We start from the raw sequence: 144,179 nt of genomic DNA on the forward strand, positions 1-144,179 counted from the left end.
TTATCTGTAAATCTAGTTCTCTTTCCATAACATCAAGTTGTGTCTTATACGAAAGGGGCTACCTGAATGAAAAATTTGATTACTTTTCCGAGTGGGAGCCACAAACTACATTTCAAAACTAGTCATGTTAAGAATAGACAGTGGTAAGGGGTGGTGGTTCTCTTCTGAGAGGTTGGCAGAGAAGATTCTGGGAAGCAGTGAACTAGCAGGCCAAGAGATTAGCACAGGTGGATCTTAGCACTTGGATGACTTCCTTTTCTAGCCTCCATCCAGAACAGGTCTCTCCAGAGTAAATACTAAGAAAATGGAGGTGTTCCACCTGACTTCCTTTTCTGAGAGTACAGTTTCCATAGCTTAGTTTCCAAACTGTGTTCTTCAGTGCTCTCAAACTCACAAGGAGTCAGTGGAATATTTTAATTTTTCAGGGGATCACAGTGACACCTTTGCAAATTTCTAGTTTGAGATGGTTCACAATTTCAGCATTAGAACATGCTCCGTTTCTTTCTGTTACATAATAACAAGGGAGGTGGCATAAAATCTGGTTCCAAGGCTTGAGAAGTTGTGTGGTGCCCAAGCAGCACATTTGTACCATTAGTAAGTAGCTGGGGACCTTTTCAGAGCAAAGGGGTATTTTTTCAATTTATGTGTATCATTATTTTTCAAATGGCTACTACCTTGATAAAACATAAATATTATCAAATTGTTTGGCCCTAACTACTTAACTAACCTGGAGAAGGAAGTGACAACCCACTCCAGTATTGCTGCCTGGGAAGTCCCGTGGACAGAGGAGCCTGGTGGGCTACAGTCCCTGGGGTCGCAAAGTTGAACCCGACTGAGAGACCAAGTACAGACATGCATGTAACTAACCCTTAAGGTCTCGGGCACTGTGAAAAAGTACTGAGACGCCAAGGATGCCATGAAGCTATGAAGTTAGGGGATTTCTGCTTAGGGTGGAGAGAGGAAAGAATTTGATTGAAACTTTCAATTCAGTTAAATACATTTGTTCATAGAGAAAGCATTCATTTCTTTAAGCATCAGAAGGCAGTGGTCAATGAGCTGATGGCCTAGATAGTCTGGGCCCTCTTAGATGTAACAGAACTAATGAGGATGCTGGGGCTCAGCTGTTTCTTCCTGAAAATAAGACTGTCTTTTCTGATATTTCCTCTGCAGTCTACCCAAAACCTTATCTGACTTACTGGGCTTTACCACTTCCTGTGACTTTGTGTCTCAGAGCACTGACTGCCTTGAGCCTTCTCTAATTGAAAGATGGAGATGGAAAAGAAAAGGCTGTCCCCTATCTCCCGACTTTGCTAATTGCTCATAAATAGGTGTAAAAGAGTCCAGTTTTATGGTTTTGAGAGTACTCAACATAGAGGTGACTTAGCAAATTATTATCATTAAATTTCTGCTTTTTTTCTTGGACTTCTAGTCAGTTTACAGAAATACCTTACCATATTTTTCAAGAAGCACAACCAGAAACTGGAAAATAAATTGATTCATTTTGCTGGTGAAGTGAAAGTCCCTCAGTCCTGTCCAACTCTTTGCGACCCCATGGACTATGGAATTCTCCAGGCCAGAATACTGGAGTGGGTAGCCTTTCCCTTCTCCAGGGGATCTTCCCGACCCAGAAATCGAGCCGGGGTCTCCTGCATTGCAGGCAGATTCTTTACCAGCTGAGGTCTCAGGGGTCATTTTGCTGGGATGTAGCATTAAGTAGTGAGAGGCTGTTCTAGGTGGGAAATGTGCAGGGCTCAGCGTGGCTATAGAGACAATGGGCACTAAATTCTTGGCTTTTTTTTCTGGCTTCTCATTTTATAAAATGGGCATAATCATGTCTATCTCAGAGGGTTATTAAAAGGATGTACTTAGTAAAAGGTTATTAAAAGTCTGTAAAGTGAGTGAGAGCATGGGGCTTGGAACATTTGAAACATCTGATAATTGTAGTGTTTTCCACACGTATCTCCCTAACGTTACTTTCATTACACTTCCCATACTCGGTTTTCATGCTGACCTCAGGGTTGCAGATATCTACCTTTGTAATATCAGGAAGCAGACTCACATGTTGCCTCAGGCTTTCTGAGAAAGAGAGCTCTCTCTCTACCTTCTTCTCAAACGGTCTGTTTTAGCCACAGCTGCTTGGCTTGTTCCTCCTCGGCCAGGAGTGGCTCGGCTGATGGAGCGTCGTCGTGCCCCTGACCCTGCTCTGTGGAAGGGGAGGCAAAGGCCGGCCGACCCCCCAGAGCTGCCCCCCACAGCTCCCTTCCTGCTGTTGAGGCTTACTTACATGAGGAGCCGCTGGCTCTGTGGTACAAATAAATGCTCCGTGCAAACTTCCTGCAGAACGGGTCTGTGTCTTTGCTTATGCTCAAAATTGTCTGTTCCCTCTCCAGTTCCTCTCTCTTTCTATCCAAAATTGACACGTTCCTTGAATTACACCTTTTCTGGTTAACGCATCTTACAAGAGTTCTCCCCAGTTCAAAACCCCTGAGCACTTACAATCCTAACTATTCATTTAGCACATTGAATACTGTATAGCACAGTGTATTACTTTTCCTCCCCGCACCCGGTTTGTAGCTCATCTCCAGAGCCATCGTCTCAGCTCCAGTTCTGGCTATGTAGCGCTTTGTAAGTTGGTCTCCTTAAGCCTCACTTATCTCAGGTGTAAAAACCCAGGGTTACCATCTATTGCCACCTTTTGTATCCTTGTTGCATGAGGCCTTGCGTGCAGCAAATTTCCCTCAAAGTCTCAGTAAATACTGTGGAGGTTATGGACTTGCAGAGAGGCAAGAGTGAAGAAGACTGTATAAAATATCAGCTAGTATCCTAAATTAATTTTATTCATCTGCTGAATGTGGTGCTTTTTTTCCCCTGAAACTGAGTTTGTTAGAGTTTGCTAAAATTAAGGCCTCTCTTCTGTATCTTCAGCACAGATCTAAAGGAAGAGATAAGAGACCATTAGCCTCTTGATGAAAAGCTCTAACGTTACCAGACAACTAGAGTTCACTGAATCAACAATAACAGCCAAAAGTTGTACATAAAAGATGTTAGTGAAAGTCACACTCAGTTGTGTCCGACTCTGTGCGACCCCATGAACTGTAGCTCACCAGTGAGAACTTATGGTGAACCGTGAACGGTGCCACCGGATTCATGGTCTCTGAAGGAGAAGATTTAAATCTGGGACCAAAGACAGTCAGAGCTTTGTGTAGATTTTATTTAAAGTGAAAGTGACAGAGAAAGCTTCTGACATAGACATCAGAGGGGGGCAGGAGAGTACCCGCCTCACTAGTTTAAGCGGGGTCTTCCATATTTCTCAACTAGCTGCTGAGAATAGATTAAAAAAAATTACCTCAAGTCTGTGAGAATTTCACCCAGATCCTTGCCCCTAACACACATCCTGGAATGGGATGACATCAGCATGAGATTAGCCAAAAGGAACAGGTTAACCCAGAGCTTAAGGCAGTGGAAGTTTTACCCAGACCTTTTCCCATGACATTCGTCCAAAGCTCAAAAAAAGGCATGCCCTTGAACAAGAGATATTACTGCCTAGGAGGCTTATTTCTCTGAGGCAAAAGAATGCGAAAAAGAAAGAATGTTTACCTCCTCCTTAAAGGGGCCTTAGGCTTGGACTCCTTATCCACCTGCCTAAGTTAACTCTCTCACCAGGCTCCTCTGTCCATGGGATTCTCCAGACAAGAATACTGCATGGATTGCCATTATTGGAGATTCTTTACCACCTGAAGTGAAGCATTAGTCATTCAGTCGTATTCAACTCTTTACAACTAACACTTTGCCACCTGAGTCACCAGGAAAGCCCAAAAGTTGTTATGTGTAACATATCCAGAGCTTACAATGTGTCAGGCAGATTTCCTTGCTTTTTAAATATATGATTGAAATAATCAATAAACCAAAAAACCCTATAAAATAGGTAGTGCTACTATTCCTATTTTAGAGATGAAAATATAGAGACAGTTTAGGACACATGCTTCAAGTTTAGAGCCAAAATGATAGGCTGAACAATGGCCTCCCAAGGAAATTCATACCCTAAATCCTTAGAACCTGTGACTGTTACTTTATGTCATAAAAGGACTTTATGGATATGATTGGGTGTCCCAGGTGGCTCAGACATTAAAGAATCTGCCTGCAATGCAGGAGACCTGAGTTTGATTGTTGAGTTGGGAAGATCCCCTGGAGAAGGAAACAGCTTCCCACTCCAGTATTCTTGCCTGGATAATTCCATGGACAGATGAGCCTGGTGGGCTGTAGTCCATGGGAAATTGATATGATAAAGCTAAGGATTTTGAGATGGAAAAAATGATCCTGGACCATCCAGGTGGGTACAATGTAATTACAAGGATTTTTCTTTTGTGTTTGTTTTTTTTTTTAATTAATATCTGCAACTTGTCTTTTGGGCTTCCCCTGTGGCTTAGTGGTAAAGAATCTGCCTGCAGTGCAGGAGACCCAGGTTCGATCCCTGGGTCAGGAAAATCCCTTGGAGAAGGAAATGGCAACCCATTCCAGTATTCCTGATTAAGAAATCCCCTGGACAGAGTCATGTAAAAATGCTGAGTATAGTTCCTGTCTCTACAGGAGGTCCTGTTGGTTACCTGTTTCATATACAGTAGTGTGTATATGTTGACCCCAAACTCCTGATTTATCCCGCCCCCACCCACCTTTCCCCTTTGGTAATTGTAAGTGTGTTAGCCATGTCTGTAATCATAAAGAAGGAGACGAAGAGGATCAAAAGCAGAAGGAGATGGCATAGTAGAAGCAGATCTTGGGGAAAGCACAAAGATGTGCTTTGGAAATGGAGAAAGAGGGCCATGAGGCAAGGATAGACCCGCTCAGCATCTGGAAAACACAAGGGAATGGAGTCTCCCCAGGAGCCTCCAGAAGGAACGCCGCCCTGCCAAAACCCTCAAGACTCACTCTGGACATCCAGCCTCCAGAACTCTAAGATAATAAACTTGTGTTGTTTCAAGGCACTAAATTTGTTGTAATCTGTTCAGTAGGAAAAAATTCAACACACATATGTTTAGTTTTGAAGGACTTAGTCTAGAAGTAGAAACAGGCTGAAACTGGAAAAAAAAAAATGTACTTCTTGGAGATGCTGACAGAGAGCAGGCATACTAAAAGGGGATAAACTCAAAGGATTTTGTCCAAGAAAAGAGCTCCATGAGAGGTACCATTTCAAGACCTGGTCCTGTCACTGGCTAACTTTTCTTGTGTAAACAAATCACCTCAACTTTCTGAACTGTTGTCTCATCTTTCAATTGAGAATATTGTACTAGTGTGGTTTGATCATAAAGATACTATTAAAAAGTTATTTGACTAGGTAATATATACATGCTCATATTTATGCTCATTACAGGATTGAAAATGTTCACAGTGAAAATGAAGTCTTTCTCTCACTTCTTGTCCTGTAGGTGTCCAAGTCCCCTTTGCAGGGGCAGTTGTTGTTACCCATTTTCTTCAGTATCCTTTTAGAGATATTTTATGCATTTACATACATATACATATGAATATATATGTGTGTGTGTGTGTATATATATATACACATGTTATTTTTATCATAAAAAATGATAGCATATTAAACACATTGTCCTTCACCTTGCTGTGAAGTTAACGAATAACTTGGTGATTATTCTGTAGGATTCTGTAGTAGTATGTAATGTGATTCCTTTTTCTTTTAGTAGCAGTGTAATCCATTGTTTCAGTGTATCAGAAAGTATTTAACCTGTTTCTTGTTTCTAGAAACATTTAGATTGTTTCCAGCTTTTTAGCTGTTGCAAACAAAGGTGCAATGCATAGCTTGTCACAATGTTACTTTGTGTTCTAATACATCTTTAGGATAAATATTAATGTGCGAAGTTTCTAGGTGATGGCATGTATTGATTAAAATTTTGATAAATATTGACAATATTTATCAAATATTGAGAGTGTATCACTCTCAAGAGGTGTCTTCTAGCTATCTGTGTATCAAACCACTCCAAATTTAGTGACTTAAAAAACCATTTATTATTTTTCATTCTTCTGGGGTTGATGAGTTCAGCTGGGTTCTTGCCTGGAGATTCCCATATATTTGCTGTAAGATAGAGGGCTGCACGGGTTTCCCTGGTAGCTCAGCCGGTAAAGAATCCGCCTGCAAAGGAGGAGACCTTGGGTCAATCCCTGGGTCGGGAAGATCCAGGCGGCACCCCATTCCAGTATGCTTGCCTGGAAAATCCCGTGGACAGAGGAGCCTGGTGGGCTACTGGTGGGGTCGCAGAGAGTCAGACAGGACTGAGCGGCTAGCAGAGCTCAGCACGTGTGTCTGTAAAGGCAGAGTTCTCTGAAGGTCTCTTTATTCATCAACAAAAATATCAATAAGCAATCAGTAATAAGAATAGAAGAGTTATCTGAGCCAAACTGCAGACTAGCCTGCTTCCCCAGTGGCTCAGAGGTAAAGAATCTGCCTGTAATTCAGGAGACACAGGAGACCTGGGTTCAGTTCCTGGATCAGGAAGATCCCCTGGAGGAGGGCATGGCAACTCACTCCAGGACTCTTGCCTGGAGAAGCCCACGGACAGAGGAGCCTGTGTGCACGCACGCGTAAACACTAGCCCAGAAGCCTGCTTCCCAGATGCTCTGAGCAACTGCTCTCAGAGAAACATGTTTTCCAGGACAGTGTTGTATCTTGTCAGGACAAAGAGCATTAAACTCGTCAGGACTGCATTTCTTCAAGGTCTCAAAAACAAAAACAAAAAGTAGACCAGCACATTCACAGTAAGTCAGCATGGCCTCGGTGCCTGGGGAGGGAGTCTTATCTCAAAGGAGTACCAGCATTGGCGTCCCAGGAAGAGAGGGGTTTAATCTTTATGTTTAACTTGGACATCCTTTGCTTTTGGTCCATGTTTTTTTTTTCTCCCTAATAATTAAAGTATATTTACAGTGTATGTTTGATAGGCCATAAAACAGGCTATTTTAGTTAGCATAAAATTCAAGTTAAGCCAGAATAACCTCCCTATTGTCTCACCTCCCTATGTGAACATTTCTTTTCTCAACTTACGTGTGTAACACTTGGTCTAGGAGGAACTGGCAACTGGAGACTAAGAATTTTCAGACAACCTTTACCCTAATGTAGGGTCAGTCTATATCTCCTCCTCACTCCCAGCAATATATTCTCCTGCCTAAGAGAAGAAAGGCAGGGTCCATCTTGATAAGTTAAAGATGGTATCTCATAATTTTTACTTGCTTTTTTCCTTTTTGTGAGGGAAGTTTAGCATTGTTTCATATGGTTAAGAACTATTTGTATGTACTTTTATGTGCATGTCCTCATAACTGTTCTCATAAATTTTGCCCATTTTCCTATCAAGTTTTTAGTTAGGGAAGGAAAAAAGGTTGATGGGTCCATGAAGTAGACTTCATGGGCTGACAGGGGAGGAGAGAGAAAAAGAGGGCCAGGGGTCAGTGGTGCAGAAGACATCCACTGTTCTTTGCACTGTCTGTGAAAGTGATAAGGCCCCAAAGGACATGGCTGAATGTTTCGATTTGTGGATACAGACCTTTGTGTAGGCAGCCTTGTGAGAAGGTTCATGTGTTCCAGACATGTTGTAGAAGCTAGGAAGAGTCACAGACCTAAAGAGACCGTGCAGTAAAGAACAGTGGATAGGCATTACATGTGTCCAGATAATACAGATATCTGGACACGTGACTGATCTCATCTTCAATGCTTTGGTCCTTTATAGGATCCGGTAACTAGGACTCAACAGGTAGGCAAGATGTAAAAACCCCCCAACATGACTGAACTTAAGTGTCCTGCCAACCCTGTAGAATAGGGACACAGAATATAGAAAACTAAATCGTATTTCTTGCCCACTTGATATGGTGGATTTGTTAGTTCACATCGCTTAAAACCTACAAAGTTTTTGGTTTATTCAAGATGTATTTTGAGTGCGAGTTGCTTTGCTAGGCATTGTGTTAGTTACTATAGACCCAGTGGTGAATTAGCAGTCAGGATTCCTGTCCTCGTGATTTGAACAGGTCAGCAGAGTTAAACAAATCATCATAAAATGAACTATATGATTACAATAGTGAAAAATACCCTGAAGGACAAATGAAAGGTGTGATGAGACATTATAAAAGAGGCCTCATCTAGATCAGGGGCTCAGGAAACTGCCTATGGAAAAATGACTCTGGGAGGAAGGGGGAGCTTTTCAGGAAACATGTTCGGAGAGAAGTGAATTTCTTGAATTTGAGATCAACGGGGGTGATGATGTACTTGGACATTGTTTTATAAGAAGTTATTGAGGACCTAAAAGAACATATTTTATTTTTGAAAAGATTAAAGATTAAAAGGTCCTAATTTCTAAAAAAAAAAAAAAAAAAAAAAAAACACTCAAAAAGAAATAAGAAAGAAAAAATGCAAATGTCTTGCAAAAAATGGATCTGCAAGAATTTTTAAGGAATTTATCTAATAGCCAAAATACAAGAACTACCTAAAATGTCCAACAGTAGTGAATTATTTAAATATAGTACAAACACCCAGTGGAATGCTATTCAACTTTTACAATGTTGATGTAGATGAATTATTAGTTGGTTCCATGAAGAAAAAGGTTTAGCAAACAAAATGAATGATATCCTATTTTTTTTGGCAAAAGATTTAATAACGAATATATGTTAGCATAGAAAAATGGATTATTTCTGAGCAGTAATTTTCTTCATTTGGCATGACTGACTTTTCTAATTTTTCTAGAAACATCTTTTTACTAATTTTTGTAACAAGAGAAGAATGATAAAGAGTGCCTTTTAACAAAAATATGAACAAGCTTGTAATGTTCTGCTGCTGCTGCTAAGTCGCTTCAGTCGTGTCCAGCTCTGTGCAACCCCATAGACGGCAGCCCACCAGGCTCCCCCGTCCCTGGGATTCTCCAGGCAAGAACACTGGAGTGGATTGCCATTTCCTTCTCCAGTGCATGAAAGTGAAAAGTGAAAGTGAAGTCGCTTAGTCGTGTCTGACTCTTAGCGACCTCATGGACTGTAGCCTACCAGGCTCCGCTGTCCATGGGATTTTCCAGGCAAGAGTACTGGAGTGGGGTGCCATTGCCTCTCTGGCTGTATATAAATAGTCTAGGTGGGAGGGGCACGGGGCAGGGGAAGAAGGAAGTAGCTCTGGAGCATGTCTTATCTGTGTTCAGATTCAATGCCTTCCATGAGAACAACAACAGCAAAAAAGACTTTTTCTGGCTTGTGAAAAAACCAGGCTTATGAAAAAAATGTGTGATATTAATATTAAAGTGGGAGATAGGTGGAGATAGCCTACAAGAGGTAAACAATCTTGCTTATTCTTTAGCTATTACTACTAACAAACACTTGTCGCTGGACTTGTCCTTCATAAAGCTAATTGCTGTCTGAGCCCATGTAGATTATACTCCATATCTGGCATTCTTCTCCCCCGCCCTACGTTCTCTTGTAACATTGCGCATTTCAGAAAGAAGGTCATGGGCCGATAACTTCAGGGACACCAGACCCAATCACTGAGTTGCATGATGCCTGCTGAGTTTGTTTTGAAACTTTGCAAAAGAAAAAAGTGCAAGACCTTCAAGAGGATATAAAACCTCTCCCTATTCCTGAGAAACGGGGGCATAGTTCTTGAGGCCCTAGCCTGCTGTGGTTCCCTTTTGCCTGACAAAAGTAATAAAGCTAATCTTTTCTGTTTCCTCCACACTCTCTCTCATATTTCTATTTGGCATTGGTGGGCAGGGAGCCAAGATTTTGGCAAAAATATCCTCTTCATTCTTATTTACAAAGCTCATTTAAGTAAGTTATGTCTATGAGGCCTAGAATTGTCTTTTGCTGTTGTCGTTGTTTAGGTGCTAAGTTGTTCAGCTCTCTGCACCTGCATGGAATGTAGCTGCCAGTTTGAGCCATAAATAGTGGCAACAAAATAAAGGTATCATTTGTTTTTTTAAAAAATGTATCCATCACAACAGGTGTACTTATGAGCAGTTCCATATAATAATAACACAGACTTTTATTTTCTTGGGCTCCCAAGTCACTGCGGATGGTGACTGCAGCCATGAAATTAAAAGATGCTTGTTCCTTGGAAGAAAAGCTATGACAAACCTGGACAGTGTATTAAAAAGCAGAGACAGCAATTTGCTGACAAATGTCTGTATAATCAAAGCTATGGTTTTTCCAGTAGTCATGTGTGGATGTGAGAATTGGACTATAAGGAAGGCTGAACACTAAAGAATTGATGCTTTCAAACTGTGGTGCTAGAGAAGACTCTTCAGAGTCCCTTGGACTGCAGGGAGATCCAACCGGTCAATTCTAAATGAAATCAACCCTGAGTATTTATTGGAAAGACTGAAGCTGAAGCTCCAATACTTTGGCCACCTGATGCAAAGCACTGACTCATTGGAAAAGACTGATGCTGGAAAGGTTGAGGGCAGGAGGAGAGGGGGGTGCAGAGCATGAGATGGTTGGATGGTCTCATCAATTCAACGGACATGAGTTTGAGCAAACTCCAGGAGATGGTGAAGGACAGGGAAGCCTGGTGTGCTGCAGTCCATGGGTTCGCAAAGAGTCAGACGTGACTGACCGACTGAACAACAAGGGTGGAGTATCATTTGAGGTCCAGATTCTGTTCCTGAGATAATTGTGCTGATCACCCTGTATAGACTCCCCTCCTGAGACTGAGTGAAGCATATCTCATGCATCATGTTCGAGTCTCTACTCATGCATTCCATTTTGTACCATTGCAAAGAGCATAAGCCATTTCAGAGGTGCTTTCAAAAAAGTGTGTGTGTTATTTTGACAGCGGCCTTACGGAGATGAAGATATTTATGCTTGCCCCATGTACAATGAAAAGCATGAGAATTAATACTTCAAGTCAATTTTATTTTCTTGGAAAATTAATGGTGTTGGTTTGTTTGGAAACTCTTCAAACAGCACAATGGAATGCCCTTGGGATGTGATTGCCCAGATGTTGCACTCTTAGAATATAAGTGCTGAGCTCCCTCTAGTGACAATAAAACAGATACATTTGAGAACTGTGACACTTGTACTTATTTCGCAATTCGATTCAATAATTTTTAATTTCATTAATTCAGTTACTTTCCATTCCACTTAACTTACACAACAAATATTTTGAATCAGAAAGCTTGCCAAGAAAACATGTATAAAACTATAATTTTAAAAGATCATTAAAAGATAACAAATTATAATTGTGATAACTGAGAATGTTTCATGTGAGTATAGCATAGTGTGAAAAAGACAATATTCCAGCTCACTTTATTTGCACAAGGGCCCCCTCCACAGAACACACACACAGACACACACACACACACAGACACACACACACACAGACACACACACACATCCCCAGCTCTGCTCCAGTATAGTACTCATCACAAAGCCCACACCTTCCTTCCTTCCTTCTTCAGCCTCCTTGCAGAAGGTAAGATGAGGGTTGCTACACAAGGGTACGGGGGATGAGGATACAGGGGGACTAACCTGCTACCACTGCTGGAAAACCAAAACAACATAAGAATGTGTCCTATTGGTGAACCATTAAGATTATGCCTTTTTGTTTTTAGAAGTCCAAAGAGACTTTGGGACTGGTTGTGAGTTTTGCCTTTCCGGACCAAAACAACTCATCTCACAAATCAACTACCATCATACTTTGTAGTAACGATTAAGTGTAAGAAAATTTGAAACCAAAAGAGTTATTAGAACAGAAGCATCTATTGGACACGTGTATCCGTGCAACCCCTCCTCTACCTTACCACCAGCATGACATTTCAACAGCCCCAGTCTCATCCTGTTACTTTTCTTCTTAAAGTTCTCCAGGTCCGAAAGAGGAGGCACAGTGCAGTAATTGGAGCTTGGGGCTTGGAAACACACTGCTGGACTTCAAGACCTGCCTCTGACTCTTGAGAGCTGGGTGACCTTGAGCAAGCAAACTTTGTCTGGAAAATGACTGTGAATAACAACAATGTCAGCTTCAAATGACTAAAGGATCCCTTGGCATATGGTAAAGCTCAACCAATACGATCTGCTCTCTAATGGGGATGGCAGGACTGGGTCCTGGGCTGGCTATTTACATATGTCTCTCAAAACCAGGCTTTTCCAAGCAGTACTTTTCTCTTTGAGAGATGAGATTTGGTAGGGTCTCCTCAATAACAGAAGCCAAGTTCTTCCCTACTTTATCTTTCTGGGCTCAGTGGAGTCCGTATTCTTTGGCATGTGCTGAAAATTTCTCAGCACTCTACCTCAGACATATTTTTTACAACCTTACCACTCTACTACTTCGAGTATAAATTCTTCACTGCTTCTAACCTGCTTTATTCACTGCCTTTAGCACAACCTTATCTCTTCTGTCTCCTTTGCTCCTCCCTTCTCTACCTCCAGCCCTCCTGTCCTCCTTCCTTCAGTCCTTCCCTCCTTCCTTCCTTCCTTGGCTGGCATGAACACCAGCCATTCCTTTTACTATCCTTAAGGATTAGCTGAAACTCTACTTCCGTAGTGGACATTTTGCTCAGGGAAATTGTTGTAGAGTATAAACTACACTATATGAATTCTTCAGTAAATAACTTAAGAATACACTGGGTTATGCAAGGTTTGGGGCATCTTAGGCAGAACACACTTAAGGTCTTGCCCCTGAATGGGAGCAAAAGTATGTTAGCTTTCTCCCCCTCCTGGCCGCTCTTGTGGTGGGAAAAGAATGCCGGGCTTACTGCTCACCAGAGCTTGCCTGGTTAGTGTCAGAATATCTCCCATATCTCTGGTGTTTGCCAAGCTATAGGCCCTGACACTTCTATGACATAAAGAAATTTAGTTTAAAATGTTCCCTCATGTTGAATTTAGGGAAATTTAGCATTTAAAATGAAGATGATAAAATCACCAGTTTTTATTAACATGACTGAAGACATTAAAAAGAGAATTTGTCTTCAAAACTTAACATTGTGATTTATGCCCGTTAACTTACTTAGTTTTCTATTAAATTTTTTTTAAATTTTATTTTTTATTGAAATGTAGTTGATTCACAACATTGTTTAGTTTCAGCTATACCGCGAAGTGAATCAGTTTTATTTATATATATGTTCTTTCTTCTGCAGTATAATTGCTTTACTATGCTGTATTAGTTACTGCGGTACAAGGAAGTGAGTCAGTCCTGTCCGCACAGATACCGCCTTCCGCTTGGACCTGCCTGCTACCCCGCCCCGTCCCGCCCTTCCAGGTCATCACAGAGCACCAGCTGGAGCTTCCTGGGCCTTTATCAGCTTCCCACCGGCTATCTTGTTTCGCACATGGTGGTGGATATGTGTCCACCCCAGTCTTCCAGTCCGTCATACCCTTCCCTTCCTCTCCACGTCAGCATGTCTGTTCTCTATGTCTGCATCTCTGTTTCTGCCTTGGAAATAGGTCCACGTGTACCATTTTTCTAGATTCCATATACACATGTTCATATATAGTGTTTGTTTTTCTCTTTCTGATTTTGCTTCACTCTGTATGACAGACTCGAGGTCCATCCATGACTCTCTAAGGGACCCTGTTTCATTCCCTTTGGTGGTGAGTAATATGCCCTTGTATATGTGGACCGCATCTCCTTTATTCATTCATCCGACAGTGGACATCTCGGCTGCTTCCGTTCCCTGGCTATTGTGAATAGCGCCCTAATAAACATTGACTACATGTGTCTTTTTCAATTATGGTTTTCTCGGGGTAGATGCCACGTAGTGGGATTGCTGGGTCATATGGTGGTTCTGTGTTTAGGTTTTGAAGGAACTTCCGTACTGTTCTCCACAGTGGCTGTATCAATTTGCATTCTCACAAATAGTGTAGAGGATTCCCTTTTTCCCACACCCTCTCCAGTATTTGTAGACTTTTTGATGTTGGCCATTCTGACTGGCGTAAGACTATATCTCATGGTAGTTTTGATTTGCATTTCTCTAATAATGAGCAGTGTTGAGCTTTTTTATATGTGCCTTTTGGTCATCTGTATGTCTACTTTGGAGAAATGTTTTTCTAGAACTTTCACCCATTTCTTGATTGCATTGTTTATTTTTTTGTTTTTGTTTGGTTTTGTTTTGATATTAGCTGTATGAGCTATTTGTTTACTTTGGAGATTAATCCCTTACTGATAGCATTGTTTACAAATATTTTCTTCTGTCTATAGTTTGTCTTTTGTCTTATGGTTTCCTTTGCTGTGAAAAATCTTTTAAGTTTAATTAGGTCCCATTTGCTTATTTTTGGTTTTCTTTTCATCACTCTAGGAGACAGATCCAAAAAGATTATGTGACAATTTTTGCCAAAGAGTGTTCTACCTATGTTTTCCTCTAGGAATTTAGAAGTATTCAGTCTTACATTTAGATATTTAATTCATTTTGAGTTTACTTTTGTGTATGGTGTTAGAGAATGTTTTAATTTCATTATTTTGCATGTGTCTGTCCAATTTCCCCAACACCACTTGTTGAAGAGACTGTCTTTTTTCCACTGTATATTCTTGCCTGTTTTGTTGTAGATTAATTGACCGTAGGTGCAAGGGTTTATTATTGGGCTTTCTATTCTTTTCCATTGATCTCTAATTCTTTTTTTTGGTGCTGGTATCATACTGTTTTGACCACTGTAGCTTTGTAGTATAGTCTGAAGTTAGGCAGCCTGATTCCTTCAGCTCTGTTTTTATTTTTCAAGATGGCTTTGGCTCTTTGAGGTCTTTGGATTTCCATGCAAATTGAAATCTTTTTGTTCTTGTTCTGTGAAAAATGCCATTGGTAACTGGTAAAATTGAGATCATAAAATTTGCCAATTTTTCTTACTGGAGACATTAAAGGCAGAATTTATTCCCCAAAATTAACATAGTAATTTAGGTCTACTAACTTTTTAAATTTCATGCAGCCATGAAATTAAAAGACACTTACTCCTTGGAAGGAAAGTTATCACCAACCCAGACAGCATATTAAAAAGCAGAGACATTACTTTGTCAACAAAGATCCATCTAGTCAAGGCTATGGCTTTTCCAGTGGTCACGTATGGATGTGAGAGTTGGACTATAAAGAAAGCTGAGCACCGAAGGACTGATGCTTTTGAACTGTGGTGTTGGAGAAGACTCTTGAGAGTCCCTTGGACTGCAAGGAGATCCAACCAGTCCATCCTAAAGGAGATCAGTCCTGGGTGTTCATTGGAAGGACTGATGCTGAAGCTGAAACTCCAGTACTTTGGCCACCTGATGCGAAGAGCTGACTCATTTGAAAAGACCCTGATGCTGGGAAGGATTGAAGGCAGGAGGAGAAGGGGACGAGAGAGGATGAGATGGTTGGATGGCATCACCGACTCAATGGACATGAATTTGGGTAAACTCCGGGAGTTGGTGATGGACAGGGAGGCCTGGTGTGCTGCAGTCCCTGGGGTCGCAAAGAGTTGGACACGACTGAGCGACTGAACTGAACTGAACTTTTTAAAAGCACTTTCACATCTATCATTTCATTTCATACTTCCAGCAAATTCACAAGAATTGTTCTTCAAACGGCTTTAAGTGACCATGACTGAGAACTCAAGGAGCATACTTAGCTTCCTCTTTTCCAATCGGTGGGCCACTTACTGGAGATCTGTCACTGGGTCTCTGTATGAATGATTACTTACTTTGAATCATGTAAGTAAGGTCTTGGTTCAAAATCTGGGCTGGATTAGATTTCTCTGCACCTTCTTGTATGATTTCTTTTTTTTTGGTAATTGATTTTCGAGGATGTGGAGTGTGGGCAGAGGAGGAAAGACATAGGAATGGAGGGAGACATGTCTAAAGTCTGGAAAATATGACATGTACACCAGAAAGTGTGGAAACTGAGTACACTTTGAAGGACAGAAAGGAAAGGCATGGTCAGCTGTCCTCGGCGCTGGGGGAGTGACTGTCTGGGTGTTGTCTGACCGTCTTCCTCCAACACTGCACATTCTCTCCTGCTGCTCTTAGTAGAGGACTGATTTCAGGGAGAAAGTAATCATGAATGAGACATTAAATAAAAGGAAAATATTCTTCAGAAAATTCAAGAATATACAAAATAATATAGATATTCACCAAATACTAATTGAACAGCTATTATATGCCAGACTCTGGGGATACAGTTATAATAGAGACAACCCTGCCCACAAGGAGCTTATCGGTCAATGAAGGACGAAAGTGGTAATAACAGCCATTTATTAAATGCTTACACTATGTGGAGCTTGTTTGCACTTGACGTAATCTTCACAGCAGCTCTGTGATGCAGCTAGTAGTATTTTCACTTTGGAGATGTGGCAGCTGAGGAACAGAAAGGAGAAGTAGCCTTTCTAGAGTTCCACAGCTGGCAAGCGACAGAACTGGAAATTTGAATCCAGGGAGGGGATATCACAGTGTTGACCTGGCCCTCTGTTTTCCTCCCCAACAGTGCTTCCCTGATGGAAAGGAAGAAGACATTATGTTGAATGCGTTTAGTGTACCAGCTCTGTAGCGGGTTCCGGGGTTCACTGGATAGATGGAGGCCAATAGATAGGCATGAAGCAGTTGTCATAAGTGTAAGTACATGTTGAGAAAGGAGCTTGGGGAAAGAACTGGTTATGAGAAGCCTCTCTAAGAGTTGATGCTGAGCCTTGGTGTGTGAGTAGGGGCCAAGCAAAGAACAAAGGGAAGCACCTCCAGGCAGAGGACGCTGGATGTTTGAATGCTTGAAAGAGCATAGTTTGCTGAGAGAATGCAAGTAATCAGCATAATTCGAGGCAGGGGCTACAGTAAGGACTAGGAGAATAAAGAGGAGAAATGTCAAAGCTGACTAGGCCAAGAGGAGATAGTGAGGTCTCTTTATTTAGTATTGTTAATGTTTTATTGTTTCTGCAAAAGTGAAAACTTTATTTTTGAAAAGGACTTAAATATTGTGTGATAATAATATATACAAGTAAAACAAGCAAAAATCACTTGAAAGTCTTCTCAATCTGAGATTACAACTGTTGATACTTTACTGAGCATCTTTCTATACTCTTTCCCTCTATATATGTAATTTCATGCAAGTAGAAATATACTATGCACGTTGTTATGCAACTTCCGCCCATTTTTGGTCAATGATGAGAATCTTGGACTTCATTCTAAAGAACAGAAGTGATTTTCAATGGGGAGATATCATAATAATATTTGTAAATTATGAAAGAACACACAATAGTATTGTATAGTGTCAGCTTGAGGCAATGGTGCTGGGAATACCAGAGAGCCCAGGGCAGAAGCTGGTGACGTGAATCGGGCAGAAATGCTGGTGACGTGACTCGGGCAGTGGTGATGGGCTGGGAAAAGGGAGGAGTCCAGATGATACAGGAGTCAGCCAGGCGCCCTGCGATTGTGCAGGTGGAGTTGTCAAGCGGATGGAGGTGCTGAGGAAGGGAGAGAGAGAAAGAGAAATCACCAGCGATTCCCGGGTTGCTGGCTGGGAATGTGTAGGTATTAGCGCATTAACTAGCGGTTTGGAATGCCTGTGGGATGTTCAGTTGAAGAGAGCAGGTAAGCATTTAAATATACGGGACTGCAGCTCAAGGTAGAATTCAAAACTAGGAGATAGAATTCTGGGCATATCATCAGTGGTTAAAGCTAAGAGAGCCAAGGACTGAACAATGGGTGACACAGGCCAAGCAGGAAACTTTGAGTGGGGGCCTTGTTTTGTTCAGTGTTAGATCCTCACAACTGCCCCTGGCACGTAGCAGGGGCTAAGTGTTTCTTGAATGAGTAATTAAATGATAATAAACATTTATTTCTATTTCAATAGGGAAGCTTCTTATCATGGCAGCATAATGTTCCACTGAGTAAATATATTACAACTGGTATATCTGTTTTCCTATTTTTCCAGTTACGGATAGCTGTATAAAAACCACCCCAAATCTGGTGGCATAGGAAACTACTTTGTTATGCACACAGATTCTGTGGGTCACGGATTTGAAAGAGGCACAGAAGGCGGGCTGTGTATTCTCCACAAAGTTTGGGACCTCAGCTGGGAAGATGTGAAGGCTGAATGAATCTGTCAGCTTGTTCACTCGTTTGGCAGCTTATTCTGGCTGTTAACGGAGGCCTCATTGGAACTGTGCATGTAGCATCTTGGGTTTCAAGAGCGAGTGTCCCAAGAGAACCAGGCAGAAACTGTATTGCCTTTTATGACCCGGCCTGTGAAGTCACAAGATGGCATTGCTGCCATTGTACAAACTAACTCAGTTTCCAGGGAAGGGAACCGAGATCTTATTCCTCAGTGGGAGAAACGTCCAAAGTCAAAGTCGCCTTGTGAAAAGAGCTTGTGGGATAAGAGCTATTGTTACGGTCCTCTTTGGAAAACGCAATCTGCCACAGCTCTCCTGTGTTCCTCACTGTTTGCTCATTACTAAAGCCCTTTCTTAGCTTTCCGGTCAATCACGTCAGTGTCAACAACCCAAGTAGGTAACTAGCCAAGACCCCCGTATTGTTCCTGTAGGGTAAGGGAGTTAGAGAAGGCGAGGTTCAGAAAAAAGAACGAGACCGGCACTTTATGGGAACAGATCACCTTTAATGAGGCGAGGAGGGGCAGCAGTCAGATGAGTGAGCTGCCGCATCAACCCAAGAAAAGAGTAGGTATTATACAGGCATGTATGTGGAAATCTGCTGTCCTAAGGGGGCTGTTCTTCTCTGAGGTTATTCCTAGGGGCAAGGAATTCTGGAGATCGGCCAGAGGCTGGACCAGCCGGGAGCTGCGTGTAATCATAATGTCCATTTTTTTTCCTTCGGGTGAGGGAGTTCTTTGTTTTGCACAGAGTGGTGGGGAGGACAGGAGGGGAGTTTTAACTCCAGACTATTTTGAGCCATGAAACTTTCCTTTAGTTCCCCAATGAACTGAGAAGCTAGCTATTCCCCTTTCATCTGATACATAATTTTACACTTTAGTTTTGCGTTAGTTACCATTAAACTTAATTATCATTCAATACATATTTATTGAGAATCTGCCATTTTTCTAAATATACTCTAGGCAATTGGGATAGACTGAATACAATACAGAAAAATGTTTCCTTCTCTCAGGAAGTTTACAGTCTAGAGGAAAAAAAATAATTAAATTAGAGATATCCACAGTAGGTGAACAGAAACTTCTATTAGCTTGCTCCTCTGTCAACAGGATGCCTGCATGCACACTAGGTCACTTCAGTCGTGTCTGACTCTGCAACCGCATGGACTGTAGCCCGCCAGGCTCCTCTGTCCATGGGATTCTCCAGGCAGGAACACTGAAGTGGGTTGCCATGCCTCCCTCATCAACAAAGAGAGGTAGGATATAATTTGTTTCCAGGGTATTGTGTATAGAAAAGTTTTGTTTGGTAGCTTGCTAGACTCCAGACAGATGGGCTGCTAGCATTCCCCAATCCCAGCAGTCTGATGACCTCAGAAAAGGAAGTGAACTAACTGAAGCATGACTTATGCTTCATGAATTCATGCTGGCTTGGAGTGATCACTGCTTCCCCTTTCCCCCTCTTTTTGTAGATCTCATTCTAATTTAAATAATCTTAAATAACCTTCTTACGTGTTTAGTAGTCATCTATATTTAATGTTTTTAAAGGTTCAGAACCCCCTGGAATCTCTCTGAAGATACTAATATGCTTATTTCAGCATTTTATTCTGTGTTCCTGTATTGTGTATCCTCTGGGGTTAGATTTATTCACTGAGTTTGGTGCTTTTATTTCTATCTTCTTGGTTGTTTTATCGTATTTGTAGACAAGACCCTACCTTTGTGGCTGGGGAGTAAGAATTCTTGTTGGCTTGACTGGAAGCTCAAGTTTGGATTAAATCAGCTTTGACTTAAGTGGGCACGTGTGGCAGGAACGTGGGCTTTCATTTAAGATGTGGATATGGCTTGTCTCAAGGATATGAAGCTCTCTTTCGCTTGTGACAAAGTCCTGATTCTCTGGATATGTTGTCCATTTTGAAAGCCTCTTGGGTAAAAAAAAAAATCTCGCAATTCACAGCCTAGGGCAACAGAGCTCTGCCTTTGCTAGTTACCCCGCCCCTGGCCAGGACTCTTTTCTTCCTGCCAGCTTCTGCTTATTTTGATTGTAAGGCTTTTGCATAATTCTGCTGGGACAGCTTGTATTTTTGAACTTCTTTTTCACAAGTCAGGACTTGTGGATTGTTTATTCCATTGTATTTTAGCATCAGTATAGCCCAGAAATTTGTCACTATTTGGATTGACAATAACTCCCTTCTGAATTTTCTAAAAGTTTTTCTAAATATTTACCCTTTTAAAAATATTTCTATGGGTTTTGGGAACAGAGGTAAATGCATGTATTCAACCAGCTCTGGTGGGAAGTCACTGATTTCCTTCTTTGGTGACCAGTAGAGAGTGCTCCTGGGAATCACAGCAACCTCTCCCAACGTGTTTCTAGAAGACATTGTTTTCTCTGTTCTGAAATTAGGGCATGCATGTATCCATGTATCTTGCATCTCTCCCATTCTCTGTAGGTTTTCAAAGATTGCCAGTGGTCCTTTGCTGATACTGACAATTCCTTTTAGTGCTCTGGGAAGTATTTCATGGGGACATTGAAAATAGCTAAATGGTCTTAACATTTCTCACTTATTCAAATGAACTTCAGTTCTCTCTTGGATGTGCTTGTTTTGTCTTTTCAAGTGTTCGAACTTTTCACTGAAGATCTTTTTATTGACTGGAAAGAAGGTGGCCAGACCTTAGTTGTATAGTTCTACATTTCCCCCCTGCCTATTAAATATTACACCATCACCACTAATAATGAGGAATCCCTTTTGTCCTTATTATCTCTGACCTTTAAGTTTTTCTCAGGGATAAACTCATTTCAAGCTTTGGCACTGCTGGCATTATTCATAGAGGCCTGGCCATGACTCTAAATTTGTTCTTAATTTTTACCTCTGCTGCTATCTTTTGTACCTGTTCTTTTAAAGTCTCAGTGCTTGAAATGACTCCTTGTACCATCTTAGCAGCTCAAGGGCAATAAAGGTAGAAGGAGAAACTAAAGGCCAGAAAGTAAGGAGTAAATAATTGGTGATGAAATATAGGCAGTGTGAATAATAAATTCTGAAGAATTTGCTGATAAAATGTCACATATATAATAACTTCCCTGCTGAGATGCTGGGTTCCACCTGTCACCTCCAACCTGTGTCCTAATAACTCTTTTCTACTGACAAGACGTGAATGAGTCATCTCGACCAAGAGACTTCTCCGTGTACACCGTGTTTTACAGGTTCCAAAGCTCTGTCATGTATGCTATTGCAGTTGAGTTTCCTTCCTATTTTTATAACACTCCTTTGAAAGAAAAGAGGGGACTAGTAGCTAGGGGAGAACGGACTGTATTTTCAGGCCCAGAAGAAGAGATGAGAGAGGGAGGGGAAGTCGTCCAGTGAGAATGGGCTGCAAGTGACCTCCTTCTCGGTTCTTTGCTGTCTATAACTATTCTCTCTACTCCTTGAAACTCTGACCTTGGCTTCATCAGTAGGATACTCTCTTGATTTTCCTTTTGCCTTTCAGGCCCATCGCAGTCCCCTTTGCTGACTCCCCCCCCTTTTTTTTAATCTATCAAAAATGGAAATCCTTTTGAAAAGGCAAAATGCTTTTGATATAGCCCAAATATCATGTTTTAAATGAAAATTAACTCAGAACGTTATTTTTGCCATGTGAGACTTACTTGCAGATTATTCAAAAGGAACTCGGACTGGAAAGGAAACAAAAGCAACCAAAAGTCTGGAAGGGTTAAAAAATGTTCTCCAGACAGTCCTTAGCTTGAAAATAAAGGTGGTTTCTTAACAAATGGCAGAAGTACTCTGTCACTTTGACTCATTCATAAAGTGTGCTGACAGGAGACAAGATGGCAGAGGAGAATGACTCGGACTTACTGCTCTCACCAAACACTGATGTCACAAGTACCTGCTGAATAATCGGTGACATAAAACCCTGGAACCTACCAAAGAAGTATTCTAGGCCAAAGATGAAAAAGAAGCCGCAACGAGATGGGAGGAGGGGAAGTTTTGTGATACAGTCAAATCCTACACCTGCTGGATGGCAACCCACAAACTGGGAAATACTGGATGGCGGCGTCTCTCTCTAGGACTGAGTGCCGAGTCCCGCGGCAGGCTCTCCAGCCCGGGGGCCTGACGTTGAGAGAGGAGCCCCGAGCTTTGGGCTTCGGAGGCCGGCGGGACTCGAGCACAGGAGCTGCCCGGACTCGGGGAAAGGAGGCTCCACTCTCGGAGAGCGCCCTTGAGGTTTCACGGGCACTGGGACCCAGGCAAAGCAGTGACTCCGCAGGAGTCCGGGCCCGACATGTCTGAGGCTCTGGACGGTCTCCTGGGGAGGCACGGTCAGCTGCTGCTCCCGGTGGGGCGAGGACACCAGTGGCAGAGGCTCCCGGCAATATTCGTCGGCGTGAGCTCTCTCAGAGCCACCATTTCGGCAGAGCTCTGACCCTGCCCAGGAGCCTGCAGCGTCCAGCGCTGGGGTGCCCCCGGCCAGACAGCCCGCAGAGTGGGGACGCAGACCCGCCTCTCAGCCACAGGCTGTCCAGGGTCCTCCCGAGCGCACGGCTCCCGCACACACCGACATGGCCGTGCCCACAGAGGGGCACACCTCGCTCCCCCCAGAGTGGGCAGGCGCCAGCCTCTCCCACCGGGAAGCCTGCCAAAGCCCCTGGACCAGCCTGACCCACCGAGACAGACCGGAGCGAGAGCCGCGCGCCTGCAGCCTTAGAAACGGAGACCGCAAACCCAGGAAGGTAGAACGGATCATAGAGAAACACGTTCCAGATGGAGAAAGATAAAACCCCGGAAGAAAAGCTAAGTGAAGCGGAGACAGGCAGTCTACCTGGAATGAACTCAGAGTAATGATAATAAAGATGATACAAGGTCTCAGGAAGCAAATGGAAACACAGACCAAGAAGACACAAAAACTGTTTAACAAGAACTAAAAGATTCAAAAAACAACAGAGATGAACAATACAATAAATAAGGAACACAAAAAAGGAATCAATAGCAGAATAACTGAGGCAGAGGAATGAATAGATGAGCAGGAAAACAGGATGGTGGAAATCACTATCGCAGAACAGGGTAGAGAAAAAGAATGAAAAAAAAATAAGGACAGTTATGAGACCTCTGGGACAATATTAAATGTACCAACGTCCACATTAAAGGTGTCTCAGAAGGAAAAGAGAGAGAAAGGAGCTGGGAAACCATTAATATTTGAAGAGATAATAGCCAGTAACTTGCCAAAATGAGCATGGAAATGCTCACTCAACTTCAGAAAGTGCAGAGTTCCTTACAGGGTAAATCCACAGAGCAACATGCCAAGACACGTGTTAATCACACTGACAAAAATTATAGTCAAAAATAAAAATATTAAAACCAACAAAGGAAAAGCAACAAATAGCAAACGAGGGAATCCCCATAAGATTATCAGCTGCTTTTTCAGCAAAACTCTGCAGGCCTGAAGGGAGTGACACAATATATTTAAAGTGATTAAAAGGGAAAAATCTATGCAAACATTGCCCAGCTAGGCTCTCACTCAGATTCAATGGAAAAATCAAAGGTCTTACAGACAAGCAAAAGCTAAGACAATTCAGCACCACTAAACCAAAACTTTACAAAGCTTTACAAAAAATGCTAACGGAATTTATCTAAGTAGAAAAGAAAAGGCCACAACCGGATGAAGAAATCATGAATGGGAAAGCTCACTGGTAAAGGCAAAGATACGGTAAATGTAGAAAATCACCCACACACAAATATGATATCAAACCCAGAAATCATTAGAAAAGGAGAGTATTAGAAATTGCAGGTTATTAGAAATTATTTGAAATTGAGACCAACAAATTATAACACAATCTTGCTTGTGTACTACTATATCAAAACCTCATGGTAACCGCAAACCAAAAATCCACAACAGATACCCTCACTCACATGCACACACACACAGCAAACCAAACACAACTCTAAAGATAGTTATCAAAAGAGAAGAAAAGAAAATAGGAAGGGAAGAAAAGACACCTAGGAGAACCAATCACAGGAACATCTTTTATAATCCATCTCCCAGAATAATGAAAATAAAAGCAAAAAAAAAAAAAAAAAAACCAACAAAACAAAACACAAATGAGACCCACTTAAACTCAAAAGCTTTTGCATAGCAAAGGAAATAATAAATAAAACAAAAAGACAACCCACAGATTGGGAGAAAACATTTGTAAATGATGTGACTGATAAGGGATTAGACTCCAAAATTTACAAACAGCTTATGACACATGATAGCATCAAAACAAACAACCCACTCAAAAATTGAGCAGAAGACCTGAATAGATATTTCTCTAAAGAGGACATACAGGTGGCCAATAGGCACATGAAAAAATGTTCAAAACCGCTAGTTATTAGAGAAATGCAAATTAAAACTACAATGAGATACCACCTCACACCGGTCAGAATGGCTACCATCAAAAAATCCACAAACAACAAATGCTGGAGAGGGTGTGGAGAGAAGGGAGCCCTCCTGCACTGTGGATGGGCCTGTAAACGGGTACAGCCGCTCTGGAAAACAGTACGGAGGTGCCTTAAACTAAAAATAGACCTGCCATCTGACCCTGCAATCCCACTCCTGGGCATATATCCGGAAGAAAACATGGCCCGAAAATATACATGCACCCCAGTGTTCATTGCAGCACTGTTTACAGTAGCTAAGACGTTGGGAACAACCTAAACGTCCGCCGACAGATGAATGGGTAAAGAAGAAGTGGTGTATATATATAAAATGGAATATTACTCAGCCATTAAAAACAGAATGGAATAGACTTCTGGTTCAAGAGAGCGGAGCAGAAGGTCGTGTGCGCCTCTCCTCCTGTGAGAGCACGAAAATCACAATTAGCTGTTAAACAACCGTCAGCAGGGGCTTTCCTGAGGGCTCAGCTGGTAGCCTGCAATGCAGGAAACCCCGGGTTGATGCCTGGGTCGGGAAGTTCCCCTGGAGAAGGGATAGGCTACCCACTCCAGTATGCTGGAGCTTCCCTGCTGGCTCAGATGGGAAAGAAGCCTCCTGCAATGTGGGAGACCCAGGCTCGATCCCTGGCTTGGGAAGATTCCATGGAGAAAGGAATGGCTACCCTCTCCAGTATTCTTGGGGCTTACCTGGTGGCTCAGATGGGAAAGAATCTGTCTGCAATGCAACACTGATTTGAAAAATATGCAATTTAAGATTTATCTAGCAAGTACAATCCACAGATTGTAAAACTCTATACTTTTCACAACTGCAGAAGTACACATTTGAATGACAAAAATTCCCAAATTTAAACGCCATTGGTATGCATCTTGAGAAACAAATGAAACTTTCAAAAACATAATGCAATTTCTACAAAATTTAAATATTAGTGGCAGTTTTGCCTAAGCCAGATTTTAAAAGGTTAAAATCATTTAACCTCAAATGATATGCTTTTATATAGTAAGCTTATGTTGCAGTCGCCTGCACTTTTTCCACAATGTAGATGTGTTACAAAATGTATTACAAAAAAAAAAAGGTATAATTCTTATGTTTTCCATAGTTTCATATTTAACCTTCTTTTTTTTTCCTATGCAACCTCAGATGTAATACTCACTCCAGAACATTATTGAAACGTATCAGGACAACGTCTTTCTCCTAGTTTCTTGGTGACACTTTTGAACAATTGTTCTTTCCCATCCCTCAGTCACCTGTCCTCAAGTCATGTTGCTGCCAGTTTTCTCAGTCAGCTCTGGCCTTGGGGAAAAGAGGCAAGCGTGGAACACCAGGAGAAACTGTGTCATTGCTCCTTTCACTGATACACTCAACCTCAATCAACTGTGTTTGTTTTCACACTCACAGTGGAGTTTTCTATGCTTTCCCATTCAATTTGTTGTTGTTCAGTCGCTCAGTCGTGTCCAACTCTTTGCGACCCCAGGGACTGCAGCACACCAGGCCTCCCTGTCCTTCACTATCTCCTAGAGCTTGCTCAAACTCATGTTGAGCATTGAGTCAGTGATGCCATCCAACCATCTCATCCTCTATTGTCCCCTTCTCCTCCTGCTTTCAATCTTTCCCAGTCAGGATCTTTTCCAATGAGTCAGCTCTTCGCATCAGGTGGCCAAAGTATTGGAGTTTCAGCTTCAGCATCAGTCCTTCCAATGAACACCCAGGACTGATCTCCTTTAGGATGGACTGGTTGGATCTCCTTGCAGTCCAAGGGACTCTCAAGAGTCTTCTCCAACACCACAGTTCAAAAGCATCAATTCTTCAGTGCTCAGCTTTCTTTATAGTCCAACTCTCACATCCATACATGACTACTGGAAAAACCATTGCTTTGACTAGGCGGACTTTTGTTGGCAAAGTAATGTCTCTGCTTTTTAATACACTGTCTAGATTCATCATGGCTTTTCTTCTAAGGAGCAAGCGTCTTTTAATTTTATGGCTGCAGTCATCATCTACAGTGATTTTGGAGCCCAAGAAAATAAAGTCTATCACTGTTTCCATTCTTTCCCCATCTATTTTCCAAGAAGGGATGGGACCAGACGCCATGATCTTAGTTTTCTGAATGTTGAGCTTTAAGCCAACTTTTTCACTCTCCTCTTTCACTTTCATCAAGAGGCTCTTTAGTTCCTCTTTGCTTTCTGCCATTAGGGTGGTGTCATCTGCATATCTGAGGTTATTGATATTTCAATTTCTCATCCACTAAGGCAACCCAAACTGATCCATGAGAGCCCAGAGCAGGCAGGTTTTTCATTTTCCTTCTAGATGATATGTTTGAACTTATGAATCCATGTTAAATGCAATATTCTGTAATCCCTAGTGGTAGAAATTTTAGGCAACTTCAGAGAGTTAAATAAAGTATATGAATTAAGGAAATGTCCAAGGTCACACTGCTGGACCAAGTCAGGGCTAGAATCCAAACTCCAATTATAGTGCTCATTCCTCTGAATCATAATGCTGTGAATGTGAAGCCTAATTGAAGAACAATAGCCTTGAAATACTCTTGGTTTACTCAGAGAAGTGAGGAAAAATGATAAAGCATGTGTCATTTAATTCTCTCTAAATGTTCAGGATCCTCATCTAAAAATATTTCTTGAAAAACAGCTAACACTCGAGTTGGATGATTCACAGAGGTTGTTTACAATATTTTTTTAAAAAATGCCCTAGGGATTTTCATAAAAATTTCCACTTTCCTGAAAGGCTTTTATTTCCTCATCTTTCTCTTTCTGCCTATATATATACATGCAAATTCACTTCCTACTGTCTGTACAGAAACAGGCTGTATTGAAATAGATAACCTAAGTGGAAAAGGGTCACAGTTACTATAAATCATGACTAGATCAGTGAAGTGAAAGACCAAGGGCTCAACGTCATTACTGTTAGTATTAAGAAAACATTAGCAGAAGAAACTGATGTTGGTTTACTGTGAGCTAATAAGAGCAATAAGTACTTAAGAGTTTAGAGCTGTAGCTTCATTCACTATTCACTTTTATGACTGTAATACAACTTAACTTTTTTTTTTCTTTTTTATTTATTTATTTATTTTTATTAGTTGGAGGCCAATCACTTCACAACATTTCAGTGGGTTTTGTCATACACTGATATGAATCAGCCATGGATTTACATGTATTCCCCATTTGTTAATGAACTAAGATAATAAATATATTCCCTTGATATATATACCCTTGATATCAGATATCCTCCTGCACAAATTATAGATATTGAGTGAATTTTCATGGAAAAATAAAGAAAAAGAAGTATAGCTATCTAGTCAAGTATTTTTAAAATTCCACCAGTAAAATAAGCCCTCTCTGGCAGAGAAAGGGTAATCACAGTATATTAATATATACACATCTATAAAGAAACTGATAAAGCAACTAGGCTACAGACAAGTTCAAGTCATTTTAGAAAATGACACATGATTGTAAACATCCAATGAGTTGTACTTAGATTTTTCTTCTCTTTTTCTCTTGTTCACCACCCAAATTCCTCAGATAACAGTAGCACAGTAACTGAATGTTATTTCGTTATTGGAGCTACAGCATACACAGAGAAACAAAACACTGGAAGTCACATTAATGAAACACAATTTGGGGAAATATTTACTCTAAATATTGCTAAGTATGACTCCCAGAAGCATTCCAATAGAGGTTTTCCCCAGCATACTTTAGGATATGGCAGACCTCTTATTAAAAATTCCAAGGAAAAAAATTTCATTATTTCCCTTTGAGGAAAAAAATCCATTATAATAGAAGCCTCATTGTATAAAAGTTCTTCCATCTCCCATCTTATATGGCAAAATTTTCTCTCTTCTCTTTGGAAGCAGAAAGAATCAGGTTACCACCTTTTATAAATATTTAAGATTATCCTTAAAGGAAGAACACTGAAGAGAATCACATTCCTGAGCCATAATTCAAGACAACCATTTGCCCTTAAAAAACATTAAACTATTTTATTTTAAGTAATAACTTATGGTTTATCATTTGAAATACAAGGGAGTTAAGTGTCACATTTTCACTCTGAATGTAAGATTTATTTCTTACTTCCCTATATTGAATTAATATTGACATTCTAAATAAGACTAACAGTAGATAGCAAAATGATAAATGATTAGTCCTATGAAAACTAAAATCATGGCATCCATTTCTGTCACTTCATGGCAAATAGAAGGGGAAAAATTGGAAGCACTGACAGATTTTATTTTCTTAAGCTCCAGAATCACTGGGGGTGGTGACTGCAGCCATGAAATTAAAAGACACTTGCTCCTTGGAAGGAAAGCTATGACAAACCTAGACAGTGTATTAAAAAGCAGAGATATCATTTTGTCAACAAAGGTCCATATAGTCAAAGCTATGGCGGAGACATAAGATGTCAGGGAATGTTTGACAGGAGGATTTGTACGTGCTGTCTCTCATGAGTCCTTTGTCCCTCTTCAAGCGGAACAGCACGCTGCTCCCAGGGACTGAGGTCATTGTGTGAGGCAGGCTTGGGTCTCCTTTAGTAAACATTCTCTTTAGGACAAAACTGCTTAGTCTCGTTCCCTTTTCTTGAGATATGGATTGTCTCCTGACCTTGTGACTAACATTACCCCTTGTTCCCTTGGTAACGGATGCTGTACGTTTGGTTTTCTGATCTCTATCATTCCCGAAAGAAGTTTCTTGTACCACAGCCTATATATACTCATAGAAAAATCATTAAAGCACCTTTGCTCCATCAGAGCTTAGGTCCCTGGGTCTTTTTTTTGTCTCTCTCTTTCTTTCACTTTCTTATCGTCGACTCCGTACCACCAGGTTCCAGTCCATTAAAGGACCCCAACAATAAGAGATGCAGGTTTGATCCCTGGGTCAGGAAGATCTGCTGGAGGAGGAAATGGCAACCCAGTCCAGTATCTTTGCCTGGAGAATCCCGTGGACAGAGGAGCCTAGCAGGCTACAGTCCATGAGGTTGCAAGGAGTTGGATACTACTGAAGTGACTTAGCACGCATGCGCATGGTTTTTCCAGTACTTATGTGTGGATCGAACCATAAAGAAGGCTGAGAGCCAAAGAATTGATGGCTTTGAATTGTGGTGTTGGAGAAGACCTTGAGAGTCTCTTGGACTGTAAGGCGATCCAACAAGTCAATACTAAAGGAACTCAACCCTGAATATTTGTTGGAAGGACTAATGCTGAAGGTGAAGCTCCAATTCTTTGGCCACCTGATGCAAAGATCCTACTCATTGGAAAAGATCCTGATGCTGGGAAAGGCTGAACCAAAAGAAGAGGCTGGGGGGACAGAGGACAAGATAGTTAAATAGTATCACCGACTTAATGGCTATGAATTGGAGCAAATTCCAGGAGACAGTGATGGACAGGAGAGCCTGGAGTGCTGCAGTCCATAGGGTCACAAAGAGATGGATATCATTTAGTGCCTGAACAACAACTAAGCCCTATGAATAGGCATATAGAAGTTATTTATTGTTTTTCCCTGTTGTGGGCATTAAGCTTGAGTTTGTTTAGATGTAAAAGTCCCATGGTATTCAGCCCCATCACGTCATGGCAAATAGATGCTTGCTCCTTGGAAGAAAAGCTATGACAAATCTGGACAGCGTATTAAAAAGCAGAGACATTACTGACAAAAGTCTATCTAGTCAAAGCTATGGTTTTTCCAGTAGTGATGTATGGATGTGAGAGTTGGACCATAAAGAAGGCTGAGCACTGAAGAACTGATGCTTTTGAACTGTGGTGTTGGAGAAGACTCTTGAGAATCCCTTGGACATAAAGGAGATCAAACCAGTCAATCCTAAAGGAAATCAGAAAATCTCCTTTTCTTCTGGAATTCCATCACCTCCACTAGCTTTGTTCATAGGAATGCTTCCTAAGGCCCACTTGACTTCACACTCCAGCACGTCTGGCTCTAGATGATCACACCATCGTGGTTATCTGGGTCATTAAGAGCTTTTTTGTACAGTTCTGTATATTCTTTCCACTTCTTAATTTCTTCTGCTTCTCTTAGATCCTTGCCATTTCTGTCCTTTATCGTGCCCATATTTGCATGAAATATTCCCTTGGTATCTCCAATTTTCTTGACAAGATCACTGTTCTTCCTCATTCTATAGTTTTCCTCTATTTCTTTGGACTGTTCACTTTCGAAGACTTTCTTATCTTTCCTGGTTACTCTCTGGAACTCTGTATTCAGTTGATCACATCTTTCCCTTTGTCCCTTGCCTTTTGCTTCTCTTCTTTTCTCCACTATTTGTAAGGCCTCCTCAGACAACTGCTTTGCCTTCTTGTGTGATGTAAGCCAGTCAGTTTTAGGTCTTGTTTTCACTGGCTGTATAGAGCTTCTCGGTCTTTCCAGTGGTCATGTATGGATGTGAGAGTTGGACTATAAAGAAAGCTGAGCACCAAAGAATTGATGCTTTTGAACTGTGGTGTTGAAGAAGACTCTTGAGAGTTCCTTGGACTGCAAGGAGATCCAGCCAGTCCATCCTAAAGGAAATCAGTCCAGAATATTCATTGGAAGGACTGATGCTGAAGCTGAAACTCCAATACTTTGGCCACCTCATGCGAAGAGTTGACTCATTGGAAAAGACCCTGATGCCGGGAGAGATTGGGGGCAGGAGGAGAATGGGATGACAGAAGATGAGATGGCTGGATGGCATCACCAACTCGATGGACATGAGTTTGGGTAAACTCCGGGAGTTGGTGAAGGACATGGAGGCCTGGCATGCTGCGGGTTCATGGGGTCCCAAAGAGTCAGACACGACTGAGCGACTGAACTGACTGACTGATAAAGCTTCTCCATCTTTGGCTACAAAGAACATAATCAGTCTGATTTTGGTATTGACCATCTGGTGATGTCCACTTGTACAGTTATCTCTTCTGTTGTTGGGAAAGGGTGTTTGCTATGACCAGCATATTCTCTCGACAAAACTCCATCAGCTTTTGCCCTGCTTCATTTTGTACTCCAAGGCCAAACTTGCCTATTATTCTGGGCATCTCTTGACTTCCTAACTTTGCATTTCAATCCCCTGTGGGGGCTTTTTTTTTTGACCCTATGGAGACTGTATGAGCCCAGAGTTTTGGTGCAAGCACTGTTTTCGGCGTGGATGCTTGCCACATATTCCTCAGGGCGCGCTCCTTGGTCCCTTCCTTGGGGGTGTGGCCGGGGTCACGGTGACCAGGGCTTGCAATGCATGTATGGGCAGGAGCTCCTCTTTGGGGTTGTCACCACCCTGCTGGGGGCAGGATCTTTTGCCCAGTTGTTGAAATTTCAAGGAGTTTTAAGCTGAGCTGTGAGATGGACAGGACAGGAGAGCTCCCTCTGGGAAAGAAGCGACTGCATTTTCTCCCCAAGAGCTGTTTTGCTAGTAAAGGCCACTCTATGAGGCCGCCTGCCACGGGGTGTGCATGCCCACGAAGACCACCACTGCGGGCCTGTCCTCTGTGCCCGCTTCCACTGTCGGGGGTGCCGTCATTGGCTTGGAGGTCCCTTAGGCCTGCGGGTGTCCTCACAAAGCCACTGGCAGGAAAATCTGCAGAAGCTGGTTCCTGTGCCCAGCGTGGGAATGCTAGTAATTTGGACTGGCCCTGCCTCCATGTGTTCACACCCATAAAGTCTGCCAAACTTGCTGCACCTGGCACCCTACCCCACCGTGAGCAAGCTGGTAATGGGGCTGCTCCGGTGGACCCACGCCCCGTCCCTCCCTGCTGTCGACAGCGTGGCTCCTGTAGCAGACCCATGCGGTCCCGTGCACACCCCAGGCCCTCAGGCTGGCCGTGCAGCCAGACAGAGTCCCCTGGTCTGTCTGCCAAAGCCAAGGTCTCAGCGCTGAGTAGCTGGGCACGCCAACAGGTGTGCCTCTGGGGTGGGGAAGTCTGGAGACGCGTCAAAGACTGACAGTGCTGGGCTCTTTTTATCCTTTGGGGTAGAGGGCAGCTTCTGCACTTGCCTCTGCAGCTCCTCTGTCCTGGCAGACCAGTGAAGGAGGTTCCCAGGATGAGCAAACATTTCCCCCAGTTCTCTCCCTGGGCAGTAGAACCTGTCCAGATTCCTCTCCTCTCCCCTTTATCTTACCTGGTTATCTGGGAGTCTCACTTGTAGCCTAGGTTGTATGAGATTTCCTGCAGACTTTCAGTATGTCTTCTGCAAGAATCGCTCCACATGTAGGTGTATTTTTTATGTACTAATATCTGTGGAAGGAGTTCCACACCCCTCTGCTCTGTCATCTTCATCCCCTTCTCTGTGTGTTTCTTTAAACAAATTGTCTCAAACATCAGAGATTGAGTCTGAGTGATCCGAAAGATCTGGGTGAGGTAGGGACCATGAGTCTGTACGTCTCACAAGTTCTGGGTGATTTTCAGGCAGCTGCTCTGTGGACCAATCTTCTGGGTAGCACTGCCTCAACATATAGCGCAAAGAACGCACAAGCATTACCTGTTACTACCTAGTTAAAATTATAACATTTTAGCTCCCTCCTTAAGAGTGACTGAATCAATGTCATTTTATTCTATTGTTCACATTCACATATACTACCTACAATTTAGTAATCCAAATTGTCATTTGAATATTTAAAACTTTATATAGTATATATTACAAATAGAAAAATGGTGACACATATGTAGGTCATCTTCAAATGAAATACAATTCAAAGTTACAAAATTCCTGCTAAACGTTGTTCCTGAAGTCATCTCTTTTTGTTAATAAAGGATGATAGAGGGGATAAAGGATAATAGCACAATTTCAACATTCACTCTCCTTTACTTAGCTAGAAGACGTGATTAAAAAGAACTTCCTATGTGACTCACGTTAATTTAGTGCTGTTTGTCTGCTTATTCCCTAAAACAGTCTCATCCACCGCCAGCTGTATTCGCATTACATTGGGAAGTGTGATTTCAAGGAAACATCTTCCTTCTCTCTTCTCCAGCTTTCATTCCAGTGACGTTCTTTAAGGAGACATTCAGACAGTCTCTGCCAGGCCCTGTGCTACACTGACAGGTCGGGCTCAGAACTCCCTGTGACACCTTCCTCTAAACATCACTGCGTCATCAGGTGTTAGTACAATGGAAACTGCCTGCCGAGACTGCAACAATTCTCCTAGGGGCTGAGAGCTCACTGTAGATTCGTCTTGATCCTTGTCATCATCATCTTCATCAATACGTTATTATTCATGCAGAAAAAGTCTGCAGAGCTGAAATGATGGACAACTACATCTGTGCTTCTCGTATATTAAGTTAGGTGACAAAGTGGCTGATATGCATGTAGTCATAAGCATACAGACTGGAAACCTTGAGTTTTTAGATCTAGGTAGAAAATGAAAACAAAACAAACAAACAAAAAAAACCAGGGCAAAGTTCACTTTATCAATCCAGATACCACATCATTAAACTGATATACAAGTTAATTTGAAACCATCAAGATTCAAAATAATTAAAAAAATATATATATAAAGGGGAAAACCTCCAAATGATATTCTCCCTCATTTCCCAAATTAAATCTTTATCCAAACACTTTAAAAATAAGATATAATAAAAGATAACTCATATAGTTGGTTTCTACCTTTCCCTAGTAATTGCCATATTTCTCAGAGACACAGTAATGAGGCACCAGAGGTCCAGCTCCAAAATGGAGACTAAAATATCTATTTTAATAAAACATTTAAATTGCCTCAGTGACATCTACTGATTTTACTCATTTTTTCAAACTGTGGGTCATACTGTATAGCCCAACTTCAAAGTCTGTTCTTTCAAATTTATCTTACATCCCATTTTTTGCTGACATTGCTAATAAACATTTTCAGAAAAGGGCTGTAATTCCTTATTAGTTTTCATCTTAGTGACGTAACCCATTAACCAAAAAAAACCTCACACTATATATATCATTTGTTTGAACAAGTTAAGAAAATGAAAAAAAAAAAAGCTCTAGTAACATACAGCAATCAAAACTTACAAATTAAGCTTGAATGTGATCTGGAAGGCTTCACATGATGTACTAAGTGCAAAAATCAGGTTGAAGTATGATGTGTTATAACAATGATAATATTAAGAAACAATCCTTCCCCAAATGAGCATATATTTTAAATATGAGTAGGAAGAAAGCAATAGAATGATACATATTAATCTGTTAATTTTGGTTGTTACCTTGGTTGTTAGTTCAGGCTAGAAACAGGAGTACAAACACATGTTGAAGGATTTTTTTTCTTTATACACTGTACTCCCTTATCTTTGAAACAACCTTTTAAAGTAGTCAATAAATAACACTTAAATGTGTAATGTGGATAACAGAGCTTAATGAACAACTCTTTGAAGAGGACTGGAACCCAGGACTGTAGGGCAGGAATGCTATACTATCTCTGATTTAAGTCTAAGGGGTACACTTCAAAGAGCGGAGCATCTCAAACAATTAATAAATAATCCACAAAGAAAGCGTATGTGAAAATGGTTTCCATGAGAAACACGTGGAACCTGAAAACATTGTTTTGTATAATAAACATATAATTATTGATCAAAAAGTTTTAATTAACCAAAGAAGACAAAAATTGAACTATGCAGCAAAACACAAACTTTCTACTGTATTAATTTAAAAAAATACTATAATATCATGGAGGGAGACTAATATTTATCTGAAGAAGAAACCGCATTAAAGTTTTAAATACTCATATGAATCTCATAAAAACAACATTATCAAGGCAAAAGAAATATAAAATACTCTTTTATACACTGACTTCTTTTCTTGGAAAGTTACTTTTTATGGCTTTTATTGTGAAAGACATTTAAAGATGGTGGTTGAGAAAGCACAAGTATTTCTGGGTAAGGTTGAAGACCCATTTGCTTATTATCTTTCAACTTCTGTACTATAACTCTGGCAAATTCTTCTCCTTGAATGTCAGTGGTATCTAATAACTGTCTGACTTTTGAGGTCCTTGTAGGTTTCGTACTAATGAGTTCATAGTCCTCCTTCATTATCAAATCTCTGGACAGGAGGGCGTCTAGAGATTGGTTAAGGCAGGCTTCGGTCATCTGGCTCACAATGTCTTCCCTTTTACTCTGGATCCACTGTTGGGCTATACCAGGCTGAAATCGCTCTGTAGAAAAGCAATGACAAGTAAAAAGGTGGGGACAGATATACAGCTATGAGTAAAATCAGATGAAAAACAAAATAAGGTGTAAAAGCTAATTTTTCTGTAATTATGCTAATATGGAACAGCAGTATTTTGAAGATGCTATTAATTTTCAGGAAACATTCAGATATTTGGGTTATCTCTTCCCTTCCCCTCCAAGAAAATGCACTGCATTTTTACTCTCTGTAAATCATGGAAGCAAATGTCACTTTTTTTCAGATTTTTTTAAAAAACAAAGAATATTTGAATATTTGATAAATAAAAATATATTTACTTTAGTGACATATTAAGTCACACCTCCTCTGAGCACTCCCTCCCTAGACAGATGTTCATGGAATACCGTTTAGGCCTGTGTTCACATGTTAACACTCACGTCTTCAGGGATTGGAGTGCTTTCCTACTTATGGTACGTATATACCATACTGAAGAACACAAAACGTTAAATAGCAAATCTATTGAATATACAGTTGTGAAGTAAACGGTATCACTTACAAAGTGTTTCACAGCACATATTTACCTGAGTTTCCCTCAGCTGAGAGAGGATTCACTATTGCTAAAGAGCATGGCGCAGTCCTGTGATCACAGAATGCTACCCGATGATCCACACAAATGTTACTGTCCTGACTGTGATTCACTGAACATTGACGCAGCACAGAAAAATCTGGAGTTTTTCCTATAAAACACAACATCTCCATTAGGGGTAGAATATTCCTATTAGCTAAAATATGAATGTCTGGATCACACAGAGGGTGGTGTTTAATGTCTTTTAATTTTCATTGCATAAGCTCGTTCATAAACCTAACTCACAAGTAAATAGTTTTTAGATCAAAAAGGTTTATGATGAATGTTTTTTTAAAACCGTATTTCTGTTTGTGCTTGTCTGTCCTATATAAATTATAAATTATAGACTTTTACTTCTTTATATCATATTTTTTCTTCTGTGTCATCTTCCCCCTTCTGCACTTCAAATGTGCCCTGTGAATTTATATATATCTTTCCACAGTTTCCTTTGGCAATCTTATTAAACATCAACATCTCAATGGTCACCTCCCTTCCCAAATCCATGTAATGGAATTTTCTGTCTTCACTGAACCTTAAGTCTTACATTTTCAACAGTATATAACCCTCATATATGCTAAGCACCTCAAATTGGAAAATGTTAAAAATAATTATTCATCTTAACTCTAAAACCCATTTCAACTCCTATTTCTGTTAACAGCACCAATGTTCTTCCAACTAAACTTGTTCAAAGCTTTATCTTTATGTTCATCTTTTTTTCCCCTATTCTCTCCTACAAATGAAAAGCTGTAAAGTCCTATCAGTGTGTCCTCTGTAACACTTCTCACACCATTCTCCTCTTCTTATACTCTGGAGCAGGTTTCACAATTTCTCATGGAGTACCTTAATAGACCAATAGTCTCCTCAGTCGGAGAAGGCAATGGCACCCCACTCCAGTACTCTTGCCTGGAAAATCCCATGGATGGAGGACCTGGTGGGCTGCAGTCTGTGGGGTCGCTAAGAGTCGGACACGACTGAAGCGACTTAGCAGCAGTAGTCTCCTAACTGGGCTCCCCACCTTGAATCTCCTTTCCCTTCCAAAATATCCTACACATTCCAGCCAGGATGAATCTTTCTAAAGAAAAAAGTTTATCATGTCACACACACCCTTGCTCAAAAATTTGCAATAGTTGCTTCCTACCCAAGCAAATGAGTCCAAATGGCTTAGCCTAGTATTAGAAATCGTCCTGATGACTCCGCCCTCCTCATCTTTGATTACCTTTCATTCACCATCTTCGCCAGCTAGACCCAACTACTCACTGTTCTCTGGGTTTTCTTGCTTCTTTGCCTCTATGTAGTTCCTTTTGCCTGGAATGCCCATCCTTTATAACTATAGGTCCAACTTTCAGCCAGAAATAATTTCTTCATGATGACAACATGGTGTAGTAGAGTAACATGAAAATGTTTATCAAAAAGACCTGGGTTCAAATCTCGGATGTGCCAGTTACTAACTATGTGATCCAGCAGTCTTGGTCTTAAGAATCTGTAAAATGAGGAATATCTCCCTCACAAGGTTGTTGTGAAAGTACTTTATAAAAATGTTACTTTTCCACTATACTACCATAGCGCTACATCCCTGTATCTCATACAGTATATTGCTTTTTATCTACTGCTATGGTGACTTAGAAATATTTTTCTTCTTTCTTAGAAGATATTTTAATAAATATCTTTCTGTGGTGTCTAACAGAATGCCTTTATATGTAAATGCATCTGTTTAACGTCCCACACTGTTTTCACATCTTTAGACTGTCACTTTAAAAAACAAGTTATGAATGCAAACCAAAGACATGTTCCATACGAACCATGGCTACCTGCAAGAATATGGTCTGGTAAGAAAATTGAAAACTTCTAAGTAATAACTGACTGAAAAATATACACACCAGATGAAAAGTCATTGTCTTGAGGAGCTGACAGGGACCTTGAGGTTCCAGGAGAACCACTAGTTTTATGGAGCTGAGAGGATCCACACGATTCCTAAAATAAATAGAAGATAAATTATTTATGTTAATGCAAAATTATTTAGAAAGTTATACAGCTTTAATTTCTAAACAGGTCTTGCTTATGGCTTATTATAAACAAAGAATCAAAACTAACACAAATTATACTTTACCAAATTAAACACACATATGAAATAACAAAAAGCAAAGTGAACTTGATTTATCAGGTCGATTGGGTGGGTGGGGCAATAGTTAAATATACTAGAAATCATTATTTTTTCAATATTTTGTATATAATCTCACAGACTGTCCAGCTGATGAAAAACTTGAGATCTGTAACTCTGATTACCTAATATTGATTCAGATCAAATGCCTATTCTCAAGCCTCAGGTTCCTTCAACATGGAGGAGCAGAAACTCATGGAAGAAGTAATGCTGAACTTGGACCCAATCCTAGCTGTGCCATGGAATCACTGCCTAACCTCTGACAAGGTATTTACATAATCTGGTTCTCAGGTTCTTTCCGTATACCTATCTAAAACCGTGCATGTCTGGGCTCAAAGATTCAAGAGACAGCACATGTAAAGACTACATACTGTGCTTTATGGTTCATTTTGAAGGTATTATTACTTTTCTGAATCCGTAAAGAGAACATATCTTATATGTTCCTAAAATAAATGATTAATGTGAAATAATTCTGAATAAATGCTACTAAAGAAATCCTTCTATTTGAACAGCCACATAAATGGCATTTTCCCTTTATCCAGTCATCCAAAAAGTTAAGAACAAGGCAGGTAGTACAGCTTATAGTGGCAGAAGTGTATCAGTGATTTGCCTATGTACTACCCTGGGACACCAGTCTTCACATAAAATGATGACAGGGACAGAATTCAACGCCCAAGAAAGAAGCAACCACTGTGATTTGATGAGATGAACCAAACTGGAGACTGCCATCTTAAAATCCTAAAACCTCCCTGGACTTGAGCTTCTCATCTATAAAAGAGTGAGATAGACTAAATGCTTTTTCATGTTCTTGTCACATTTTGAGTTTAATTAGCATAGTTTTTTTTTTTTTTTTACCTCCTGTGGACCAGAATTTACAGGTATGTTCGGAGATAACTCCCTTTTCTTCTTGTCACTTAAGTGAACAGTTCTTGAAGCACTCTGTAACTGAAATACATACATACATACATACATGTGTTTGAATTAGAGGTGATTAGAAAGTTATATGAATAAAATACAATCTACTTAACATATTTTATATGTTTATGCAAAATCAATGGAAAGAAAAGCTCAATCAGTTGAGAATATAATATCTAACTTAAAGGCAGAGATAGTGTAGAATAGGGGAAATAACTTAAGAGATATATGCTTTGAATTCTGTCTCATATTAACTGGTTACCTTGAACAGATTCATCCTTTAAAATGGAATGATATTTACATGCAGGATCATTCCAGAGATTGAGATAATAAAGTACCTAGTTCAAACTAAGTACTTTATATGTTTCAATTTGTGTGTATATCTATCTATCCATAATTATTAAGCATTTACTATATTTTAGGCACCATGATTCTAAGTATTATTATTATTTCTATTTTAATGATAAGAAGTTGAGGGCTGGACTAAGTAAAGGAGGCAGAGTGACCTAACAGAATGATGGGGGCCAAACAGATCTGATTTAGAATGCCAGGAATCCTGTCTGAGTCAGGGCATGAGACTTAATCTTAGTTTACTTATCTGTAAACTGGAGATAAGAATATTGTTTTTGTGGATTACTGCAACGAGGATTAGAAGTAATATATGCAGAGGCCTTAAGATTACTTTGTAAGCATTTGATAAATGATATCCATTAATAAGCAGATGATTTATTTAAATGCTATGCCTTTGTACTAAAATCATCTAGTGATTCACGCCTGTCTCTTTAGGCCAGGTTTGGATTAGTCTCCATCACTATTGAGTGATTTAAAAACAAACCTATCAGTCTGTTTTTCTTCCCCAAACCAACACAGTACCAGCTGCTCTACAGAACTTTAGAAATTGGTGGGATCCACACTCAGCCCTTCATTATTCACACTTAACAACTGTCTGATCTGTAACATGTCTAAGAACTTTTAAGAGAAAAAAACTACTATCCATCTGTGTACATAATCTATCTGAGAGTACTCTGTACACAGCAGTCCAATGAACATTTGTTAAACAGATTTTTATATGAACCTTTTAAATTCATCTTTAGATCCATTTCTGGTATATAAATCTTGTCTGTGCTTTTAAATTTATTAAAATATTTCTTTATGATAATCTTTATGACTATGCAATATCATTAATTACAAACATCATTTTTCATAACTGATCAGTTAATTCAAATTATTTATGAGTCAGACCCTAGAAAGAAATACAATGAAATATGAAGAAAAAAACTTTGATTCAGTTTTTACTATTGAAGATATAAGAGATGCTCTCCATGAAAACATGTATTATAGGAGCCAGTTCAAAGAAAAAATGAAAGTTCAAACAAAACAACTCACCCCAAATGGTGATCTTTGTTTTCAGAAGTTTCTTTATGAAAAATCTTATTTTCTTATTAAATTTGTATTCTATTCTTGGCCCTGCCATTAGCTAGCTGTGTAGAGTGTTATAGGACTTACTTCCCTATACCTCAGTTATTTCGTCTATAAAATGGAGATGATATTCTTTCCCTAAGAGTTTTAGAGAATTGATACCAAGATTCCAAAAAAAGAAAAATGTAACTAAAACAGCTCTGAGTGAAAACAATACCTCAACTTAAAAACACTGACTAAAGACAGTAATGCTACTATTAAATGATATTCAAGTATTTGAAAATACACACTTTATTTAAGAAGTAAAAATTTCTCCCCCAAATTAACAGTTTTAAATATAGATACTAGTATTTAAGTTGGTTGGGGACAAAAAAGGAACTGAACTGCTTCTCTTCCAGTTCAGTTTTTTATAATCAAGGTAGAAAAGGTACAAGAAAACAGATCCTTTTATCCACTTTTGCTTGGCAAAAGAGCAGCAAGTTGTAAGGAAAGAAAAGGGAACTGAAAAGACAAAGCAAAAAGAAATATTATCAGAAGTCTGTTTCTACTTTGAAGTGGAGAGACTAGAATGTTCTGGAAGAGACTACCTATTCAGAAGCAGGGAAGTCAACGAAAATTTATCAAAATATTAAAACACAGTTCCTCAAAACATTCAGGCACTAATACTGCCAACATCAATTTTAAGTTTGAGTGAGGGCAGTTGTTTCCTTTATGTACTTCCTTTTTAAACCAAAATTTTATGGTTATCCTTTATGCACTTCCCTTTTAAACAAAAATTATGTTAACAGATCCACAAACTGCAAGAGGCAAGCAATGTCATTTAGTGATAAATCAATGGTAGATTATGCCTGTCACAGCCTAACAATTCAGCTAATAAATGACAGTTTTTATTATCATATCCCAAATGCTATTTCGTGAAACCCAGCAAGTGTTAAACTAAGCTGACTTTGTCCCTAAAGGACTGTAGTTGCTCTTTAAATAATTTTTAATAACAGCAAGAAAACCCTGCAGTAATAGGTCCCTTCAGTTGTTCTTCTGATTTACAAGAGCCAGAATGAGTAAATGAGACAACCATTCTAGGTAATTCATATCAACTGCTACTTTGGTCCATACAACATGGAGTGTCTGAGTGGGAAAACACAAATAAGCAATAAAACATTCACATTTTGGTCTCAATTACTAATAAAAATTCTATAGCTTAATCGGCAATAAACCTCTGAAAAACAAAAGAAAGCTGAATAAAGATAAATACAATAATCCATGCATCTTTTACTCTGTATATGTCAAAACTTTTGGGAAATAAACATAGATTGATTAAACAACAACAACAACTGTGGTAATTTAGGGTAATAATTATACACAATAGGCACTCATTGCACATTTCAAATTTACATTTGATATATGGGAGGTCTGAAAATGTCTTGGAAATCTGGAGGTGGCTGTTTGAATGAAATGGAGAAGTTCTTTGGTGACAGATTTAAGACCACATTCATACTCCCTAATAAATTCTACTGCCTCAGTACTGTAGCCTGTATCTGCGGAAGGTATAAAACGAAAGGAAAAAAGAAAAAAAACTAAAGTCTCCACGATTTAAAGTTTTAAATTTCTAACATTTCATATGACAATTTACCTTTGTTTTCTTTAGCTGAATAACAGCTTCAAGAAAAGTTATCTCTTCAAATGTTCTCAAAACTGGTTCAAGTTCTATTAAACATTCTAAATAAGAAAAAAAGAGCTCAGGTTGCTTATAACCATTAAAATGAAAAACATAAATGCTAATATTACGTGATAAGGCCTTTTTAAGTCAATTTTTTCCCAAATTGATGACATTCAAAATCATTAGAATGTTTACTGCCAAAATAAGAATGTTTATTATAGGCATAAAGATAGATATATCTAAATAAAGATAGATCAACGGAATATAATTGAGAGTCTAAAAATAAACCTTTGCAAGTGTGGTCAATTATTCTTTGACAAAGTTGCTAACATAATTCAACGAGGAAAGGACAGTCTTTTCAACAAATGTTGGATACCCACACGAAAACAGATTTTAGACTCTTACCTCACAACATACAAAGAATTAACTTGAAATGGACTATGCACCATGGACAGAGGAGCCTGGAGGGCTACATTCCATGGAGTTGCAAAGAGTGGGACAGGACTGAAGTGACTTAGCATGCATACACTGACCATGCACCTAAATGTCAATATAGGTGGAAATCTTCATTGCCTTGAGTTAGGCAAATAATTCCTAGGATATGGTATCAGAAACAGGATCCATAAAATATCTTTGATAACTGGACTTCAAAAAAGTTGAAACACTTACATTAAAAAAAATGATGCATTAAGAAAAACAATGCTATTAAGAAAAATGAAAAGACAAGCCCCAGACTAGAAGAACACTTTTACTTATCATGGATCTGGTAAAGAACTTACATCTAGAATATAAAAAGAACTCTAACAACTTAGGACAAATAACCCAATTTAAAAATGAGAAAAGGATTGAATTTCAGCAAATTCAGATTCAGATTCAGACACACAGACAACTAAAAAGCACATGAAAATATGCTTAAACACCATTAGTCATTAGGAAATGCAAATTAAAACTACAGTGAGGTATCACTCCATACTCACTAAAATAGCTGTAATTAAAAAGACAGACAATAACAAGTATTGACAATGATGCAGAGAAAAGGAAAACCTCACACATTGCTGGTAGGAATGTATCACGATGCAGCTGCTTTGGAAAACAGCTTGGTGATTTCTTTAAAATCAAGTATAAATTTACCACACAACCAAGCAATGCCACTCATAGGTCAGAGGAACAAAAACATATGTTCACACACACATGTGTGTGAACAGTCATAGCAGCATGATTAATAATAGCCAACAAGCAGAAACAGTTATAATTCTGCTATTACTACAATAATACACAGACATGCTGCTCAAGGGAGAGGTCAGGGCTCCAGAAATAAAACTGAGCATCAAGAAGGTAGAGATGGTATAAAAGCCATGGTTTGGACTGGATCATCTAGGGAGAAAGTGCACATGGAAAACAGTAAAGGACCATATTAAGCTCTGAGCCATTCCAACAGTTAGACGCTGAGCAGAAGAAGAAAAAAAGAGAGAGAGGAAGAGACGGTAATAGGGAGGGAGCGTTGTCTCTGGTGCCTCGGAAGGTATCAGGGGGAAAGTTTTGAGGAGGTGAAGAGTCAGCCAGGACTCTTCTGCTGAGAGCCTGAGATAATCAGTACTTCAACACTGCTTTCCTTGGTAACTTAATCAAACACAGCTTTAGTGGCAGTATGAAACAGAAGACTGCTGTAAGTCTGTGAATAAATAAATTAGAAGGGAAGAAGTAGAGGCAACAAGTATGGACAATTCCTACAAAGTGTTTAGATCTAAATGCGAGTGGAAAAATTAGGTTGTAGCTGAAGGATGATGTGGGGTCAAGAGTTTTTGTCCTGTATAAGGATAGGATCTAACAGTATCTAACAGTAACTGGCAATGAAAGAGCAGAATGTTAAGGAACAGAATGCTGGAGAGAGGAAGAGAATGGCATCCAGAGTAGAAGAAACACTGCTTAGAGTTGTATAAGAACACTCTTCTTTCCACTGTAAAAGAGACAGGCAGTAAGACAGTAAGTACAACTAAGCTGGTAGATCTGACAGTGGAACTATGAGGGAATTCTCTCTCATGGTTTCTATTTTCTCAGTGCTCAAAAGAAACATGGAACATGGGGTACAGGAAGCTTAAGAAGGAAGATAAGGTACAATATGGATTACCTATGTCTTCTCTTCCTGAGTTCAGAATCTATTAAGAAAAGCTACCCAATTATGACAGATGGTGATCAAAATATCACCTTTATTACAGATAAAGCTAAATGGAATTATGTCCCTTTTTAGATCTGTAGCATATGGGCTTACTAGCAATATTTTGCCCCTTCAACTGGGTTTTACTCACTTAGCTACAGGCCTCACCTGCTTCCATATGGGAAAGCAGAATAATGTATGCATCTTTTAGACAAGCTTACTTCCAAAAGTAGGAGAAAACTGAGAATGGATTAGCTAAGTATGCTTAGTTTTTCTCCAAAATTAACAAATGAGCAGGAGTTTTGAGGGGCAGACAGAAGCTGGAAATGTTCCTCCCATGCTTTTCTTCTTGGAGATTGAAACAGGATTTCATCTCCACTTTGGGAACATAAAGTACGGGAATCATGCATCTCCTGCAGTAGTTCAAGATGATCATCTAGGACAGTAATTTTTCAAACTTTTGGGTCTCAGAACTCTTCAAAATTATCCCGAAGAGCTTTTGTGTATGTTGATCATATCTACTGAGATTTACTGTATTAGAAATTAAAACTGAGACCATTTTAAAACGTCCGAGTATATGAAAATACATGACATTATCCCAATGATATCATTACACCTCATTTAGTCTCTGGAAACTATTTTTCCAGAGGATGAGACGGAAAAGGGAAAATAATACCTTAATGTTTATTATTTTGAAAAAGTTTTGATTTTGTGAATCCTTTATAAGTCTCAGGGACCAACCTCACCTCCAGGGGGTCCCTGTACCACAACTTAAGATAGGTGATCTATGAGAATGTATTTGAAAACACACCAGAATGCTAAGTAGTGTTTAGACTTCAGTTTAGCTATTAAAGATAAACCAGCGAATTTCATTTCTGGACAAGATGAAGCAACAAGGACCAATTCATCCTCCTGTCTTAAATACCCAACAGTCAGACAAAATGCATGCAACAGTGGGCATTAAGACACTAGATATCAGGCAACAAAAAGGGACAGTGATCTCTGAGTGACGAGAGATAACTGAGGTGAGCCCTACCACAGCCTGACTGCCCAAGCATCCTGACCTGAGAGTTTCCAGCTATACTACAGGGATAGGCAAATAAGGTGAGGCCTGGTGGAACCTCAAAGCTGAAGACACAGGGCTTAGAGTCAGGGTAGACCAAGGCAGATAGAGTTTATGGGACAGCGTAGGAAAGAGGAGAAGTACGTGTAGAGAGAACGCCAGAGATCTGCAGAACATTCCTCTCAAATATTCAGCAGCACTGATCAATGCAGGACGCAGAAGTCACTAAGCCAAAAGCCAGTGCTTTCAATGAACAATAGGGAAAAGCTAGGAAGTCTGTAGAGAAGTTAAGTGAGTATTAGTCTTAGTCTTAGAGAAGAGAAGAAACTATTAGTTGCTCAATTGTGTCCAACTCTTTGCGACCCTATGGACTGTAGCCCACCAGGCTCCTGTGTCCATGGAATTCTCCAGCCCAGAAAATGGGAGTGGGTAGCCATTCCCTTCTCCAGGGGATCTTCCTGGCCCAAGGAAACTGCCTGCAATGCAGGAGACGACGGTTTGATCCCTAGGTTGGGAAGATCCCCTGGAGAAGGGAATGGTTACCCACTTCAGTATTCTTGCTGGAGAGAAGTAAAGTAAGTTTTGACTAATGGTATGATCTTCAGAAAAGCTAGAATCTTTAGGGAATGGAGAAGAAATTACAGTTTGAAAGTGGCACTGGGGACAAAGGAGATATATGTATCTGCTATTAAATGGTGCTTGGAAATAAGAGATAAAATGCTAATCCATTATTAGAGCAAATTTTGATTTTAAGTACAATGCTGATGAGTGCTAGACATAAGTTTTGAATGCAAAATATATTTCATTATCTTTCTAGTTGGAAAGAAGATTCCCAGTCTATAGCTTGTCTTTTCATTTTCTGTAGCATCTTTTGAAGTGTAAAAATTTTCAATTTCTTTGAAATTCAATTATCAAAATTTTTTAAAATAGATCTTGTTTTTGATGTTATATATAAGATCTCTTGGGTCAACCCAAGGTCATGAAGATTTTCTTCTATGTTTATATTCAGGTGATGATCCATTCTACCTCTGAAGTATATCTTAATTCTATCTGATTTTTTTATTTCCAGGATTGGTCTAGAGATTCTACTCTTGCCCTTCTCCAATCAATTTTTTACACAGCAGCAAGTAGCTCCTAAACTTTAAATTTATCATGTTCTTTCTCTGAAAACTTGTATTTGGAATAAACTTCTAATCTTTTTATGATAGCCAACAGTCTCTCCTTACGACTGAATTAAAAAGAAAAACAAGCTTTTGACTTCGTCATCTAACTTGTGTGACTGTTCAAGGAATACTTTATTTACAGCATATCCGCTATTTATGTAATTCAAAAGGTCCAGATTAAAACTGTACACTTACTTAAGAAAGATGGTCTTTCATCTGGGTTCTGCGCCCACCCACTTTCTATCAGGGAGACCATAAGCGCTCGATGAGGTATATCAGACGGCAAGCTCTCTTCATTAGTGTCAGGTCGACGTCCTTGTGACACACCATACATAATCTGCAAAGGGTTAGTGACGTCTGCCGAAGCAAACGGAGACACACTTCATTCATCAGAAACGTATTATGGTCTCATACATTCATTACATTCTAAACTCACCCAATGAAAATCGGAGAAATCTTAAAAACCTGAGGAAGAATTCATTACCTCCCTTTCTGTCAAAGGAATATTTACATCCCAGCTATTCCCAGACTTACAGGAGGAGTTTTATAGCTTCACCTCTTTAATTCTGGGCTTGGCCGCGTGATCTGACTGGGCCAATGGAATGTGAAGACAGCAGAGCAAAGCAGAGCTGAGCAGAGCTGAGCGGAGCTAGCACAGCAGGCAAGAGTCACAGCAACTAGCCATCTAGTGTGGACAAGAGACATTATCACGTTCAGTCTGTCAGCTGCTGAGACTCTGAGGCTGTGACACAGCAAACTGACCTGAACGGACCTCAAAGAAACAGACAACAGTATCAGAAAATGTGCAAATTATTCTTCAATGTCTGCTGGTCTTTAGAAGGAGCACTAATTAAATTTTCATATAAAGAATTTTGTAGTTGGAATGAACCTTAGAAATAAGAATTCAAAATTCTTATTTTGCAGATGAAAAAAATAAGGACTTAAGAGATTCAGCGGCTTAATAATGGAGTTAATTACTATCAGAACAAAATGAATCTATATTTTTCCAATCTTTAATTCAGTATTTTCCAATATACATGGGATTCACATTGATAAACTGTTATGCCTTCCTAGTGTGTTTTCCACAAAATGAATGGTAGGCAGATTTAAAATAGGTGATCTTTATTTAGACAGTTCTGAGTATGATTTACCAATGTGATGGCATAATAAGGAAGTCAAAGTACACTTACCTTCAAAAGGCTGTTTTCTGGATAAGACTTCCCAGGTAATAACTGCATAGCTGTTTAAGATAAAACATACATATAGTAACTATGCACAATAAACTAAATAGTACCGATTTTAAAAGCTGACAGTGGAGATACCAGTTTTGAAAATAGTAATGTAGTGAAATGCTGCTTAAAGAATCACTATATAGAACCAAGATGCTGAATATTTGTATACAGCTTTACTTTGAAAGGAAAATAATTCAATTTGAAAAAGTATGAAATTAGTACAATAAAAACAAAGTAATAGGCAAGCATAACTTGTGGATGATTCATTAATACTATGTCCTTTAATTACATGATTCTATTATTCACACAAAATAAAGAGTAATAAAAAAGACTATCTCAGGTAGCCCTATTCTACTGACTTTTTTCTGGTGTGAGTACTGTCTCCTTTGGTAAAGTTACATGTTATTCACACTGTTTCCCTCCCTCTCTCAAGGTCACATATGATTAAAAACCCCTGAATATTACAAATTAATAGAATAACAGACATGTTTTAATATTTTTTAAGGATGTAAAAGTAGCTTAAAGCGAGACACCTTTATTTTTATATTTTTTTATTTTTACTTTTTGGCTGCTCTGCACAACTTGAGAGATCCGTTTCCCAACCAGGGATTAAACCTGGGTCATGGCAGCGAAAGCCTGGAATCTTAAATCACTAAGATGCCACAGAATTCCTTAAAGCAGGGCATTTTTAATTTGAAAAATATTAACCACTGTCTCTAATCTATTTTCACCACAACTATGAGAGCAGCATAAAAATCATACTTTTAAACTGTAGCTTCAAAAAAAAAAATAATAAACTGTAGCTTCAAAACTCTGATTGATTAATCTTATGGAGAAGGAAATGGCAACCCACTCCAGTACTCTTGCCTGGAGAATTCCATGGACAGAGGAGCCTGGTAGGCTACAGTCCATGGGGTTGCAAAGAGTCAGACACAATTGAGCGACTTCACTTCACTTTAGGCAAAGTTAACTATGAGCAAAAGTAACATACTGTACCTGTATATATCGTGCTTGACAGAAGCCCTTGCTTTCTGTCCAGGTTCATAGTTTTCAGGTGGCATATAGACAATTGTCCCTCCTTCTGGTGCAGACTTACTACTTCGTGATTGTGAGAGGGACATCATACGCCATTTTGATAAACCAAAATCTGCAATCTGGAGGGGAAAAGAGTAATTTAAAAATTTTCTTTTTAAAAAAATCCAGGAATTGTTTGCCTTTCTTTATATTTATTGTGTTTAGACATGAGACCAGAATAAATGCTATACATACACATATATATTAATATTTCTATATATTCCACCAGTCTCTTAACAAATTGGATTCCATAGTGCTGAACTCGACAACTCTAGAAGCAACACAAACTGACTTAAGAGTTCAGCATAATATCACAAGTTTTAAAAGAAACTAAGATTTGAAAAATGAAATAGAAGTATTTTTTGCATTTAGAATAAAAGAATGAGTATATCCATTTTACTTTTTGTGACAAGTAGCTTTATATCACGTGCTTTCAAAATTTACCTATACCTCACAAAACTGCTAAACTACTCATATCTGATATGACTGTCACTGTGCATATGTTCTTTATATGTGCTTAAAATACTACTTTTATATTTTGAAATAAGTAACATTCCATTAAAGTGTAACTCATTATTATATGACTTTTGCTTACCACTGAAAGAATATCTGTTGACAACAGTGTAGTTAGCAATATAACATATTTATGTCCATGCCAAGTGGTACCTAAAGAATGTCAGTGACTGACATTCCGTACTTGTGACATGCCCTTTATAGTTTACTTCAGTTGAAAATTTTGTGCAGATACTACACAATATTTTGTAACTATCTAAAATGTTCTAATATTTTTAAAAAGGGAGACAAAAATGTAAGAACAGAAACAATATTTAATGAACAAAAAAGTATAAGGAAAGCTTTGAAGACATTTAATTTAAATTACTTAAAGACCTTAAACTGCGTCATTTAGGAGTTGACAGAGTGGAATGAGCTCCATCCGCCATCCACCACACCATTTGTGTTTCAATCCCTTAACTCTTAAAATACTTACAAGCTTTAACGGAAGAAATAATTTCTTTAGTGTTTAGATGAATTTGAGATTAAATTATAGCCCAACTCCAAAAAGGGATGGAAGACTACACAAATCTTTCATATATTACCATAATGAAAGGGTAAACTTAAGAAAAAAAATTAGAAAAGACCAAGAGAAAAAATGGTGCCACGACATGAAGAGCTGAACTGGACTGATTTCTAAAGGCAGTGCAAGATGTTCTTTAGTCACTAAGTCGTCCAGCTCTTTTACAACCCCACGGACTACAGCCTGCCAGGCTCCTCTGTCCAGGGGACTTCCCAGCAAGAACACTGGAGTGGGCTACCATTTCCTTCTCCAGGGGACCTTCCCAACCCAGGGACTGAACCCAAGTCTTCTGCATCAGAGGCAGATTCTTAACCACCTGAGCCACCAGGGAAGCCCCACTCAGAAGAGTATTTGACACATAACGGGTGAACCATGTGTGTTAGTATTATTAATGTTTTATGTACAGGAATAAACCTCTAAAGCTTGCTCTTATTCATACAATACCAAAACAGAGAATGCAGTTTGAGGGTCTTTAATCTAAACTTTTAAGTGTAATTAAGACTCTGGGCCTCTTGAGAAACCTATATGCAGGTCAGGAAGCAATAGTTAAAACTGGACATGGAACAACAGACTGGTTCCAAATAGGAAAAGGAGTACGTTAAGGCTGTATATTGTCACCCTGCTTATTTAATTTATATGCAGAGTACATCATGAGAAATGCTGGCCTGGAAGAAGCACAAGCTGGAATCAAGATTGCTGGGAGAAATATCAATAACCTCAGATATGCAGATGACACCACCTTATGGCAGAGAGTGAAGAGGAACTAAAAAGTCTCTTGATGAAAGTGAAAGAGGAGAGTGAAAAAGTTGGCTTAAAGCTCAACATTCAGAAAACTAAGATCATGGCATCTGGTCCCATCACTTCATGGGAAATAGATGGGGAAACAGTGGAAACAACATCAGACTTTATTTTTCTGGGCTCCAAAATCACTGCAGATGGTGATTGCAGCCATGAAATTGAAAGACGCTTAGTGGCTCAGAGGGTAAAGCGTCTGCCTGCAATGTGGGAGACCTGGGTTTGATCCCTGGGTTGGGAAGATCCCCTGGAGAAGGAAATGGCAACCCACTTCAGTATTCTTGCCTGGAAAATTCCATGGATGGAGGAGCCTGGTAGGCCACAGACCATGGGGTCGCAGAGTTGGACACAACTGAGTGACTTTGCTTGCTTGCTACTCCTTGAAAGGAAAGTTATGACCAACCTAGGCAGCATATTAAAAAACAGAGACATTACTTTGCCAACAAAGGTCCATCTAGTCAAGGCTATGGTTTTTCCAGTGGTCATGTATGGATGTGAGAGTTGGACTGTGAAGAAAGCTGAGTGCTGAAAAATTGATGCTTTTGAACTGTGGTGTTGTAGAAGACTCTTGAGAGTCCCTTGGACTGCAAGGAGATCCAACCAGTCCATCCTGAAGGAAATCAGTCCTGGGTGTTCATTGGAAGGACTGATGCTGAAGCTGAAACTCCAGTACTTTGGCCACCTCATGCGAAGAGTTGACTCATTGGAAAAGACCCTGATGCTGGGAGGGATTGGGGGCAGGAGGAGAAGGGGATGACAGAGGATGAGAGGGCTGGATGGCATTACCGACTCGATGGACATGAGTTTGAGTAAACTCCGGGAGTTGGTGATGGACAGGGAGGCCTGGTGTGCTGCGATTCATGGGGTTGCAAAGAGTCGGACAAGACTGAGTGACGTGACTTAACTGAACTGAACTGAACTGAAGACTCTGGGCAACTGTATCCCAGTTATTCTTACTTGCCACTCTCACTCATCCTCTAAAAGCAAAAACAGTGCTCCAGTTACACACTGGCTAGGATAATAAGCATTACTATGAGAAGGCAAAGAATGCTGAGTGCCAAAGAATTGAGGTTTTCGAATTGTGGTACTGGAGAAGACACTTGAGAGTCCCTTGGATTGCAAGGAAGTCAAATCAATCAATCCTAAAAGAAATCAACCCTCAATATTCACTGGAAGGACTGATGCTGAAGCTGAAGCTCAAATACTTTGACCACCTGATGCGAAGAGCTGACTCACTGAAAAAGACTGATGCTGGGAAAGACTGAAGGCCAAAGGAGAAGGAAGTAAGATAGCATCACCTACTCAATGGCCATGAATTTGAGCGAACTCTGGCAGTTAGGGAGGACAGAGGAGCCTGGTGTGCTGCAGTCCATGGTGTCACAGAGGCCAACATAACTTAGCAACTGAACAACAACAGGTTCTTACACTTGAACCATCCATTGCAAACTACTGGGCTAAATATTGGTTTGAATACAGTGCTGCAGAAAATGTATTCTTAGTTTGCTTACGTGCTCCTTTTACTTCACATTTGTGTTTTGAAACCTTATCTAGAAAAATTAATCAGAATTCCCTTTATCAGTTAATTTAGTTTGGTTTTCAATGAATGAAAGAAATGAAACTACATTTCTTCCCCTTGTCTATCACAAACACCATATACAAAAGACATGATTCATTAAATCTGGATCTTGCAAAGAAGAGACAAAGTGAAGAATATGAGAGGGATACAAGTTCTATGATTTCTTGAGGATCCTGAAATATTTGTCATTCAACAGTAAAGACAGAGAATAGGAACTTTTCATTTCTACACAAGATCTTAACATACATTTTAAAGGTAACGGATCTGTTTAGTTAAAAACAGATAACACAACAAGAATTTATTGTATAGCACAGAAAACTATATTCAGTATCTTATAATAACCTATAAAGGAAAATAACCTGAAAAATATATAAAATTGAATCACTTTGCTGTATAACTAAAACTAACATAATACTGTAAATCAACTACATATCAATTAAAAAAATTTTAAAAATCAGAGGAAATTAAAAACACTTTGTTCATAAAAATCATCCCTAATCCTACCACCCTATCAGAATAGCTATTTTCATTTACATAATACTATCTGTCTCTTTAAAACTATGACGTTATCATTAGTAAGAAGCTATGAGGAAGATCTTCCAAGCAGTCTGGTTTCCACACAGGACTGACAGAATAGTAAAGAAATCAGACATGGTACATATAAATATTTATTTCAAACAAGCCTATCATGGGTTCATTTGTATTTAAGGTGCACGAATAGATACTGAGACTTCCCTGGTGGCTCAGATGGTAAAGCGTCTGCCTGCAGTGTGGGAGACCTGGGTTCGATTCCTGGGTCAGGAAGATCTCCTGGAGAAGGGAATGGCAACCCACTCTGGTATTCTTGCCCACCCCCATCCCCCCCAAAAAAGGGTTCAGTGGAACACTGGAGAAGGAAATGGCAACCCACTCCAGTATTCTTGCCTGGAGAATCCCATGGAGGGAGAAGCCTGGTAGGCTACAGTCCATGGGGTCGCAAAGAGTTGGACACGACTGAGCGATTTCACCTCACTCAATAGATACTGACCAGCAGACCAACAAATTGAATGTATTCTTTTTAAAGTAGAAAAGCCTTGATTGATCTTAACTAGTAGTAAATATTTTTTTTCTAGATACTATTAATATGTTTCTGATTAACATTACGGTGAGAAAATTTACTTAGAAAAAAACTAACAAGGTGTGAGGTTCCATTTAATCTCATTAAGTACTTCAAGAGATTTTTTTTGTATTTCATTTAAATGACTTTCAAGAAGACAGGTAGATAGGATAACTTAATTTTTCATGAGTCATGGAAACTATGACTTTTAAAGGACATTTATAAAATAAAAAGTAGAGACACACAGGATACATATAAAAGTGTCACTAATTTATAAGAACCATATTAGAAAGGTCACAGTTTTGTATGTGCTAAGAGTAATAAAAATTAAAACACACACACACACACACACAAAGCCAAACTATTTTAAATTCTATTCATGTCAAAGAAATACTATGAAAAAGTATTCAATGAAAAGGAGAATGATCAATGATCAATGAAAAAGAGAAAGTAGGGATTGTCATCACCTATTACTTTGCTTCTGTCTTCTCTACCAAGGATGGTTTCTGGACTGAGATGAAGAAAATAAAGTCCAAGGAGGTTGAAAAGTTTATAAAGTACAAGTCTCAGTTCATTTTACATATATTTCAGGTTTAGTTAGAATACTAGCAAATACCTCCATGGAGAGATAAAAAGTTACAGAACAGAGAATAGCATTTGTTTTGTTGAAGGTCTGTACGGACATCATGACCTGACCCATAAGGAGAGCTGCAAGCACAAAAGGTCCAAGAAACTTGCCACCACCATCCATACCCTCTCGCCTTTTAGTAAAAACAAAAGCCTGAATTCTAGCTTGGGTGAGGCGGTTCTTTGGGACACTCATCCATCATCTTCTTGGTCTACTGGCTTTCCAAATAAAGTTGCTATCCCTTGCCCCAACACCTCATCTGTTGATTTACTGGCCCTGTTGCGTGGTGAGCAGTATAAAGCTGGACATGGTAACAAGGACACTTGGGAAAGCAGTCAGAGAAGGACTTCTGTAACACTTGCATGAAAAAAAAGGAGAAAAATGGACTGTGTAACGGCTCTTTTAGGAGTACGCCAAACAAAATGACTGTTTATTCTCCAAAAGTCCTAATTAATAAAAGGCCTGATCTTGACCTGAAGGGAGGTTTTTAGCACCATGTTGCGTAGCTCTGATTTGGGCACTGTAATGGTTAATAGGTAATCTTGACTTGAAGATACAAAAAGTAGCTAATTAAATTTGAGGATGACACAAAGCTAGAAGACAAAGTTAAAAAAAAAGGTCATGACATGACATGACATGACATGACATGACCAACAAAAGCATGATCATAAAAGAAAAAAACTAAAACTTTTACTCTGTGAAAGACCTTGCTAAAAAGGATGAAAAGAACAAACTTTGGACTGGCAGGAAAGATGTGCAAACTATCAATACAAATCTGATGAAGGACTTACATCAATAAAATACACAGAACTTTTAAAACTCAATAGTAAAAAAGCAAAGAGCCCAAGTAGAAAATGGTCTTAAGATCTGAAGACACACATCACTGAAAAGGATATAGAGATGGCAAATAAATAACACTATTCAACATCATTGGAAAATGAAAATTAAGGTCATGGTGCTATATCACTATACATCCATTAGAATGCCAGAATAAAAAACTGTGATAATATCAAATGCTGGTGAGGGTGCATACAATGGGTCTTTCAAACATTGCTGGTGAAATGTACAATGGTGCAGCCACTGTGGAAAATAGTTAGCTTCTTTTTTTTTTTTTTCCAGTGGGTTTTGTCATACATTAATATGAATCAGCCATGGATTTACATGTATAGTTAGCTTCTTAAAAAGCTAAACATACTTTACCATATGACCATGCAGTTAAACTCTAGGGCATTTATCACAGAGGAATAAAAACTTAACATTTGTTCAAAAAGTTGTATAGGACTATTCAATGGAGCTTTATTTTAACTGCCAAAGGCTAAAAATAACCAAATCTCTCTCAGTAAGTGAATGGTTAAACAACTCTAGTACACCCACACCATGGAATATTATTCACCAATGAAAAAGAAACCAACTCTTGACACAAGCAAAGACTCAAATGGATCTCAAAGGCCTTATGCTAAATGAACAAAGCCAATCTCAAAATATCATACACTGTATGATTCCATTGGCAAAACAACAAAATTATAGAAATGAAAAACAGATTACTGGTTGACAGTGGTTAGGGACGATGGAGGGAAGGTGAACATGACTATAAAGGGATAGTATAAGTGGTATCTTTGTTGTGATAGACTAGTGCTGTATCCTGACTGCTATAATAGTTACAGAAATTTACACAAGATAAAGTGAAACAGAACTACAAACTACATATGTGCACTGTACCAATGTCAAATTCCTGGCCTTGAAATGGAACTATAATTATATGTGATGTAACCACTGGTAGAAACTGGGTGAAGGGTACATGAGACTTGTTTACTTTGCAACCACCTAAGAATCTCTAATAATTTCAAAATAAAAAGTAAATAAAGGTATACTTAACAATTTAAGAATATAATGACTTTGTATCTGAACCATAGTTTTATCAATATCTGTAGTCTAGGAATAACTAACCCACTGCAGCAGGAAGAAGTGGCACTGAATTAAGGGCCATGGAAAAGGCAGAGATATTAAATCAGCAAGGTAGAAAAATTAACTAAAAAGTCTTTAAATCTATTAAACACAAGGATGCAGATAAGCTTTTTTGAAAAGCAGTAATTACCTTAACATGAAATTCATTATCCAATAAGATGTTTTGAGTCTTCAGGTCATGATGAAGTAGAGGAGGATTCATATTGTGCAGGTAATTTACACCTAGAGCAATTTCATGCAGAATACGAAATCTCAATGGCCAAGGAACATCAGGATATTCGATTTTCTTCATATATATGAAAATAAATAAAACTAAAATTAGTGGCCAAATTTATTTCCACTTTGAAAATGAAATATTCCATGAGGAATAGTATAAACTAAATATCTAGTATAACTAAGTATAGGGCAATTTTTTATATAATAAGTAAATATAAAGATAAAATAAGTAAGATATACTTATTTTATTATACAGTATCTATTTGACATTATTTAACATCCTTGGATCTTATTTTCCTTACAGAGAAAATAATGCCTTTACAGTCCTAATATTTCCTTTTAGTGTACACTGGCAATGTAACTACATGGTATGGGCTCTTTCTCCAGTTGAGATAGTTTGTTTTCATCTGTATAATACCCAGACACATATATTTATACTCTACATGTTTTCTCATTCCAGGTTGTTGTTCAGTTGCTAAGTCATGTCCCACTACTTGTGATCCCACGGACTGCAGCATGCCAGGTACCTCTGTTTTCTACTATCTCCTGGAGTTTGTGCTCAAATTCATGGGCATTGAGTGTTGATACTATCTAATCATTTCATCTTCTGCCACCCCATTCTTTTGCCTTCAATCTTTCCCGGCATCAGGGTCTTTGCCTATGAGTCGGCTCTTCCCATCAGATGGTCAAAGTATTTGAGCTTCAGCTTCAGCATCGGTCCTTCCAATGAGTATTCAGGGTTGATTTCTTTTAGGATTTACTGAATTGATCTTGCTGTCCAAGGGATTCTCAAGAGTCTTCTCCAGCACCACAGTTCGAAAGCTTCAATTCTTCGGCACCCACCCTTCTTATAGTCCAACTCTCACATCCCTATGTGACTATTGGAAAAACTAAAGCTTTGATTACATGCACCTTTGTAGCAAAGTGATGTTTCTGCTTTTTAATACACTAAATTTGTCATAGCCTTCCTTCCATGGAGCAAGTGTCTTTCAATTTCATGGTTGCAGTTATAGTCCACAGTGAGTTTTGGAGTCCAAGAAAATAAAATCCATCACTGCTTCTACCTTTTCCCCTTGTATTTGCTATGAAGTGACTGGACCGGATGCCATGATCTTAGTTTTTATGATACTGAGTTCCAAGCCAGCTTTTTCACTCACCTCTTTGACCCTCATCAAGAGGTTCTTTAGTTTCTCTTCACTTTCTGCAACGAGGGTGATATCATCTGCACATCTGAGGTTGTTGATTTTTCTCCCAGCAATCTTGATTCCAGCTGTGATTCATCCACCTCAACATTTTGCATGATGTGGTCTGCACAGAAGTTAAATAAGCAGGGTGGCGATACATGGCTTTGTTGTACTCCTTTCCCCATTTGGAACCAGTCAGTTATTCCATGACTGGTTCCAAATGTTGCTTCTTGACCCACATACATGTTTCTCAGGAAACAGGTAAGGTGGTCTGATACTCCCATCTCTTTAAGAATTTTCCAGTTTGTTGTGATCCACACATTGAAAGGCTTTAGCATAGTTAATGAAACAGAAGATGTTTTTCTGGAATTCCCTTGCTTTCTGCATGATCCAATGAATGTTGGTAATTTGATTTCTGGTTCTTCTTCCTTTACTAAATACAGCTTGTACATTTATAAGCTCTTGGTTCACGTACTGCTAAAACCTAGCTTGAAGGATTTTGAGCATATCCTTGCTAGCATGTGAAATGAGCACAATTGTATGGTACTTTGAACATTCTTTGGCATTGCCGGTCTTTGACACTGGAATGAAAACTGACCTTTTTCAGTATCGTGGACATTATGCATTTTCCAAATTTGCTGACATATTGAGTGCAGCACTTTAACAGCATCATCTTTCAGGACTTTTAAATAGCTCAGCTGGTATTTCATCACTTCCACTAGGTTTGTTCACAGTAACGCTTCTTGAGGCCCACTTGACTTCATACTCCAAGATGTCTGGCTCTAGGTGAGTGACCATACCACCATGGTTATCCAGGTCATTAAGACCTTTTTTGTGTAGTTCTTCTGTAAACTCTGGCTACCCTTCTTAATCTCTTCTACTTCTGTTAGCTCCTTGCCATTTCTGTCCTTTATCATGCCCATCCTTGCATGAAATGTTTCCCTTGACATCTCCAATTTTCTTGAAGAGATTTCTAGTTTTTCCCATTCTACTGTTCATTTAAGAAGGCTTTCTTATCTCTCCTTGCTATTCTCTGGAACTCTACATCAGTTGGGTATATCTTTCCCTTTCTTCCTTGCCTTTCATTTCTCTTCTTTCCTCATTTGTAAAGCCTCCTTGGACAACCACTTTGCCTTCTTGCATCCTTTTGGAGATGGTTTTGTTATTGCCTCCTGTACAATGTAATGAACCTCTGTCTATAGTTCTTCAGGCACTCTGTCTACCAAACCTAATCCCTTGAATCTGTTCATCACCTCCACTGTATAAACATAAGGGATTTGATTTAGGTTTTATCTGAATGGCTTAGTGGTTTTCCCTACTTCCTTCAATTTAAGTCTGAATGTTGCAATAACGAGCTCATGATCTGTGCCACAGTCAGCTCCAGGTCTTGTTTGTATGACTGTATAGAGCTTCTCCATCCTTGGCCGCAAAGACATAATCTTTTTTTTATATTGACCATCCGGTGATGTCCATGTGTAGAGTCATCTCTTAGGTTGTTGGAAAAGGCTGTTTGCTATGACCAGCATGTTCTTTTGACAAAACTCTCTTAGCCTTTGCCCTGCTCCATTTTGTACTCCAAGGCCAACCTTGCCTGTTATTCCACGTATCTCTTGACTTCCTACTTTTGCATTTCATATATAATATAGAAACATTACAAATGTAATGCCTTTATTTCCTGGTACTTACAAATAATAGTCATCTGAATTTTCTTAAATGTTTTCCTAACTTAAACATTAATACAGCTGCCCAGGAAGATGAACATACTCAGAAGAAGTAGATAATCACTGGGGAAGATGGTAGATGAGTGCTCAACTTGTACTTTATGATTCTATCCAGAAATTAGCAATGTCCCTTAGGAGGCTCTAGAATTTCTAATGGGCTTCAAATTTGGGTACCAGAGTATCTACTGGGGTGCTAAGGTATGGGAGGGAAACATTAGAATCTATGCTTACATTCATTCAAAAAAAGGAAATTGTGTTTTGTATCTTAATTGCTGTGTTGTTTACACAAATCTTATGCACCGACACTAGTCACTTTACTCTGCCCTTGTTTTAGATTGTGCCGTCACAAACAGAATGTGTTGCATCCTAAAATAAAGAGGAAGTCACTCCATGAGTGGTGATAGGGGCACCCATGCTTCCTCATTTGCTCATAGAACATTGTGATGCACCAAAATTTACGAGTGTTCAGTGACTGGATTTTACAGATTATGTTACTACTCAGTTTTAAGTAAAGCAACCCTCACAAAAAAGACCCAGGTATTTAAAAATATTTCTTGAGGGAAACTGCAGGCTAGAGATAATCTTAATAAGGTCAAGCAAACAACAGTAGATGAATACACACATTTTGAGAATGAGGACCTCGCCCCCTCAAAGTTGTTTACTAATGGCTTTCACAGTTAAAGACAGAGTAATTGGTACCTTGAAAAAAAGTAATACTGCTCATGCCATTGCCTATTATTGGAAAAACTCATGTATTTGATACTCAGAAATAGATAATTTGGCCTATTAATTCAGAACTTTGTGAACTGATATTATTAACATTTAATTAGAATACTAAATTGTCTTTAACATAAAATAAAAGTTGGCTTAAACCAACAATAAACTGTACAGTGTGCAGAGTCTATCTTTTCTCTCTCCTGCTCCTCTCCCACATATATATACCTGTGGATACTGAAATTCAGTGTAAGCCTCAGGAACCTAAGCAGCATAATCTAAGTGACTAGAATGCAGGGTCTGGCTCCACAGTATTTTTAACAACACAAAAGAAGCCAGAAATGGTGAAATTTTACCACTGCAACTGTTTGTCATTATTCTTATTTTGGCTCACATGTAAAACCAAAGCACTGTATAGGTTAACTAACAGAATTCTAGCCACTGAAAATGTATAGTACTTACCCTATGTAGGAGCTCATTTAATGATCCATTTGGCATGTATTCAGTAACTATTCCCAAAAATTCAGGCTCATTGCAAATTCCCAAAATTGGAAGAATGTAACTAAATCGAGCTTTGTGTAAAATTTCAGCTTCTCTTAAGATATCATTTCTTTCACTAAAGAAAAAAAAAAGCATAATTATTTCAAAATAATGAAAAATACACAATTATCATGCCCATAATATTATTTAATTCTGGATTCTTTCATTCATTCATTAGCTTTTGACCTCATGTAAATTAGGCAACTTTTCTTAGTTTCTTCATACTTAAAGGAGGGATAATATCTACCCTACATATTCCATACGTCTGTTTAGAGATCAAAATAACATATATAAACCACTGACAGAAAAAAGTGCTACATGTGAAAAAAAAAAGTGCTATATATGGATTAAAACTGTACTTTTCCTAGGAAAGGGAAAGAGGACAATGTTTGTTTATAAAGTATTTGTATTAAAATGACAGATGCTTGGCCTAATTACATAAGTTTCCATTGTATTAAAATGATAAAATTTGATTAGACTGTTACCTTAAATTTTACAGTTGCATCAAGTCAAGTCAAAGTCAAGTGAAGTCACTCAGTCGTGTCCAACGCTTTGTGACCCCATGGACTGTAGTCCACCAGGCTCCTCCATTCATGGAATTTTCTAGGCAAGAGTACTGGAGTGGGTTGCCATTTCCTTCTCCAGTTACAGCTGCATATCATGTAAAATTTTTCTAAATATCCTGAATATTAAAACATTTAAATGTTGTAGATTTTAGTGACTAGATGATAATAGTTGCATAAGGGTCAAAAACACTCAGAAATAGGCTGGAACTCAGGAAAAGAACACTGAGAAAAGATAAATGCTTATAACATTCCTGGGCTAACTCTGGATTCCAGATATTTCCTTATTCACTCATAAAAGAAATAAGTGTTGAACTTTCATCATGAATAAACCACAGTGCTCAGCCCTATGGAGAGAATTAAGTTAAAAAACAAAACAAAACATGTTTGCTGACTTTCCTGGTGGTGCAGTGGCTAAGAATCTGCCTGCCAAGGCAGGGGACTTGCATTCAGTCCCTGGTCTGGGACGCTTTCACATGTCATGGAGCAACTAAGCCCGTGGGCGACAACTACTGAGCCCATTCACCACAACTACTGATGCCTGCACGCTCCAGGCCCTGCAGACACAGCTGGCGAGCCCCTGTGCCACAGCCACCTAGGCCAGCATGCCTGAGTCTGTGCGGCACAGTGGGAGAGGCCACCGCAACGAGAGGCCATGCACCACAGCTAGAGGGGCCCCCGCTCTCTGCCAACAGAGAAGGCCCACATGCAGCAGCGAAGACCTAGCCCAGCCAAAGGTAGACAAAGCAGTGTGCATAGGTCAAGCAAATAACAAATCAGATACAAAAATACAGTCTGTGACCTCAAGCTGTCCAGAAACCTTTTTAAGAAACATACAAACTCATCGTGGTCTTGACTTGTGCATTTCCAATGATTAGTGGGCTTCCCAGGTGGTGCTAGTGGTAAAAACCTGCCTGCCAGTGCAGGAGACATAAGAGACTCAGGTTCGAATCCTGGGTCAGGAAGATCCCCTGGAGGAAGAAATGGCAACCCACTCCAGTATTCTTGCCCATATTACTGATGAACACAGACACAAAAATCCTCAACCAAGTATTAGCAAACCAAATCCAACAACATACTGAAAGCTTCATACACCATGATCAAGTGCGATTTATCCCTGGGATAAAAGGATTCTTCAATATATGCAAATCAATGAATATGACAAACCATATTAAAAAATTGAATAAAAATCACATGATCATTTCAATAGATGCAGAAAAAACTTTGGACAAAATTCAACACCCATGTACGATAAAAACTTTCCAGAAAGTGAGCATAGAGGGAACCTTCCTCAACATTATAAAGGCCATATATGACAAACCTGCAGCAAATATTCTCAACGATGAAAAACTAAAAGAATTTCCTCTCAGATAAGGAACAAGACAAGAGTATTCACTCTCAACACTATTATTCAGCATAGTTTTGGAAGTCCTAGCCACAGGAATCAGAGAAGGAAAAGAAATAAAAGGAATACAAATTGGAAAAAAGACATAAAACTGTCACTGTTTGCAGATGACACAAAACTTTACATAGAAAATCCTAAAGATGCCACCAGAAAACTACTAGAGCTCATCAGTGAATTTACTACAGTTGCAGGATACAAAATTAAACCACAGAAATTTCTTGCATTCCGATACATTAACAAAGAAAGATCAGAAAGAGAAATTAAGGAAACAATCTCATTTACTATTGCAACAAAAAAATAAAATACCTAGGAATAAATCCACCTAAGGAAGCAAAAGATCTGTACACAGAAAACTGTAAGACACTGAGGAAAGACATTAAAGATACAAACATATGGAGAGATACACCATGTTCTTGAACTGGAAGCATCAATATTGTGAAAATGACTATACTACCCAGAGCAATCTACAGATTCAATGTAATCCTTATCAAATTACCAATGGCATTTTTCATAGAATTAGAACAGAAAATTTTACAATTTGTAGAAAATACAAAAGATCCCAAATAGCCCAAAACAACCTTGAGAAAGAAAAATGGAGCTGGAGGAATCAGGCTCTCTAACCTCAGATTATACTACAAAGCTACTGTCATCGAGACAGTATGGTACTGGTACAAAAATGAAAATACAGACCAACAGAACAGGATAGAAAGCCCAGAAACCAATCAATGCACATATGGTCACCTAATTTATGACCAAAGAGGCAAGAATATACAATGAGGACATCCTCTTCAATATGTAGTGCTGGGAAAACTGAATGGCTCCTTGTAAAAGAACGAAATTAGAACCCTCTAATGCCATACACAAAAATAAACTCAAAATGAATTAAAGACCTGAATGTAAGGCTAAACACTGTAAAACTTGGAGGAAAATATAGGCAGAACATTCTTTGACGTAAATCATAGTAGGACCTTTGCTGACCCACCTCTTAATGTCAATAAAAACCAAAATTAACAAATGGAATCTGTGCTTATTATGCACACATGAGCACATTTGCTCAGTTGTGTCTGCAGCCCGCCAGGGTCCTCTGTCCATGGGATTTTCCTAGCTAGAATAGTGGAGTGGGTTGCTATTTCCTACTCCATGGGATCTTCCTGATCCAGGGATCAAGCTCACATCTACTGTACTGGAGGTGAATTCTTTACTGCTGAGCCACAATTGAACTTAAAAGTTTTTGCACAGCAAAGGACATCATAAACAAGACAAACAAGAAAATATCTGCCAATATTTTCTCCCTCAGAATGGGAAAAAATACTGGCAAATGAAGTAACTGACAAGGGATTTACCTCCAAAATATACAAACAGTTAAAGTAAAAAAAAAACAAAAAACAAACAACCCAATCAAAAAATGGTGGAAGACCTACATAGACACTTCTCCAAGAAGGCATACATACGGCCAACCAACACTTGAAAAGATGCTCAGCATCACTAATTATTAGAGATGTGAAAATCAAAACTATAATGAGACATCATTTACACCCATCAGAATGACCATCATTAAAAAAAAGAATCTACAAACAATAAATGCTGAAGAGGTTGTGGAGAAAGGGAACTCTCTTGCACTGTTGGTGGGAATGTAAATTGATATAGCCCGATGGAGAGCAGTATGGAGGTTCCTTCAAAAATTAAAAATAGAACTACTGAATGACCCAGGAATTCCACTACTGGGCATATACCCAGAGAAAGGCCATTATTCCAAAAGATAAATGCACCCCAATGTTCACAGCAGCACTATTTTTACAATAGCCAGAACATGGAAGCAACCTAGATATCCATCTACAGATGAATGGATAAAGAAGATGTGGTACATATGTACAATGAAATATTGTTACTCAGCCATAAAAAAAGAACTAAACTGGATCATTTGCAGAGATGTGGATGGACCTAGAGACTGTCATACAGAGTGAAGTTAAGTCAGAAAGAGAAAAACAAATATCGTATATTAATGCATATATGTGGATTCTAGAATAATAGTATAGATGATCTTATTTGCAAAACAGAAATTGAGACACAAACAACAAACACTGGACACCAAGGGGGGAAAGGGGGTGGTGGAATGAATTGGAAGATCAGGATTGACATATATACATTATTGATACTATGTGTAAAATAGATAACTAATGAGAACCTATTGTATACATCAGTGTACTCAGTGCTCTGTGGTAACCTAAATGGGAAGGAAATCCAAAAAAGAGGGGATATATATACACATACACACACACATAGACATATAGATGATTCAGTCTGCAGTGCAGTAGAAATACAACATTGTAAACCAACTATTACTCCAATAAAATTAATTTTAAAAAAAGCAAAACAACAACAAAAAATGTGAAGCAATGAGGGTCTGAAACTAAAAAGGTTGCAGTGGAAATGGGAAGAAAAACACTAGATGAATAGAATGCCCAGGCTGTGGTGACTGACTGACCTTATTGATTAAGGGAGTATAACATAACTTGTTAAGGAAATATAACACATGGCACATACAGATGTAAAGGAAGGGAACTGGATTTGTCATCAATTTTTACTGTGGATGATTTGGTGTTGGTAGCAGCAGTAATAGAAAAAGAATCATCTCTAGCAGCAGGAGATCTGGGTTCGATCCTTGGGTTGGAAAGATCCCCTGGAGAAGGGAAAGGATACTCACTCTAGTATTATGGCCTAGAGAATTCCATGCAGTGTACAGACCATGGGGTCGCAAAGAGTTGGACACGACTGAGCGACTTCCACTTTCACTTTCTAGTAGAAGCTATTTGGCAAGTGATGACGATGGTTGTTGTTTAGTTACTCCGGCTTGTCCGACTCTTATGTGACCCCATGGACTGTGGCTCATCCAACCAGCTCCTCTGTCCATGGGATTTTCTTGGCAAGAATACTGGAGTGGGTTGCCATTTCCTTCTCCAGGGACTTACTCCACTGTGCAACAGCAATCCAAGTTCCCCGTTTCAAAAGGAATCTTTCTCCTCTGTCAGTAATGTTCACCCCGCCCCGCATTGGCTAATGATAGGAAAAAGTCCTGCCAGCAAGCCATGTCCACTTCTAATTCACTGAAACCATGTTTCCTAGGAATCATTCCTCCTTTCAGTACTAAAACCTCCAAAACCACTAAGACTGAAGCTGCAGGGACCAAAAAATTCCTCAAGTGGTTTACTAGACATAATAAGAGAATGCAATGCAAATGCGTACATGTGTACACCAAAAGACGTACACAGCAATGTTCATAGAAGCTCTCGTCCTAATAGTCAAACAATGGAAACATCTCTAATGCCTATCAACAATAGAATGGATAAATAAATGTGTTATAAAGTAGAATACTGAATACTGTATAGCAATGAAAATGAATGAATGAGTGTTACCTGCTTCAGGTAACAACAAGGATAAATCTTACAATGTTAGATAAGAGAAGCCAGAAACTAAAGACACATTATGCATTTAATTTATATCAAGGTTAACCACTATCAAGCCTAATCTTTGGTGTTAGAATTCAGGATGGTGATCACCCTTGGGAAGGATGACGAGTAATGACTAAGAAGGGACATAGTTATTGATGTGGGTGGTGACTATAGTTATCTTCACTTTGTGATGTCATGCTAAACAATTACATTTGTGTTTTTCTATACATGTTATGCTTCCATTAAAAAGCTTATTAAAAAAATTCATATAACTGTCATCTTGCATATAATGTATAATTTCTCCGGGTGCTTTTGTTTAAACCACCAAAGATCTTGATGAATGGCTGCTGAAAAACAACACATTCCATACCAGACTATGAGGCTTCCTTTAAAAACAAACAATAAACAAAGTTAAGCAAAAATATCTTAGCCATCCATGCTTTGAATAGGTAATATATTTACATGTTTCAAAATTCAAGAGTTACAAAAATACATAAAGAGCCTCTATCCTTCTTCCTGTTCTTCAGACACCTAGTATTCCAACTGTGAGGCAACCAATTATACCAGTCTGAGACCACCTTTAATTAAATTTGTTCCCTAAATTGCAACAGGTCTGCATTTGCCTTAAGAGATGTAGGTCAATAAGACAGTTATAGAGTAGCACCTTTGCAGGGAAAACACAGGACTGACCTGAAGGTTCCTGGATACCCTGAGAATTATAGACAGGGCATGCTAGGGGAAATCTTGGTGATACTTAACATACTAATTCCTCCTCCTATTAAGAGTATGAGGCATTCTTCCTTCTCTGGTGATCCTATTATGTATCAGTCACTTTACTAAAGTTGGTTTTATTACCCCTATGAGAGCACTGCTGCTGCTGCCGACAGTCGTGTCCGACTGTACGACCCCATAGACGGCAGCCCACCAGGCTCCTCCGTCCATGGGATTTTCCAGGCAAGAGTACTGGAGTGGGTTGCCACACTAGGCTTAGATAAATGAATAATTTTCTAATGGTCATGCTAATAATAAGTGGCAGGTTTGCAGTCAGATCTGAAATGCAATTGTGGGTTCTAACTCCTTTGTTTTTTTTCCAATCACTGCTTAATCAGAGAAGGAAAATTCCTGAAGTCATATTTCAAAAAGAATGAGAGAGTGGGAAAACAGAATAAGCTACAACAGTTTAAAAATAGGTTTTTATTGAGTTGGCCAAAAAGTTCACTCAGGTTATTCCACGTCATCTTGCAGAAAAATCTGAATGAACTTCTTGGTCAACCCAATATATTAAAAAACAAACAAACAAACCAGAAAAGTAAAATACAGCTTCTATAGGCATATTGGCAAAAAAGAAAATTTCAGTCACAAAACAGTTAAACTATTTACACAAGGTGTTTGAACAACCAGTCAAACTCATGTACTCATAAGGAGCTGGGAGATTGTTGGGGAAGGTCCATTCATTGGGCAGAAGTCAGGTTATAGAGAATGACTCACCAATCACTAAAATAAGAACATGTAACAGCACATAAACTTATTTTTCTTTTCTTTCAAAGAACAATGCAAACATTATCCACACGAGAGCCCAAGGAGTACATGTATTTGTTATTCCCACTTCGTAAGTGAGGACACAGACATCCTGTGAGTCAACTGCATATCCAGTCCTACGCTCAAGACGTCATAAACGCAGCTAATGTTAACATTCTAGGTAACAAGTAGGAGGAAATACACAATGCAGTAATGCCAGAGTGTTGCATTGATCTTTAAGGCTTCTTTAAAGGCAGAATTAATTTCCTACCCAATTTAGTAGGAATTTTGGATTATGAAAATTGTTAATGAACATGGAAAGTGTTCATTTTCATTTCTTGGCTCCAAATGGCACAAAACTTAAAATCTTGAGAAGCAGCATCCAAAATGGGAGGATCAATCTGCTTTAAAATACCTAATGAGTCCATAACTGCTCGATTTCCATATATTTTAAGTTGATTCTAAAATACATCCACCCTCTCTAGTCAATCACCACCCTTCAAGGTTGACTACATACACATAACACATACACATACATGTGAATTGCCCTGTACTTGCTACACAGAATTCAAGACCTAGGGTAAACATACCCTGTATATCACTAAACCTGAATTATGTTACACAAAAAATGGAAGCAATCCCTAGAGGTATCTCAAACTTACTGTGGGACCTTGCTCATCCAAGCCCGATAGCAAGAGAACAAAGAAAAACCACAGGCAGATGAAAGTCAATAACATTAGCAGGACTAAAGCTGAGGAATTTATCTGCTGTTGGATACTGACAGCTAATCAGGCATCTAGCATGATGTATTTTCACTTATATGATATAGGGGGAAGACCTGGGTTCGATCCCTGGGTTGGGAAGATCCCCTGGAGAAGGGAACCGCTACCCACTCCAGTATTCTGCCCTGGAAAATTCCATGGACTGCATAGTCCATGGGGGTTGCAGAGTCAGCCACGACTGAGCGACTTTCACTTTCATGGGGGAGGGGGAAGAGAGGAGAATGTTTGCAATCATGGATGTTAACTTGCTAAGAATTGAATGCAGAGCCTAGTTAGATTTCTACCGGAAGGAAAACAGACTGGTGACTAAACTCACTGACCAATACATATAGTTGAAAGGTTTTTCTGGAAACAGAAACTAATGCTAGCCCTCCCATGAAATCTGGATAGTACACTAAAATTGTTCAATGGGAGAGGCATTCCAAAGTTTCGTCATTTAACAGTCTTCTGATTCCAGTTTATTGTTAGCAAAAATAACACAAGTTTCCTCTAGAGACAGCCTTCCTTTCCTGTGAGAGTGAGGCGAAACTAAATTGAGTTGAGTTTTATGTCTAAACTCTTCTGACTACGTGTAGTAAACCAAAAACCACAAGAAAAAGCCCAAAGCAAAACGTCCCAGATTCTACAGCAGTGCTGGTCAATAAAAACATGTGACCCACCTATACAATTTGAAATTTTCAAGTAGCCACTTAAAAAAAAAAGGTAGAAAGAAATATGCGAAGTGAACTTTACCAATATATTTATCACAACATATCAAAAGATACCATCTAAGCATATCATTTAAAATTATACATGAGATATTATAAGTTTTGATAGTAAGTGCTAAAAATCTAGCATGTATTTCCCACTAAGAACACATTTCAGTTCAGACAGCCATATTTTCAGCGCTCAACAGCTATGTGTGGCTAAGAGTTACCCATTGGGCGGTGCGAACCTGGAGTTCGACTTCAAAAGAAAAAAACGAAGTGAACACAACTGAAAATCAATAGAGAGGACGTTTAGAGTTGGGCTGTGATTGCTGGCTCTGGTGTCTGGAGAAAGGAAGCCCAGGAAAAAAAATAACAAAGCAGTGACAAGAAGCGAGATGGTGGCATCTCCAGAGAAGCCGGTCGTTCCCCCCAGGTGAGCCTAAGCCTCGAAGGGCCGGTTCGAGGGGAAGCGGTCACCGTTGTCGGGGCTCCGGAGCCCATGTGCCCGGGATGAGAGCCTCTGAGCCGGGCAGGGCCGCGGCCCTACCTGTCGAGCAGCGGGCTGTGGATCTGCAGGTGCTTCACGGCCACCTGAACGCGCCAGTCGGCGTGGCGGGCGGACGACACGGTGCCGGAGGCGCCGCGGCTCAGGAAGCGCAGGTCGGCGAGCTTGTGGTACGGGATGGCGGGCAAGGCGCTGCAGACGGCCTCCGCGCTCATGGTGGCGGGCCGCGCCGGCCCTCCGGCCGCCGGCCGCTGCCGGAAGTGCCAGCCGCGCCCTCAGCTCCTCCCCAGCGCGGGGCCGGACACTAGGTTGCCAGGCCGTCCATCCCCCAGGCGGCCCGCGCCACGCTCCTTATCCAAGGCCCGGCCGAACTCTCTCTGCAGACAAGTGAATGCTAAGGCGACGGGGCGCTCCGAAGACCGGCTTCCTCTCGTCGACCCGGCCTCCCCAGGCCGCGGCCGCCACTGGAGCCCGCCGCTCGGAGCTCCGCCCTCCTCAGACGCTCCAGTGACGTCAGCGGGCGGACGCCGAGCCGGGGGCTTTCCCGCGCGCCAGCCCGAGGTCACGGCCGCGGGGAGCCCGGACCGCGTGTCCCGGGCCGGCGCGGCGCGGGCGACGGCCTGGGAGTGGGAAAGGCTCCCGGGGCGCTCGGTGCGTCTTCTCTCCGCGCCCCCGACCAGCGAGGGTTTGGAAGGGGTTTCCTGTGAGGAAATTTCTCCTCAGCCCCCTCACAGTTGGTCCGCAGGCCCTCCCGCTCTGGAAGACGCTCCTCTGGTCCGGTCTACTGGCAACGTATTTTTCTTCCCCTCATCCATGTTTACTCCTGACGCCCGTATTACAGCCAGAGATCGAAAAATAACCTTGAGAGAGTCCTTCCCTCTGATTTCAGATAAGACTGCAGACATTTCTTTCTCATAGATCTGGGAAGAACGCAGTATTTAATACCAACCAAAAAAATGATGGAAGCATCTTTTCATCTTTTTTACCTTAAACACCTGTCTACACCTGAAATGGCTGTTTTGCAACATGTGGTGCAGATATTGTACACAATAGCAAATTCGTGCTAGGCATTTAATGAGTTCTAAAACGTAATTAATAGGAAATGCCTGAGTTGAATCAGGGATTTCTCCCTAGGGAAATTCAACGCTTCCTGTATTTCTTTATTGCCCGAAACGTGAGTAGCAATGATATATTTTGCAATTAATGGAAGCTGTAATAAAGATTGTTTTGAAATCTGGTAATTTAAAATAAATTGCTTAGCTTTAAAGCTATGGTCTGATAATCTGTGGTTTATTTCTAAATAAGGTTTTTGCTACAAAAAGTGCTCAGAAAACTTTTCGTATTCATTCATTCATCCAGTTTACAAACTAAGAGTTCTGGAGAAAGAGAAAAAAAAGTAGGGAGGACGTTATCAAAATAATAACTCAAGAATTTTTGCCAGGATCAAAGGTCAAAGGTCTTCATGTTGAAAGGGTCTACCAGCTAAGGTGGCCGCAGTGGTAAAGAATCTACCTGCCAATGCAGGAGACTCAAGACACCGGTTTGACGCCTGGGTTGGGAAGACTGCCTGGAGGAGGAAATGGCAACCCACTGGAGTATTCTTGCCTGGGAAATCGTATGGACTGAGGAGCCTGGCAGGCTACAGTCCATGGGGTCACAAAGAGTCTGATACAGCTGAGCGTGCTCATGCACACACATACACACACACAGCACCCACAGTGAATAAGAAAAGACCTATATTAAAGTACATCATTAAAAAGGTCAAGACCCTAAGAGCAAATAGAAGATTCTAAGATTTCAGAGTGAAGAAACAAGAACAAACGGTGGGTATTAGAATGGCATCTGATTTCTCAGCAATAATGCTTCTATGCAGGTTTGTATTGCAATAGCTTCCAACCTAGAATTCTGTAGTCAAACTATCCATCAAGTATAAGAGCATAATGAAAACATTTCACATATATAAGAATGTAAAAACATTTATTTTTCATCTATCTACTTTTTAAAAGAGAAAACTACTAGAGGATATACTCCAACAGAACATGACAGCAAAACGAGAAAGACATGGGGTCCAGAAAACAGGACCAGAAGGATGTGAAGAGAAATGCGAGGTGAAAGATATGTGGCAGGATTAGAGAGCAATTGTTTTCACTGGAACAAGAAGATGGCAGATTCCAAGAAGAAAGAGTGATAAAAATCATTGAATTTATTTAGATGATTAATTTTGAGTATTTTAATAGCTATATTGCTAGATATTTGATAGATCTAATCTATGAATAAAATTTGAGCGGGAGATTTAAAACTATAGCAAAGTGAAAAAAATTATTAATTCCATGAAAATAAAGATTATACAAGAATGGCAGCAATATTTCTCCAAACTGTTCTGTGGTTGTGAAAAGTTTAAGACTTTTTAGAGCTTCTGAAATACTAGTATATTATAAATCTCTAAGAAGGAGAGAACATGCAGCATAGAAGGCTATAAAATTTATATTTTAATTATATTTCTTTAAAATTAACAGATAGTATTATATTCATGTGGTTCAAAATTTTAAAAATTTAAAAAGACTGATAACCCAATAAAAAGAAGACGACGTAGATACTTCACAAAAGGGGATATCTAAATAGCGAATAGTAAATGAATGTGAAAAGGTATTCGATATCATTAGTTACTAGAGAACTACAAGTTAAAACCATGATGAAATAACACTACACAAATACAAGAATAACCGAAATTAAAAAGACAGAATGTACCAACTGTGGGTGAGGTTTTGTATCAATTGGAACTCCTGTACATTGCTGATAGGAGTGTCATTCGGGATGATCAACTTTTTAAATGGTGTGGCAGAATCTATTTAAATTACATATATATATACACATCCTCAGCTATTCCTTGTCTAGGTATGTTGTTTAGTTGCTCAGTCATGTCCAACTCTTTGTGACCTCATGTATTGCCACATGCCAGGCTTCCTGTCCTTCACTATTTCCTGGAGCTTGCTCAAACCACCATTGAGGTGGTGATGCCATCCAACCATCTCATCCTCTGTTGTCCCCTTCTCCTCCTGCCTTCACTCTTTCCCAGCATCAGGGTCTTTTCCAATGAGCTGGTCCTTCGCCTTAGGTAGCCAAAGTATTGGAGCTTCAGCTTCAGCATCAGTCCTTCCAAGGAAAATTCAGGATTGATTTCCTTTAGGATTGATTGGTTTGATCTCCTTGCAGTCCCAGGGATTCTCAAGAGTCTTAACTACAGCACCAAGTTCGAAAACATCAATTCTTCGACTCTCTGTCTTTTTTATTGTCCAACTCTTACATCCATACATGACTACTAGAAAAACCATAGGTTTACCATAGGTTTGACTATAGACTATATGGACCCTTGTCTGCAAAGTTATGTTTCTGTTTTTTAATATGCTGTCTCAGTTTGTCATCGCTTTTCTTCCAAGGAGCAAGTGTCTTTTAATTTCATGGCTGCAGTCACCATCTGGAGTGATTTTGGAGCCTAAGAAAATAAAGTCTCTCACTGTTTCCCCACCTATTTTCCATGAAGTGATGGGACTGGATGCCTTGATCTTCGTTTTTTGAATGTTAAGTTTTAACCCAACTTTTTCACTCTCCTCTTTCATATTTATTAAGAGTCTCTTTAATTCCTCTTTGCTTTCTGTCATAAGGGTGGTGTCATCTGCATATCTGAGGTTATTGATATTTCTCCCAGCAATCTTGATTCCAGCTTGTGCTTTATCTGGCCCAGCATCTCACATGATGTACTTTGCCTATAAGTTAAATAAGCAGGGTAACAACATACAGCTTTAATATACTCCTTTCCCAATTTTGAAGCAGTCTGTTGTTGCATGTCTGGTTCTATTTCTTCTTGACCTGAAAACAAGTTTCTCAGGTCGTCTGGTGTTCCCACTTCTTTAAGAATTTTCCACAGTTTGTTTTGGTCTACTCAGTCAAAGTCTTTAGTGTAGTCAATGAAGCAGAAGTAGATGTCTCTCTGGAATTCTCTAGCTTTTTCTACGATCCAACAGATATTGCCAGTTTGACCTGGGTTCCTCTCCCTTTTCTAAATCCAGCTTGTACATTTGAAAGTTCTTGGTTCACATACTGTTGAAGCCTAGCTTGAAGAATTTTGAGCATTACTTTACTAGCATGTAAAATGAGTGCAATTGTGCAATACTTTAAACATTCTTTGGTATTGCTTTTTTTTGACATTGGAATGAAAACTGACCTTTACCAGTCCTGTGGCCACTGCTGAGTTTTCCACATTTGCTAATATATTGACTGCAGCACTTTAACAGCATCATTTTTCAGGATTTGAAATAGGTCAGTTGGAATTCCATCACCTGCATTAGCTTTGTTCATAGTGATGCTTCCTAAGACCCACTTGACTTCTCACTGCAGGATGTCTGGCTCTAGGTGAGTGATCACACCATTGTAGTTATCTGAGTCATTAGAATCTTTTTTGTATAATTCTTCTCTGTATTCTTGCCACCTCTGCTTAATATCTTCTGCTTTCGTTCAGTCCATACCACTTCTGTCCTTTATTGTGCCTATCTTTGCATGAAACGTTCCCTTGATATCTCTAATTTTCTTGAAAAGATCTCTAGTCTTTCCCATTCTATTGTCTAGGTGTATTTCCTGGTGGCTCAGACAGTAAAGAATCTGCATGCCTGCAGTGCAGGAGAACTGGGTTCAATCCCTGGGTTGGGTAGATCTCCTGGAGGAGGGTGTGGCAATCCACTTCAGTAGTCTTGCTTGGAGAACCCACAAGGACAGAGGAGCCTGGCGGGCTACAGTTCATGGGGTCGCAGAGTCAAACATGTCTGAGGGATTAATCACAGCATATACTAGAATCCTCATAGTAATGCTGTTTATAATAGCTTCAAACTGGAAATTACCCAAGTATCCACAAACAGTAAAATGGGTGAATAATTTGTAGTACATTTACACAACGGAATATGAAACCCCAGACTTCCCTGGTGGCTCAGTCGGTAAAGTGTCTGCCTACAATGCGGGAGACCCGGGTTCAATCCCTGGGTGGGGAAGATCCTCTGGAGAAGGAAATGGCAACCCTCTCCAGTACTTTTGCCTGGAAAATCCCATGGAAGGAGCCTGGTAGGCTATAGTCTATGGGGTTGCAAAGAGTCGGACATGACTGAGCGACTTTATTTCACTTCACTTCATATGAAACAGCAATGATATTGAACAATGTACAATATAGATGAATCACACAAATATCAGATGAAAAGACTGGACACAGAAGAGTATACATTTTATAAGTCAATTTCTGTTAAGTACAAAAATAAGCAAAATAGCCTATGCTTTTAGAAATCAGGATAATAGCTACTCTTGTAGGGTGGTCATAGTGACTAGAAGGGACATGATGAGGCTTTTGGGGTTATAGAAATATTTGTTTCTTGATCTAGGACCTAGACTCTTGGTGCCAGTTACATGGGTATGTTCAGTTATGAAAATTCTTTGAGGTTATACAGTGTGCACACATATATATTATACTTCAATAAAAAGTTAGTAGACTTAAATACAAAATGAATAATATACATGGACATATATATATATATATATATATATATATAATGTCTCTTGTGTGTGCATATCTGACTCTTTGTGACCCCATGGACTGCAGCACACCAGGCTTCTCTGTCCTTCACTATCTCCTAGAGTTTGCTCAAATTCATGTCCATTGAGTTGGTGATGCTGTCTAACCATCTCATCCTCTGCCGTTCCCTTCTGCTTTTGCCTTCAGTCTTTCTCAGTGACAGGGTCATTTCAAATGAGTGCTAGTGGTATGTATATTGTTTAATTAATGGCCATAAAGAATGGCTAAAGGCAGAAAATCTAAAGAATACTGATGCTAAACTATATCAACTAAATGAGAAACAAAAAAATGAGATATTTATGCAAATTAGGCTAAATGTATTAGGCTTCAACATATGTATACATTGAATTCATCTATTCAGAATTCTGTCAAATCATATTAATACACATTTTCCCATTTATTGAGAATAAAAGTTATGTATGCTGTATGTGCTATTTTAGGGATATAGTTGCTCGAAGTGGTATGCTTGAAATCTCTCATAGTCTCTTAAATTAGAAACAAGAGAGAAAAGTTAAGAAATAAACCACTTATTAAAAATACAAATACAAGATTTAAAAACATTTCATACTCTAATTTTTTTCTATTGTTTGGTCTAAAAGCATCTGGCAACCATTGAGGGAAACTGGATGAAGGATATGAGGGACCTCTCTGTATTATCTTTGCAACTTCCTGTAAGTCTATTATCAGCTCCAAATAGAAGATGTTAAAAAGTTGAACTTGGATGTATCAGTTTCCTGGGACTACCATAGCAAAGAACCACGAGAATTATAAGAAAGGTATGTAAATGTGATGGGCTTCCCTGGTGGCTCAGCGGTAAAGAATCCGCCTGCAATGCAGGAGACCCTGGTTCAATCCCCGGGTCAGGAAGATCCCCTGGAGAAGGGCATGGCAACCCACTCCAGTATCCTTGCCTGGAGAATCCCATGAACAGAGGAGCCTGGTGGGCTACAGTCCATGTGGTCGCAAAGAGTTGGACACGACTAAGTGACTGAGCACGCACACGTGTAAATGAGAGGTAAGCTTTCTTGATTCTTCAGATCTCTAATCCAACTCCCTAAGGCAACAGGTAAATTTAACGAATATTATATGCCGTAATGTAGGTGCTACAAGGATAACCAAAGACGTGTGATCCCTATCCTTAAAATGCTTTTAGTATTCTAAGGGAGATAGAACCCGAGCATACAGTTACAGTAGCGAGTGATACATGTTCTGATAGGGAAGTCCAGCACGTGATAGTGAGGTCCAGAGCACACTCGGATACTAGGCGAAAGAAACCTGGATGGTAATTTAATGAAGAGAGGTGAGGCAACTACCCAAAGTCAACAGAGTTTTTAAATTACAGAGACATGATTCCTGCACAAATCTATTTGAATTAAAGCTCACATTCTTTCTGGGAACTGCTGGAGTATTCCATTTTCAGTTTCACATTATATGATGTCCCAGGAGAGGAATTTAGTAGCAAGAGGGAATTTCCCAGCTACAAAAAGATAATGATAGACCAAAACTAGCTATTAATGGACACTTCATGGGAAATTCCATTTGCTTTTGATGTTTTACTTGGCAGGTTTCCAAGAGTGGAAAGCTATATCACTAGTAACTTCGTCTGCATTTAAAATTTTTAGTCTCTGAATTTAGCAGGATATTTTATTTTCCAAAATGACTTCAGAGCTCAAAATCATTTTCTCTGTCACTCCTTGTATGCAAAATATACTAAGGTATATTTTTTAGACAATGCGCACACACACACTTTTTTTTTTTTTTTTTTGCTTTAGGCAGTGACTGTATGAAAGAGATTGTAAATTTAGTACCCCTTTTAGCATCCTTTTTTTGGGCAGACACAGACAAAACTGTGGAAGAAGGCAGAACCTTTCTTATTGTAGTAGCCAATATAGTCTAGGTCATAACAGCACAGGCTGGTGTAATTGTCTGGACTCAGAAACTATGACTGAAACAGGGATCCAGCGGCAGCAGCTGAACAGATTACCAGAGAGAACTCTAAGGTTTATTGGGAACTAAGGAACACGCAGGAAGTTTTTTAATTTTCCCAGTTGTAAAAAGGAATAGAAATGTCTGCCCTGCCAGGGAAACCCTGTTGTACAACTCCAGGGGACACTATTCCTGCTGGGGAGGTGCCAGCGTGCAATACAGTGTAAATGGGCCCCCTAGTGTTACACAATGTGGAGGCCCTCTAGCTTACCCATCTCCCAGAATTGTTCTGAGAGCCTCAGGTTATACAATGAACATAAAAGAACTCTAAAGCATAAACTGGTCAATCTATGTAAATAGTATAATAGTACTTTACAAGTTTTGCCCTTAAAGCAAAACATTCTTACCTAGTCTGAGAAAGAGAAAAGCAGCCGCTATTAGCTGGGAGCTGGCCTGGCGTTCTCAGTGAATCTGCGGCATTCTCCTGTTCAATCTAAGTAACTTTCATAGAACAGCAACCTCAGACAAGACTCCTTTGCCACTGGAGAGCAAGAAAAATAAGACCACTTCATGATCATGTTTGAACTGACAGAGGTAAAAGCATTGTTCAAACCACAAAAATGAACAAACATCCCCCTTGCTTGGCTAATAGTGAGTACCTACTGCTTCTTTAACAATTTTAGCTTTAACTTGATCTTATTATTCTCATTGTCTAGATACAAATTTAGATATCCAATCAGAGAATCACTCATCTTCCAGACAGTATCCAGAGCAGGGAAGATACCTGTTTTTCTTGAATGCTCCTCAAAATCACCTACAATAAGCCCAAATCCTATAGCAAATTATTTTTAATATCCTCTTACTGAAATATCCTGTGATTCCTAGTGTTACAGAACTCCTGCTTGCAATGAGTTCATAGAACTGCAGATGTGTTGCTGATGGTCTTTGACTAGAGGACATTGACAGGTTCATGGAGCAGTTATTGCCCAGCCTGGAGCCCTCACTTTCTGCATCTCAGCTCTTCTAACTTCTGTAGGGACACGTCTATGGTCTATTTCACAACACAGAACTCCTGAGGAAGAGATTCTGGCTGGCCATAATCTCATCCTTCAAGCCCTTTGTGGATTATGGGGTTATGGACATGAGGTACTGAATTTCTAAAATGGCAACGACAATATAGGAACAGCAATAACAACTAACACATATAATGCTTGCTATGTGTCAGGTACACTTGTAAGCAATTTCCATAGAGTAATTCATTTAATACAACAACACTATACAATAGATGCTATTATCATTCTCACTTTGCAGATGTAGAAACCAAGGCACAGAGATGTTAATTACTTGTGTAAAGCCCCACAGCTATTAAGAGGCAGAGCCAGCCAGCAACTGAACCAGAGAAATTATATTGCTATATTCTGAATCAGTTCAACTGTTCTCACAAACAGAGTCCTGAGAGATGGAGCATGAATGATTTGGCCCCATTCAACACAATTTGAGGGTTTCCCTGGTGACTCAGAGCGTAAAGAACCTGCCTGTGATGCAGATTCCTGGGTTCAATCTCTGGGTTGGGAAGATCTCCTGGGATAGAAAATGGTCTGGAGAATTTGTATATTTAATGTATTTGCATGGAGAATTCCATGGATATGAAGCCTGGTAGGCTACAGCCCAGGGGGCTGCAAAGATTCAGACATGACCAATTGACTAACACTTCCAGCACACTTTTATATGAAGAGTTATGTTATATGTGAGCAAGGATATCTTTTAAAGAAGTTTGGTCTAGTAATCTTAAAGTGTTGATATGTCTCTTTGATAATGGTATCTGTTAAGAATAATTTAAACTTTATGGAACCAATCCTATTGGCTATAATTTTCTTTATCTTTTATGTATTAACATTTTAATTCAGCGTTTATTGACTGTCTATGGTGTGAATGGCTCTTTGGTACATAGAATGGGACACACAGGACAAGTAAAGTCTACATTGCTATCTACAAAAGTTATGACTAAAGTCTTTATATACATAATTTTTATCCTTAGAAATCTTCCTTATTGTAATAGCAAGTTGGAATTGGGATATGACCAGATCAAGGCAAATGCTGTAAAAAGTCTCTCTTTAGGAATTTGAACCCTAGCATGCATGTGTGTGTGTGTGCGCGCTCAGTCATCTCCAGCTCTTTGCAACCCCATGGAATGTAGCCCACCAGGCTCCTCTGTTCATGGGTTATCCAGTAACAAGAATACTGGGGAGGGTTGCCATTTCCTCCTCTAGGGGATCTTCACGACTCAGGGATCAAACCAGTGTCTCTTGCAGCTCCTGCATTGAGATGATGGATTCTTTACCACTGAGCCACCTGGGAAGCCCATGGGATATAATTGGCATTAACTTATCTGATTCTAGCAGAGATATATGCGGCTTTGATATCTAGTGGAGTGAAATGTCTCTTTCTTCATTAACCAATGTGTATGACCTCTTTCGTATTTTGTAATCTCAGTGAGTCTCATTTCTTTCATGTATTAAAGAGTGAAAACAATATTTTTCTTAAGTGTTTTAAGAGAATTAAATAGGATAGGGTTCACAAGATTATACCCAATAAATATTACTTTTCTTTCAAAAATTACTTTATTTCAAAAACAAAGAGTTTGAGTCTTGCCAATTTTAGTTTGGGCTTCCCACGTGGCTCTGTGGTAAGGAATCCGCCTGCCAATGCAGGAGACGTGGGGTTGACTTTAGGTCAGGAATATCCCCTGGAGAAGGAAATGGCAACCCACTGCAATATTCTTGTCTGGGAAATCCCATGAAGAGATGGCTTGGTGGGCTACAGTCCGCAGAGTTGCGAAAGAGTCAGAGATGACTTAGCAACTAAAACAGCAACAGCAATTTTAGTTTAAGTGAGAATTATCAACTTTATAAAATGATTGTCAAGGTTGGCTTATGAGTTACTGAAAAATGGCTTAACTGTATAGCCATGCTCTTGTTTCAAATGTGATCTCTGTGAAAATATGGGCTATGTCTGTTTTGTTCAACATTACTTAGGACAATGAATGAAAGTCATAATAATTTACCTATTGTCACTTTAGGATGTGGAAGGATGTTATGGCCAGTAGAAGACTGCAGTTCTTGGGTGAAAAGCATGCAGAATTATCTGATGTTCTCATTGCAAGTTTTTGTTTTTTCAGAGTTACAAGATCATGTTTAAAAATCATTAGAGTTCACAGAGGTAAAGTTATGATAAAAGTACCAGACTTTTAAAAATCTTTGCAGCCAATATTCTGATGACTCTCTGAATCTAAACCATATCTCTAAACTCTTAGACTGTATCCAGCATTTTCTTTCAGCTATTTAGAAGTTTAAAATATTACTAAATAAACCACATATAATGGAATCTGTTGGATGGAAGATGTTTTATTTCAAGCACAGTTACAAATATTCACTTAAGTTTGTTTAATTTTTAAGTTTATTTAGTAGATTTAGTGAAAGCCGTCATCTGATTGAATGAGTAAATCAATCTCCTTTAAAAACTTACTATGAAATAAATGGTAGAATTATTAAAATCAAATACTAACTCCTCACACATAAAAATGTTTTATGTTCTACCAAATATAATATCATAAGACAAGCTTGTGTTGTAATATTTTCCCTTTTGAGATTTGATGGCAGTAATAAATAATATGAAGGCAGGAAGATTCCAAAGAGAAAGGGAAGAAAAAGGGATATCAGCTACTATGTTACCAAACTCAAAGTCAGGCAAAATACTCCTTTTCTCCTAGAAGGAGGACAGGCCTGATGAGGGAGGGGGCATGGATGGTGCAGCCATTGGCGGGGAATATTATTCCAATGAAAGAATTCCTCCTGGAAGAGAATATCTGGAATGAGTGGATGGTGGTAAGTGTTCTCCCCAACAATTTCCATTTTAAAGATGGGAAAACTGAGTCTAAGAGTAGACTGACTAACTTCAAGTATTAAAAGTAACAAGTGATAGAACTGGGAGTAAACGTGATGGTTTATTTCAGGTTTATTACATCAGGGGACCCTTTTTAATGAGGTCTATCATACAGTATCCTAGAGTCACAATATAACTAGGACTTATATATATAAAAGTCAAAGCCAAACATCATAAATTTGCAGCCTTCTTTACATTTGCTTTGTGATGAGGTAATGAACATTGCTTCCCTTGTGGCTCAACAGGTAGCTTATTAGAATAAAAGCATTGCATATATTTGGTGAGTACTCAAACTGTGCAGAACACTGAATTAAATGCCTGAAATACTTCAGTCATTAAGAAGTTATCATTGGAGACATAGCAGAGTGTACATACGATTTTACACACAAATACTTAATGGAAATACTGTAAAAAGATACAGTTATATCCATGCTAAAGTATGGCAGTTACCAGAGAGTTAGTGAATGAGGAATTGAATCACTATTATTTTGCAGAGTGTGAATGACCAGGAAAAATTTATGGAAAAGGATGATCTGAAAGCCAGTTCAAAGGAAAGAATCACTTTAGTTATTTTCAGAGACTTTTTGGTACATTTTGTAGAGGCCTACAATAGCCAGGAATGAGAATCACGTCTTTCAGGACAACTGGTGGGTCTGCATGCTGCAAAAGAGCAATTGAGTGGTGAATGAAGTCTGGACCTGCCTAACTACACTCTGGGCAATAAAGCGTTTTAAGAGTTGGGTTCCACATTTTAGTACCTGCAGTGCTTATCCTTACTGAAACTAGCTTTCCTCACTCATAATAGAAGTACTCTGTGAACTGCGACATATTAATTAATGTTAGTTTTGAAGGATAGCTCTCTTCTAAGGTCTTCTTTATTCTAGGTTAGTGTCATTTGAGGGTGAATGGTGGACAAGGCACATAGAGAAAAACACAAGGTATTTCCTGCCTTCCAGGAGTTTTAAGAGAAGAGAGAACACTTTTTAGAGGCTTAGCATTGATTCCACCCTTGGGTGGTTTCCTGCTAACATGGTTTCTAAAATTACTCATCTGTGTGGAGCACAATAAATATTTCTCCACTGACTAACATAAGACAGGCAGATCAAGTAATTAAATGTAACACTTAAATTCACCCAATGTAGCATGTTATCTTACACATGGAAGTTGGCAAGATGTTCAAAGAGTAACCAAATTGGCTTTTAGGATCTAGCTGTGCTAGTCAGATTTGATTTATTATCTCTCCTCTGCCTGCTTGTAACTTGTGTTTATTTATGTAATCTTCATGTATACTTCTAAATTGTTTACAAGAGCTAGACATTATGGTTTTAATAAAGTCACAATATGATTAAGGAGTTGTTTTCTTTTTTTAAAAAATTATTTATTTTACTTGAAGGATAATTACTTCACAATATTGTGATGGTTTTTGCCATACATCAGTATGAGTCAGTCACAGGCACACATGTGTCCCCCCATCCTGAGGCCCCCTTCCTACCTCCCTCCCCACCCCATCCCTCCAGCTTGTTGCAGAGCACCGGCTTTGGGTGCCCTGCGTCATACATCAAACTTTCACTGGTCATCTATTTTACATATGGTAATGCATAAGTTTCAATGCTACTCTCTCAAATCGTCCCACCCTCTCCTTCTCCCCACGGGTCCAAAAATCTGTTCTTTATGTCTGTGTCTCCTTTGCTGCCCTGCATGTAGGATTGTCTGGACCATCTTTTCAGATTCCGTATGTATGTGTTAATATACGGTATTTGTCTTTCTCTTTCTGACTTACTTCACCATGTATAATAAGCTCTGGGTTCATCCACCTCATTAGAATTGACTCAAATGTGTCCCTTTCTATAGCTGAGTAACATTCCATTGTATGTATGTACCACAACTTCTTTATCCATTCATCTGCTGATAGCTTTTGCGCAGTGAAGGAGACTATAAGCAAAGTGAAAAGACAGCCCTCAGAAAAGGAGAAAATAATAGCAAATGAAACAACTGACAAAGAATTAATCTCCAAAATATACAAGTAGCTCATGTAGCTCAATACCAGAAAAACAAACAACCCAGTCAAAAAGTGGGCAGAAGACCTAAACGGACATTTCTTCAAAGAAGACAGTCAGATGGCCAATAAACACATGAAAAGATGTTCAACATCATTCATTAAATAGAGAAATGAAAATCAGAACCACAGTGAGGTGTCACCTTGCACCAATCAGAATGGCCATCATAAAATATCTACAAATACAAATGCTGGAGAGGATGTGGAGAAAAGGGAACACTCTTGCACTGTAGTGGGAATATAAATTTATACAGCCACTATGGAGAACCGTATGGAGGTTTCTTTAAAAACCAGGAATAAAACTGCCATATGACCCATCAATCCCCACGACTTGTCATATACCCTGAGAAAATCATGGTTCAAAAAGACACATGTACCGCAATGTTCATTGCAGGACTGTTTATAATAGCCAGGACATGGAAGCAAACCTAGATGCCCATTAACAGATAAACTGATAAAGAGGTTGTGGTACATATATACAATGGACTATTACCCCGCCATAAAAGGAACAAACTTGAGTCGTTTGTAATGAGGTGTAGGAGCCTAGAATTTGTTATACAGAGTGAAGAAAGTCAAAAAGAGAAAAACAAATATCGTATACTAGCAGATATACACGGAATATAGGAAAACGGTATTGATGAACCTATTTGCAGAGGCGGAATGGTGACCCAGACCTTGAGAACAGACTTGTGGGCACAGAGGGGAAGGACAGCATGGGAAGAATTGGGAAAGTAGCATTAACACACACGCACTCACGCCTGACTCTTGGTGACCCCAGGTACTGTAGCCTGCCTGGCTCCTCTCCCCAGGCGAGAACGCTGGAGTGAGCTGCCATTTCTTACCCAGGGGATCTTCCTGATTCAGGGGTCGAATTAACATCTCTTGTGTCTCCTGCGTTGGCAGGCAGATTCCTTCCCACTGGGCCCCCAGTGGTGGTTGTTTAGTTGCTAAGGTGTCCTAAGCTATAGACTGTTAGAACCTTACATGGAACAACTGACTAGTTCAAAAGTAGGAAAGAAGTATGACAAGACTGTATATCGTCACCCTGCTTATTTAACTTATATGCACAGTACATCATGCGAAATACACGGCCAGATGAATCATAAGCTGGAATCAAGATTGCTGGGAGAATTATCAACAACCTCAGATGTGCAGACAATACCACTCTAATGGCAGAAAGTGAAGAGGAACTAAAGAACTGTGTGATGAGTGTTAAGGAGGAGAGTGAAAAAGCTGGTTTAAATCTCAACATTAAAAAAAACTAAGAGCATGGCATCTAATCTCATCACTTCATGGCAAATAGAAGGGGAAAAAGTGGAAGCAGTGGCAGATTTTTTCTTCTTGGGTTCCAAAGTCATGGTGATTGGTGACTGCAGCCGTGAAATTAGAAGAGACTTGCTTCTTGGAAGGAAGGCTATGAAAAAAATAGACAAAGTATTAAAAAAAAAGATATCACTTGCCAACAAAGGTCCATATAGTCAAAGCTATGGTTTTTCCAGTAGTCATGTATGGATGTGAGAGTTGGACCATAAAGAAAGCTGAATGCTAAAGAATTGATGCTTTCCATTTGTAGTGCTGGAGAAGACTCTTGAGAGTCCTATGGACAGCAAGGAGATCAAACCAATCAATCCTAAAGGAAATCAACCCTGAATACTCATTGAAAGGAATGATGCTAGAGCTGAAGCTCTAATACTTTGACCACCTGATGCAAAGAGTCGACTCATTGGAAAAAGACTCTGATGCTGGGAAAGATTGAGGGCAGGAGGAGAAGAGGGTGGCAGAAGATGATATGTTTGGGTAGCATCTCCAATTCAGTGGACATGAACTTGGCAGACTCTGGGAGATGGTGAAGGACAGGGAGGCCTGGCATACTGCTGTCCACGGGTTCACAAGGAGTTAGACATGTCTCTCTGTCCATGGGATATATATATATATATCTGTATATATATATATATATATATATATATATATAGTTATGATTGATTTGCTTTGTTCTACAGCAGAAATCAACACAGTATTGTAAACCTATTATCCTCTGATTAAAATAAAAAATCAAGAAGTAAGTTTCAGGGCACTGTTTGGAGTGAGCATCCCTCAGTGTTGTGTTCTGCATTTCTGTGATGAATAACATTTTACCAGATGGTTCTCAACCCTTCTGGAAACCTCTTTTTTTTCTTGTCTGTATAGATGGCAGTGTCCTTTCAAAGGTTAATATTATCCAATTCTAAATCATTTATTCTTTGTTGATTCAGGAATTGTATATCTACTTTATTAGCCTGGAGTTTGCTGGGTGTGAAGGAGATGCTGCTTGCTGTTCAGTCACTAAGCAGTGTCTGACTCTTTGCACCCCCATGGACTAGAGCGTGGCAGGCTTCCCTGTTCTTCATGATCTCCTGGATTTTGTTCAAACTCATGTCCATTGAGTCAGTGATGCTATTCATCCATTTCATCCTCTGAAGTCCCCTTCTTCTGCCTTCAATTTTTCCCAGCATCAGGGTCTTTTCCAATGAATTTTCTCTTTGCACCAGGTGGCCAAAGTATTGGAGTTTTAGCTCCAGTGAATATTTAGGGTAGATTTCCTTTAGGATTGCCTGGTTCAATCTCATTGCAGTCCAAGAGACTCTCAAGAGTTTTCTCCAGCACCACAATTTGAAAACCTCAATTCTTCGACACTAAGCCTTCTTGATGTTCTAACTCTCATATCCTCACATGACTATCGGAAAAACCACAGCTTTGACTATCCATACCTTTGTTGACAAAGTGATATCTTTTCTTTTTAATATGCTGTCTAGGTTCGTCATAGCTTTTTTTCCCAAGAAGCAAGCATCTTTTAATATTATCGCTGCAGTCACCATTCACAGTGATTTTGGAGCTCAAGAAAATAAAATCTGTCACTGTTTCCACTTTTTCCCCTACTATGTGCCATGAAGTGATGGGATCAGATGCCATGATCTTATCTTTCTTAATGCTGAGCTTTAAGCCAGCTTTTTCACTCTTCTCGTTCACCCTCATCAAGAGGCTCTTTAGTTCCTCTTCCCTTTCTGCCATTAGAGTGGTGTCATCTGCATATCAGGTTGTTATTTCTCCCAACAGTCTTGATCCGAGCTTGTGCTTCATCCAGCCGGCATTTCTCATGATGTGCTCTGCATATAAGTTAAATAAGCAGGGTGACAATATACAGCCTTGACATACTCCTTTCCCAGTTCTGAACCAGTCCATTGCTCCATGTCCAGGACTGTAGCTTCTTGACTGGCATACACGTTTCTCAGGAGACAAGTGGTCTGGTATTCCCATCTCTTTAAGAATTTTCCAGAGTTTGTTGTGGTCCACACAGTCAAAGGCTTTAGCATAGTCAATGAAGCAGAAATATATATATATATATATATATATATATATATTTCCCTTGCTTTCTCCATTGTCCAATGAATGTTGGCCATTTGATCTCTGGTTCCTCTTTCTTTCCTAAATCCAGCGTATACATCTGGAAGTTCTTGGTTCATATGCTACTGAAACCTAGCTCGAAGGATTCTAAGCATTACCTTGCTAGCATGTGAAATTGCTCAACTGTATGTTAGTTTGAACATTCTTGGACATTGCCCTTCTTTGGGATTGGAATGAAAACTGGCCTTTTCCAGTCTTGTGACCACTGCTGATTTTTCTTAATTTCCTGATATTGAGTGTAGCACTTTAACAGCACCATCTTTAGGATTTGAAATAGCTCAGTTGGAATTCATCACCTCCACTACAAACAAATCGTAGTAATGCTTCCTAAGGCCCACTTAACTTCACACTCCAAGATGTCTGGCTCTCGTTGTGTGACTATACCATCATGGTTATCCAGGTCATTGAGATCTCTTTTTGTATAGTTCTGTGTATCCTTGCCACCTCTTTTTAATATCTTCTGTTTCTGTTAGGTCCTTACCTTTTCTCCTTTATCGTGCCCATCCTTGCATAAAATGTTCACTTGACATCTCCAGTTTTCTTGAAGAGATCTCTGGTCTTTCCCATTCTATTGTTTTCCTCTATTTCTTTGTATTGTTCACTTAAGAACAATGCAATGTTTTCTTATCTCTCCTTGCTATTCTCTGGAACATTGCAGAATTCATTTGGCATATCTTTCCCTTTCTCCCCCGTCTTTCATTTCTCTTCTTTTCTCAGATACTTGTAAAGCCTCCTCAGACAACAACTTTGCCTTATTGTGGGAAAGAGGTATAATACTTATTTCACTGTGTATGTCAGGAAGCTTTAGAAAGACTCAGTTAAACCCATGGCCTAAAATATCTTCATAATCATGGGGCAATAATAATAATAATAGTAATAGCTAAAAATGTACTGAAAGTTTTATTTCACATGGAATATCTAATCTGTAGGTAGGCATTATTATTGGTATTCTCATTTTACAGATGATAAAGATGGTTAGAAGGATGAAGTAACTTGTTTAAATTCCATAGCTACAAGTGGTGGAGTCAAGCTCAAACACACTACCTTTGAGTGTGTGCTCTTAACCACTCATTATTCTACATTAACAAGTCTGCATATTAACCTTGGGTCACATTTTCCCTTTAAGTTGTCTGTAACATTTGACTCTGAATTCTCAGTATATGCAATATCACAGGAATTGCCTTTATGATATTGTAATGAACTTAGAACTCTTAGGTTATTCCTTCAGATGAATCTTAATAGTATTTTCATATTTTGGAAAACACTCTGACCCATTGGTTGACTCAATGAGGTAACAATGGAGAACAGGAAAATGCTGCGAATATTAACAGACAGCAAACTTGCATTTGAGGAGTGAATTCTTCAATATTATAGTAGTAGAATAGCTTTGCTATCTTCAGCTAAGCATACAGGTCTGAAATTAACTTCCACTAAAGAAATGAAAAGATGATAAAGACACAAGAATATTTTTCATTCATTCATCCATGAATTAACTTGTATGTGTAAGTAATAAGAAAGTATCTTTGAAGCTCCTAGATGATGGTATTTTTTAAGTTATGAGAAATTTTGAGATTAGCAAAGGCTAAAACAATCAATTCACTTATCCTTTTAAACTCATGTGATCTTAATTCACAGGCAGCTGTCAGAATAATGATAAGGTTTGCCAAAACCGGCTCATTTGAGAAGCAATGTAAAGCACTTCAGGTTTGCTGTGCCCATTCTTTTAGCTGTCATTCTCATATTGCTCACCTGCCTGGTGCCAGGTTTTGTATTAAGTTCTAGGTCTACAAGGATGTGCTTTTAACGAGGTCACAGTTTTGGGACTGAGTTAATGGAGGTGAAAGGGAAAAAAGTAAAGAAAGAGTACTTTATAGTGAAGAATGTCCTAACAGGGTTATGGACAAAACATGGTTGAAAAAGAAATCAGCTCTTTTAGGGGAAGGTACGATACCAAAAAGACCTCTTGGAGGAAGTGACATTTGGATTAGATTTTAGAGGATGAGTGAGGTTTTGACTTTAATCTGGATTCACTGGAAATCTCTCTATACTTCTTTGGCACACAGTTTTGTGAAGTCTCTCTTAAACTGTTGTTGTTAGTCTTCTCTGATGTTTCTTCTCAAATTCCTCATCAGAAAAGGCTTGTAGATAAATGAATTACATTTGCTCATATACGGACTTCCCTGGTGGCTCAGCTTGTAAAGAATTGGCCTGCAATGCGGGAAACCTGGGTTCGATCCCTGGGTTGGGAAGATCCTCTGGAGAAGGGAACGGCTACCCACTCCAGTATTTTGGCCTGGAGAATTCCATGGGCTATGTAGTCCAAGGGGTTGCAAAGGGTCAGACACGACTGAGTGACATTTCTTCTTTTTTGCTCATATATACATTTATATTTATTTTCATTTAACTTTGAACCCATGATAGGGAAATACATTCCTCTTCTCACTGGGAACTGCTCGCATAATTGCTCGATACAGTAATGCTCAACAATATTTGGTTGATTAAAGAATTACAGATACTGTGACCAGCTGCCTTTTTGATGTTAAATAGTGTAGAGGATTGATCCAGCTGGTTCCAGGACTATCTCTTCTCAAGTCATGCACGGATATTCATTTTCTCTTTCAGAGTGAGGAAGATTGTTTAAAGCTTTGTTTTTCTCTTGAGAAAGAAAACAGTACATATTTCAAGAGGATGTGTGTATCTAGCTTTGATTAATTGGGGTAAATTGATTCAAGATATACTACATTAGGCAAAGTTTCTGACATTTCAAAGATGTGTCTTTTGGTGCAGCGAATCAGCTCAGCGTCTCTGTGACAGGATGAGTGCATATGATGACAATACCATCTCAACTGTCCCTTGCCCACCTGTCTATGTATTTTTCATCTCCAGTATTTCAAACCTCACTTCTCTATCCTCTCTTATCAACTTGTGTCCCTAACTTGCTGACCTAATTTGCTTTACTGTTTTATTTTTCCCTCATGTCCATATCTGTCTCGAATCTATCTTCTGTCTTCTGTCGTTTTACATTTTACGTCCAAACTTGCCTCACATAAGACTCTCTCTTATGGACAGATCTGACATTAAAGTGTCTTTCTATTGCTTATTCTGAATACTAGCAATTATGCCCCACAGACTGTGACCTCTGCTGCTGTTGCTCTTGCTAGGATATTTTTATAAATAATTCAGGTGCCACTTTTTACTATTTCCTGGGTACCTACTCTGTGTGAAGTATTTTATTTTTGTTTCTATAATTTAAACTATTACTGACTTTTTGCCAGCACCCATAGGTGTTATTATCCCTGCTTTTCCAATAATGAAATTGAGACTCTCCCAAATTCTCACAATTTTCACCAGTGAGGACTCTCTCTATTACATGTGACAGAAATCCATCTCGAATTATCTTAAACAGAGGCTTTGATTGTCTCACATTCTTGGAAAGCTGTGAGCATCATTAAATCCAAGGATTCAAACCTTGTCATCAGAAATTTGTCTTTTTCCACATCTCGTGGATTTTCCTCCATGTGGGATTTATTTTCTGGTAGGGGCTTCCATGCAGTAACACAAAGGGTTGCTGGTGGCTTCAGGCTTACATTTTAATTGCAAGAGATCCCAGAGAGTATATGTACCGGATAGTTCCAGAAAAAGCCCTGGGAATGAGTCTGAACTGACTTGATTTAGATTCCATGCCAACCCATGGACAAGCCACTGAGGCCAGGGTAATTGGGTTCCCTGAGTGGCCCATCCTGTGTTTGTTGCAGCCTTGGAGCTGGAAGATGAGTCCATTCTCCCGGGCCAGTTGGACTGTGATTAGCGATGGGAGGTTCTCCAAAATGTGCTGGGGAGAAAGAAAACACATTTCCACTACAAATCTGGAGATGGAAATTGCTAATTCACACAGACCTAGAATTTCAACCTAGGTCTGTGTCAATTAGAACATCAATGTGAAAATGTCATTATGCATTCAGTCAACAAACACTTAGGCACTTTTCAAAGCTGTATAATACAGTCATGAGCAAGACGATGTGCTTGCCCTCAGTCAAGGCAGAAAATAAAATACTCGAAAGGCACAATATAATTTCTGATAACAGTAAGTTATATAAAGAAAATAGAAGCATATTAGGGAGTTAAAGAGTGACTGAGTTGACTGAGTGAGTGGTTCATTTAGCTAGTGAGGCTGGGGAGGCGACATTTGTGCGGGGACTGAATGAAGCTGAGTTGGGTGCTGTCAGCAAAGCCCAGGGAAGAACTTTCCTATAAGAGACAGCAGGGGCCTTGGGAGATGACTTACATGACTTGAATCTCTTTTCCCTTAATTTCTCTCCTTCCCACCTCCTTAAGTGTCAAACACCTAGCATTCTACCCATTGAATTTATGAGTAAACCTGGATTGATTCTACATGGATTCTTAATTTCAGCTCCTGGAAATAGTCACTGTAATGATGATTAAATGGTGAACATTGAATTTTGTAGTCCTGTTAGACTTCAGAGCTGTACTAGCACCTCTATCTCCATTGTTAATAATAATTCTTTTTTTGTCAATGTGGCAGCTTTTCATCACTTCCAATGCCTCCATTCTCCCCTGACAGTTGTTTTGCTTGTCTTCTTGGCTGCTTGCCATTTGCTCATTTTTTCTTATTTCTTCTCTCTCCTCTATCTTTTTCTGTTGCTTAGTCCAGGTAGCCTAGATTTTGTACAAATGGGCTTGGCTGGTATAGTCATTAGTATTTGAAGAATATCCTTTCATTCTGTAATTCCATCAATCCTTGCACATTCTGTGTACTTTTCCGGTCTTCTGTTCTTAACAATTTTGCTCTTATTCTTTTTTCTTCTTCTGGAAGTACTTACACCTACTTGATGGGTGCCATTCTGAAGGTTTCAGGCTGCAGGACAGCTGACAATCTATGACAGTCATCATTCTATTTTATTTTCTTCTTGCTCTTTGTAACCTGCATCCACACTCAAGCCTAATATAAGGATCCTTGCTATTTGCCAAGTCCTTTAAATTTAATCTTGACATCATCCTTTTTTTTCCTTACTGCTTTCAGCCTGACCAATGTAATTCAGACTCTTACAATTTCATGCCTGAACTAATACCTGAACAAGCAACTTTCACCTGGGCACCTCTATCTTTAGCCTCCCCTGTCTGTCATGTACTTTTCATAGTATTTTATTCCTAAAATACTACTTTCATTATCCTTGTGAAAGGACTACTTATGTCATCCCTGTGATAAAAATCTTTCAAAGTCAAATTGCCAAATAGATGGACATCCAACTCTTTAGTGTCACATTCAGCACAGTTCATAGTAAGTTATGAAGCTACCTTTTCTGACACTAATCCTCCAGCCTGTCTAGGATCCCCGCTCTCTAGGCAAACTAATCCAGCACTTTCTCTGAATGCACGTTAAATAGTCTTGACCTCACACTATTTTTTCTAAACTTGACTCCTTTCCTTCAACCCCTAAAGTTTCCCTGTTCTTCTTTGCAACTATAAGACAATCCATTAAAAAAAAAAAATCCAGTTCATAGTCCCTATTTATTTTGGAGTCTTCTGCAACAATCCAAGTTGGAACTTATCATTTCTTCCCAAATTCCATTTATTAATATATGAAACTCCTCATTTCATCAGATATTGTTAATTACTTTTTATATCTGAAGATTATCTCTAACAACTTGCTTCATTTTTCACCATTCTTGCATTTCTTTCTGTCCTTCTTTGTGACTGTCTAGTGTTCCCCTCAAAATATGAATATTGACCTTTTTCTTCTTAGTATAAGTGAAACTCATTTGGTCATGTCTGACTCTTTGCAACCCCATGGACGGTAGCCTGCCCGAGTCCATGTAATTCTCCAGGTAAGAACACTGATGTGGGTTGCCATTTCCTTCTCCAGGGTATCTTCCTGACCCAGGGATTGAACCCGGGTCTCCAGCATTGTAAGCAGACTCTTTGCCCTCTGAGCCACCAGGGAAATCACAGCTTTGTGATAATGTAGAAGACCAGGCAGGAGGGTTAAGTTTGGCTGTAGATATGGATCCATATCTCTGTAGCTGTCATCATATACATTCATCAATATCTATAAATATCTGTATAAAAAGGAAATTGCTCCAAATGACTAAGAGTACCAAATAGGAAAAGGAGTACATGAAGGCTGTATATTGTCACCCTGCTTATTTAACTTATATGCAGAGTACATCATGAGAAACACTGGGCTGGAAGAAGCACAAGCTGGAATTAAGATTGCCGAGAGAAATATCAATAACCTCAGATACGCAGATGACACCACCCTTATGGCAGAGAGTGAAGAGGAACTAAAAAGCCTCTTGATGAAAGTGAAAGAGAAGAGTGAAAAAGTTGGCTCAAAGCTTAACATTCAGAAAACTAAGATCATGGCATCTGGTCCCATCACTTCATGGGAAATAGATGGGGAGACAGTGGAAACAGTGTCAGACTTTATTTTTTTGGGCTCCAAAATCACTGCAGATGGTGATTGCAGCCATGAAATTAAAAGACGCTTACTCCTTGGAAGGAAAGTTATGATCAACCTAGATAGCATATTAAAAAACAGAGATGTTACTTTGCCAACTAAGGTCCATCTGGTCAAGGCTATGGTTTTTCCAGTGGTCATGTATGGATCTGAGAGTTGGACTGTGAAAAAAGCTGAGTGCCAAAAAATTGATGCTTTTGAACTGTGGTGTTGGAGAAGACTCTTGAGAGTCCCTTGGACTGCAAGGAGATCCAACCAGTCCATCCTAAAGGAGATCAGTCCTGGGTGTTCATTGGAAGGACTGATGTTGAAGCTAAAGTTCCAATACTTTGGCCACCTGATGTGAAGAACTGACTCATTTGAAAAGACCCTGATGCTGGGAAAGATTGAGGGCAGGAGAAAGGGATGACAGAGGATGAGATGGTTGGATGGCATCACCGACTCAGTGGATATGAGTTTGAGTAAGCTCCGGGAGTTGGTGATGGACAGGGAGGCCTGGCATGCTGCAGTCCATGGGGTCGCAAAGACTTGGACACGACTGAGCAACTGAACTGAACTGAACTCCTAACCTAGACAACTTTAGATAAACTATTGTCTTTGTTTCCAAAAAATGAAAACCAAACAAGTCTTAAAAATACTGACATATACAAAGTAAGTAAGGTGTCAACTTTATGTTTCCAGAGTGCTATGGAAATAGAGGATTTACTTACATTTCTGAAGCTAATTAAATTGCAAGTTTCTTAGGTTCTGTGGGATGGGCTTAGTGTCCTTTTAGTGTTCTTTCTAGTCCTTAAAAAAGAGAAAAACCTGAATGAAAACTTTATTCAATAAAGTGAGTATAAGTGAATACATAAGCTATCTTTAATAATACTCAAAATATACATTTTAATGTTATTCTTTAGCACAGTAGAATAAACATTCTACAATTTTAATACTGCATTTCAAATGTTACAAGGCTTACTAAGGTGACAAAATGTCTAGTTTTCTAGGCTTACAATTAAAAGTATTAGAATTATTTTTTTAAATGCCTTATATGTGCATATGCAATATGAATATATGAGTGTTCATATATGTAGAGAGATGTGGTAATGATAGTTTTATTGTCAATTACTTAACAGTACTTGATAGTATTTCATTCATACATATTTCAAAAGTGTATAAATTATACACTTTTATAAGTGTATAAATTATATACCTTTTCTTTTAACCTTCCTAAATACTACAATTTCTAAGTTAAAACATTAAAATAAAAATCATATGAAGAGTCTTCTTAATTAGGGCTTAAACATATCGTTATTTTTCAAATATTTCTTTCTAAAAGCAAAGTATTGGCAGTAACAGTAGGTGTCGCTATAGCAAAAGAAACCATGCATTTAGAACGACATTTTTTTTTTTTTTTTCCCTCTAGGAAACATTACAACATTATTAGAGAAATTCTGTAAGTTCCATCTTAATATTCAGTGTCTAAAAGTAAAATCATCTGATTATATATTTCTCACCCAAAAGTTTATCAGTTACCTAGAAAATTTATCTATAAAATGAAAATAAAACTAACCACCTTGTAAAATTGATGGTGAACATGAAGTAAAAATATATATTTACACGCCAGGCTTCCTGTCCCTCACCATCTCCCAAAGTTTGCCCAAGTTCATGTCCATGGCATCGGTGATACCGTCCAGCCATCTCATCCTCTGATGCCCTCTACTCTTTCTGCCCGCAGTCTTTCCCGGCATCAGGGACTTTTCCAATGAGTCAGCTGTCCACATCAGATGACCAAAATACTGGAGCTTCAGCTTCAGCACCAGTCCTTCCAATGAGTTTTCAGGGTTGATTTCCCTTAAGATTGACTGGTTTGATCTCCTTGCTGTCCAAGGGACTCTCAGGAGTCTTCTCCAGCACCACAGTTGGAAGGCATTGTGGTTAGAAGTGTCTAATTAATTACTTTGAGTTTAGTGGAAGCTTCTAAACATTTAAGTGGGGAAGTGATATTGTTTGACTAAAAAAAAATATCATATTGGCTACTGTGAAGAACTATAGTGTTCACTGGGATGAGTCAAAGAGGGATTTGACTTTGACAAGTCAGGGAAAGCATCGAGAAGGAGGGGGTGTGCTGGCCATTGAGATAGGCTGGCTGAGTATTCCAGGAAAAGAGGTTACCTTCAACAGAGGCAGACTGTCTAGGAAGTGTGAAGCATGTTGGGGCCACAGGGAGTTTTCCACTGTGGCTGTGTCATCTGCCATGTGGGGAGAATGGAATGAGATGGGATCAGAGAGGAGATGAATGCTAGGCTGTGTCCTGACTGTTTTCTGTGGGGAGCTGGAAATTATTCTGTATTTTAGGAAGATAATGCTGGTGACTGCATGAAGAGTATTAGAGAGGTGAAGAAGACCACTGAGAAGGTTTCTGCACTAGGTCATTTGAGAGACAGCAAGGGTCCAACAATGCATATGGAAGACAGGAGACAGGTAAGAGCATTGACTCAAAGACACAGCCCTCGGCGATGAACTGAGTTAAAGTAGTACAGAGGAGGAAGCATCTGAAGACTTTGGCAAAGCAAGCTGAGGACGCCCTTTTCCGTCAGAGGAAGGTTGGAGGATAGGGTGGAGAGTGCATGTTTGAACAAGCTGAGTATAAGTTTTCGCAGGACTTCCACCTGATAATGCCGGAGAGACCACTGGAGAAGCAGGGTTAGAACTTGGGAGGTTGGGCCTCTGAGAGCACACCTATTCCAACTAATTTTTTATAATCTGTGAAGAATTTTGTGAATTTTCAGATATTTGCTATTTTCAAGAAGACAGGAGTTTCACAAGTGTTTGTCAGAACCAACTGGCATATTTTACCAAAGGAGAAGGTTTGCTTCTTCAAAAAAACAGAAGATTCAGTAAAGAGGAAGTGGGTTTATGATTTCTACTTTCTTTTCTTACTTGGGAAACTTGTTTAGACCTGAGGATTAACATTAGAGACTATTATAACAGGCTTAGTGTTATATGGAAAAAAATCTTGTTGAAATAACTCTAATTTGATAATGACGAGATTACTTTCTAAAGAAAGTAATAGGAGAGGGTAAGAAAAAGCAAGTTGTTTTCTTAGAATTTGTTTATTATTTTGATAGTTGTAGCAAAGAGCTAGACACAAAAGACTGTGTCTGGGGACAATATAAATGGCTAAATGAGAAAAAAATGTCAATTAGAGAGAAAGGGAGTCTTTTTATGAGCACTTAAAAGTTTGAGTTTTAAATAAACAGTTCTTTGTCGTGCAAATTTGAACAAATGAGAAAACAAAAGGTTTATGTCTAGTACCAAATATAGCTCGAGTGAGACCCTCCCCCTCTCCTCCTTCTCTTCACTTGTATAATCATATCTTTCTCAAGAATTACATTTTCTTCTCATGTCCCCGGAAGTAACTTCTTTGCTGATACTAATTTGAAGGTAGGGAGCCAGGGGCATGGAGACAGCCAATGCACCAACAAAGGTCATTTTTAATTGCTATCTTCAGAGTCTCACAATGCGTCACTGCTTAATGACTCAGCCTGATCATTGGCGCTGACTCACAGAGCTTCTAATACCGGAGAGTTAGTGTCACAGGCTGATGGGCTGACCACGTGCAGCCAGGCAAGAGAGAGGAGCTGCCATCATTGAATCTCCAGTTGACCTTCATAACCCAGGGTAGAAAAGGACAGATTGTTCTGAGGGACAGCAGTTAAATTCGCAGTGTGTTTGCTCCTGCTGTTGTTATTGTAATGACGACTACCTTCCTATTTTATATTTCTTTATCCAAACTGATTTAGATGAAGCACTCAGAGATGCAGAGATGTGCGTACCCTTTGCAAAAACCACCATAATGTAGCAGAAGTCCTCCAGGATATGGGGATCTTGTTAGCTGCTGACTTGGGTAGCTTGTTTGACCTCTGATTATTGTTTCCTTATCTACCCTTACACAGCCTCTGTATTTTAGACTCCATGTCAAGCATATTTACTTTTTATAGCAAGCTCGGGAGAAAAGTACCATCACCATTGTTTTTATAGGTGAAACCCTGTACATCTTCCAAGGACACGTTCCTATTAAGAGATGAATTTGAAATTTTTATCACGTATATCCCTCCTCAAGGCCAGTGCTCCGTCACTACTCTTCTAAAATGCCTCTCATCTGTAAGATATGGATGATAATAGCGTGTGTCTTGCAGGGTTGTTTTACAGATTAAATAACAGAACTGTAAAATGTCTAGTATCTTAGTATGCATTAGCCTATCAATAAATGGTTGATAGTATTACTAAAAACAATGAAGAAAAGTCTTCACTAAAGTCCTCATGCAATGAAATCCTTGTTGGAAAACAACCCTTTGATTCTTCAGTGTGAGTTAGCCTGTTGTTGCCAGTACGGAAAGCAGGTAAGAAGCACAATCCAAAGGAATGAATCTTTGGTAGTAAAAAGTCAGATACTGTAACGTCTGGATGGGAAACATAATTTTGTGCACTTTGAATCATGCTGTCGCTGTTTCCACTGTTTCCCATCTATTTGCCATGAAGTGATGGGACAACTAAAGTGACAGACTTTATTTTCTGGGCTCTAAAATCACTGCACATGGTGACCGCAGACATGAAATTAAAAGATGCTTGCTTCTTGGAAGAAAAGCTATGACAAACCTAGACAGTATATTAAAAAGCAGAGACATTGCTTTACCGACAGAGGTCTGTCTAGTCAAAGCTACGGTTTTTCCAGTAGTCATGTATGGATGTGAGATTTGGATCATAAAGAAAGCTGAGCACTGAAGAATTGATGCTTTTGAACATGGTGTTGGAGAAGACTCTTGAGGCTCCTTGGACTGCAAGGAGATCCAACCAGTCTACCCTAAAGGAAATCAGTCCTGAATATTCATTGGAGGGACTGGCCTGAAGCTGAAGCTCCAATGCTTTGGCCAGCTGATGCGAAGAGCTGACTTATTTGAAAAGACACTGATGCTGGGAAAGATTGAGGGCAGGAGGAGAAGGAAACGACAGAGGATGAGACGGTTGGATGGCAACACCAACTCAATGGACATGAGTTTGAGCAAGCTCCGGGAGTTGGTGATGGACCGGGAGGCCTGGTGTGCTACAGTCTGTGGGGTCACAAAGAATCAGACATGACTGAGTGACTGAACTGAACTGACTGAATCATGCTGGTAACTCCCAGATCATTCCATGTTGACCTTAGCATACTTTTCTTTTAAGTAACATTTGCCCCAGTAAAAATGAAGCTAACAGGTTCAACAGTAAATAATGTCTGTACAATCTCTGAGATGCTGAAGTTTTATAATAAATTTGCGAAGCCCTAATTGGAGGTAACGAAAAACAGTAACTGATAGTTCTGGTACATGTTGTATAAATAAATGTAGGAAATATGAGTAAAAACAGGAAAACAGAAGTTTTAGTTTTAGAATCCAGATTTTTACTGAAACAATAGCTATTGGGCTATTGTTCTAGAAAAGTGTTGGTCAAAACAAAACAGTACAAAAATATGTGGTCTGTCCATATGTATCATTTGTGTTTAGACACTTAAGAGGCCAACAAAGCAGAAGTGACAAGTATGTTGCTTCTAATGAGAAAGAGACATACAGATTGAGCTTTGTTTAATGAAGATTTACCGTAATAGATTACGACCTCCTTCAGACCAGGGATAAATCTTATTCATTCTTTTATAAGTAGAACCTGGCTCGATCCTTTTTCAGGGGGAGTACCTGTAAAATTTTGTGAAAGGTATGAGCGAATAATAATGGGCTTGTTTATCAGAAGGAGAGAATGAAAAAGGTCAGTTTATCAAGACAAATGCTCATCTGAATGAATCATTTGTCTTGACGGGCTGAACCCTTAGAATTGCTAATGGGGAACTTGACCCAGCTGGCTGACAAAGGACAACATATTAGTCTACAGATTGTTAAGCAGGCCGTGTCCCCTGCAGGCTTTCCTCAGCGCAGCTCTTTCCCCGGTGCATTCCCTAGGGGCCACCCCTAACGCAGAAGCAAGGAAAACAAGGAGGACAGACGCCCTCTTTCCTTGTTTTTGTGTCTTGTGAACAGTGGCGGATCTTAAGGCAGGTGGCTATCTTGGATAGGTGGAAGCAATCACAAGATCCTTGAACTCAAAATTCTAGGTACGGTGGATAGACAAGAGAAAGTTAAGGAAAGCAGTCATATTTTTCCATGTTCACAGCACAGCGAGGAAGAATTTGAAGTTGTTGAAGTTCGAGAGATAAAGGACTTTAGGAAAGTTGACTGTTGTATGAAAATATTATCCCTTAGGACTAGAAACCAGAGATTCCAGTGTATGTCAGAAAGAATAGCAAGGCCAGATGGCTTATTTAATTCTCATAAAAGCTCTATGATATAAGAAATTTTAGAGTCCTCATGTATAGGTCTTATGACCGAGATTCAGAAATGTGTCCAGGATCATATAATTAGAAGTGTCCGGACACCACTGGTACTCTTAATTATTTAAAAGTATCAACCTCAAAGGTTGTTTTGAGGTTTAAAATATAAAAAAAATGCTGTAGAAAAAGGCAACAAGCATTAGTTTTTAGCTCTTCACAGAGAATGACATCCCAATTTTGGTCAGCTTAACTTCGCGTGCTTGTTTGTAGGTGGTTTGTGGGTTTCCCTGGTAGCTCAAGCAGTGAGGAGTCTGCCTGCCCTGCAGGAGACCTGGGTGTGTCTGCTTTATGCATCCTGGATGTTTGAATACTGTTTCCCCCTGATATTCCCTACATAGCACATAAAGAAGTATTGAATACAGGGATAGAGCTGGACTCCCTGGACTTCACAGCAGGCTCCCACGAGCTCTGCCTTCCACGTGACGATGGACAGACGGCAGTCCCAGGCTCCCAGTTCACCCCACCTGGCTCCTCCTCCTTGGGGCCGCATGTCCGTCCTTGGGTCTGCTTCTCTATTCCAGACCTGCGAACAGGTTCATCCGTGCCATTTTTCTAGATTCCATATATATGTCTTGCTATATAATGTTTTTTTCTCTTTCTGACTTGCTTCACTCTGTGTGACAACTCTAGGTTCATTCAAGTCTCTACAAATGACCCAATTCCACTCCTTGAGGGGCGGGCAGCTGGAGGGAGGTCCACGATGGAAGGGAGGTCTGCTTACATATAGCTGATTCATTTCACTGTATGGCAGAGGCTGGCACAGCATTGTGCCATTGTGAAAAAAACCAAAACGCTTTGCAGGTAGAGAAGTAGGTGAGGGCTATAGATGAAACAAGTTGGTTATAAGTTGAAAACTATTGAAGCTGGATGATGGGTACAAGGAGGTATATATACTATTATTTCTACTTTTAGATATATTTAGCATTGTCCATAATAAAAGGTGAAGTGAAAGTGAAAGTCACTCAGTTGTGTCTGATTTTTTGTGACCCCATTCACTATATAGTCCCTGGAATTCTCCAGGCCAGAATACTGGAGTGGATAGGCATTCGTTTTTCCAGGGAATCTTCCCAACCCAGGGATCGAATCCAGGTCTCCCACACTGCAGGTGGATTCTTTAGCAGCTGAGCCACAAGGGAAGCCCAAGAATACTGGAGTGGGCAGTATCCCCTTCTCCAGGGGATCTTCCCGACCCAGGAATCGAACTGGGGTCTCCTGCATTGCAGGCAGATGTTTTACCAGCTGAGCCACCAGGGAATCCCTGGTAATAATAAACGGTTAATATATAAAAATATATATGATTTTTATAAATTTGTAAATAAAAAATAATAAAAGGTAAATATATGCAAAAAGTACATGGAGCAACACTTATGAACTGTTAATTCTGTTGTCATAAATTTAGATACAGATTAATCATATTTATATTGATGACTCAACATATGTCTGAGAGATACACAGATTCATAGACTGATAAAAGAACTAATATTTGTTTTTCAATAGAGGTATAAAGATAAATGAGATTACATTTGTGAATAAGAAAGGGGATACATTTTTCTATTGAATACTCATTGAATGAGACATAAAGGATATAAAGTATATGTAAGAGGGCAGACAGAATGAAAACCACAGTCACAGAAAACTAACCAAAATGATTACATGGATCACACCCTAACTTAATGAACTATGAGTCATGCTGTGTAGGGCCAGCCAAAACAGACGAGTCATCCTGCAGAGTTCTGAGAAAACACGGTTCATTGGAGAAGGGAATGGCAAATCACTTCAGCATTCTTACCTTGAGGATCCCATGAAAAAGCCAAAAGATATGCCACTTAAAGATGGACCCCTAGGTTGGTAGGTGTGTTGGTACTGCAGAAGACTGGATAAATAGCTCCAGCAGGAATGAAGAGGCTGAGTCAAATTAGAAACAGTGCCCAGTGGTGAATGCGTCTAGTGGTGAAAGTAAAGTCCGATGCTGTAAAGAACAATATTGCATAGGAACTGAAATGTTAGGTCCATGAATCAAGGTGAATTGGAAGTCATCAAATAAGAGATGGCAAGAGTGAACATCAACATTTTAGGAATCAGTGAACTAAAATGTATAAATTTAATTCAGATGACAATTATATTTACTATTGTGGGCAAGAATCCATTAGAAGAAATGGAGTAGACTTCATAGTCAACATAACAGTTTGAAATGCAGAACTTGGGTGCAATCTCAAAATGACAGAATGATTTTGATTTGTTTCCAAGGCAAAGCATTCAATATCATAGTAATCCAAGACTATGCCCCAACCACTAATGCAGAACATGTTAAAGTTGAACAATTCTATGAAGACCTACAAGACCTTCTAGAACTAACTATGAAAAATGATGTCCTTTTCATCATAGGAGACTGGAATGCAAAAGTAGGAAGTCAAGAGATACCTGGAGAAATAGACAAGTTTAGCCTTGAAATACAAAACGAAGCAGTGCAAAAGCTAACAGAGTTATGCCAAGAAAATGCACTGGTCATAGCAAACACCTTCTTCCAACAACACAAAAGACTACTTTACATGTGGACATCACCAGATGGTTAATACCAAAACCAGGTTGATTATATTCTTTGCAGTCAAAGATGGAGAAGCTCTATACAGTCAGCAAAAGAAGACCAGAGCCTGACTGTGGCTCAGATCATGAACTCCTTATTCCAAAATTCAGACTTAAGTTGAAGAAAGTAGGGAAAACACTAGACCATTCAAGTATGATCTAAATCAAATCCTTTATGATTATACAGTGGAAGTGACAAATAGATTTAAGGGATTAGATCTGATTGACAGAGTGCCTGAAGAACTATGGATGGAGGTTTGTAACATTTTACAGGAGGTGGTGATCAAAACCTTCCCAGGGAAAAAGAAATAAAAAAAGTAAAAATGGCTGTCTGAGGAGGCCTTACAAATAACTGAAGAAAGAAGAGAAGTGAAAGGCGAGGAGAAAAGGAAAGATATACCCATTTGAATGCAGAGTTCCAAAGAATAGCACAGAGAGAAAAGAAAGCCTTCTTAAGTAAACAGCGCAAAGAAATAGAGGAAAACAATAGATTGGGGATGACTAGAGATCTCTTCAAGAAAATTAGAGATACCAAGGGAACATTTCATGTAAAGTTGCCACAATAAAGGACAGAAATGGTATGGACCTAACAAAAGCAGAAGATGTTTAAAAAAAAAAGGTGGCAAAAATACACTGAAGAACTATACAAAAAAGGTCTTAATGACCTAGACAACCATGATTGTGTGTTCACCCACTGAGATTCTGGAGTGTGAAGTCAAGTGACCCTTAGGAAGCATTACTAAAAACAAAGCTAGTGGAGGTGATGGAATTCTAGCTGAGCTATTTCAAATCCTAAAAGATGATGCTGGTTAAGTGCTGCATTCAGTATGCCAGCAAATTTGGAAAACTAAGCAATGGAAAACTCAGGACTGGAAAAGGTCAGTTTTCATTCCAATCCCAAAGAAAGGCAATGCTAAAGAAATTACAAACTACCCCATAATTGCACTCACTTCACATGCTAGCAAGGTAATGCTCAAAATCTTTCAAGTTAGGCTTCAGCAGTACCTGAACTGAGAACTTCCAGATTTACAAACTGGATTTAGAAAAGGCAGAGTAACCAGAGATTAAGCTGTCAACATCTATTGGATCATAGAAAAATCAAGGGAATTCCAGAAAAACATCTACTTCTGCTTCTTTGACTCCAGTAAAGTCTTTGACTGTGTGAATCACAACAAACTGTGGAAAATTCTTTAAGACCTGAGAATATCAGACCACTTACCTGCCTCCTGAGGAACCTGTATCCGGGTCAAGAAGCAACAGTTAGAACAGGACATAGAACAATAGACTGGTTCCAAATAGGGAAAGTAATACGTCAAGGCTGTATATTGTCACCCTGCTTATTTAATTTCTATGAAGAGTACATCATACAAAATGCTGGGTAGGATGAAGCTGGAATCAAGACTGACAGGAGAAATATCAATAACCTCAGATATGCAGATGACACCACCCTTATGGCAGACAGTGAAGAAGAACTAAAGAGCCTCTTGATGAAAGTGAAAGAGGAGAGTGAAAAAGCTGGCTTAAAACTCAACATGCAAAAAATTAAGTCAGGTCATCCAGTCCTATCACTTCATGGCAAATAGATGGGGAAAAAATGGAAATAGTAAGATACTTTATTTTTTTGGGCTCCAAAATCACTGTGAATAGTGACTGCAGCCATGAAATTCAAAGATGCCTGCTCCTTAGGAAAAAAGTTCTGAGAAACTTAGCGTATTAAAAAGCAGAGACATCACTTTGCGAACAAAGGCCCATGTAGTCAAAGCTATGGTTTTCCCAATAGTCACATATGGATGTGAGAGTTGGACCATCATGAAGTCTGAGCACTGAAGAATTAATTCTTTCAGACTGTGGCGCTGGAGAAGACTCTTGAGAGTCCCTTGGACTGCAAGGAGATCAAACCAGTCCATCCTAGAGGAGATCAGTCCTGGGTGTTCATGGCAGGACTGATGTTGAAGCTGAAGTTCCAACCTTTGGCCACCTGATGTGAAGAACTGATTCATTGGAAAAGACCCTGATGCTTGGAAAGATTGAAGGCGGGAGGAGAAGGGGACGACAGAGGATGAGATGGCTGGATGGCATCACTGACTCTATGGACATGAGTTTGAGTAAACTCCAGGAGTTGGTGATGGACACGGAGGCCTGGTGTGCTGAAGTCCATGGGGTCACAAAGAGTCAGACACGACTGAGTGACTAAACTGAACTGAACTGAAGATAAGCCTCTGTTTTGATGAAAGTTTTCATTTTCATCTCACGTTCAAAGGATTTGTTAACAAAATAAGTCACTTGTTATATACAAATAAATAATACAAATATTTATTAGAGAATTATTTGGTTTCCTTTCAATATACTAACATGAAAAGAAAAGAGAGATAGAGCAGAGAATATATCACCAGATGGGGTTTTGACCAACATCCAGACTTAAACAGTGCTGGGAAGTCCTGTATCACAGCACATCTGGAGTCCCAGCTGGGAAAGGGTCCCAGGTGGGGCGTCCTCTGCTCCATGGGTGAGACCTCAAAGACTGCAGTTCGGGGTTCCTGCTTATAACCCCAGGATGCACACAAATGATATCATCATAAGTCTGAGACCAAATTGCAAGCCTGGTTTCTTGTTAATGTCATTTGTTTTGTCTTGGAAAACTTGGACTGTTGCTGAGCCTGAGGCTTGGGTGCCCAGGCCCTCTTCAGGGGCTCAACAATCTCAGGATTCCCCCTCCCCCACCCCCATCTTATCTATGATGACTGCAGCAGGCAGTCACTCCCAGCCACTCCCAGTCACTCCCAGTTGGGGCAGTGTCCAGGCAGGTTAGAAGCAAGGTCAGAGGCCTGCTCTGCTTTGTCCTGAAGTCTAAACAACAATATTTTTTAAATTTCCCTAACATCCTCTTAGAGTTCTAGAACTGTACAGAACTGATCTACTAGAAGAGCTAGTGCTTTGAACCCAATATTAGAGATATGTTAGAGCCAGAACTGCTCTCTCTACTTATCTCTTAACTCTCTGAGGTATCTGGAAAATGGGCAACCAAGGTTGTTGTGCAGGGACTCTATTGGAAGCTGAAGAATGCATAATATAAAGTTTCTTCAGGGAAGCATCATGTTTCCATGACCATAACAGCTAGTAACAATAGCCAAGAGCCCTGGGAAGATGCTCTCTGCCTCAATCCTACTTTCCATATATTAATAAGCAAATTTACATGTTGAAACTTGATCCATAGTTGCAAGGGAGTCTGGAAAATATAGTTTAGTTTCCCAGCTTCTCAGTTAGAAAGAGGAGAGCTTGGAGGACAAGTAAGTCAATCCAGAAAAGGAAATACTATTATTAATTAAAAATGTAACAATTATTATAATCTAGATTTTCTAACTTGGTTGATCACAAAATAGAAAGCTAACTTACTTTGTAAGGATACCCTGACATTTTAGTCTTTTCATCACTCTTGATGTCTGTAGAACACTGTTGACTGAGTAGGACCTTTGCTTTAGACACAGTCCTTGCTTTTTATCAATGTGCAAAGCAATTTGTGTCTAACAGCATTTTTATGGTCCACTGACTGTACTGAAATGTAGTACCTTGCCAACCATGAACTTTGACATGTTTATAACAAGGACTTAACCTGGAAATACGCAAGAGAGAGTCTTATGAATATAATCTGTAAGCAGATGAGGTCTTATGGAGGTGTTGAATAGCATACAAAATTAATATTTATGCCATGGATTTTGAGGTTAATTTTTCCTTCTTCAAAAGACATAGTGACAGTAATAGGTAAACTGAAAGTTGAAATCCCAATTAGTGTGAAAGGACATCAAGCCTTATGAATTTTCATTAGGGCTAAAAACAGCAAAGTAGTATAATTAATACAGTTAATATATATGAAATTCTATTTGTCAATACAAAGCAAAACCTAGAGTGAATCCTATTAAAAACCTTTGGATAAATACTCTATGTCAGAGCTAACAATGTCAATAATCTTAGTTATTATACCTGCAGAATTTATTTCTGCAAGTTAGTGAACTCTTCCTAAATTTTCAGCACATATTTTATTATGTATTGACCTTTCCCCCTTAACTCTTTCAATAATATATTATTTAATGCCACAAGTGTTTACTTCTTCTCCAAGGTGCTCCTCTGTTCCTAAAATTGAATAGCAGTTTCATGTGCCTAAACTTCGCCTGAAGTGTTTATATACCTTAATCAGTGCAGAAATATTTTCTAGCTTTCAAATAACTTTTATGCAGATCATAATCCAGTGTAAAGGGGATACTCTACTATTCAAATGACTACTCCGTTCTAAAAGCATTCCAGAGTATCAATTTTCAGAATAGTACTAGAGGAGGACTAAACAGTAACTTGGAAATTTCTTGGTAGTAAAAGCAGATTCAGTGTTTGCACTCAGCAGTTTGAAATATGCTTCAGCTTTTAATTTTTCCTGTGGGTCTTTTGTTAATAAGATTGTCAAAATAATATTCTGTGGGAACTTAACTGTTAATTGGTGAAAAGAGACGAAATACTTGAGGAAAAACTTGGTTACATCACACAATTACATCGCAGATGAGTACAGATGGCATGGTGTGGACCTCACACGTGGCTGAAAGATTCTGACACTAGCAGCGGCACGTTTGGAGCAGGTCTGTGTGAATGTGTGCTGGGGTAGCGAGGGCCTAAACACACACATGTGTTTGTGCTCTCTCCAGAGGAGTTCCAGTCTCCAGTTAGCGCAATTGTCAGGAGCTGCACTTAGGAATCCATCTTGGTCTATCCTGTGTCGCCTGTGAATGAATTTCTGTAAAATGATGAATCTGAATGAATATGACCTTGTGTTTATATTATCTGTAGGGCTTCCCTGGTGCTCACATGCTAAAGCGTCTGCCTGCAATGCAGGAGACCTGAGTTTGATCCCTGGGTCAGAAAGATCCCCTGGAGGAGGAAATGGCAGCCCATTCTGGCCTGGAAAATTCCAGGGACAGAGGAGCCTGGTAGGCTACAGTCCATGGGGTGCAAAGAGTCAGACATAACTGAGTGACTTCACTTTCTTTTATGTTATCTGTATCACAGACCATACAAGTGAGTATTTTGTATTTGGATGAGGCTGTATTTTTACTTATTTGTTTTACGCTATTGCTTATAAAACATTTTGTTACTATTAATAATGTTGATTACCAGTGTCCATCTTAGCTTTCTGCCATCTTGGTTACTCACTTTCACCAAGATGAAACTTAAAGGATGTCATTCATGTCTTTGCTGGTTCAGAAATCCCAGACTGAAAGTCGTAATGCTCACTAGGAATCAGGATGCAATACTGATGGCAACTGCATCCTCAAGAACAAAGGATGAATCTAAAGGTGTATCTAATGGCTCAGCAGAAAACTTCACTTAAGAGGTTATTTATGAATATTTTATATTTTTATACAGCACCTTACAAGTTGATTTTAGCCTGCAGCAAGCAAAATATTCCCCTTCTGCACAATTCTCCCGTATTTGTTCTTTAAGTACATTTGAAATTGATAAGAAAAAAAAAACCTTGCAATTTCTAGTGTTTTCTCTTTATCTTGGAGGAAAAGGAGAAGAAAACCAGAATGAGTTCAACATAGTCTTAACTCAGAGTAAAGGAGCCACTGATCTTTGATTGGAAGGTGGAACAAATGTAGTTAGAGGTCAGAAGAGGGATCAGGAAAAGGTAATAAGCAGACAAACCCTGGTGATGTTTACATGAGAATATGAAATGAAAATCTAAGCCCCTGGCTTGTGATCCTGGTAAATTTAGCAGCGCAACTGTGAACAGCAACAGAAAATGGCTTCATGGATACCATAATAGGGGGATATGACTTAGTGTTTATGCTATCTATGTCAAATGCTGATTTCTGTAGTACTTTTAGCCAAAATGGTATCGAACTTAAAAAAACAATGTCAAGAAATATTTAGCAGCTTTAAAGAGCCCTGGGTTTCCTTGGTGTCTCAGACTGTAAAGAATCTGCCTGCAATCAGGAGACCTGGGCTTGATCCCTAGGTTGGGGAGATCTCCTGGAGAAGGAAATGGCAACCCACTTCAGTATTCTTGCCTGGAGAATCCCATGGACAGAGGAAGCTGGCAGGCTATTGTCCAAGGGGCTGAAAAGAGTCAGACATGACTGAGCGATGTGATTATCTTTACCTAGGGAATTTTAGAAGCAGCCTCCCTCTGTGAGTCTCATGGACATTAAAACCTATTTGGGCAGCAAAGAATTTATGTGAGCAAAAACGAGGGAGTTACATCCCACAAATATCCAGATTTTTTCATTCTCATCTAGGTTTCACTTTCTGACAAGTTCTAGAGATTCTTCAGTCTATTTCACCAGTTGGCTTGGGAGCTGCTCTTGTTTGCTTCACTGGGCACCCATAGTTGGCTTTTCTCTTAGATATTAGGAGATTATATGCCCAGCTGTTATCATGCAGGGTGTGATAGATGAGGCAAATTGGGAGCCATGCGATTCCTTGAATATACATGAGACAGACCTGCAAAATTCGAGTGTAGGCCAATAAAAATTGCTAACCAGCAGCAAATTATTCAACAAATTTACTACAAATGCGTTGTATTTGGGGAAAAAAAAATGCATCTTCCAGCCGCTCAATCCCATGTTCATTTCCTTTCTGCTTCATCTCTGGCTCTAGGTTTGATCTTACCTGTGGAATATTGTCTGTCCTCCTTGTTCAGATTCCTGTTCCAAACTACTCCCTGGACATACTGTGACAGATTTGTACTAAGGTTCCCTTGCATTAGCTCATTTTGCTAACTCATACTCTCAGGAATAAAGAAGCAAGCCTACCACCATATGATGGTTATTTATTGAATACCAAGTGAAGTGAAAGTGTTAGTCGCTCAGTCGTGTCTGACTCTTTGCAACCCCATGGACTATAGTCCACCAGGCTCCTCTGTCCATGGAATTCTCTAGGCAAGAATACAAGAGTGGGCAGGCATTCCCTTCTCCAGGGGATCTTCCTGACCTAGGAATCAAATTCAGGTCTCCTGCCCAGCAGGCAGATTCTTTACCATCTGAGCCACCAGGGAAGCCCATTGAGGGCCAATCTGTGGACTAAGTCTGAGTTTCTATTTTTCCTGATATTAACTGAGTATGTCAGTCAGGGTTCAGTCCAGAAAACAGGAATTCCCCTTTGTAGTCCAAGAATAGAGGAGTTTGCAGCAAATTTGAGATTTATACAATCATTGGAAGAGCTAGGGAAACATGGCGGGAGAATCACCATCACTGAAGTGGATGGTTTGGTGCTACCTGGAAGCCACTGCAAATCTCAGGATTTCCTGGAGAGCTTCTATCAACAGTCCCCATGTGCATCATTAAACTGAGTGGTTTACAAAGTGTTGCTCCAGAAGCAGTTATGAATCCCACGTTTGCTCATATATGTGCCCACATCTTTCTCTGGGGAATTATGGCCTTTCTCTGGCACAATTTTTGCATTTATCTTGTAAAAATGAGATGGATCTTCCACTCAAAATTTGTTTCAGCTGTCAAGGCTGATGATACCCTTGCATGTATTAAGAAAGTATAAAAAGGTTTATTACTCACAAAATGAGGCTTTCTGGGAAGGTCCAAAACTGGCTTGAGAGAGTTGAGAATTGTTATTACAACACCATCTTGGAACCATGGGGTGGGGCAGAGGTTTGGGGTTACTCAGAGAGGGTGGTGGTGATGCTGAAATCTCATCCACTGGGCGTGGTCTCAGACTCCCTCTATTCTAAGGTACTCAGACCAACAGGGGGTCACTTTTTGCATTGTTTTCTACTTATTAAACAGTTTTAAAATTAAAGTAATATCTATTTTAAAAATCAAGGGACCACAAAATTCTTATAAGTATGTAAAGAAAAGAAAAAAAAAAAAACCCCAGTAACTGACACAAGTAATAAATCACCAAAGAAACACAAATAAAAGTTTTCCCTTCCCTTCAGAAAAGAGGATTGTTACTCAAGAACTACATGGATCTCTTTTCTTAGGAAATTCACATTTATTAAATATAGGGTCACATTTTCTCAAAATTTCTAAAAGACAAATGGTATATAGTTCAGTTCAGTTCAGTCCTTCAGTCCTGTCTGACTCTGCCACCCTATGGACTGCAGCACGCCAGTCCATGCCAACTCCCAGAGTTTACTCAGACTCATGTCCATTGAGTCAGTGATGCCATCCAACCATCTCATCCTCTGTCCTCACCTTCTCTCCCCGCCATCAGTCATTCCCAGCATCAGGGGCTTTTCCAATGAATCAGTTATTCAAGTGGCCAAAGTATTGGAGTTTCAGCTTCAGCATCAATCCTTCCAATGAACATTCAGGACTGATTTCCCTTAGGTTGGACTGTTTGGATCTCCTTACAGTCCAAGGGAAGAGTCTTCTCCAATACCACAGTTCAAAAGCATCGATTCTTCAGTGCTCAGCTTTCTTTATGGTCCAACTCTCACATCCATACATGACTGCTGGAAAAACCATAGCTTTGACTAGACGGACCTTTGTTGGCAAAGTAATATCTCTGCTTTTTTTTTTGTTGTTGTTGTTGATCAAATCTAAATATTTTATTATATACTTACACCCCAAATTGTATTTTTGCTATATACTTTTAACTTGAGGACATCTGTAAAATCAGTACATTACAGAAATCCTGAAATTCCACTAGCTATAAGCTATTTAAATACTACTTATGCAAAGTACTTGGGGGTGGAGTGGGTGGGTGGACAAAAGCTTATTTACACATTCACTTTGCTATATACCTGAAACTAACACAACATTGTGAATCAACTACACTCCAATAAAAATATAGAAAAGTATTAAAGGAAAGCCAGCACCATATAAACAGCATACACTTAAATAAAAGATGAATGTTTAACATACAGAGTAATGTTTTTTATTCACTGAGAAGCTAAAGGTCCATTTCAAGATGTTTCTTTCTTTTGTATGCTTAATGTGTTTTATTAGCAAGCAAAGCCCTATAAAGGATGGCATCATCTAGTCCTCAGACTCAGATTCATCTTCATCTTGACTAATCTGGAAGTAACGAAGCTCATAAGTCTCCTTGTCAGATGCAACCACACGAAGCCAATCACGAAGACTGTTCTTTTTAAGGTATTTCTTGGTAAGGTGCTTCAAATACCTTTTAGAGAACTGTTTCTTAGAAACGACTATGATTTTATTCTTGAAGCGTTCAATGTGAACGACGTTCCCAAGATTTCCAGTTTTTCCATTCACTTTAACCTTCTCCCGCAAAAACTGTTCAAAATTTCCAGAATCAAAAATTCGATCTTCTACTGAATGAGTAAGGTCCAAATTAAACTTCCAGGTTGACTTCTTAGGCTTCTTGTCTTTCTTCGGCACCATCTTGAAGGCTTGCCGCACGATTAGAGAGCATATCTCTGCTTTTTAATATTCTATCTGGGTTGGTCATAGCTTTTCTTCCAAGGAGTAAGCATCTTTTAATTTCATGGCTGCAGTCACCATCTGCAATGATTTTGGAGACCCCAAAAATAAAGTCAGCCACTGTTTCCACTGTTTCTTCATCTATTTGCCATGAAGTGATGGGACCAGATGCCATGATCTTAGTTTTCTGAATGTTGAGTTTCAAGCCAACTTTTTCACTCCCCTCTTTCACTTTCATCAAGAGGCTCTTTAGTTCTTCTTCACTTTCTGCCAAAGGGTGGTGTCATCTGCATCTCTGAGGTTATTGATGTTTCTCCCTGCAATCTTGATTCCAGCTTGTGCTTCTTCCAGCCCAGCATTTCTCATGATGTACTCTGCATATAAGTTAAATAAGCAGGGTGACAATATACAGCCTTGATGTACTCTTTTCCCTATTTGGAACCAGTCTGTTGTTCCATGTCCAGTTCTAACTTCTTGACCTGCATACAGATTTCTCAGGAGGCAGGTCAGGTGGTCTGGTATTCCCGTCTCTTGAAGAATTTTCCACATTTTGTTGTGATCCACACAGTTGGCTTTGGCAGAGTCAATAAAGCAGAAGTAGATGTTTTTCTGGAACTCTCTTGCTTTTTCAATGATCCAACAGATGTTAGCAATTTGATCTCTGGTTCCTCTGCCTTTTTTAAATCCAGCTTGAACATCTGGAAGTTCACGGTTCATGTACTGTTGAAGCGTGGCTTGGAGAATTTTGAGCATTACTTTGCTAGCACGTGAGATGAGTGCAATTGTGCAGTAGTCTGAGCATTTTTTGGCATTGCCTTTCTTTGGCATTGGAATGAAAACTGACCTTTTCCAGTCCTGTGGCCACTACTGAGTTTTCCTAATGGTAAAGTACAAAGAATTTATGTATTCACCCCTAGCATACACATTAATTAGAAATTTTAGTCTCATTCAGTCCAACTTTTTAAAATAAATTGGAATTATGTACATGGTAATTGTTTACTACTAGCGAGAGTTGATTGAAAATAGGATATCCAGTTCTTGAAGTTTGTTAGGTCAAATCGAATAAGGTAGAACATCTCAGAAGTTTTACTGTTTAGAAGTAGTTCACCTTAGTAATTAATATCAAAGATTTCATAAAATCTCTGATTATGAGATGCCTGCTGATGTGACAAGCATTGAGTAAGGTGATGGGGATGCAAAGTTGAATTCAACGTGTTTTGCCTTTAAGGACCTCATAGTTTCTTCAAGTGATACTCAGGATTACAAGATACTCAGGAGTCAAGAGTTAAAGTCTTCTGTGATTAAAACTGTGACAGTCTACTAAACAGTCACTTCTGCAAAACATAACTGACCCTAATAAGACCCAGTGTTTATAAAAAAAAAAAAAATCTGCGACAAACAAGTCCCAAACTTCAGCCTTATTTCCTTAAAAATTTTTCTAAAATAAAAGGGAGAATAGCTAGGCAACAACAAATTCTTAGTTTTGAATGTTTTCCATGAAAGATTGCTGACAGCTGACACTATTGTCCAATCATCTAAGTGTAACACTGATTTCCATTTGAAAGAGAAAACAGTGACTTGCTGCTTGCTGAAACCAGGCACCTCTGAGAGATGCTCCACTGTGTATTCCAAGGCACTTCTTTCCAGGTAATGGGGCATGAGAGGGACTTACACAGCGCACAGAATTTGGAGGGGAACAAAATCATAAAACAAGCAGGTTCACTCTTAATCATGATTGCATGTAATAAATAAGCAACATTCTTTTTCAAAGAAATGTTGAGAAAAGTCAAGATGGTGGACCAGGAGGATGCAGAATTGGTCTCTCCTCAAAAGTGCATCAAGAACACATTTCCAAATGGAACAGTTCTCACAGAGCCCCTGCTGAACATTTGTGGAAGACATTGGACACCTAAAAGGATAAGAAAAATTTCCTTGAAATCGGGTAGGATGAAAGAAAGATAAAAAGACAAGAGGAGCCACAAAAGGGACCAGCAACTTAGGCAGGAAGCTGAATGTGGAAGGAGGTCCCTGCACTCAGAAAACAAAAACAAAAACAAAAAACAAACCCGCATGGTAAGGAAATCAGGTGGGACAGAAAGAGATCTTCAGGGGATCAAAGGAGGTTGCCACAGATGGACGGTGGGAAGCAGGACGAACCCTTTCGGGTCTGTGCGGCAGCCCAGTGCATCCCAGGCTGAGTTGCGTGCCTCCGGTCCTGGGGGGCGGCTGGGTGCTGGAAAGAGGGGTTTGGAGCATGACCTCGGCAGGGACCAGATGCTGGCTGTGAAAAGCGAGCCTGAAGGGACAGGAGCAAGGAGCTCCACAAGTGTGGAAGTTTGCAGAAAAAGCCCGGGGTACCGTGGAAGCCAGGCACCATTGCTGAATGGAACGCAGGGGCGGGCGCCAGCGCAGCCCCTTCCGCATCCTCTGGCTTCTTCAGACCCCTATCTAGGATGGGCACCCGACTGGGGAGACTTGTCTGATCCTCCAGCCAGGACCTCTTCTGTGCTTGTGGGCCCTGGGGTTCTTGCTGCTGCAAATCTCAAAGCCTCTCCGGGAATCAGCCCCGGGCTCCCTTGTCTGAGATGGGGGTGCATCCGTGCCTTGGGGGCTGTGTGGGGCTGTGCGCTCAAGCTTGGAGCTGGGAAGGCAGATCCTTGGAGAGGACCGCTGTTGGCCTTGGGGATGGGGCAGAGAGGATGGGATTCGGGGGCTCCATGGCAGGGAATGCTCCTGAGGAAACACGGTCTGCCTAGGACACGAGGCGCCACTGTGGAGGGGTGCACAAGGGCCGGGGCTGCCCACACACCAGCCTCGCCTCCTTAGGCGCCAGGAGTGGTTCGCACCGGAGCGACCCTGCCCGTCTGTTGCAACGGCCTGCTGGTCTACACCCGGCGGTGGCGGCCCTGTCCTTCTCGGGCCTGGTTAGGTGTGCCCAGCCAGTCTCTGCTTTCCCTCCCTCTCACTCGGGCGGGACCAGATACCCGAGGGTGGCGTCAAAGCCAAAGCTGAGCTCCAGAGCTGAGCCAGCGAAGGAAGAGGAATGGAAATCTCCCCATGTAGCTGCAAAAGCCGTGGGTTAAATCCCTGTGATTGGCTTGGTCAATCCTGTGTCTGCGGAATATCTGAGCAGATGGGTGTTCCCACCCCTGAGACGGGTCAAGCTTCAGCAACTGTGGGCTTTGGGGGCAAGGACACAGTGACCTGGATCAAATCAGAGTCTGAGCTGACCCTACGGTGGCCACAGATGGTCCAGAGGCCAACCTAGATTTGGTGGTGGTGTTACTATTTTTTTTTTTTTAATTTTTAAAATATTTTTTTTCCAGTTTTACTATAACTTTTTTGGGTTTGTGCTCTTTTTCTTATTTTATTTTTTGAATATTTTAAAGTGTTTGTTATATCCTCTTTGCTTTTGTTTTCTTAGTTTGCAATTTGTGTTTTTTTTTCTTTTTAAATTTATTTATTTTGAACTGGAGGATAATTAATTTAAAATACTCTGTTGGTTTCTGCCATACATCAACATCAATCAGCCATAGGCATACAGATGTCCCCTCCCTCTTAACTACCCTCCCACCCCTTACCCCATCTCACCCCACTAGGTTGTCACAGAGCACCAGGTTTGTATCATAGAGCAAATTCCTACCAGCTCTCTATTTGACATTTGGTAATCAAGAAAGGAGTACGTCAGGGCTGTATATTGTCACCACACTTATTTAATTTATATGCAGAGTACATCATCAGAAATGCCGGGCTGGATGAAGCACAAGCTGGAATCAGGATTGCCGGGAGAAATATCAATGACCTCAGATACGCAGATGACACCACCCTTATGGCAGAAAGTGAAGAAGAACTAAAGAGCCTCTTGATGAAAGTGAAAGAGGAGAGTGAAAAAGTTGGCTTAAAGCTCAACATTCAGAAAATTAAGATCATGGCATCTGGTCCCATCACTTCATGGGAAATAGATGGGGAAATGGTGGAAACAGTGGCTGACTTTATTTTTGGGGCTCTAAAATCACTGCAGATGGTGACTGCAGCCATGAAATGAAAAGACACTTGCTCCTTGGAAGAAAAGCTATGACCAACCTAGATAGAATATTAAAAAGCAGAGATATTACTTTGCCAACAAAGGTCTGTCTAGTCAAAGCTATGGTTTTTCCAGTGGTCATGTATGGATGTGAGAGTTGGACTATAAAGAAAGCTGAGCACTGAAGAATTGATGCTTTTGAACTGTGGTGTTAGAGAAAACTCTTGAGAGTCTCTTGGACTGCAAGGAGATCCAACCAGTCAATCCTAAAGGAAATTAGTCCTGAATATTCATTGGAAGGACTGAGCTGAAGCTGAAGCTCTAATACTTTGGCCACCTGATGAGAAGAGTTGACTCATTGGAAAAGACCCTGATGCTGGGAAAGATTGAAGGCAGGAGAAGGGAACAACAGAGGATGAGATGGCTGGATGACATCACTGAGTCAATGGATATGAGTTTGAGCAAGCTCTGGGAATTGGTGACGGACAGGGAAGCCTGCCATGCTGCAATCCATGGGGTTACAAAGAGTTGGACACAACTGGGCGACTGAATTGAACTGAATGTACGTGTTTCAATGGTACTCTCTTGATTCATCCTACCCTCTCCTGTCCCCACTGTGTCCACAAATCTGTTCTCTATGTCTGTGTCTCCATTATAGCTCTGCAAGTGGGTTCTTCAGTACCAACTTTCTAGATTCCATACATATGCATTAATATAAAATGTTTGTTTTTCTCTTTCTATTTCATTCTGTATAATAGAGTCTAGGTTCATCTACTTGGTTAGAACTGATTCAAATGCATTATTTTTATTGCAGAGTAATATTCCATTGTATGTAGGTACCACAATTTCTTTATCCTTTCATCTGTTGGAGGTTTAAGTTGCTTCCATGACCTGGCTATTGAAAACAGTGCTGCACTGTTTATAATAGCCAGGACATGGAAGCAACCTAGATGCCCATCAGCAGATGAATGGATAAGGAAGCTGTGGTACATATACACCATGGAATATTACTCAGCCATTAAAAAGAATTCATTTGAATCAGTTCTAATGAGATGGATGAAACTGGAGCCCATTATACAGAGTGAAGTAAGCCAGAAAGATAAAGACCATTACAGTATACTAACATATATATGGAATTTAGAAAGATGGTAATGATAACCCTATATGCAAAACAGAAAAAGAGACAGAGATATACAAAACAGACTTTTGGACTCTGTGGGAGAAGGCGAGGGTGGGATGTTTCAAGAGAACAGCATTGAAACATGTATATTATCTAGAGTGAAACAGATCATCAGCCCAGGCTGGATGCATGAGACAAGTGCTGGGGCCTGGTGCACTGGGAAGACCCAGAGGGATCGGGTGGAAAGGGAGGTGGGAGGGGGGATCAGGATGGAGAATACATGTAAATCCATGGCTGATTCATGTCAATGTATGGCAAAAACCACTACAATATTGTAAAGTAATTAGCCTCCAACTAATAAAAATAAATGGAAATAAAAAGAAAACAGTGCTGCAATGAACATTGGGGTGTATGTGTCATTTTCAGCTATGGTGTCCTTAGGGTGTATGCCCAGGAATAGGATTGCTGGGTCATATGGTAGATTTATTCCTATTTTTTAAAGCAGTCTTCATACTGTTCTCCCTAGTGGCTGTATAATTTACATTGTCAAGAGCAATGCAAGAGGGTTCCCTTATCTTCACATCCTCTCCAACTTTCATTGCTTCTAGATTTTTTGATGATGGCCATTCTGACCTGTGTGAGGTCATACCTCTTTGTAGGTTCAATTTGCATTTCTCTAATAATGAATGATGGTGAGCATCTTCTCATGCATTTATTTACCATCTGTATGTCTTCTTTGGAGCAATGTCTGTTTAGGTCTTCTGTCCACTTTCTGATTGGGTTGTTTTACTGGTATTGAGCTGCATGAGCTGCTTGTATATTTTGGAAATTAATTCTCTGTCAATTGTTTCATTTGCTACTATTTTCTCACAATCTGAGGGTTGTCTTTTCACTTTGTTTATCGTTTCCTTTGCCTGGAGGAGGAAATGGCAACCCACTCCAGTATTTTTGGCTAGAGAGTCCCATGGACAGAGGAGGCTGGCAGGCCACAGTCCATGGGGTTGCAAAAAGTCAGACACGACTGAGCCACTAATACGTTGCTGTGCGAAGGCTTTTAGGTTTAATCAGGTCTCATTTGTTTATTTATTTATTTTTTTGTTTTCATTCCTTTAGGAGGGAGGTTGTAGAGGATCTTGCTGTGATTTATGTCAGAGAGTTTACTGCCTATGGTTTCATCTAAGAGCTTTATAGTTTCCAGTCTTACCTTTAAGTCTTTAATCCATTTTGGGTTTATTTTTGTGTGTGGTGCTATTGCACTGTTTCTTCTAGTCAGCAGTTTGGCACATATCTTCCTTCAGGGTTTTGTTTTCAGTCAAAAGCTTATCATGGCCTCTGATGCCTAATCGAAACTACTGTTAATTTCCCCAACAGACCTGAATACTAAGCCATACAGTGTAAAACTTTTAGAGGAAAACATAGACAGAATACTCTTTGGCATAAATCTCTGAAAGATTGCTTTTGACCCATTTCCTAGAGTAATAAAAATAAAAAGAGAAGTAAATAAATGGGAGCAATTAAATTTAAAAACTTTTGCACAGCAAGGGAAACCATTAACAAGACCAAAAGACAACCAATAGAATGGAAGAAAATATTTGCAAATGAAGCAATTGGCAAGTGATTAATCTTCAAAATATATAAACAACTCATGCAGCTCAAAAAAAAAAAAATCAAAATATGGACAGAAGACCTAAATAGATATATCTCCAAAGAAGACATGCAGATGGCTAACAAACACATGGAACGATGCCTGTGTATTAATCACTCATTCGCGTCCAACTCCTTGTGACCCCACAGACTATAACCTGCAAGGCTCCTCTGTCCATGACATTCACCAGGCAAGAATACTGGAGTGGGTTGCCCTTCCCTTCTCTAGGGGATTTTTCTGACCCAGGGATCGAACCCAGATTTCCAGCGTTGCAGGCAGATTCTTTACTGTCTGAGCTTGAAAGTGAAAGTTGCTCAATTGTGTCTGACTCTTTGCAATCCCAGCAGATCTTACCGACCCAGGAATCGAACTGGGGTCTCCTGTTTTGCAGGCGGATTCTTTACTAACTGAGCTATGAGGGAAGCCCATATAAGCTTAACATCACTAATTATTATGTGTGCTAAGTTGCTTCAGTTGTGCCCAATGTTTGCAACCTCTGGACTGCAGCCCACCAGCTCCACTGTCCATGAGATTCTCCAGGCAAGAATACTGGAGTGGGTTGCCATGCCCTCCTCCAGGGGATCTTCCTGACCCAGGGTCAAACCTGTGTCTCTTACGTCTCCTCATTGGCAGGCAGATTCTTTACTAGTAGTGCCACTGAATGCAAATCAAAACTAAAATGAGGTATCACCTCACATTGATCTGAATAGCTATCATCAAAACATCTACAAACAATAAAACCTGGAGAGGGTGTATAGAAAAGTGAGCTGTCTTACGTCGTTAGTGGGAATGTGAATTAAGATAGCCACTATAGGGAACAGTATGGAGGTTTCTAAAAAACTAATAATAGAATTACCATATGACCCGGCAACTCACTCTTGGGGATAAACCCAGAGAATGGCCATAATTCATAAAGATACTTGCCCTCCCTCCCCATGTTCCTTGCAGCACTATTTATAATAGCCAGGACATAGAAGCAACCTAAATGTCCATCAGCAGAGGAATGGGTAAAGGAGATGTGGATCATATACACAATGGTCTATTACTCAGGCTTTAATGGGAACTAAATTGTGCCATTTGCAGAGATGTGGATGGAGCTAGAGTCTATCATATGGCATGAAATCAGAAAAAGAAAAACAAATATTGTACACTAACGCATGTATGTGGAATCCAGAAAAGTGGTAAAGATGATCTCATTTGCAAAGCAAAAACAGAGAGAGATGTAGAGAGCAAATGGATGGATGCCAGGGGGAAAGGGTTTGTGTAATAAACTGGGGGATGGGGAGTGACGTATGTACACTGTTGATATTATAAAATAGGTAACAAATGAGAATCTACTGTATAGCACAGGGCAATCTACTCTCTGCTCTGTGGTGACCTCACCTGGAAGGGAATCCTAAAAACTGGGGATATATGTAAACATATAGCTGATTCACTTTGTAGTACGTCAGAAACTCAACATTGTAAAGCAAAACACCCTGTATAAATTAATAAAAAATAAATTAAAATGGTGAGTACAGAAAATTGAAAAACCTTTTGAAGATTTTTAAAAAATCCAACATTTTAAAATTGCAAATGAATTTCTCTACTCATTCTGCTTTAATTAGTGAAGATCTTTAAACATGCATTACAAAGTAGCAATGTATAAGTTTTATAATTTCATGTGCAACTCCTGATTTTTATAGATAAGCTTGAACAAAAATATGCCAATATATCTTCCTCTTCAAGTGGTGATGGATCCACCACTGAAGCCCAGGTTTCAGGTAATGTTTTTAGAAGGATGACTGTGTAGGTGGGAGAAAGTCATTTTTTCTTTGTTTATATTGGGTAATATTGTATTTTGAAAATCATTTGACATATTATTTCAGTTGGTTTGCAAAACAACCAATGTAATAGAGAGCCAGAAAAATATCTATAAATCCATTTTATAGATGAGAAAAATGAGATTTAAGAAGGTTAATTTTCTAAGGTCTCATGCCTGTCTACTCACAAAGTCAAAAGAGAAGCCAAATCTAACTATTCCCAGTCTAGACCTCTATTACACAGTGCCGTCTTCTTAGAACCTCTGATTTGGGTATTTCTTGTTATATGCTTTTGATACTTTTGATGTTGAATATAATTACATGTTGAGTTTCCTTTTCTCTTTGAGGACCAGTTCTGATCTGAACACAAAGAATTCAAACTGGAGAATGAAGTACCAGATTATTTTTACTTAAATTATATATATAACTTCTTTAGCTTAAATGTTTGTGAAATCATAAAAAAGCAATAAAAAATGTTTATTTTTGGGATTTACTCTCTATGTGTTTGCCAAATCCTTTAATTTAGCAGTTGTGTGAATCTTTTAGATTATGGAGTCCTATAGTCCCTTGAATCTCACATTAAGTTTTTTTTGAATAATTAAATCCTTTATTGGTAATGCTACATGTGTTACTTAATTTTTTAAATAATTTATTTTTCGAGCAGTTTTAGGTTCTCAACAAGAACAGTTTTTTTTTTTTTTTTTTAACCTGAGGTCTGTATATTTATTCTTGGGCTACTGAACTATGAATTAAGATGAATTGGTTAAAATGCATTGAATGAAAAAAATTACATTTAAATATCAAATATGAACCTTCTTGAAAACAATGATGTTGTTCTCTATTATAATGATCTTATGTTGATTAAAATGAAAGATATTTACATTTTTCCTGGAACACATTAACAAAATCAATAGTGATTTAAAATAAATTACAAATAAGTATTTTGTTATGATGGTCTTAATGTGACCTTGAGTGCTTTATTACTCATTGTTTTATTACTTTATTACTCAGTCATAGTTTGTTATCTACCAAGGAAAAAGAGAGAGCGTGATCTCACGGAGACAGTAGAAGACTGAGTTCACTTTTCTACCGTATTATTTAATGATTGTGTGAATTTGTCATTTTTTCTTCCTGGAATCCTCTTTCCCGTATCCTGGTACCCATGGCTCCCTTTCATCCCTCAGACCTCAGCTCAGCTGCTGTCTCTTCAATGAGACTTTCTGTGGCCCTCACTCCTGTCCTCTGTGAAGCTGCACCATCCTGCAGTTGCCTTCTCACATCACCGTTTGTCTTCATTCCGTTTCTCTTGTGTGAAATTATTTAGGAGGTAAGCTCCCGGAGAGCAAGGACATAGCCTGTTTATCACCTGTGTCAAGCAGCACTTCAAATATAGCAGATGCTTCCTTAATATTTGCTGAATAAAAGAATAACTGAATAGTTTTAAGTAAGTCACTTTCTCACCTGTAATACATGTTTTCCCTGTCTTATGGACTAGTGAGGATGAAATAAGAGACATTTGAAGACTATGAAGTATTGCAAATTATTAGCATAATATTTACAAAGATGTATGAGTTCATGTCTGCTTAAAAAACAATGGTCTTGAACTCTTCAGGTTTTTACTAGGTAAATGCTAGTGAAATCTTTGCATTATTCTCCCTACTAGGATAATTAGCATACTAAAATAGTCACTTCTGCACTCAGCAATTTGTCAATGTCAGTTTGTTCTTGGTTTATTCTTTCCTTTCTTGGTTTCCATACTATATATACTATATACTGGCTCTGTGGATCAGCGGGTTCTACATCGATGACATCAACCAACAATCAATTGCAGATATTGTAAAAAAATTCTGGAAAGTTCCAAAAGCAGAACTTGAATTTTCCACATGCAACTACTTACACCACATTTACATTGTATTAACTGTTTAAAGTAACCTGGAGATGATCTCTGTGTGTTTCATTACTGTTTTTACAGGTATTTAGGGCATAAATGTGTGATCTTAAGAGAATATAGACTGATGTAGTACAATCGGGGATAAAATGTTTCTTTTAGGATAGCAAACTGAAATGCAGTAACTTTGTTTCTTGGAGATTTGGTTTCAAATTTCTTTGTCAGAAATATTCAACACAGTGAATATTCAACACAGAAATATTCAACACAGTGGAAAGGAACTATGAACCGCTTTTTCAGAGAGGAAGCCAGGTATATTGTTTCTTCCTCACACAATTCAGAAACTGGGTAAAATCACATGACAGTTATTTGTCTACTTAGTTCTAACTCTGACACATTTAGAGTTAACTTACCTCAAGGTTTTTTTTTGAGTGACATGCTTGCAGATGTTTTCCACATTTGTTTCTTGGCTCCTTTGCAAGCCCAGCAGCTGTGCACTTGCAATGGAAGTTCTTGTTTGCCTGAGTATGCTGAGGGTTGCAGGGAGAATCAGGTCTAGCAAGTCTGATCTCTAGTAAGAACCTTTTGGGTAACTTGATACCTGATGTTGCCATGGTGGCATTAGCTCACCTCCACATCATCCCTATGACTCCCGTTTTCCTATTACATTCCCTGGACACATTAGGCCACATTTCCATCAGCCCTTTCCCATTATTCCCTTCTTCTGACTCCTTTGAGGTCTGGGCATGGTCTCAAATGGAAGTTTGGCAAAACCAGACGTGAACCTTGTAAGATGGATTGGTGGTCCCCAGAGTAGTCAGTTTACAGTGTCAAGCTCGTCTGAATTGAAAGCCAAAGTATATCTTATGAAGTAGAGAAGAAAAATTACTTCATATTTTCCAACTCAGTTCTAGTTCATTTCATGAGTATCAGCAAAGGCAATCTACTTCACAAAGATAAAGGCTTGCATTTCCCCAAAGATTGTCTTTTTCAAGGAGAATAGAAAAAAATGTGAGATATGCTTCACAGTGGATATGACCAAAAAAAGTGAAAAATAATGAGTGAAGTTCGTATTGCTGGTAAATAAAAACACTGTTGAATGTTTAGATTGCAAGTAGATAATGTTGTTTGTAATAAACATCATCACTAAATACTTTATTTACTGCCTGTTGAATTTTAGCCTTCAATGAGGGACTCAAATGTTACTTACAATATGAAGACTTCCATCATCCCTCGGTCAAATTAATAGCTACCTCATCTATAATTTTCCATCACTGAATGTATCATTGTTGTATCTTCATTTTGTAGGTATGTTTATGTATGTATGTATGTATTTTATTTTATTTTAAGATTGTATTACTTGATTTTATTTTACACTAGGTGGTGGACACAAAAAGCAATCCTCCTTAATAAAACTGACAATTAGCTTCACTCAGAACATTTTTAATAATGCACATTTTTTAAAAAATATCCATCTTACAAATTGTTCTGCAATCCAAATATACAACAGCTTGGAAAACAATGTTTAGAAAACAAAAGCCAATGTAAAAAGACAGATTAAAACAACTAGAACAGTATGGATTTTGTATGACTCTGATTTTACAGTTTTCTTACTGCATCATCAGTGTCAGAAATCTGTTCCTTCAGCTGGCTCCATTGTTCAGGATTTAAAGATATACCTATTCTTCCTGGTTCATTTCACCTTCTGGACCCATCCAATATTCTCTAATATCAATTAAGACTTTCCCTTTAAAGTCTCGAACACTAACATACCTCATTTTCCCAATCTGAAACATGTTATCATCTCTGCTGCTGCTGCTCTGCTTGGAGGATGACAGTGCTCTGGAAGTTTCACCAGTTTTTTGCTTCTTGACAGGTTTTTCTGGAGCAACTTGCTTTTTCCTCTTTAGCTTTCTGTCAACTCAGCTGTCAGAATCTCTACCAGAAGAGCTTGAAAAAACAAGTTCCTTTGACTTAGGCATTGCTCCACTCCAGTAGCCAACTGCTTCCTGCTCTCTCACTAGCGACTGACAGACCTGTATGTGTGTATTTAACAGAGTGCATTGGTTAAGAATGTGGACTCAGGAGCTGGACTGCCTGGACTGTAGTTCTGGTCTTGTCACTCTTCAACTTTGTGACTTCATGCAGTTGCTTAATGTATTTTGTGCCTGAGTTTCCTCATTTGTGAAATGGACAGGATAATATTACCTACCTTCTGGAGCATGATGAGAAATATAGGGGTGTTTATACAGAAGGACTAAGTGCCTGATGCTAAATAGGTATTACTTAACAAATCCATAAGAAATATTTGGGTATGCTAAAATCTATACCAGGGCCTGAGGATATGTAGAGGAACCTCTACTCTTAAACAGTGTTTATGCCAGTGATCTAGACATGGAACAATTCAAAAGCAGTGAATTCATTTATTCTGTGCATATTCATTGAGCCATTTTATATGCCTGGCACTGTTCTGTTAATGGATGGTGGGAACACAGTGGTGAACTAGACAAAAAAAACCTCACTGAGATTGCATTCTAGTATATGTGAGGGCTACAATGGAGGTGTGCAAAATATGTGAGAAGATGGAGATGAGACCTCTGACTTCGCCTGGGGTGGGGCCAAGAATGAGCAGTTTCCTGGAGGAGACAGTTTAGCCAGGCAGAGAAGAGACGGGGACTTGGGTTAGGCGTAGAAGCAGTAAGGAGGTCACTGATATTTACCTCCTTAAAGCAAAAGCTCCTGTTCTTTGGAGCTGCATACTTCCTCTGGACAGATGACACTGCCTTTCAATTTAGGGAATATGCCAGTGATTGTATCAAAAATTTCTTAAAGTGGGGCTCTTCATATATGACTACCTTGGGTGTAAATTCCCTTGCTGTAGATTATCTTCTTCTCAAGGAACTTGTGCTCTATCTTTGTTATATTTTGCATGATATAACCTTATTGTAACAGTGGAGATGTAGCTGAAATAACACAGGAATGAGGTCCAGATGATCTGGACTCAAACTTCAATCCTGTCACTTGCTGGCTGGCTTTGTACTTCTTTGAGGCTCAGTTTATCTATTTGTTGGGGCTAATACTGAGGTATACCTAACTGAGCTGTGGTAAGGATTATATTAAAATTTTTTAACGTGCTTTATAAACGGCAAATGCTATATGGTGTATTATTAATTATATTCCTGAAGAAGGCATTGTTTTCGGTAAGTGGCAAAAGGTTCAGTGAGAAAATGACATAAGGGTATTGTCATCGACAATTGATAATTCACAGTTTGAATGAATATGCGTTTACAACAACCACCTGATCACATACCAGGTACTGAGTTTTTTCTATATAATCCTGTGAGTACACAGTGAGTAAGTGGGAGAAACAGGTGTCAGGCTTGTTTATTTGACCCCGTATCATGCACTTCTCTTCGTAATGTAACCCTGTCTCTTCAGAAGTCTTGCAGGATCTGCTGTACCCTGGTGAATCTTGGTGAATCCTGAATATGTAAACCCTCTGAGCTTTATTTATGTCATGTAATCCTTAAAACATGAGCTTCACAGTCCTTCACACTCTGAGTTCTTTACTGGATTCCTCAAACAGTGAAGGGGCCGGGGTGGGGAAGATTAAGAATAAGACAGTAACACATAAAAAATTCTTTCCTCTGTAATTTCCTTATGCAACAAACTCCCAAGCCTCATCCCACATTCTCTGAGAAATTCCCCCCATCTCGAACTCTATAAACCCAGTTTCATTCTGTCTCTCCTGATCCTATTTAGCTTTACATTTAGAGCCAGAAAGAGTTGATTTCAGGAGAAAAGGGGTGGGGAGCAAAAGACAGAGAATGAGCTATTCTCAGAAATCTTTTAAGCGAGGTGAATAAGGGGAGAGCTTAAACCCTAATAAGACTTCCCTGGTGGCTTAGATGGTAAAGTGTCTGCCTACAATGTAGGATAACTGGGTTCGATCCCTGGGTCAGGAAGATTTTCTGGAGAAGGAAATGGCAACCCACTCCAGTACTCTTGCCTGGAAAATCCCATGGACAGAGGAGCCTGGTAGGCCAGAGTCCATGGGGTCGCAAGAGTTGGACATGACTGAGTGACTTCACTTTCACTTTAAACACTAATACATTAAAAAAATTAATTTATTTAATTGGAGGATAATTGCGTTATGATATTGTGACGGTTTTGCCATACGTCAATATGACTCAGTCCTAGGCACACATTTGCCCCTCCGTCCTATGTTCCCCTCCCACCTCCCTCCCCACCGCATCGGTCCAGGTCATCAGAGCACTGGCTTTGGTTGCCCTACGTCATACATCAAATTCCCACTGGCTATCTATTTTAAATATGATGGTGTATATGTTTCAGGGCTTTTCTTTCAAACCATCCCACTCTCTTCTTCTCCCTCTGAGTCCAAAACTCTGTTCTTTACACCTGGGTCTCCTTGGCTGGCCTGGACATAGTGTCGTTGATGCCATCGTTCTAGATTCCATACAGACGCATTAGTATACAGTATTTTTCTCTGTCTGACTTACCTCATTCTGTATAATAGTCTCTAGGTTCATTCACTTTATTAGAACTGACTCAAGTGTGTTCCTTTTCATGGCTGAGTAATATTCCATTGTGTATATGTACCACAACTTCCTTATCCATTCATCTGCCGATAGACATCTAGGTTGCTTCCCTCTCATAGCTATTGTAAATAGTGCTACAATGTATATTGGGGTACATGTGTCCTTTTCAATTCTGGTTTCCTCAGGGTATATGCCCAGTAGTGAGATTACTGGATTATATGGTATTTTTATTCCTAGTTTTTTTTTTTTAAAGGAATCTCCACACTGTTCTCCATAGTGGTTATATAAGTTTGCATTCCCACCAACAGTGTAAGAGGGTTCCCTTTTCTCCACAGCTTCTCCAGCATTTACTGTTTGCAGACTTTTTGCTGATGGTCATTCTGACCAGTGTGAAATGATACTTCATTGTGGTTTTGATTTGCATTTCTCTGATAATGAGCAATGTTGAGCATCTTTTCATGTATTTGTTAGCCATCTATATGTCTTCTTTGGAGAAATGTCTCCTTATGTCTTCTGCTTACTTTTTGATTGGGTTCTTTGTTTTCCTGGTATTGAGCTGCATGAGCTGCCTGTGTATTTTAGAGATTAATTCTTTGTCAGTTGTTTTGTTTGCCATTATTTTCTCTCATTCTGAGGGTTGTCTTTGCACCTTGCTCATAGTTTCCTTTACTGTGAAAATGCTTTTAAGTTTAATTAGGTCCCACTTGTTTATTTTTGTTTTTATTTCCAAACTGTTATGGCACTGCATAGACTTCATTTTAAAGGAATGAACTGAATAACATAATAACTGATAAAATTTCAGTCACATCCTGAATTTGTCAGCAGAGCACTTGTATCCATTTTTTTGCAGTTTGGGAAGGAGGCGTAAGTCCGAGTTCATCTGAAACCTACATTTTCTAAATTCTACTGACCCTTTGGTAAGAACTCATTGACTTTATGTCATGGCCAGCATTTATATTTGAAGTTAGCCTTGCAAATTGCAATGTGTAGTGGCATTGTCTCCCTGTAGGCCTTTGCTGTAATTGCAGAGGTCTAATTTATTTTACCAAAATAAACAATTATTAAGCTGATTAGCTCCATGTGTATGTTATTTTCACTATGATTATCAAGTTGACCCATAATTATATCTTTTTAAAAATCCCTGAAGGGCAGTGCGGAAGCAAGTTGTGCAACTCTGGAAAGTAATCAATGTTGTCCTTTTCATTTTGATAATCATATTTGTGAAATTTAATGTCTGAACAATATAAAAGAGTGGTAGCATTAATTGTGTTTTCAACTATCATTCAACTTACCAAATTTTGTGATTTTTGGTGAAAGTGAATCATTAAGAAACTTCCTAGCATGTATTTTGGGGACACCTAAGATCAGGATGATACTTTCATACAGATTTATTTAATCATGCCTCTCACTGAAGTAATTTTATTCCACTTCACTCTATTCCATTCTATTCTCATATCTTTATCTCAGACATTCTGTTAGTTGATGTGAATACAGGAATAAAAAAAAAAAAATTGTCCCTGCCCTGGATAACTTCAAATTTTATTGCAACAGGCAGACAGTAAGTACAGTGAGCTGGAGTCCAATGTGCCTAGACATAAAGTACATAGGAACAGGTTGCAAAAATAAAAATGTGGGGTCATGGTTAGTGGGTGTGGGTGGATTAAGGACTTGAGAAGAATATTTGAAAAATCTTATAAATCCAGGCAGAAATCACCATTTTAATTTTCTTATTGTGCATAAACTTAAAGTGGTTGGTTTTGGTTGGATTTTTTTTTTTTTTTTTGCAGCATCTGGAAATTCTCTAACATTTCTGGAAGTTAGGGCATTTGTTATAAGGGAATGTTATTGTGTTGTTCTATGCACTGTCTCAATGAAAGCAATTTGCCTTTTCTTATCAAGCACCAGAAGACCCTCAACAGAAACATAATAAATATATTTTCATTACACAGCACTCAGATCTCAAGAGTACTGACTACCATAACGATTATAACAAAACTGTTAAAAAATTGAATAATTGTCCAAAGGTTTGTCCACTCCTTAATTATTAGCATTTTGCTTTCTGAAATATAAGGTCATGAAATATAACAGTATACTTTGTTATGTTTTTTACTTTTTTTTTTTGTTTTGCTTTTCTTTTTTTTTCTTTTTTCTTTTTCCATTTATTTTTATTAGTTGGAGGCTAATTACTTTACAATATTGTAGTGGTTTTTGCCATACATTGACATGAATCAGCCATGGATTTACATGTATTTCCCATCCTGATCCCCCCTCCCCACCCCATCCCTCTGGGTCTTCCCAGTGCACCAGCCCTGAGCACTTGTCTCATGCATCCAACCTGGGCTGGTAATCTGTTTCACCCTTAATATTATATGTGTTTCAATGCTGTTCTCTCAAAACATCCCACCCTCGCCTTCTCCCACAGAGTCCAAAAGTCTGTTCTGTACATCTGTGTCTCTTTTTCTGTTTTGCATATAGGGTTATCATTACCATCTTTCTAAATTCCATATATATGTGTTAGTATACTGTAATGGTCTTTATCTTTCTGGCTTACTTCACTCTGTAAAATGGGCTCCAGTTTCATCCATCTCATTAGAACTGATTCAAATGAATCCTTTTTAAAGGCTGAGTAATATTCCATGGTGTATATGTACCACAGCTTCCTTATCCATTCGTCTGCTGATGGGCATCTAGGTTGCTTCCATGTCCTGGCTATTATAAACAGTGCTGCGATGAACATTGGGGTGCACGTGTCTCTTTCAGATCTGGTTTCCTTGGTGTGTATACCCAGGAGGGATTGCTGGGTCATATGGCAGTTCTATTTCCAGTTTTTTAAGAAATCTCCACACTGTTTTCCATAGCGGCTGTACTAGTTTGCATTCCCACCAACAGTGTAAGAGGGTTCCCTTTTCTCCACACCCTCTCCAGCATTTATTGCTTGTAGACTTTTGGATAGCAGCCATCCTGACTGGCGTGTAATGGTATCTCATTGTGGTTTTGATTTGCATTTCTCTGATAATGAGTGATGTTGAGCATGTGTTTGTTAGCCATCTGTATGTCTTCTTTGGAGAAATGTCTGTTTATTTCTTTGGCCCATTTTTTGATTGGGTCATTTATTTTTCTGGAATTGAGCTGCAGGAGTTGCTTGTATATTTTTGAGATTAATCCTTTGTCTGTTTCTTCGTTTGCTATTATTTTCTCCCATTCTGAAGGCTGTCTTTTCACCTTGCTTATAGTTTCCTTTGTTAGAAATGAAAATGGAGAGATCACAACAGACAACACTGAAATATAAAGGATCATAAGAGGCTACTACCAGCAGCTCTATGCCAATAAAATGGACAGCTTGGAAGAAATGAACAAATTCTTAGAAAAGTATAACTTTCCAAAACTGAACCAGGAAGAAATAGAAGATCTTAACAGACCCATCACAAGCAAGGAAATAGAAACTGTAATCAGAAATCTTCCAGCAAACAAAAGCCCAGGACCAGATGGCTTCACAGCTGAATTCTACCAAAAATTTAGAGAAGAGCTAACACCTATCTTACTCAAATTCTTCCAGAAAATTGCAGAAGAAGGTAAACTTCTAAACTCATTCTATGAGGCCACCATCACCCTAATTCCAAAACCAGACAAAGATGCCACCAAAAAAAGAAAACTACAGGCCAATATCACTGATGAACATAGATGCAAAAATCCTTAACAAAATTCTAGCAAACAGAATCCAACAACATATTAAAAAAATCATACATCATGACCAAGTGGGCTTTATCCCAGGAATGCAAGGATTCTTTAATATCTGCAAATCAATCAATGTAATACACCACATTAACAAATTGAAAGATAAAAACCATATGATTATCTCAATAGATGCAGAGAAAGCCTTTGACAAAATTCAACACTCATTTATGATTAAAACTCTCCAGAAAGCAGGAATAGAAGGAACATACCTCAACATAATAAAAGCTATATATGACAAACCCACAGCAAGCATCACTCTCAATGGTGAAAAATTGAAAGCATTTCCCCTGAAATCAGGAACAAGACAAGGGTGCCCACTCTTACCACTACTATTCAACATAGTTTTGGAAGTTTTGGCCACAGCAATCAGAGCAGAAAAAGAAATAAAAGGAATCCAGATAGGAAAAGAAGACATGAAACTCTCACTGTTTGCAGATGACATGATCCTCTACATAGAAAACCCTAAAGACTCTACCAGGAAATTACTAGAGCTAATCAATGAATATAGTAAAGTTGCAGGATATAAAATTAACACACAGAAATCCCTTGCATTCCTATATACTAACAATGAGAAAACAGAAAGAGAAATTAAGGAAACAATACCATTCACCATTGCAACAAAAAGAATAAAATATTTAGGAGTATATCTACCTAAAGAAACAAAAGACCTATACATAGAAAACTATAAAACACTGATGAAAGAAATCAAAGAGGACACAAACAGATGGGGAAATATACCGTGTTCATGGACTGGAAGAACCAATATTGTCAAAATGGCTATTCTACCCAAAGCTGTCTATAGATTCAATGCAATCCCTATCAAGCTACCAATGGTATTCATCACAGAACTAGAACAAATAATTTCACAATTTGTATGGAAATACAAAAAACCTCAAATAGCCAAAGTAATCTTGAGAAAGAAGAATGGAACTGGAGGAATCAACCTGCCTGACTTCAGACTCTACTACAAAGCCACAGTCATCAAGACAGTATGGTACTGGCACAAAGACAGAAATATAGATCAATGGAACAGAATAGAAAGCCCAGAGATAAATCCATGAACCTATGGACACCTTATCTTCGACAAAGGAGGCAAGGATATACAATGGAAAAAAGACAACCTCTTTAACAAGTGGTGCTGGGAAAGCTGGTCAACCACTTGTAAAAGAATGAAACTAGAACACTTTCTAACACCATACACAAAAATAAACTCAAAATGGATTAAAGATCTAAATGTAAGACCAGAAACTATAAAACTCCTAGAGGAGAACATAGGCAAAACACTCTCTGGCATAAATCACAGCAGGATCCTCTATGACCCACCTCCCAGAATATTGGAAATAAAAGCAAAACTAAACAAATGGGACCTAATGAAACTTAAAAGCTGTTATGTTTTTTAAATTTAAGTGTCATGCCAACATATGAACTTAATGGGAATCCAACAACATTACAAACATAGGACATTTGATATTTTGGAAATCAATTTAGATGCAAAGCATGGGATAAAAATATCATTTCACTGAAAGATAATCAATTCATATAAATCATGTTTGTAAAAAATTAGCTTCTTTGAGGAAATATTTTAGAATTTGTTTCTAATGAGAAGGAAAACTCTTTTAAAGACATGGAACAGATTCAAAGCGTGTAAGAAAAATAAAATACAATTATTAAAACATTAATAAATAGCCACATTTTATTAAAACTATAGCATTGATATGAAATCTGAAACCTCAAATAATGATCTAACATACTGAGTTTGGCAATAGTTGTGTGCATTCACAAACCTATAAAATACTCTGGTAGAAACTGAAAGAAAAAAAAAGCAGCTTTGTAATACTTGTAAGTAACATAAATTAGTTTGCCAGATAATTCTTGTAAATTTCTTTCTGCTATCTAGTCACTTTAAAATCTGTACTCATATTGTAGAACTTTGTACCTTTTTATTCTTGGCACAAAGCAGGAAACCCCAATTCAGTTTTTCAGTACAAAGTTTTTGGAGGTTAACTTCACAATTTTAGGCTGGATTGAGTGAATTTTGACAGTAATCTGAGCAACTTAGAGAGAATACCAGCTGTCTGTATATGACAGTAAATAAAACCTTTGGAAGGATGTAGTGGATTTTTTTGAGCAAGACAATATCAGGATTTGAGAAAAAGTTCATAATTTTCAACTTTGTTTCAAAGAACTGAAAGGAAAATTGTTGGATGACTGTCAGTGAGTCTGTCTTTAATGACACTTTGCTTTCAACATCTCATCTATATCTACAAGACAAACCATGCAGGAAAAGAAGATAATTAGAGACCAAAATCCCCAAAGGCATTTTTTTTTTTTTGCAAACATTTTGTAGAAATGCTGCTGCTATAATAACAAAAAGCATAGGGAAATTCTTCAGTGAATAAAATATTTAGAAAGTATGTCTTAACCTTTTAATAAGAAGAATGAAAATGGTTCAAACAATGAAATTGTGTTTTCACTATGGGCCATTACAGTCTAGCTAAGGGTAATAATCCTACTGATAGATAAAATTTTATGATACTGGCCTCTGATTTTGTTAAATTTATAGTCTCAAAGGGAAAAGATGAAATCAAGCATCACTAAATATGGAAAATAAGAGAAATGCCTAACATGATATAGAAATCTTTCATGGTCTGTACCTTCAGTATTTGGGTTGCAGACTTGAGATAAATACGATTATGATGAGAATGATGCTGCTGTTCTTATAACGGGAGGAGGGAAGAGGAATGTGTTAGATACCCTGGAAAGGAATACTGTTTGCCAAACTAAAAGTTCATGTGTGTTTGAAAGCTCAACATTATCTGATGATTCTAGATTCTTATCTCTGGTTGTTTGAACTCACTACCTTTCTTGTGAATTTCAGCACACCTAGACACACAACAGGGTTTTTGTTTATTTTTTGTTGTTGTTGTTAAGCAGTCAAATTTGTAATGGGTCCTGAATGCCATAGACTCAAAGATGCAATATAAATATACAATATTGCTCTTATGATTGCTGCCATCCTCTATTTGGTCATTGTGATGGGCCACTGTGTTCATTTTGGAAAACTTTTCACATATTCCTATAGTTGTGAGGAGTGGTTTTCTCCAGGGTTGTAGCTACTTATTCTGCAGCACAAAATCCCCCAAAATTCAAAAGTGTAAAGTAACTGTTTTATTTCGCTAACAAACTGTGTAGGTGAGGAGTTTGGACAGATTTATCTGAGGACAGTTGGTCTTTGCTCCACGATGTCTGGCTTCTGCTGAAAAGACGCAAATGCCAGGAATGACTCAGTTGCTGGGGGCCGAAGTGTTGCTTACTCCCGTGTTTGGCTCAGGGTCTAGAAGAATTTGAAGACAAGAACTTTCTACAGGATCATTATCCAGGGGGCAGCTTTGCAGAACGGCGGCCTGAGAGTAGCTGGAGTTCTTACAGCTCGGCTCAGGGCGACAAGTGCAAATGTTCAGGCAAACGGGGTTGAGGTTGCCCTGCCCTTGCTGACCTAGCTTTGGAAATCACACAGTCTCTTTTGCTGAATTCTTTTGGTCATAAGCAAGTCACAAGGCTGCTCAGATTCAAAGGGAAAGGGACATAGACCCTATTCTGAGGGAAGACTGTGAAAGAATTAACCATCATTAAAACAAACAAGTAAAGAACACATGGAGTTCCCTGGCAATCCGGTGGTTAGGACTGTGTGCTTCTGTCTACTGCATGGGGCTGGAGTGAGATCCCCGGTCAGGAACTAAGATCCTGCAAACGGGGGAGTGTGACCCACCCCCCAAAAAAGCAAAAAAAAAAAAACCCCACATCACAACAGGATATTGCATATAACATTAAAAAGCTGTTTTACCAAGGACAAAAAAAAAAAAAGAAAGAAAAACTAACAACCAATAACATCAACAAGGCAAAACAGAATCTCCAAAGAGTTTGTGTATATTTTAAAATTTCCCCTGAATATTTATTTCTTCCTTTCTTTTAAAATTTATTTATCAATCTATGATTAAAAAAATAAAGAATTTAGGATAAGTATTTATGCACATGCTATTGTAGGGAGAGAGGTCACTTATTTTCTGTTTGTATTGATTAGGATTACATTTTATTCCACATAAAAGAAACATTTACAGTGATTTAAACAATTAGAATGTGAAATGAAAATATCTCCTGCCATATTAATAAGCCAGAAATGTCACAGCCATCAGCGTTTTTTGGCCTCCAAATGTGAATGCGGGCTCCCCAAACTGAGATCCAGCTGCCACCCTCAGCAGTGATTGCTGGGGAGCTGGAGGAATGCAAGAAGCAAGGTGAACGAGGAGACAGGATTGGCCCCAGATAGCTGAGGTGCATATGAAAGGAATAAATTCAGTGAGACCAGAGGCTTGTATATTCCCATACACAGAATGCTAAATTCCTTTTTTAAAAAATATAAATTTATTTATTTTAATTGGAGGCTAATTACTTTACAATATTGTATTGGTTTTGCCATACATTGACATCCCCTGTATCATGCATCGAATCTGGACTGGCGATTCGTTTCACATATGTTAATATACATGCCATTCTCCCAAATCATCCCACCCTTGCCCTCTCCCACAGAGTCCAAAAGACTGTTCTACACATCTGTGTCTCTTTTGCTGTCTTGCATACAGGGTTATCGTTATCATCTTTCTAAATTCCATACACATGCGTTATTATACTGTATTGGTGTTTTTCTTTCTGGCTTACTTCACTCTGTATAATAGGCTCTAGTTTCATCCACCTCATTAGAACTGATTCAAATGTATTCTTTTTAATGGCTGAGTAATACTCCATTGTGTATATGTACCACAGCTTTCTTATCCATTTTTCTGCTGATGGACATCTAGGTTGCTTCCATGTCCCTTAACTTGATACCTCATCTTCGATGTTTAGACTGCCCGTTCCCTTTGTTGCAAACTTGTATATAGTCTGACTTCCCTTCCTGCCTCCCTGGAGCAGTTTTCCCAGAGCTACTGAGATGCTGTCTTCTGGTCCCAGGAGTCCTAAACATTCCCACCAAAAAAAATAACTCTACTTTCAGGTTGTGACTATATTTTTCAGTCGACAAGAAGTCTTATGTTTCTGTGGCAAAAAGTCCAGAGGTAGGCAGTCCAGAACCGTGGTAGCTATTTAAGAAAGTCAGCAGTTTTCCAGGCTTCATTTACACCTTGCTCTGCTATCCTTGGCACGTCATTTTCTTTTTGTGTTCAGTAGATGGCCATTCTACTTTTAGTACCGTATCTATGTTCCAGGTAAGAAGATAAGGGGGAGAATGAAAGGCAAAAAGGTACTTCTAGCACTTTGATCAAAACAACAGCTTTTGTAACACCCACTCAGTTGACTTCAGCATATGTCTCATCCGCCAGACCTGAGTCAGACATTCACCTCTGGCCACACAGGAGACTGGGAGGTGAGCATTTTCAACCTGGCACATATACATCCCGTATAAAATCAGTCTTCGAGAAGGAAGAGGGAATAGGTTATATGTACTCCCTAGTGGTGTCTGCCTCTAGGTGAAGCCAGTGTAATGCACAGTTAAGACATGAATAGAATAAATGAGGAGAAACTGTTGTGAAAGTTTTAAAAAGATAATAAGTTAAAAGCATGGAGAAGTATTGGCTGATGTTGAAGCAAAGATGAGACCTGTATGACTGAGCTACAACCTAAATAAATATTAACAATACAATAATTTGTGCTTTAATTATTTGTTCTGTAACTTATTCTTTGAGAATAGCTATACACTGATTTTAATAAAATAGTATAGAAATACAACAGTTCTTGTCATATTGACTTAAATTATAATTGACCTTGAAAACTTTGGAAAAAAGGTTCTTAATTTTTTTAACATAAACTTCCCCCACTAAGGCAGTCTACATTTTCACCTAAAGAATAGGTTTTATATACTACACTATGTGGGTATATAAAGCATGTGATTTGATTTTTTATTTTGACTCTTCATAGTAGTTTTCACTGCCTGTTCAGTTTAGTTCAGTCGCTCAGTCATGTCCGACTCTTTGGCCTCTCATGGACTGCAACATGCCAGGCTTCCCTGTCCATCACCAACTTCTAGAGCTAGCTCAAACTTATGTTCATCAGCTCGGTGATGCCATCCAACCTCATCTTTTGTTGTCCCCTTCTCCTCCTGTCTTCAATCATTCCCAGGATCAGGGTATTTTCCAGTGAGTCAGTTCTTTACATCAGTTGGCCAAAGTATTGGAGTTTCAGCTTCAGCCTCAGTCCTTCCAGTGAATATTCCAAACTGATTTCCTTTAGGATTGACTGGTTTGATCTCCTTGCAGTCCAAGGGACTTTCAAGAGTCTTCTCCAACACCGTAGTTCAGTTCAGTTCAGTTCACTTCAGTCACTCAGTCGTGTCCGACTCTTTACGACCCCATGGACTGCAGCATGCCAGGCTTCCCTGTCCATCACCAACTTCCGGAGCAAAGTGTCAATTCTTCAGTGCTCAGCTTTCTTTATAGTCCAACTCTCACATCCATTCATAACTACTAGAAAAACCATAGCTTTGACTAGATGGACCTCTGTCAGTAAAGTAATGTCTCTGCTTTTTAATATGCTGTCTAGGTTGGTCGTAGCTTTTCTTCCGAGGAGCGAGCGTCATTTAATTTCATGGCTGCAGTCACCATCTGCAGTGATTTTGGAGCTCCAAAAAATTATCCTCTGATAAAAATTATCCTCCAATTAAAAATAAATTATCCTCCAATTAATAGGTAAAGCAATTATCTTCCAATTAAAAATAAACTTTAAAAAAGTTGTAACTATAACTTATATCCTACTGATTTAAAATGTTTACATATATTCAAATTCTTAATTTCTAAAAATAATTTAAGAAAGTTAATATTCTATAAGAGATATAAATGGAATTTACCTCATTAAAATTATCCTTGGCTCTTTATTTAAACTTCTGGTATTAAAACTGAAATCCAGTAGTTTTATCTTAAATACCTCCCCACACTGGAATTATCTTTCAAAACCCAAGTTATACCTGATAACTTCTACCTTCCTCTCTAACTTCATTAAGCACTTATTTTCTATGTACAAATATATTTAATTTAGCATGTACATTCATATCCATTATTTGTTTTGAGTAGCTTAACCCTTAAATTGAACCATTATGTAAGTTGAATACATGATACTGCCTGGTTCATTCTACTTTATTGTAATGTATTCGAAGCCTGGATCCTATGTGACATGTATTTTATGCCACCCAGGACTTTAATGTAACTCACTCGACCCTTGACAAATACTTATGGACTTAGTGATTACCAGGCTTTCAGACTCCAAAGGACTAGATAGTTAGATGAGAGGGTTTTCTTTGGCTGATTCTCTTCCCAAAGGCTCTGAGCTCTATCATAATGTCAATTAGTGTAGATCCTTTCAGATACTTGGCTACTGAGTAGAATTTTTCAAGTATGTTTTCTTAAAATTCCTCTTCTAAAATATTGGGTTTTCTCCTATTCAGGATTTAGAGTAATGGGGACAACTACACAGGATGCTGTCTGTCTCTGGAGGGACTATGGACAAGTAAACAAGAATTTTAAGCGCTGTGATGGAGAGACACTGTGTTGGTGGGACATTGTGTAGAAGACATGAACCCCACCCTTGCCTCCCACCGCCCTCTCTGATAGACCACTCTTTGATTTTCATCCCAGTACTATTCCTCCTTTTCTTTTTGATCTGAGCAGTATGGGTCCCAAAAATGTATAGCAGGAAAGAATAGGTTAGGAAAGGAAAAAATACCAGATTGGACAGAAGATGAAGACAGTTGAGTGGTAACTCCGAGGGGTGTTGGGGTGTCTTCTGGTTATACTGGCAGGGAATTAGGGTTCTAGGCAGAGAGGGAAAGGCCTTTCCTTCTTTCACTTTATCTCAAGCCCAGAAAACTGAAAAGCTCCCTGGAAACACAGAAACCAGAAGATTTGATTTTTAATTATTTTCACAGAAGAGTCAGGTGTCTGCTTCCTATCTCTTTTATATGTTTCTTTTCGCTTTTTATCTTTGCAGTGACTGGTATAATTGATCCTTCTCCACCCTTGCCATCACTTCCAAAATTGGACAGGGTGTAGATTCTCTGAAAAGGGGGTTTATTGGCTACATAGATTTTCTGTCTCTTATTCCTCAAGTGTTTGTAGTGGTGTTTTATTTCCCATTTTTTTCTTCCTTTGCTTGCTTGTTTATTTTATTCTATGTTATTTTCTTACAAAGAAAAACATTTTTTTCTTTTTCTAGCTGACTTTGTCCTCCAAATATTTTTGAGCAATTTCCCCACCGCCCCCCCAGCATTATAATTCTGATATGTTTATCCTCTGTGATAAAATACTTAAAAACTGCCTGCATGGAAAAATACATACATGTGAAGTAAACAATGGATTTGTTTTTAAGTCATGAAAATAATCAACCTGTTTTAGAATTCTAATGGAATATTCTTCATTTACCAAGGTTGGTAAGTAAAAATTTTACCTGTTGTTTTAGATTTCTGTTTTTATTAATTGATGTGATACTTGGTTTTATGTTGACAAGTATTAATAAGTTTCTGAAGTTCTCATGCTACAGAAGCTTAATAATATCTTAAAGAGACCCATAATTGAAAGAGAATTGGAGTGAATTCAGATGAGAAGGGCTTTTCTTGGCCCTGTCCTATACTTCTGTTCTCTGCAAGGTATCTTTTATTATCTTCTAAAGGCACCATAGATTTAGATGGCTAGAATTTCTATGACTGTTCTTCTTTGCTTTCTTTGGCTCTTAAAGCTTCCAAACAAATTGCTTTATAACAATGATTTCCAAACCTGAAATCCTGTTTCATCTGAACAATCAGTCAATGCTGACTTGTTTAAGGATGGCTAACTCATCAGCAGTAGATGGTACTCCAGGCCAGCTTCTCCAGCCCCCCATAAACTCCTGACTATTAAGAATCATCTTTATCTTGTTCACAGTTGTGTCCTTGGTACTTGGCTTAGTGCATTGCATACAACAGGAGTCCCTGTTTATAAAATAAATAACTGTAAAGTTAACAAATATACTGGAAACTTTAACGCAGTGGCTAGAGGGTCAATGGGTAACTTGGTTTAGGTGGCAGAAGCGCAAGATCCAGAGATAGAAAATTTGAGAGTTCATCCCGGGTTTGCTTCTTAGTCTGATAATAACAATGTCAGGGATACAATTAATAATGATCGTGGTGGTAATGATGATGATGATGATAGCACCTCACAGTTATCTCAAAGTTAAACCTGTTTAATCCTGGCCTAAGCGCCACACATTGTCTTTATTTAATTCTCAAAATTCTATGGGTTACGTACTATCGATGCTATATTTTGTAGATGAGCAAAGGGAAGCTTATAGAAGTTACAGTGACTTGTTTCATGTCATATACTGCAGAGTGTTAGAACTCTGGACCTCTCCTAGAAAATGTTATATCACTATAACTGAAAGTTGAGCTTAGGACTCAACTTCACTTTATCTTCAATTTCTCATAGTTTCCCAACTTTGTGGTTAGTTTTCTCCTTAGGCCAGCTCCCATTATGGTAGCAAAATGGTTTTCCGTAGCTACATAAGGCTACAAGTCTCCTTGGTCACTTCCAACTAGAAGATAGAACCCTTTTCTGGGAATTCTTTACAATAGTAAAGATGTTTCTTTTCCAGATATCTTCAGTAAATGTCTCTTTGTCCTCAATTCAGTCTTGTGTTCAGGCCTGAATCAATTACTATGACCATGGGAATAAACTAAATCAGGGTCAAGCTAGAAGTACAGTTATCTTCTCTCAAGGTTGCTTTATAACAATGATTTCCAAACATAGCTATATAGACTGAAGACTTCCCTTAAGTAGGCCACTGTAATTTTATAAAAATTCAGTTATTTACTTATAACACCAATATGTTTAATTTTTCCTTAGATTTACTGAGATAAAATTGACATATATTATTATGCAAGTTTAAGGTATGTAATATGTTGACGTCATGCACTTGTATGTTGTAAAATAATTACCACAGTAACATTAGTTAACACCTCCATCACTTCATATAATCACTATTTTCTTTTCTGTGGTGAGAACGTTTAAGATTAACTTTGTTTGCAAGTTTCAAGTGTATAATAGAGTATCATCACCTATATAAACAACATTTTCATTTATTTAAAGAAAGATATTGGGGGCTTCCCTGGTGACTCAGTGGTAAAGAATTCGCCTGCCAACACAGAGGATATGGGTTTGATCCCTGGGCCAGGAAGATGCCACATGCTGCAGAGCAACTAAGCCTGTGGTCCACAAATACTGAGCCTGTGCCCTGGAACCAGGGAGTCTCAGCTACTGGGCCCTCGGGCCCTAACTATGCAGCCCATGTGCACTAGAGCCTGCAACAAGGGAAACCACTGCAGTGAGAAACTGGTGGACCGCAGCGGAGTAGCTCCTGTTCACGGACACTAGAGAAAGCCCACGCAGCAACAAAGACTTGGTGTAGTAAGAATTAATAAATAAAAATAAAATTACAAGAAGGACTTTGTATGGAATCGAGCAGTGTCTCCCCAAGATTTCAGAATTCCTGTTTACCCAGAACATCAGAGTGTGAGCTTATCTGGAAATACAGTTTTGGCAATTGTAATTTGGGAAATTAAGATGAGGTCATACTAAGTTACATTCTTGCTGTTTAGTCACCGACTAAACACCGACTGTTTGTGTCCGACTCTTTTGCGACCCATGGACTGTAGCCTGCCAGGCTCCTCTGTCTGTGGGATTTCTCAGGGAAGAGTACTGGAGTGGGTTGCCATTTCTTTCTCCAAGTGATCTTTCAGACCCAGGGATAGAACCTGCATCTCCTATATTGGCAGGTAGATTCTTTACCACTGAGCCACCAGGGAAGCCCATATTGAGTTATGAAAGTGAAAATGTTAGTAGCTCAGTTGTGTCTGACTCTTTGTCATGGACTGTAGCCTGCCAGGCCCCTCTGTCCATGGGATTCTCTAGGCCAGAATACTGGAGTGGGTTGCCATTTCCTTCTCCAGGTGATCTTCCCAACCCAGGGTTGAAGCCGTGTCTCTTGCATTGCAGGCAGATTCTTTACCATTGAGCCACAGGGAAGCTTTGCATATTGAGTTATGGTGGACCCTAAATCCAATAACATATTTTATTTTCTTGGGCTCCAAAATCACTGTGGATGATGATTGCAGTCACAAAATTAAAAAGACTCTTGCTCCTTGGAAGAAAAGTTATGACATACCTAGGCAACATGTTAAAAAGCAAACATATCACTTTGCCTAAAAGGTCTGTATAGTCCAAGCCAGGGCTTTTCCAGTAGTCATGTATGGATGTGAGAGTTGGGCCACAAAGAAGGCTGCCGCATTGAAGAATTGATGCTTTTGAACTGTGATGTTGGAGAAGACTCTTGACAGTCCTTTGGATAATAAGGAGATCAAACCAGTCAATCCTAAAGGAAATGAATCCTGAATATTCATTAGAAGGACTGATACAGAAGCTGAAGCGCCAATAATTGGCCACCTGATGTGAAGAGCCAACTCACTGGAAAAGACCCCGATCCTGGGAATGACTGAGGGCAGAAGGAGAAGGTGGTGATGGACGGATGGCATCATCAACACCATGGACGTGAGTCTGAGCAAACTCTGGCAGGTAGTGAAGGACAGGGAAGGCTGGTGTGCTGCAGTCCCTGTGGTCACAAGGAGTCAGATACAACTTAGCGACTGAACAACAAATGCAATAACTGTTGCTATGAGATGTGGTCTTAATCTTTGTGTTCCTGAAAAGTTCACATGTTGAAATCCTAAAGACCTGTGTGATAATATTAGAAAGTGGGGCCTTTAGAAGGTACTTAGGCTGTGAGGGTGGAACTCTCACGCATGGAATTAATTTCATTATAAAAGAGGCTGCAATGAGCTAGCTGGCCCTTTATACCATGTGAGGAAACAATAGGACGTTTGAAACCTGGAAGAGAGCTCTCACCTACCTGAGCACGCTGGCATCCTGATCTTAGACTTCCAACATTCAGAACTGTGTGAAATAAATGCCAGTTGTTCATGTCACTTAGTTTGTGGAATTTTGTTATTGCAGCAGGGATGGAGTAAGACCATGTGAGCACAAATGCACGGGGACAAACAGAGGAAATATGGCCGTGTGACCGTCAGGGCAGAGATCAGAGTTATGTTGCTACAAGCCAGGGAACATCAGGAACTCCCAGAAGCTACAAGAGGCAAAAAGGAAGAATCTTTTCTTAGAGCCTTCAGAGGGAGCCGACACTTTAAGACTTCAAAGTTTAAAAATTGTGAGATAATAAATTTCTGTTGTTTCAAGTTGTCCAGTTTGTATGCTCTGCTGTGGAATTTCTAGGAAACTAATATGGGTTCCATGGACAGATATATCAGACAGGTGGTATAATGGAAGATTACATGAGAGTGTTAGTTGCTCAGTCCTGTCCGACTCTTTGCCACCCCATGGACTATAGGCCAGGCTCCTCTGTCCATGGGATTCTCCAGGCAAGAATACTGGAGTGGGGAGCCATTCCTTTCTCCAGGGGATCTTCCTGACCCATGGATCGAACCCAGGTATTCCACACTGCAGGCAGATTCTTTACCATTCGAGCCCCCAGGAAAGCCCGCAAGACTATATATGCACTGTCGAATGACAAAGCGCTAACAGAATGTCCAAGACCTTCATCAAATCAAATTTTTTCTTTATCAAAGAAAAAAACCAATAAAAAGTTATACAAGATATGAACAAGCAATTTACAGAAAAGAAAACTAAGATGTCTAATATCTGAAGAGGTGTCATAAATTATTAATAATCAGAAGTGCCAACTGAGGTAAGATATCACTTTTCACTAATAGCCTGGCAATAAATAACCAAGATAGGTATGCCAACTCTTGATCAGTATGGGAGGATACAAGAACCCTTTTGCTATGCTGGAGGGAGTGTGAAATAGGGCAGCCATTCAGAGACCATTGTGGAAATAGTTACCCAAGTTAAGTATATGCATATATTTTAACCAATAAAATCTTCTCCTGAATATATAACCCAAAGAAATTCTTTCATAAGTCCATAAGGAGACGTATATAAATGGAATGCTATTGCAATACCATTGTTTTTGGGAATTGGAAGCAACGTGGGTGTCTCTCATGGGTAATATTAATAGGTACAATGTGACACGCATGTGGACTATCATGAAGCAGTTAGAAGCAATGAACTAGAAGAACACATAGAAATGAATGTATCTTAAAATATGCCTGTAAAAAAGGAAGAGTAAAAATTAAATACAGCACACAATTCATCTAATTAAAAATATTGCTCACCAGTCAGAGCACACTTTACAAGAATGCATACCAAAAGAGGATACACATTAAACATAATAGAGAGGTTAACTATTATATATTGGGGGCTAAGAGAGTATAAAATAACTAAATAAATAAAATAACACAGAGGCTTATATGGATCAATTGTAATGTATAATAAAATAAGAAACAAAGTTAACTCAACTCTGTTCACTTGAGGTCTAAAAATGCAAAGTTCAAATGTTAAAGAAATGATCACACAAAATTACTAGGCATTTTTCCTGCCATGGTACATTTTTTTCAAAAGCTACTAATTAGAACTGACTTCACTTAATCATAAAAGCCAGCCTACATTCTTTCCTTATTCCAGTGTTTCCTGGCTTTTCCCTTTGTTCTTTGTCTACCTTTCATCTTCGGTCATCCTACCCCCTTAAATGTTAGTATTCCTCCGGGTTACGTTCTTAGTCCTTATTTCTTGCTCTACAAACACTACCTTAGAATTTGATTGATGTAGTCACACCTATGGGGCTTCCCAGGTGGTGCAATCATAAAAAATCCATGTGCCAATGCAGGAGAAACAGGAGACAGGGTCGGGAAGATTCCCGAAAGTAGGAAATGGCAACGCACTTCAGTATTCTTGTCTGGAAAATTCCAGGGACTGGTGGGCTACAGTCCGTCAGGCCGCACAGGGCTGGGCAGGAGCGGGCACACAGGCATCGCATATTCATGTCCGTGGCTTCAACAACTGACTCTGTCTCTAGCTGCTGCCTTTACTACGGCTATTCATCACCGCTTGAATTTTCCATAGACTCTGTGAGTCAGCAGGTCTGACATTAAATCCATGTTCTCTTTTCATTAACCCTGTAAACTCAATCTTTTAAGGTGATATGATTAA

At 39.2% G+C, this 144,179-nt stretch overlaps 2 protein-coding genes, 1 non-coding gene and 1 pseudogene across 4 annotated transcripts; 1 reads left to right on the top strand and 3 right to left on the bottom strand.

Annotated features, from left to right (window-relative positions):
• Window positions 1-33,796: 33,796 nt before the first annotated feature.
• RIPK2 (receptor interacting serine/threonine kinase 2) lies at window positions 33,797-69,656 on the bottom strand. Of its 2 annotated transcripts, XM_061123817.1 has the most exons (11): window positions 69,434-69,656; window positions 60,403-60,556; window positions 56,236-56,391; window positions 48,893-49,050; window positions 47,855-47,904; window positions 46,860-47,021; window positions 42,257-42,342; window positions 39,148-39,237; window positions 38,012-38,105; window positions 36,091-36,246; window positions 33,797-35,537 (listed from the first exon to the last, which is right to left on the bottom strand). In XM_061123817.1, exons 1-11 carry the CDS (start codon window positions 69,604-69,606, stop codon window positions 35,194-35,196), a joined length of 1,623 nt encoding a protein of 540 aa, XP_060979800.1. In that variant the 5' UTR covers window positions 69,607-69,656; the 3' UTR covers window positions 33,797-35,193. The 2 variants fall into 2 exon arrangements, with proteins under 2 accessions (XP_060979800.1, XP_060979801.1); XM_061123818.1 differs by lacking the exon at window positions 69,434-69,656 and having other exon boundaries at window positions 56,236-56,327; window positions 60,403-60,540.
• A 4,702-nt stretch (window positions 69,657-74,358) lies between these two features.
• On the top strand, window positions 74,359-74,430 carry TRNAC-ACA (transfer RNA cysteine (anticodon ACA)). Its single transcript has one exon. It is a non-coding gene; the product is annotated as a tRNA-Cys (tRNA).
• Window positions 74,431-110,685: 36,255 nt separating this feature from the next.
• LOC133042372 (ribosomal protein eL22-like) lies at window positions 110,686-111,178 on the bottom strand. The gene has a single exon (XM_061122875.1). It carries the CDS (start codon window positions 111,176-111,178, stop codon window positions 110,810-110,812), a length of 369 nt encoding a protein of 122 aa, XP_060978858.1. The 3' UTR covers window positions 110,686-110,809.
• An 11,868-nt stretch (window positions 111,179-123,046) lies between these two features.
• LOC133042373 (activated RNA polymerase II transcriptional coactivator p15-like) lies at window positions 123,047-123,692 on the bottom strand (annotated as a pseudogene).
• Window positions 123,693-144,179: the final 20,487 nt, after the last annotated feature.

This window comes from Dama dama, chromosome 21 (genome assembly GCF_033118175.1).
Source record: "Dama dama isolate Ldn47 chromosome 21, ASM3311817v1, whole genome shotgun sequence".
NCBI classification, from domain to species: Eukaryota; Metazoa; Chordata; class Mammalia; order Artiodactyla; family Cervidae; genus Dama; species Dama dama.

Coding starts and splice junctions, on each gene's coding strand:
- RIPK2 (XM_061123817.1), bottom strand. CDS start 69,606: ATGAGCGCGGAGGCCGTCTGCAGCGCCTTGCCCGCCATCCCGTACCAC. Junction 56,392..60,402: donor TAAATGAGCTCCTACATAGG/GTAAGTACTATA, acceptor ATATATATGAAG/AAAATCGAATATCCTGATGT. Junction 42,343..46,859: donor TGAAAGACCATCTTTCTTAA/GTAAGTGTACAG, acceptor TTTCTTATTTAG/AATGTTTAATAGAACTTGAA.
- LOC133042372 (XM_061122875.1), bottom strand. CDS start 111,178: ATGGTGCCGAAGAAAGACAAGAAGCCTAAGAAGTCAACCTGGAAGTTT.